This window comes from Scomber japonicus, chromosome 18, assembly GCF_027409825.1.
Source record: "Scomber japonicus isolate fScoJap1 chromosome 18, fScoJap1.pri, whole genome shotgun sequence".
NCBI classification, from domain to species: domain Eukaryota; kingdom Metazoa; phylum Chordata; class Actinopteri; order Scombriformes; family Scombridae; genus Scomber; species Scomber japonicus.
In genome coordinates, this window is record NC_070595.1 from 19,158,566 (window position 1) to 19,266,335 (window position 107,770).

Consider the following 107,770-nt stretch of genomic DNA (forward strand, 5'->3'; position numbering starts at 1 on the left):
CTTCCAGCGAACTGAATTCAGTAGATGTTATCATACTGAACAAGAAACTGAAACTACTCTTGTTTAAAGTCTCATATTAAAAGGACTTTAAACCAGCTAGAATAAGGTATGGACAAGGCTATTTTGTGGCAATTAAACTACAAAATGTCATACTTTTTAGACTATAGTTCTAATAATATTTATATATGGTGAAATGATTAAACAGGCATACAAAAAAAATACCTTCCCCTTGTTTATTGGTAAAATTACAATTTTTTTCTTCTTTCTCTACCCACGACCCCACCCTCCCCCATCATCCCCCACCTCACAGCAACGGCCGCTGTACAGGTTCGGTTGTGCTAGTTGTTGATGCCATAACAGGATGACAACACTGTTTAAAGCGATTCCTCCCTGATATGAAGAGTAAAATAAAAGACAGAACATTTAAGGAAAAGGAAACTGAGTATAACATCTCAATTCACAAAAGATGATGAGACAGAACCAGTGCATTTAATACCATAGATCTTCAGAAAGAAAAAAACAAACAAAAAAAAATCCATCACAAAATAATTAAAGTTGACAAGACATCATGTAGAGATTGGGAAGATATTGTTTTGACAATAACTACTGATTGATTATAAACTTGCAAAGTTCTGATACAAATACAGCAATATGCTTTCAATACACAGTTGTGATTTTGGTCAAGAAAACAAATCTTGCCTTTTGTATTTGTCATTGTACACTGATGATTCAAAAACGTTACATTAATGCTAAAATTACTCATGGGTGACGATGTTAATAAAGTACTATTTACTGTATATGGTTTGGTAATATAGATGAATGATTGTAAAACCTCAAGTAGTCTAGGCTTTAGAATCATACTGAACAGCCTGTGTCAAAAGAAATGAAGTAATAATAATAATAGTGATAACAATAACAAGGTAATAATTCAATCTACAACAGTTCTATCAAGAAGGAAGTATCTGTCCATTCCTGTCCTCCTGTTACGAACCCTCTCTCTCTTTTCTTCTCTTCCAGGCAGCTGACCAGGAACAAGACAGAACAGTGAAGGATTGCTGCATGCACCTGCCACCCACTTAAAAAGGGAGTCGAGTTTGAACAGCGTCATAAGACCATGATGGAAATACTTTAGAAATTTATGGTGCATGGGAAAGCAGGGGTAAGGTGGGGGTGGGAGGGGGTAGAAGAGAAAGGACAGGGCCAATGAGCCTGTATATTATTCCTTCCTGTTGCATTTATTTTATTTTTTTTCCTCTACACAAATACAGATACAAAGGTGAGCAAGATGGCCTTACCAAGTGCCATTGGTTATGACTGATCTTTTCTTTTTCTTTTTTTAATCTTCTTCCACGATTGGGACGTTGTTGTTTTTTTTTCTTCCCCCCTCTAAGGTGACATCAAGTGTCCATCATCAATAGAGAGGTCATGGATTGGCGAGGTCCTTGGGTTAAAACACGATTCTGTAAATAAGCCTGTTGGGTTTGATTTCTTGGTCTGTTGGTCGGTTCAACAGGTGGAACCATCGGTGGGATCTGGCAGTTTACTGGCCAGTGGTCTCGTTTGCCAAACAGTTAATTGGTGCTGTGTTGCTTCATAGGGTAGTGGGTCTGACCGTGGTTTGGTCTGACCGATGGGACATTGTTTGACAGCTGGATAATATCTGGTCTGGTTGATCGAAGCTGCAAATTGGTTGGATCAGCTGACTCGTTATGTGGATTAGTTCCCGCTCCCGCAGCACTGGCCGCTTCTGCCCTGTGGTGCGGCTTCCTGCAGGTCCACGCCGCCTCTGGCTCGTCCACCAGCTCCAGCTCCACCCTGAGGCTCGTTCTTAGGAAGCTTCTTGGCTGTTTTGGATTTAAGACAACAATGAATTACTTCCTGCACAATTGTGAGGCTGAGACTAACAAGTATGTTCATAAACAATTCATCTGCAAATTACACAACTAATCCATTAATCAAAAACATTCAGCATATTAAAAGGTAATGACATTAATAAGTTATGTATCCGTGTTTGTGCCAAGGAGCACTTACCTATAGCCATAAAAATCTCATTAACATTCATAGCAGTCTTGGCTGAAGTCTCCATGAAGAGCAAACTGTTGTCATCTGCATATGCTTGTGCTTCCTAAAACAGACAAAATACAACACATACATATATTTAGGGGGCAATTTGACGAGATATATTCATTTATTCAAGAATATCGTTGAGACAACTTTTATATGTCAAGACAGACCTGGAAATCTACAGCTCTCTTGTTGGCCAGGTCTGCTTTGTTCCCTGCCAGTGCAATAACAATGTTTGGGCTGGCTTGTCGCTGGAGCTCCTTCACCCAGTTCTTTGCACGTGTGAATGTATCCTTTAAAAAAAAAAAAAAAAAAGACAAGTGCAAACAACACGTAATCATGAGACAATGTGCTTTTAAAACTTTAAATCGCTGATGCAGTTTTTTACATGTTACATGTGACTGTAGGATTGAAAAGAGCAAAGGTTTGTAGCCATCTCCTGAATTAAGTAATCATCAACTTGAGCTGGAGGACAAGGGTCAGTTAACTAAACGGTGCGAGTCTTTGGCTGAAGTGCTGCAGATGTCCGTGTGACTTACTGTGTTGGTGATATCGTAGACCACAATGGCTGCCTGGGCTCCCCTGTAGTACATGGGTGCCAAGCTGTGATACCGTTCCTGTCCTGCAGTGTCCCAGATCTCAAATTTGACTGTTGTATCATCCAAACATACCGTCTGTGTGAGGAAGGCAGCTGGAAATAAAACAGGAGATGTTAAGTTCATTTGACAGACAGGAAGTATGTAGGATGCAGAAAATGACTCATTGTCTAAAAAACTAGAAATTTACACAATTAAGGATATTATTATTATGAAACCACAAAATTCACAGTGAATTAAGAGATAAGATTTAGATTACATTCAGGAAAATATGGTGGAGCAAAATCATCTGGATGTAGTGTGATGTCTTCTTTTTTCAAGAGCTAAAGGGAATAAAACTATCCCATATGAAATGACTGGAATTACTAAAATATGACAATCAAGAAGAGTCATTTAAAAAAAAACTGTGGTGTAAAGTTAAAGCAAAGGTTATGAATGGGAATAGGAGTCACAACTGCATTGGACTCGCTTACTCAGCCCACAGTCACATGACAAAGGAAACTGAGCACACTTACATAGCACATACTTTAAAGCTTTGTAATCTTTGACCAGGCATCCAGCTGACCAAGAGTTCAGTAGAATATAAAAAAAATGCTGACTGGTTTTGAGTCTTTGGTGAGTGTAAGCACCGAGCATCCTGTCCCTACATCCCTAAGCCGTAATGCTCATACACAGCCTGATAAAGCAGAGCTCAGACAGAGACGTCGACTCAACGTATAACAAAAAAGAAATGAACAGACATAAAGAAGTTATTGTAGTTAATTTAAGGCCTTTAAATGCATCAGATATTTAACTTAACGATTTACCAGATGAGACACAAATAACGCAAATCTCTAATCCTTCTGCTTTCTTTTTTTTGGCAGAGTGAATTTTGGCAACGTCTTAAGACAAATCCATAAGATTCATTTCCCCGTTGACACTGAAATCTCTGCTTGATAACTAAAGCATCTTTAAGCTTAGTAATGGCAAAGCTTACAGAAATGTCAGATTGCCAAAAAAAAAGTAAGATGGAAACTAGAAGATCGTTAGCCAGCTGGAATGTGGACTGAAGAAATGAATAATTTCAAATAGCTAGATGAGAAAAAAGGGTACATCATTTAATAATACATAACAGGCTGTACTTTCTTTTAATCCTAAATGCTTTAAAATGTGCCTCTCATTCACCCATTCACAGAAAAGTTTCCTATCTGCCTCTAAATACTGTCAGTTAGAAGAACAACGTTTGGGCTTTGATCATAGTTGTCCAGGGTACGCTTGCATTGCTTCCTCATTTTAATGCAAATCCAGTTGCTTAAAACACTCCTGCACAGATGAAACCTACAGAAATACGTTGGGCCACCTCTGAGCATGTTTGCTGAATATATGTTTGATCAATTCAATTCTCGACAGTGCTGAATCCAGTAATCATTCATCATTAATATCTCAGTTAGTCATTTATTTACTTGCAAATCTCTGTTAAACCCGACAGGTAGACAGAGCGGACAAAATACATCAATGAGCAGGGGGGTTAAGAGCTGCTGAGGGGGGCCGATGGAGGCCAGCAGGAAGGAGGCGAGTGACGTTAATGAAATAATGAATAACAAGCCGAATCTCAAAAGTCAGCAGCTCCGGTGGAAAGCTGCCACTGCACCGAAACATTCAAGTTAACTTCAGTAGTCCTCAGGCAATAATACCACAATGTCAAAAAAAAAAAAAAAAATACCCAACACATTTAACCTCCCTCCCGCCCCCTCTCCTACTATGCAAAATGTCAAAGTCATGGGTAGATGATCACACTCTTACTTTAAAATTGAACATGATTCTTTTATCAGGTTCACTGATCTACAGCAGGTCCCATTGTTGTCTCAATTCCTTCCTGTTTCAAAGTAACCTAACTCCTCTGCCTGCATGAGAACAGTATTAACAGAGTGGCCATCTAAAAAGTCAATCAGCTCATTACAGGCAGAAAAAATATTAAGCAGCATCATTTATTTCCATGTGAGAGGTGGTGGTGTGGTGGCTCATGAGAGAATCAGGTGATCGGCTACAAAGAACCGGTTCTGCCACTCCTCCTCCTCCTCCTCCTGCACAGGCTTTGACAGCACAAAAGATTGTACTGGCAAGGACATGTTTTTTCCCCCAGCCTCAGCACTCATGTTTTGGTCACAGACATGTTGAGAGAGATTGAGAGCGAGTGCAAGCTAATGAGGAAATGTATAGATTCTGTATTTATGGCAGTCTAGCTCCTAAATGAAAAAATGTGGGGATTGTGTTGTGTGTTATATCTTTTCTAAAATTGAGAACTTGATTTGTTGTCAGGAGCTATACACACACTGACAGTCTGGAAACACACACATAACCCTCACCTCCGATGGTGCTCTCCTGGTACTCGTGAAACTGGCCTTTTACAAAGCGCAGCACCAAGCTGGATTTCCCCACCGCCGACTCCCCCAACAGCACTAACTTAAACTGGCAGATCTTGTTGCTCGCTGCAGTGCCGTTGGTCCGTGCTGGTCCGCCTCGCCCTGCCATGGTGCAGTGTTGAAAATTGGGAGAAAGAAGAAGAAGAGGAGGGTGGAAGTCTGGTCCACGTTAGGCTCGGTGCGGGGGATGGTGAGGGGCTGGGTGAGGCTGAGTTTAGATGGGAAAGGGGGGGGGGGCAAATTCAGGTAAGGCAGGTAGATGAGCCGGAGGAAGAGGAGACCTCACCAGTGGGAGCTGCAAAACACAAAAACATACAGCATGTTAACAGAAAGCAGCCTCTCCATTAACACAATCATCTTGTCTGTGAATATTATAGTCAGTCAAAACTTTAAAAGGTGTTAAATAATAAAAAAAACTGTAAGTAAAATTCAGTTCAACAATGCCAAAATATCATCAGTTAAGCTTTTGTTTTAGCCAAAACTATTGTCAGTCAATCTGAAGTTGTTGACACAGAAACCTGCAGTGCACTAGGGCTGGGCCTCCAGATAAAGACTTGATTATTTAACCATGTTTAGTATAAACAAGTGCTGGAGGAGAACAATTAGTGTCTTATGAAACATCTTGCTCCCACAGGTTGTCCGGACAGTGTGTGTTCACAAGATTTTTTGACATGTACTTGGTGTACTAAAGGCCAAGAAAAGACACTTATATTCGCTTTACTTTAGCTACAATTCTTTAAAATAGAAAAAAACACATAAATATACATAAATAGATGTATGTGAATCTGAAGAATTGATGGTGAAGTGAAAGCTAAACAGCTTCAAAATTGAAACGGTAGCAATGAAAAACAAATTAGCATATCTATAAACCGGTAATACGTAGCTGATAGCCCTCCTCAAACACCCTCCCAACCTCAACACATTTGTTCCTGTGACTCATCTCTTAACAGATGTCTGGCCGCAGTGTGTTATAACTATAGTCTCCTTCTCACGGTGAGCTGTGTGGCCGTCTCTCTGTGTAGCAACACTTCATATTTTCATGTTAATCCGTAGGTCTAAATATATATCTTTAACACCTATATACACCTAATAATATATCATGAGAGCTATGTTTTTTACTCCATCCTGTTGTGGAAGTGACATTTAGTATTAAGAGGAACTTAGTGACACAGTTGGTTGAAAAAGCGAAACTTTTAACTTACGGTAACTTTTTTTAAAATCAGCCTGATTTGGCTCAAATGAGCTACGTAGTTTCATGTGATAACAGTATATCAAGGCAAGCCAAAAGAGGCCGACGGCTGTTTCTCTTCGGGCCTGCTTTGAGTATCTGAAACCTTGCCTAATCTTTTTTTTTTTAGTTGGGTGATACACATGAGGTCAGCCAGCTTCTGCTTGGTCAAAAGACAGGAAACACAACTCAGCTCAAAGCAGGATGTGAAGATTGCAGAAGCCCTTTTTTTTTTGTTTTTAAACCGCTGAGCACATTGAAAGTTGGGATAGTTTAAACTTCATGCACAAAAAAACACATGCATACTTGTGACGAAGGGGAGAGAGAAGGGGAACGTCAAGAAGGAGGTAACGCGAAGAAAAGAAGTCACAGCAGAGAGTCAATAGTTTGGTTGTACTTGGCTTTCTTTCTCTCTCTCTCTCTCTCTCTCTCTCTCTCTCTGCCCAGTGCTGCTGAGCTGAGCTTAATCTTCAGCATGTGACACACAGACACAGCTCTATCCATAAAATAGTCAGAACAAGCATCATTTTAACAGTGTCAGTGTAAGTTTATGATATTAACTCACTTCTGCCATGCTGTGCATTATGTTCTGCAGCACAGGCTTAACTCTATAATCACCTATAAGAGAGCATTGTGTGCTATAAAAACTGTTTGTCCCCTTTTACTTCACATAAGACACTTACAGCTACAATGGTTAGTCGAATAATCGCTATATCACAAGACAGTCTGAAAAATTGCAAAAAAGGGAACAAATTGTAGTTTCTCAATAGAGGATTTGATGCCTTTTCTTTTTCATGCATGATCACAAACTGTGGGATTTTTCTTCTTACCGTTATCTGACGTTTTATAGATAAAACACGACTATCTATAAAAAGAGAGAATAATGTACAGATTAATTGATAAGGGAAGTAATCGTTAGTTGCAGCTCTATTCTCACTGGACTCTTGAACTGGAGGACACACACACACAGACACACACACACACACACACACACAGTCTTTCACAGCAGTAGCAGTAGAGTTGGAGAAGGAATAAAGGCACTCTGTTCACTGGGTCAAACAGTCGGCCTGTACTCATTTGACTGCACACAGCAGAGCTTCACCTGTTCATGTTCCTCACAAGAGGAAGCAAAGAGAAATGACGGGCTCCTGATGAGTTTTTAGCGAGCAGGCCCACAAAAAACACCCAAACTAAAACCCACAAATCCAGCCCGACTGGTTTTCAAAAGCCTTCTTGAGCAAAATTCAATTTTGGGGGGAATAAAAAACAAAACAAAAACAAAAAAATACAAGTCATGCATGCATGTTTCCTCTGCAAACTTAATTTGGTAAAAAAAAAAAAGGTCACCAATTGTCAAATTTGCAAGCTCAGCAACACACACCTGGTATTGGAAGGCGGGTAACACACTCACACATACACACCAAGAGCAGACCAAGAAAGGAGTTTTTTTTTCTTTTTCTTTATAACAGCAGCACAGCAACAGCTACGTTTTGAATTGGTGAAGGCTATTTTCAGTTTCTGATGGTATAAAAATACGACATTGTAACCGCTGACATCAAAACGCACAGGAGGGATTACAGCTTGCAGATATACGTATAGCATAGCCTTTAGGTGGCAACACAGATTAGGTGTCCACGGGTTTGAACATTTGTTATGAGTTTTTATAACACCTTTCTTTTGCAAATGGGCAGCACAGATGCAAAAGAAAGAGACAGATGATATAACAGTTCACTCCCAAAACGGTAGCACCAACACCTAAACACAGCAGTATTGTGTGAATGGTAGACGCAGCTGACGAGCTTTTGCAATCAAAGGGCTTTTTTTTTTCCTCTTCCTTTTCTTCTTACACCGAGATGGACCTGAACACATCGTAAGCAGCCAGTGACGGATGCTTTGATGGCATCCCTAATGGGCTCTAAAGACCTCCACAGGGAAGTGGGTCAGAGAGAGGGAGAAACAGTGGGACATGGGTCAGAGGAAGGAGGGGGGCGGGGGGCGGGTGGGAGCTAGGAGGAGCAGACTACACAGAAAAAAGAAGAGAGAGAGACTGTGAAATATTCATAGTGGCCTCCTGTATGCTCTGCTGCCAGATGAATATCCAGGCACTTGTTAAGGATTTGCAGCGTATTGAGCTCCTACATATATGAATGTGAGCGCTAGCTAATTGCGTGTATAGATATGCGGGACAGATTCATGGCCGTGTTATTTGATCACCCTACAAAAGGTCTGTGTTGTGTTGTACTGTCGCATGTACGGCTCCATATTAAAAAAAAAAAAAAAAAACAGAAGTGATACTGTCTAGTATTACTCATTATCAACAGTGTTAATGTTAATGTCACGCTTCTCAGTAACAGATAAAAGCTCAGACATGAATTGTCCTCCAAGTTTGAGTAATTCCTGTAGAAGGGTCTAGTTTCCAGGAAAAAGGCACATTTCTCATCAAACTGTAGTTTGAACAGTGTGATATTTAGTGAGATTAATCCTTTTTAAAAATTATAATCCACCTTTATTTCTTTTGTCATGACAACAGGACACTCTCTTTACAAGGAACTCGACTACTGATTACAGAAAATAATCAGATGAACTGGCCGAATATTTTTACAGCACGCCAACATGTAATGACTGTGCAACAAGTTGAAATCAGTCACACATTCCTCTTAAGTGGTGAAACAACCTCCGCGGCCGGTGTCACTATACCAGTACCAAGAAAACAAGCTGCAACTGGAAGAGCTCCATTTGAAGGGTGGGGTCCTGGATGAACTGGTGGTGTCTGATATGAGAGGACTGTATTGCAAAGCAACCCACCCTCCCTTTTTTAAAACGTTTGAATCTATTGTTCAAACGTTCAAATGTTCAAACTCTCACCTGGAAATAGCAAATCCCCCCAGTGTGGGTAGTGATACTGTGACTGGAAAAAGAGAGCATTTATTGCTGCTGTTTATTTCCCCGCAATGACAACAAAGACTCAAAAGCAGAACAATCCTTGAGATCTCTAATGAAACAGGAAATGCTCTTGATCCAAGGTAAGCCCCTGTGCGGTTCGGGTTTCTAATAAAGAATGGAGACGGTGGTGACAGTTTGGATGGGAAACTGGTGACATAACTCAGGAAAAGCAAACAGGATAGTCATCACTAGCTGTTAGTAAAGGTCGATAGGAAATCACAGGCACTTCCTTTTCTCTTGACTTCTACTTTTAAAAGCTCAGTGCTCGAACCAAGAATCATCATTAGCTTCTTTTCACACTGCAACCCTAAATCTTCTGGAAATTACTCAGAGTAGCTGTACGTGATAACGCAGATGTCCAAACCAGTCGGATCGGGCATTCAAGGCACATTACCCTGCTAGTTCCCTCATATAGAGTTCATGTAATGTTCAACTGAGTGGGGGAGAAAGTGGACGTGTTGATGACATTTCTAGCATAAAACGAAGCACGCCAGCTAAACAGCTTTTGACAGGTCCTGAACGCTCCGATGGGAAATAGGACTTACTGTTGTTTCTCATAAAATAAAAGCCACCGAATTACAACTGGCAGCATACTTTTTGCGTCATGTCCTGCCTCCTGCATGCTCTACCTCTGCACCAAACCCTCATCTAAACCAAATGGAGTATTCCCAGTAGGTAAGAACGCATAATGTGGTACAGGAGTGAAAGAACAACTCATATGTTAAAACAGGTACAGTTATCCTGAAGCCTAACCAATATCTACTCCTCCCAGTGCTCTCCATTTAAGAGGAATCTCACAGTATGGGCAGAGTGTTACACAGATTACCACCCATGTCTAAATATGACATTTGAAAAGACAAAACAGGAAGCCAACTTTTAGTAATTCTTCCTTTTCGCACTACATCCAGAGTGCAAACGTGTACAGCTCTTGATGCATTGCAATATTAGCTCCTTACTAGGCGTCTGGATGTCTGGAAAATGGCCGGATTGATAAACCGAAACACACACATTATGTACACTGTGTGAGGGTTTAATTCTCCATCACTCTTTCAAGGGGTGTTTGTATTATTTTTTAAAGATGTGTCACCATTTTAGAAAGGGCAATGTCCGTACACCATAAACATAACGAGAGCTCAAACGACTGTAAATCCTCTCTCTGTCTCAAAGGTCCTCGCTCTGTTCCCCTTATTAAGTCATAAACAGGAGCAACGATGATTATGTGAATACATCTGCTGTTATAAGTAAGGACATGCACGTGCAGGAACATTATAACCCCAAGGTCCTGAAACTGGCAGATTTATAACACAAAACGCTGCCAACAGTAATGACACCTGTATGATACCTGATGTAATGGGATTGCTGAGAGTATGAAGCTTTGCTGGCCTGTGAAACCTACTAATTATCCCAAATGAGTTTAAAGCTTCAAGACAAACTTATTTCTTGTTGTATGCAAACATCTGATCTGGACATAACAAGCACTGACAAAAGCTGTCAAAAAAACCCCATCACCTAAGTTTTAAAAGTGCATTATTTAAAGGTAGCTCTAACTTGATCATGATCTCCAGAGTCTCACATATAAAAGTGATTATTCTTTGACCACAAGCATAAACTGAGGATACTAAAGGATACTGAGCATAATAAATGATAGCAATGACAGTCACAACTTTAAATTACAGCTCAAATTTCCAAAGTTAGTTGCATTTCCTTTACAAAAAAGTTGAACTTGTGTCTATTTGCTAGCAGCTTTTTTAGCTTTTTTTTGTTTTTAATCTAACTTGTGAATCCTGCATAATATAAGTAGAGGCCCTGTATAAGCTCTTTTGGGTTTCTTGAAACTACCTTGCACCTTTCTTTTGTTGTAATCTCTTTTTGTTTTTTTGTCTTATTATTGTGCAACATTAAAAAAAAATAAAAATAGAGTCACACGCTATCTTTACCTGTACACATAACACAACAAATACGTAATAAAAATAACTTGTTAAGAGATGTATTGGCTTGCAATTAGCAGTGTTTGGCTAGCTAGAAAGCCTAATTATTAACTTTAAAACACATTTTCAAGTGACATTACTTGTGCTAACCAGTTTGCTACCTAACTAAAATTCACCTCCATTAACCTCACTACTCACCTATTAAACTTATCATTTAATGCTATATAGCCTTAGCATATTAGCTCCCCTAATATATAAATACACGGTTATGAAAACATCAAAACAAAAGCTAATGCTATGTTAAAACTTGAATTGTGCTTGCGTTAGCTCGGTTAGCAGCTAGTTGCAGCCAACTTTCCTTTTCTCGGCCCCCTCGTCGTCAGCTGTTTGAACCATTTGAGAGACTCCGACTGCTCAATTCTTGTTATTGTGTCTGCTTACTGGCAGTAAAAACGATGTCATATGCTGATCAACAAATAGCATGTTTCATTTCTTCTTCCTTTTTTCTGGAGAGAAAGAGGGTGGTGGTATTTTCTGTGGTATTTTTACAGGGTTATTAGAGAAGCCTCTCGATCCAGTCTAGATGGACATTTCGACTGAGCCTCGGACTGGAGTAAAATTTGACAAGAGAGGGGGGGGATCTTGACTACGATTAGCATTAAAAGTCCAACGTTGCTCTTTAACGACATAATATAGCATTTCAAGTTGTTTTTCACTTACAATACTTTCTCTTCTTTCGCTTGTCTCATCGGCGGCGGCTGTGTTCTTCTTCTTCTTCTTCTTCTTCTTGGCTCTGGCCTTCCCTTCCGGTTAGCAAATTTTCCGGGAACCTCCCACTTTTTTGTCAGCGCGTGTCTGACCAATGACAGCAGCCACAGTCTGCACTCTGCAGTACACATGATGCATGCAGGGCCTTGACTAGTGTTTTTTATTATACACATATTAAATTAAGTCATCAGTATACTTTTTATGTTAAATTCAAAGCCAAAGATGTTTATCAGTGTAATTTGTGGAACATGCTTGAAAATGAATTGAAATTGTGCGATACACTTTATAGATTAAAAAAAATAATTAAATAGCATTAATGTTATTGTATATAAACTTAGAGGGTGGATTTGCTATGCAAATGTGGTAGGGTGTGTGTGTGTGTGTGTGTGTGTGTGTGTGTGTGTGTGTGTGTGTGTGTGTGTGTGTGTGTGTGTTGTGTGATTGTGTATTTTCACTGTATTGTTGTGTGTGCATTATGTATACAGCCAATTGTTGTGGATGTATGGGTTTATTATACACATTGGAAACTGTTGAATAATTAATGAAAGAAGGGTAGGTGCTATAAGCATATGCTTCAGCCTACACCTTTTCGGTCAAACTGCTTTATTTATTTATTTGTACTTTTGTTTTGTCTTGTTTCTATTGTTTCTATTGTTTCTTTTGTTTCCCTTTTTGCTTGTTAGTAGATGTGGTGGAGATGAGGCACATTGAGCAGGGAAATATGATAATTTGCTTTGTTAGACTTCATGTACATGAGTCCATGTGACCGAAATAAAGAAAAAAAGAAAAAAGAAAAAAAAAACACACAGCCAGTGATTCTTGAAGCACTATCTTTGAACCCATTAACACTTGTATCCAGGGTTGGGAAGGTTACTTTGGAAATTTAATAGGTTACAGATTACTAGTTACTCTATTTAAAATGTAATAAGTTATGTAACTATTTTCAATTACTTAATCAAAGTAATGTAACTTGTTACATTTGATTACTTTTTGATTAATTAGCTTATTTTCAAACACATGTTTTCAACTGTTGGGGTAAATGTACCCATTAAGCACCAACACCTAACTCTAGGTGTTTTTCATGGATACTGACATGATGTATAAGGGAGATCATTTCTTTTCAAGCAGATTTATCTCTCATTTGAAAATGTATTGTTTAGTTCATGTAGATTTTGGGGAAAAAAAAGAAAAAAGATATTTTATGAAAAAAAGTCAAAAGTCTGGCATCGGCGTAATGTGTGCTCCAAATAAGCTCACATCATGATTTATTTACAATATGTAAAAATCAAAATAAAATGTTTTCAAAGAATTACAAACAACAATATATGTATTCAGTAACATATTAAATATTAAAAAATGAGGAAAAAAACATCCTGAGCAAAATCCTAAAGGTCTGACGGACAGATAAGATGTAACTCCCTTTGTAATCATCAACATTTTCATAAGTAACTGTAACAGATTTCAGTTACATTTATTTTGTTATTATATTACATAACGTCATTATATGTATAGTTACCCCCCAACACTGCATATTAAATTAAGTCATCAGTATACCTTTAATGCAAAACCATTAACTCAGCTACAACATTAGCATTTCATTTTTATCATCTAATCTGTAGTAAAAACTGCACACATAAATCTCAAAATGTTTTTTTTAAAGCATGAGTACAAATACTTGTTTACTTGAAACCACACTGTCACCTCCCACCTTTTATCAATACATTTTTATTTGACGCTCTTCACTTCTGAACAACCAAATAAAGAAGATCCGAAAATAAAATGAATGACTCAATTACAGAAAACAAAACTTCCTTGAAAAGTCCAAGTGACAAAATTAAGTATGCTTGATATGGCCAGTATATGTAGCTTAAAATATTGTGGATTGATAACATTTAGTCAGACGTCATGTTTAGTATCATGACTCTGATGGATATCATAATCCAAGTGACGTTTTCATTGAATCTCTGCATTTAATAGCTTTGTGTGAGAGCTACATAGGAAGCTCTAATAGCTTAAGATGTAGGTGCTGTATGATAATCAATAGTTAGTAAAGGGCTCAATTACTGTTTAAAAACCTACAAGCCTAATTTCTCTCTTGTCGAAAAGACATTTTCTTCATTAGGGCTAAACCATGTTTTTAGTGTCCTGTTGAACTCAAATAAAACATCACAGTTTTTTTTGGGGGGGGGGGGTTGTCTGTTATATTGTTTGTTATCAGAATTACTGCTAATACGTCCCAAAAACACCTTTCAGAGTTAGGATATCATGTTAAGATGTGTTTGAGCTACTTGCCATTGTTAGTAGATTGTCCAAAATGGAAGTTCAAAGGACCATAATAATATGGGGAACTTGAGTGTCTTACGTCCACAGTAAACATTTAAACTGGGTCAGGAATTATCAGTCACCATTAACTTGGTCAAACAAACGGACAGCAAAGGGAAAAAAAGTACAAGTGACATGAATGATGAGTTCAATAACCCTTTTTTTACACCAATATTCAATCATATATTAAATATTTTATCTGGAATATATTTCCCTTTCTAGATGTTACATATATACTCTTTAAACACAGATTCGAGCGAGGTATTGGCATGTTCTGTATTTTTTAATTCTTTCAACAGATTACAGCTACAGCAAACCAGCTAATTTGATATAATAAATAGCACACCAGAGAAAATATTGTTTTTGAAGAACAAGGTTATAATCTTAAAAAAATCAAAACCACCTTTAAACTCAAATGAGGCTGGTTTTCATGAATGTTGAAAATGAAGAAAATATAACATATACTGTATTAGGAAAATAATCCAAATCTCACCCTCCTGTTAAATGCAGTGCAAAATATTCCAGTTTATTCCTGTGTGTGAAATGCCTTAACTGTTATAACCACACATCACCACTGGATGGTGCTGCAAACTCATAAGTCATAGCATCTCAAGCCTGGACACAATGACAGCAGAGAATATGTAAACAGTAAATCTCCCTTGTGCTGATGTTGTGCAGAATCAGTGTTTCAGTTTTGTTTTTTAAATCAAGAACACTGACAATTAAATTTCATTTAATGTCAACTTCCAAATAAAAATAATTAAATGCTAGAATGAGTGTGTGGTGCATGTTATGTTGCATTGTCTTTGCAATGATCTCAGTCGTAAAGCAGTAATTTGGCTAATCTCTTCCTTTTTAACAAACAATATTATTAGTATTAAAAAAGTTATGAATACAGTTTAAACTATATATTATTTAGTTAGTACAGTTACAGCAATTTGTGCATTTGGACAAAGAGCATTTTATTTAATGTAACCTTAGATGTTTTTAAAGATTTCATCATTATCCAACAGTAAAACATCAAGAAACAGAGGTCATCAGTGTGGGGTTTATTTTCCCTGCATATCCAAGAGACGTGGCTGAACTTCTAAGGTTGGAGTACTGCTGCTCATACCTTGAGATTCAATACTCTCAGTCGCCGCTTGATACAATGATGCTCTACAGTCTGTTACCTGCCCCAGCAATGTGTGGTGAATGGGACTGGACCCAGTTGGGTCATTTGGCCTGGGGCCACTGACAGAGCCCTGTTGGCTATGGTTGTGCCCTGTGCACATTGAGGTCTGGACTCCTAAAGGGGTGAGAGAGCTGAACACAGTGTGAAGCTGTGGTTGGCCAGTGGGAGTGACAGAGGAATGGATGGGTGTGTGGGAGTTGGTCTGATTGTGTGTGGGATCAGAGTTGGTTTGAACACTCAAAGAAGGGTGGGAGTAATTTACTGGGGAACACAAGGGGTGAGAGTTGCTCATCGTTGGAATAGAGGCATTGTAGGGAACTGGAACTGGAAAGCTACTGAAGGCAGTACTGAGGCCCAGGAGTGATGGACCTCCTTGGGCACGGGATTGGGTCATGTAAGGGGAGCTTGGAGTTGCTCTAGAGGCTTGGAAGGGGCCGCACTGACTCTGTAACCTGTGAGCTGTGGCCCCTTCTCTATCAGCACAGCACAGGTGTAAACAGGATGACAAAGGGGTAGAGGAATGTAGTATGGTGGGACTTCTGGCCTGGGAGGGCATCCCACTGCAGCCCCACGCATTTCTGGCAGGGTGACTAATTGCTTCATGATGGAGGTGTTGTCCAGTGGCTATATTTAATGGGACATGGGACTGCCAGTCACTGGAAGCAGTTACACTGGGACTGGGGACTATCGGTATGCCATAGGAAAATGTGGAGGCTGGAGGAGTATAATGGAGCATGGCCATATGGGACTGTAGGACATGCATTATGCCATGGAGCTCCTTGGCCAGGTTGGATACTTCTTGATTTAGGTTGTTCACCTGAGAAGAAAAAGTAAAGATGGTCATTTAATAATTTAATATAATAATTTAAAACTTCTGAGTTACCAGAATCAGAGATACACCTTGAAGGAAAGGATCAAATTCAGTTGCCACAGTTAAAGTTAGAGCGTGATCACAATCTGTCATCCCCATATCACCTGAGTTTCACACTTAACATTACATTTGTGTCACCAAGTGGGGGCTGTTAATTCTGCATGTGCCCAAGAAGCAGTGAAAATACTTACAAGTTCAAACATTAATGAAAGGTATAGACTAACTTATTAAAAAGCAATTTGCCATCAAAAATAAAAGCACCAATATACTGTACAGTCACTTAATTTTTATATTTTCCATATTGAACATACCTCTTTGTTCAGTTTGCTGATGTTCTGTCTCACTTCTTCAGTCTCCAGAAGCAGGTTTGCACTCACCTGGAGCCGGTCTGATAAAGGGATTTAAAAAAAACATACAGACAGGAAAGAACTGAGATTACCCTCTTCACTGGTTAATGAGAAGATATATGGCAATTGAGTGAGAAATAATGTATCCAACGCAGAGAGTTCATGTTTATTTAACCTTGTATGACTTCTCCTGAAAAGTGTTTTTAATCAAGATTTTTGCTGTCCCAATTCAGTAATTCATTTTTTTTATCCATTATGCAGCTCACAGAGACTTTACCTGTTACATTAGTCTTTGCCTCACTCTGCTCTACATTAAATTGAAATGCGTGACCATTGTCCTCAATTCCATCCACGACCCTGGCAGAGACACAAATCAGTGTTACATAATTCTCAATAGATGTTAACTGATTACAGTTGATATTTGGAAAAAGCAGGTTGAATGGGTTACCTGGGGCTAAGGCTCAGTGGACTAACACAAGGCAAGGATGGCATCAGTAGCTTGGCTGGTCGATGGGTCGAGCCAGGGTCATTGTTAAAGCTGGGCAATGGAGATCGAGTGAGTTCCTCATTGGCAAATGGCTGAGAAGAGGGGATTTGGCCTCTCCCCCCCTGAACAGGTGACCGACAGAGATGCAGCGCGTTAATGTGGCGGAGTTCCTCTCCTAAGAGGGTGCTGAGGCAGCTCTGACGCACAGGGCTGCCCACTCCATGTAACAATGGCACTCTCTTCCCCTGAGAGTGCCTCATGTCTTCTCCATGTTCTGTGTCATCTGCCTCAATTATATAGGGTAGTTTATGGTCCAAAGAAACTTGGCCCTTAGGAAAAGATGGTTGGAAGGTTAGATGTTTATTTTTAAAATATTGACATTGACACACATCCATTAAAATATCAGACATCATGATGTGATTCTTCTGATGTTTAGTTTTCAGTTTCAAATATGGTAAAATAACATATATTAGCATGTGTAGAGTGTGCTGAATATGACAGAGCAAAATCCAGAGCTTTCTCTTCCACAACAGGCCAAAAACCAAAAACAGAAAACAAAGAGCTGTAGTCTTGTTACATCAAAAAGTAAACTTTCATAAAAAACTGTGTCATTTCCACTTGAACTTAGCTATAATGTTCAAAATGTCTGCATATTATTTTTGTAATACTGAGTGCATAACAAAGTGTGTACATAAACTTGAATTATCAAATATTGCACAGGATTTTGATTACACAAGTGTCATAAAGCACTTTATGACAAAATAATCCTGCTGAAAGTTGATCTCGCCTGTATTGCCCACACATTTCCTTTATTTGTTGTTTCTTTTTTTGACAAAGTTAGGCAGTTAGCATTTACCATAACGATTCTACATTTTGAGTAAAGTTGTCTATGATTGTATTGTAACTGACTGTCAGTTGTATCAAGCAGATCAAGGCTCATGGAATTATATTAGTGAGGCACACATACCTGTGACTGCCTGGGGGACCATGGAAACCTTGTTAATCCCTACAGGGATTGAAGTCATAATTAACAAGGGATTACATACACATTCTATATTTAGTATGTTTCTATTAATTACCTGAAGCAAGGAAACAGAAAAAAAATGGTACATGAAAGTTTTGTCACTCTCTGTTTTAGTAACAAATGTCTTACATCAACTTCACTGCCTTCTCTCAAGTTGTAGGTAAGGTTGTGGTGGATGTCAGAGCTGAACCGGCTGCCATACTCTGGGTACAGCCGCAGGACCTCCCTCAAAGCTTTAACGCTGATGTATTGCAAGTCACAGTAGGTTAGCGCCTTCACATCTGCATTAGTCTTGATCACCTGGTCATGTTCTGGGAGGTCAGCCCCTATAAGGTCCCCTTTGCCTGTATGGATTGTTGGTTAAACAGAGGGGTTACACAAAGTGCAAGGCAACTAAAGATGCAAAAAATTCTGAGAGGACATGTTTCACCCATAAGACATCACTGACCTAGGATTGCCAGAACCATGCCATCTTTCAGAACCTCCAGTGAACCTGAGCAGACAAAATAATTGGCTTGTAGAGCATCTCCGTGCCGAATCAGATATTCCCCTGGTGCACAGAAGGAGGTCTTGATGTGCAGGGACAGGGAGCGCAGACACCCTCTGCTTGCTCGCTCAAATACAGGCAACTGCAGGATGTCTTTGTTCAGATGCATGGCAATGTCAGCTCGCAGTTCATCTGGGAAGTCGTGCAGCAGCTGAAGGAGAGGATGGAAACAAATAATACTTAAATGATTGTTGCAACAAATCTGATAGTCCAGTCTGCTAGCTATAGTGCTTCAGCAGATTAAAAAATACCCCCACCTCCCTGAGTGATAGCTGTTCATTTTCATTGCTGAACATGAATACATATCATGTGTTTCACCATCGTGTCGACTACATGTCCCAAAATCTATTATCTGCAAGCTGGCCAAAAATATTAAAGACATCACTTCAGACATTTAAAGCAACAGACTGCATACTGTCTTATTTCAAAATGATGTCTCTGTTGATGGTTTTGCTGACATGCCGTAGGTGGAGCTTATGTGGTGAATAAAAGCTTGTTCAAATAACCAAGGTTTCTTATCATGATAGTTGAGATTTCATACTCTATAGGTTATGGATCTATTTTGGGGAATATTTTCATATTACCACTAAATCAAATGACTCCATGTAATCTAAAAAAGGTCACTAGTGAAATCGAACACACTACCCTCTTTCTACACGGACTGCGTAGCTAAAGCAGCACATCAGCAGGACAACAGCAGCTGCAATCCACCATCAGTTTCACACCGGATCTGTTCAGTATACTGTTATACACTAAGAAACACTTTTGTCTTATTCTTAATCTTCGTTTTATTTGTAGAGAGACATGAAACATGGGTTGATTGCGGGTCACGATATGCAACAAAGTCAGCCAAACACACTTGAGACAGTGGTCTGAAAAATCCCCAACTAACGCTGCAGATTTATGTAGGCCAGCAGAGGGACCTTGCATCTAGCGAGAGACCTGGATATTGTTGTCAAGAGGCAGTAGAAGCCAAATGAGAGCTAAAAGGGGAGTAGATAATAAGATGCCTGGAAACACAGAGAAAGGGAAACTCAGTCAAAATACTCAAGTAAACAATATTTCTCAGACTTTGAGGTACTGCTATTATAAGTTGACCAGATGATTTGAATACATCTATCACTGCTGGCACATACAGTAAAATAACAAAAAAAGTAACTTGTGGTTTTAAAGGTTGATGCACTCACATGGTATGCAAAGCTGTTCAGTAAAAACAGACACAAGGTGTTAAAGCCAGCATGTTCTCAGAAACCAGCGGCTGTGTCTGTCAACAGTGAATTAATTATCTACAGATGGTAGTTGCGAGGGTGTTAATGAGCATTCTCTCTATTTCTTCTCCTGCCCTTGTAATTACAGGGAACTTCTCCTAGATCAGATTTGGCATTGTTAACGAAAGTTCTATTTGCAATGAAGTGCCATCCACTTAAGGAAATGGAATAAGACTCAAGAGAAATAGATGCGACCCACATTTTAAGGATGGCATTTCTGAATCTAGAAACCAGCACCCACACAGAATGTATTCTTTCTTCATGTAAAGTACAGTAGCCCACACAGAAAAACTTTAACAACAAAGTCTCTTATTAGGGTTAAAATGTTTTAACAGGCACAAGGTTACTTTACCCCAATAAACCACAAGCTCTAATTTGTGTTTCTGTACAAACCTCATTGGCATTGATGCCATTGTTGACAGACCATGTGGCCTGGAAGTACTCCAGCATCCTCTGCTTCAGCTGTTGAGGTAGCCGGTGCACACGGATAAAGTCTTTTAGGTCCTTCATCCGGGTGTGGTAGAGTGAGCGTCGTGAGTACATGCGCTGGATGATGGCTGTCACGTTGCCAAAGACCACTGCGTGCATCAGGGCTGGAGGTGGGAGAGGGTGTAATATTATGATGATCTGAGAACATTTGTCATCTTTCTATGAATTTTCTGTGTTCATAAGAAAACTCACCGCCCATCAGCATAATGCAGATGGAGAAGATTTTCTCTGCATCTGTATTGGCACACACATTGCCAAAACCAACACTGGTGAGGCTGCTGAGCGTGAAGTAGAGCGAGGCGATATAGGCGCTAGGCATGGAGGGACCACCCATGGTACTGTTGATGTAAGGTGTTTCCAGACGCTTTCCCAACTCCTGAAGCCAGCCTGGTGGATGAGGTCAGAGGATGGTTGGATAAGACTAACAGAAAAAAATGTTTTTATATTTTGCTACGCATCAGTGGATGAGTCTTTCTCCTTTGATGTAATGGGTGATATAATAGACAATGATATAACGTATCACTGGTGATATAATGAAATTACTCGGTGACCTCCACTTCCTCTGCACTGAGGAGACAAATAGACCATGTGCTGCTCTGGTCCACTGGGGTTGGCAGGAGAGACACTGGCAAGCCAAGTGAGCCAGAGCACCAAGCTAAGCTAATGAGTGATTGAGAGAATCATAGTCTTGATTCAGTGTTTTTTTGAGCCTTCAGACACACAAATGCAATGCGCTCACCTATGTCCCAGGTAACAGGGTCACTGCTTTCTATCTCCTTGCGTCCAATGACGTACCAGACGCAAGCCATCCAGTGAGCCAGCAGAGCAAAAACAGACATCAGCAGGGTCAGAACCACAGCACTGTACTGGGAGTAGCGATCCAGTTTTTGTAACAGGCGCAGTAGGCGCAGCAGGCGAACTGTCTTCAACAAGTGCACCAGTGAGGTCTGGACAAGGAGATGGGGAGCAGAACATACAAGCTAAATAATATTTTCTTTTAAACCTGTTTTTCCACATGCAGTTTTATTCCACCCACCCTCTTACCTCATTTAACCTTGGTTAAGTGCTATTTAACAGACTCCATGGTGAGACACTTGCTCTGACTTTAATGTCACTAATAGCAGGAAAGTTTACAACTACAAACACAACTAAGGATGCTGTAAGAAAGATGTATGTATGTGTCAGCTGAAGCAATCCATGTGAGATGCTAGAATTGATCTTTAGGATGAAACTTAGTCAAGCTAACAAACAAGAATGCTCAGTGAAGTGGTTGCATGTAAGGATATCCTCCAGTCCATTACCATGGGGCAAAAACACTACTAAAATTTTGGCTGCTATAGGCTTAAAGTTAGTGCAAAGAAACAGGCAGACATGGAGAGTACAACAGCGGCATACTTCCAGATATATACAACAATAATCTTACCACTGTGATGTTGAAAGCATAGAGAAGGTCGAAGGGCAAAGCTGCAATCAGATCAACAAAGAACCAGGTGGTGCAGTAATGGAGGTAGATGGAGCGGGCATCGTACACCACCTGACCTGACTGACTCACATAGGTGGTTCGGAAATTCAGGATAATATCTGAAAAGGAGCGGTGAAAATGGATTAGCAGTTTGGTCATTTTAAAGGGACTAGAAAGGAAGTTACTTTATAGTTTACAAAATAAAAGAGGGAAAAAAACCTTAAATTGTAATAGTGATTAGTTATTTGAAAACTACTATATTTTTTGAAAAGTTAATACAGACACACTGTCCTAATTATTGTGATACATTCCTGGCACTAACATTTAACTTTTCCGTACACTGTCAAGACACTGACTCCTCTCTTTATTCATTCATCCATTCATTCATTCATTGACTATTAAAAACACTTGTTTTGCAACAAGCATCCGAAATATCCCACTCAACATCTTGGCATAAAACATACATGCACTTTCACAAAAAGAAAAGTTACATCAGCAGCATGTGACACAAGGTGAGCTTATTTTGAGCATGAATATCACCAAGCACGTCTGTCGCCAGACAAACTTGTTGAGAGAGAAGAAGTCAGAGCCACATGACAGATGTGCTATCACACTTCCTTTGGAAGAAAAGTGGGACGAAGTGAGAGAAATCTAATTATGATTCGTAACCTGGGGCAACAGAGACACCCTGAGTGGGCGAGGAAAAGGTTTATATATGTGTTAGCCATTGCCAGGGAAACCGCTGCAGCTGCACCAGGAAATATAGTTATTGTTATTAATTTAAACATTGTTGTCTTTTTATAATGCTGCTCAAGGTAAACTTAAGAGGTGAACTTTTGTGCAGCATGACATCAGTGGTACAAGCTATCAGTTAATTTTCAATGAGAGAAGACTAAAATTACCTATTTAAAATGTTCTTAAAAACATAATATATCTTCATGAAAGGTCATAAAATCACATGGTTGTACACAAACTCTTAATTACAATGATAAAAAAAGTTCTAATCAAATATAAAATTATCATACCAAGTATGAAGAGCATCTCCACTGCTATGTCACTGTCTATAGTGCTGTGGCTGACAAGTGAATGATGGTCGCTGTCCTCATCGTGACTGACAAAGCAGACGTCGTAAGGAACAGTGACAGCAACATAGAAGGTCGCCAGTAAAATAAGCCAGTCCCACAAGGCCTTAGAGATGCTGTAGTGAAGCAGGATGAATCGTGACTTCTTTACAGCTGCAACCTTGTACTCAGGCATAGACGGTTTCTGAAACACAGTCTGACAAAGGAGAGAAAGTCAGAACGAATTACTTTTTTTTAAACCCTGAAAGCATCACTGGAAATTGAATTCTGCAAAGGGGAGAAGGTATTAGACTTGAATCAACAGTGATGAACGTTAATTCGAATGAGGATATTTTTTCGGGATGAATAAAACCACTTTAAAAATTTGAAAATGAAAAAGGACCAATTGCATTTATACATTTCCAACTGAGGCAGGGCTTACATCTCGCATGAAACACTGCCAGTGATCATCTGTCATCATCATTACCTTTACAATTGCTGTTAAATAGACTTGAATGAACAATTTATGTACAAAATGGGCTTGCTGATTTTTTTTTGAAGATGGTCACAGATGGAAAAAATCAGTAAATGTGAGGTATTCATCCAATACGAATTAAAAACCTTTGAACATTTAAAAAGACTACAGATTGGTGCCAAACAACTCAAAGCTCACCTGGTTGGGATTTTATATCGACTGATGAATCTCATAATTGGAGCGAGCTCTGATTCAAATGTCATCAGTATTTACATTCAAATGAGACATATAACTTCAAAAATAGTCAGTTCAGCTATCAAAAGATCAAATGCCTTTGTTTCATGGAGTGTAGTCAGTTATAATGAATGATAAAATGTTGATATGGTATAATAATCAGGGTTTTACACTCACATTGGTTAGCTTCCTATTGCTCCTCTTGGAGAACAGATTGGTCAGGTGGTGTAGGATAGTCCTCCCCCTGTCTCGAGCTTGGGAAAAGTGGGATCGTTTGGTTTTCCTGTCCTGGTGAGATGCTTCTGACATAGCTGCTTGCAAAAAAAAAAAAAAGCACAATACCCACAGAATAATGCAAATGACATCATTCCCTTAAGTGCCATATTCCATTTAGCTTTCAATTATTTAAATAAACATGACAGCATGATATTTTAAAGCTAAAATAGTTTGCTAAAAGCTCAAATTTAAATTGTTAACAGCTAGGAAATGCATGTGTAATCAGGCCTCACCGTCTCCAGGAATGTAGTGATGGCTTTTCCCATGTGATTCACTGATGTCTTTGAAGGATAACAGGAACAGCACCACCTCACCTTTCTCGTTTTTAATTGGCACAATATCCAAAAAGCACCAAAACTGATTCCCTGAGGAAATGAGAAAAGTTACAAAACAGTACCAACAGACAGCTCTTACCCCACAGTGATAGTTAGATTTCTAGTAACACTGCAGTGATAGTTTTTTTTTTTAAATAGCTAGCCTCAACTCACTGCCCTCTGTGTGTGGTTTTAAGTAGTGTTTCTTAAAAAATAACAAGGTGAGGAAAATGCTTTAATTAGAGGAAAGTGCCACCTGTTTTATTTGGGTTTAACACATAGGTTTAAACGTAATATTATAATAAAGAAAATGTATGTTCCTGAGTCCATGGTCAACTCAACTTCTGGGTGATTAAGTAACTTGGTGTTTACCATTTTTCCTATAAAAGCAGACTTCTCCTTGGTACTCCTGTTGGCCTTCCAGAGCTTTGTCTACTTGCTGAATCAAACTTTCACTGGTCTCTGCCCCGTGAAGGAAACTGCAGGTGCATGTTTTCTGCATCACCTCAGTCCGAGTGAAGCCGGTCAGCTCACAAAATCCATCAGAACAGTACACAATGGGGTAGCCGTAGCGACCCTGAGCATTTCCCAGTAAGAAATTACTGTCTGCAAGGGGAATAAAAGAAGAGGAAGGTTGAATGTAATGCTACTGTGTGACCTCGAAGGATAAAAGAGTGTGATTGAGGAACAATAGTTTGTGCTTTTCGAGCTGTAAAGCTATGATTAACACCGAGATGGATGCAGCACTGAATGTAAGGTGGCAAAAAGGTCCTCTTTTCTTTTTCCACCTCCTCACCAAACATCATTCAAGATTTGATTCCTTTGTCAGTGCACAAAAAGAAAACTTTTAAAAATGTATTTATTTAACCATAGTCACTTTTTGTTTACTGGCTGAGTTCCAATAGTTTAGTGTACATCAGAGAGGGCTTTGAAGTATGTTGGTGGTGTGTATGAAGTCTTAAGATATATGCAGGGGTCCAGCTGGCTCCATGAGAGACCAGTGCCTCTTGGTGAGCCTCAGCCCTTAATTAGTATCTGGGGCATGGTTTCATCCTGCCCCTGGTTGTGCAATGGATTTCAGAATTAGCACACCTAGACACACACACACACACACACACACACACACACAAAATGTATGATGTATTTTGCAAATGTGCTTGTTTTGCCATTTTAAAACTGTTCTTCTGTTAAAAATCATTAAATGTTATGAAAGCCTAAACTGTTTGTTTTGAAAATGTATGTTTATTTAATTATCATGATACTTCAGCAGGTATGACGGGTGCAATACTGCCTAATTAAGACGCTTGTTTGTTTCGAACAGTCATTTGGGAATTCCCTTTGTATTTAAAAAGCTGTTATTTACACAAAAGATTAGAAAAGTTAGTCTTATTATACTCACAATACAAGTTTCTCACATGCTCACATAAGGTAAGAGAAACAACACAAATCTTTATGCCTGAGAAATAATGGTGGATAAGATCTGTGATTAAACTTCAGGTAGATATTAAAAAATGAATGCAATGTTTGAAAAGAAGATGTTTTGCAGCTGCTGGAACATTGGAGAGTCTTTTTAGGGCAGAGAGTGTAGGTGGTGAAGCAGAAGAAAAAACAATAATGAACCTAACACTGAATTAGACAAAGGAGTGAATTCAATGTGTAATGGTCTTCTCTGCAATAAAACACAGAAAAGAAGCCGAACAGCAAAGAGTTTCTTCACACTAACCGATGAGGAGGGTTATGGCAGGCTACCATTATCTGTGATAGCACAGATAATGTTGCATGCCAACTATAAATGGACACAAACACCAGACTCAATACCATGTTTTCTGTCCACAGCAAGATACGTTTCCAGTGTGAATTGTGTGAGTAACCCTTTTGTAAATTAAACCTGGAAATAAAGGAGCCTGTTTCCATTCTCATTTTAACCCACTACTGATAAGCTGGAGATTGATGAATAAAAATAACGTACATGGGGTCATGTTCTCCAGGTTCTTTTGTATGGATAAATAACAGCTAAATCTCAGCCATTGTTCACTGACTAATACATGTCTGCTTTGATTTGTGTCCACATAACCATAAATAACCCTTCAATATGGAGAACAATAGAGTGAGTTCGCTGAGTGGTGTCTTCTTCCATTTATTCAATAAGTTTCTCTCTGAATGTAAGCATATTAAATTTGAAACAAATTATTTGCTGGATTACGCAACAGGCAATATTGGACACCTGTGCCGCAACCAGTTTTAATGAGTGTGGTGCTTTGTAATCTCCCTAAATCTAGGAGAGTAAACACAGACTATAATGCACAGTTTATTGAACAGCATGTCGTTATAGATTTATCTGATGTAGACGGTGCAATTTTTAAAACACAATCACCAAGCAGGCATCATCAGTGTTAACAAATCTATGTTCCAGAGGAAAAGCACAAGACATGCAATTAATGAAATGTGGATATTTTCTACCTGATATGTGTGAAGTTAATCTCATAAGAAACTAAAGTAAGAAGTGAGCTCTGCAAGCTTGTGTTGCCATAGCAATTTGTGCAAAAAAACCCAACAAAAAAACAAAACACGCCAATGCTTCAATTTGCATCTATGAGGTTACAGAGAAAATGTGCCCTCTGAAAAACAGATGTAGCCAATAAAGGATCTGCATATCAGCCTCATTGTGATTCACACAACTCATTGCAGCTCATTTAACAGATTTCACTAACTCAGGGAGCTCATATCATGAATGAGTGAGGATTTTATAACCCTTATGAATTATAAGTGCAGCCCTTTTAGCCACATGTGCCCACTCCCTTTCAATTACATTACCAACACATATATTCTACCAATATTTATTTAAATCCCTAAGATTCATGTCTTGACTGTAATCTTTATTAACAGAGGTATATCTTGGTTGGATCCCTTGCCAGCACCTGCTTTCCTCAATGTCTTCAACCTCTTAATTCTCCTAATTACCTATATTGGGAGGTGGCTATTGAATAGATGAATAATTAAATTGTTTTGACTAAGCCATCCAATAATATTTGATTGATTTTTGGCCACTGCATAATTCATTTTAATTCATTTCCCTGCTCACATTTCAGGGTCATGCGAATACCACTCCCATTCAAGCGAGCCCAGCTTTAGTTCTCACTGTCTCAATGTGGATATTTGTTTTTTATCCACTGAACAGAGATATGAGATGAATATATTTTTTTTAGCCCTGCAGTTATCTTAAGAGAGATGTCTTTACACAAAAAGGCTTTTCAATTTAAACACGACATATTCAAAGCCATCCTTAGATTCAATATTGCTTTGCTCTGAAGCCATCTCTTGAAGGCTGCCCCCTTCACCTCCCACTCAGCTACTCGGTCAATCCACCCACTTGCACATCTGATACAGTGGTATTGTGGCAGCTAAGATTGAGAAAATGTCTGCCACATTGTGTGTGTGTGTGTGTGTGTGTGTGTGTACAGAAAGCAAGAGCAAACAACATGAAGACGTTAGGGAGGATTTATGTGTTTGCGACTGTGTCATCACACTGAATTTGAGAATTTGTGAAGTTGTAAAGGACATGGACAGTCTGACCCACACACACTCTTTTCATCATGTTCTGGAAAGAACTTCGCTGTGTGCTTGCAGATAACTTTTCACTATACTGATTCTGAGGCATGATGCTTATGAATAGACTTCGGCATAATTACCAACAACACAAATCCAAAATGGATGAATGGGTGACCATCATAACTGTCAAGACATGAAGATATGACCTACGAAAGCAAAGACCAGCTTAGTTTGTGTCTGTGAAGGTCGAATGAACATGAATTGCTCATACTCTGGTGATGTGCACTAAGCAAACTCAAGCCTTAGCCTTGATACATTGCTTTCCACACAATAACTGTTGAGTAAGGCTAAGAAGTAATTAAGAATAAGAGTAAAATGTTGTTACATTTTATGGTAGATCTACAAGAATAATAATTAGAATAAGCTATATTTCTTCAGATCTAAAATGTATTGTGTTTACAATTACAGGTTATTTCAAATCATTTAGATTTATTCTCTGGTGACTGCAATTTTCACTTCAACCTGATCTTATGACATCAATTCTCTAAAGCATCAAATAGCCAATTATCACCAAAATATGAATCCCTCATCAATCTAGTCTAAAACAAGATGTTTGCAGAAACCCTTCAAATTAAAATAAAAAAATATTGATTTCTCAGCTGCCTCATGTGAACCTCTCCTCCTTATACCATGTGCCCCACGCTGGGCATTACGAACAGTATGTGCAAAACAAACATCACAGTAATGAAAAAAATAAGATATCAGCATATCATTCTCCTTCCATGAAAAAATATATAAGAGGTTGATATTAATGGAAATATGAGAGAAACATGTTCAGATTAAATTAATTAAATTCAAAGATTTAATTTAATTTTTTTTTTTTTTTGAAGGAAATACCTTGACTGAAAAATACTTGATCTTGCAGGGGAACAACCTGTATCTATAAGCAACACCATGGTTCAACAAGTGGCTCTTTAGTTCTAATACATCACCCGAGACTGTTGTGTCCGCCTCCATGGTCATAACTTATAATTGGAGCACACTAATGTTGGACACAGTTGTCTACTGCAGTGTTTCTCAGTGTCAGTCACAATCTAGAACTGGGTTACAGAAATGCCAAAGGCAAAAACAAAAAAAAAAAATCCTAAAAGCTGAGGTAAGCTTGTGAAGTTGCAGCCTTAAAACTGAGACAGACCTATTTGCTGGCAACACAATGGTAATTTATTAATTTGTGTCCCAGACACAGACCCAGTACGGGCAAGCAGTCCAACCAAAGGTGTACGTCACCATATGCACAGAATGTACAGTATCAGTCAAAAGTGTGGTAACAAAACCACTGGCATATATGTGCTATTCATGTACAATGGCATAAAGGCAGTCTTAGAAAGCGTATTCAAACCAGGTCTTGTAGAAATTTCTAGTGTTAAAAAGACAGATATTAGTATCATGGATTATAATAGAAATCTCTTCTCCAAAATATACTTACGTGTGCCATCAAAGTGGTTTGCAATGGTGTCCAAGAAGGTGTTTTGTGGGGCAAGGAGGCCCTTCATCACGGGCATCTTGCTCTATAGGAGATAGTTGCAGTATCTCAGACAGTAGTTTCCAGTGGATCGTCACTATTCCCCAAAGAGGACCCGAAAGAGAACCACGGTGCCTCTCCTAACTCCTCTACAAGGTTGAAACAGTGCGCAAGTTGTGTCTATTCTATGTTGTTTAGAGGACACCAGTGGCTTGCATCACGCACAAAACTAATTTCTTCTTCAGAAGAGAGCTCGGAGATGTTGCAGTTCATTAAAGCTCCTCTCTCAGTATTGAGTCTGGAGCTTTCAGGTTCAGATGCGCATCCCTCTGTTCTCAGCAGTACTCCAGTATCACAGTGAAGTCTCAGCCTCTCTTCACTCAGTCTAACTCCACTCACCGTGGTTCCTGCCATCTCTAAGTCCCCTGCCTCTCTCTCTCTCCCTCGCTCTCCCTCTCATACAAAAGCCTGAACCATCCCCTTTCTGCAGACTGTGTTTTTATTAGTTTTCTCTCTTGCCCTATCTTTGTTTCCGATATAAAATGTGTCCTTCAACTTCTCATTCCCCAAATAAGTTATTAGAAATCACTTTCTTTCTCTATGTGCTCTCTGTGCTTTCCTGCCTCATGCTCTATCTTCCTTTGCACCTTTTCTCAAACTCCTTATTGGGATGTAAAAGATGCTGGTCTGTTGCTCAAGCTGCTTTCGTCATATTATATTGTATTGTGTAAAATTGTTGTATTAGTTCTATAAAGACAGCGAATAAACAAATGAGCATCATATATATACATAGAGAGAGAGAGAGGGGGAGGGGGGTGAGGGGGAGGGGAGAGAGAAAAGAGACAGCATGTGTTGGTTGCTGTGAATATTCTGACACAGAGAATAATGTGTTCAATAAGACTGGACATATGGAGGTCAGAGGTCAGGCTGAATACTGGGTTGTGAGTCACTGTTTGGCAGAAAGACGCTACAACTGTTGAGCTACTTGAAGAATCTATGGGTCTGCGTCTGATTCTCTGATGTCTGTATCACCGTATCTATATCACATTTTCTTTGTTACCTAAACAAACACCCCCGCACACAGATGCTGAAACACAGACAGTGTACAGTAAGCCTATACGTACACGCACCACACATTGATGGCATTTCTAAATTACAACACACGGATCTTTGTGTAGCATTCTTGCAAATGACCACTTTCCTCTAGGATCCATATGAAGAACTGCACATCCACTGAGACCTGACATTTCATTAATACATAAGTTATTAGATTTGTTTTTTCTCTTCCATGGCAGACAACATTAGTTTTATATTAAAGGTATTTTAGTTTGTTCAAAAGATATTTTTGGTTATTCATTGGTTCACACATGAATGAGTCACTATTTTGTCAGAATGACCGTATAAGCCTACATGAGTGGCACAGTTTTGGAAAAATTAAAAATTCAGCTTGATTTAAAATGCATGTTGTACTATGTTGCCAAGCAGCAGTCTTTTTTGAATGTGTCCCTCATTAGTGTGTGTGGTTTTACTCTGCAGTCTATCAAATTTGTGGACTAGCTTTAGATGCCTACTGAGTGCTTAATCAGAGGACTTTCACTTGGTTGCTTTCACTGCAATTGCAATTGGCAATGTGTAAAATAAAATGGTTTCTTGGGGATTATGTGACCCCAGAGGTGCTTTATCTCACAAGTGCTTTATTCTATCATTACATTTTTTCATGACTTTGTCAATTAATATGCACCACATGACTTCATATCATTGTTTCTATATTAATTAGTTCTTTATGAAAAACACCAGTGTATTTTAAGTTATGTTTTGAACCCAAAAGCAAAAGCACCCAATTCTGCTGTTTTATTAGATGAAAAACAGATTCAACTATTTATTGAGTTCATGTTTGGGTCCAAATTGAAAGTATTACACACTATCAGGTGTGCTCTGTCAGTCGTTTTGAAGGCTTTGTGGAAAGATTGTACTCGGGATAAAACCTGCTATTTGTATTAAAGAAAAGTATCTATTTTCATTTTCCACAATATGCACATAAACTGTAACTTTAGATTACATTAATTACATAACTAATGACGTTTAAATACATTTAAGAAGACATTTTGTTTCTTACAGTTGATAGTCCTTGTATGTAAATGTTGGTAGGATTAAGGTTTAAATGATCAGAATATGTTGTCCATTAACATTAGAATGGGAACAGCAACTCCAAGTATCTTTTAGTACCCTCTAAAAAACCCATTGTAAACCAATGAGATATAAGGAAGTGTCAAAGAGGGGCAAGACTTTGCCTCTATTCATTTACAAATGATGAGTGAGAAAAATACATTTGATTACATCAGATAGGAAGTAAATAGAAATGTTGTGTGTGAGAGAGGTGCTGTTAAAACAAGTTCATACCTGCAGATATGAGCTTGTTTTTTTAGGTTCTTGCATAAACCCTCTACATTAAAGATGTGTACATGTGTAGTTGTGATATCGTGGTTGCTGATAGTTTTATTCTGAAGAGTACCACACAGAGATGTCACTATTTCCATATTATCTTCTCATTCAAATGTAAACACATTAATCAAAGCAAACAGAGGTGATGTACAATTTTATTAAAGATGCATGAAGTATTTTATTTAATAAGTACATGATTCAGGCTGTGGAGGCTATCGCCTGTATCACCTGCATCATTTCACTTTTTACTATCAGCACTGTCTTGTGGTGCAATTTATTCCCACATTGTGATGACCCTCTTTGTGTAGGTCATATTAAATCAAACTGGACTTGAACTCTTGACATGAGGTGAGAAAGGCCAGGCTTTGACTGAGTGTAATTCTGTGTGAATAAAGAAGATAATATTATAAGATAAAATGATGTGCATTCTCCTCATTAATGAAATTATTCCTTTTTATATACCCAAGTTTTCTCTTCTGTTTTGTTAGCGGCAGTAAGAATATTCATTTCTATACCCAAAATGCTTAAAACATGAGCTCACTGAAACCACTCCTCCTGTCATGTTTCTGCTGGCTTTATCTACTGCTGCTTTAAGCTGTTTGAATCAAAGCTTTTTTGTTCGATAGATAGATTGTATGGAATTAAGCAACATGATTTTAGTTTTTACGGTAAACCAAGTGAAACATTATCTTTACTTATGATGGAATCACTACTACATTGTATCAAGTGTTACGTGTAAGTTTAAATTTTGTACCCAACCGTAGGAAACCCACACATGAGGGACCCAAAGGCATGTTGTCACCTTTATGCTTTTTTTATTACACTACTAGATCTTTTAGACATTATGTACAATATTACACATTTTACACAAGTTTCTGTCTTACAGACAAATGCACATTTAAACAGGCACACGTTAAAGAAAAAATCACTAACTTGTTTCCACATGAGCAAAAATATACATTTTGGGAAATAACAGTCACAATAACAGTCACGTGTGATTTCTATAGTCCCAGTATACACATACCATGAGGTACTTCAAACAGGTAAGGGTGTTATAATGGTGGATCCCGATTGAGACATCCAGTCCATGTACTGCTCTGCAGCCCTCTCGTCAGTCCTCTTCCCCATAGTGAGGATTCCTGCTGCTTGGCTCTTGGAGCCTTGGAGGAGCTGGTGGAGTCGACTCTGCAAGCGATGCTCGTCTTCTGTGCGTTTACCCAGAGTGAGAATGCCAGCTGAGGCGTCTCCTGTGAGAGGTCCTCCCAACTGTTTGCTGCCAGAGCGACAGAGCAAAACATAGAGGCGACAGGAGCGTGATGGTTCTCTGCAGCACTGAGATACGCTGTGAGCATCACAGGCCAGTTGAGACAGCAGCAAAATCAGGACCAGCACCAGGACTTTCTAATGTTCAAGAAAAGAGTAGTTAACATCCAAAAGAACTGATATAATTACCAGAATACAATCTGCAGATATGGCAGACTAACAGAAAACATTTGAAATTTGTATATTATTAAATATTCATATAATTATTTCCCCCTTGTCTTGGAAATATGGCTATTACCGAGTGAGATGTTTATATGGTGTTGTTTACAACATACACAACATGTTGCTGGTTAAGTCTTTAAAAATGCATGTTTAATATTGAATCAGCTGAATCAAGGATTAAAAGACAAACTCTTATCAGCGTATAATAAATATATAATTGAATCTCGAACAAGATGATGCTGACATTTAATCTATATGTAAATAATAGATCCATAACCTTTAATCAAGGATATACACAGTACCACCATAACCAACTACTTATCCATACATAATGGATATTAATCATTAAATCTACAGCAAAATGGCATTGACATGTATTATGTGCATAATAAAACTTTAATCTTTAGTCAGTTATTTCACAAAAACAAAAACACTCCAATCTAGCACCTTGCATTTTTTTGTTTTTTGTAAAGCCTCATATCACTGAAAATGCATAACCCTCTGTGATTATATGGGCAAAGTCTTTCTGAATAAATTTGCCTGAATCTGAAACAAAATCTTATCTAATCTAATCTTAATTTATCTATTTTAAAAAAGGGACAGTATATTTACTGAATTGGCACATACAGTCTTTATAGCTGAAGTGGATTTGCAACTCTTGTCCTTACATGGGCTTGTATAATTAACATGCATGCACAAAATACATGAACACAAACACTACATAGAAAATGAAAATTTCAGAAAAAGAAAAACGGAAAGCGGTAATATGTATATTGTTTAATGGACTACTTTCCCAGTTCATGCAATCAATATATGAACCCCCCCCCCCCCCCCCCAAAAAAAAAACAAACTTAAAAAAGCTGAAACCCTTAATGAAATGATGGGTAATCAGTTTATCACACCAAAATAAGGAAAAAAAACAACTAAACAAACCAAGTTAGGGTTAGGGTACAATAACTTGGTGTTCTGTTTGTTTAGTTGTTTTTTATTTTTTTATTTTATTTTACTTTAATCTTTCATTGGATGTATCATGAGTGTGTATGTAGCCTACATGTATGTCTTTAGCTGTTATATGTATTTTATGTGTATTTATTGTCTGTAAGGGCAGCTACTACTATGCACTTTGATTCCGTGACAAATTTCCCCTAGGGGACAATAAAGTATATTCTATTCTATGATAAAAATAAATCAACAATAAAAGAAACATTTAGAAATGAAAAGTAAAAGTGGGAAGACAAACACTTTTAAAATGTGATGGTCCTTTCAAAACCCCAAAAATGTAATGTTAAAGAAATTCCTCACTTTAATTCCCAATTGAAAACTATACATACAAATTTAAACTGCCATACCCTGTTAGGCGTGTCCATCCCAGCTGCTTTCTGGAAGTTGGTGGGGAACCAAGTCATCTTTTGGCTTGTGTGAAAGGGAGTCATCTGATCTTCTTATCTCCCCAGGCGAAGAGCAAGTGTCTTTTATATTGCTTTGTGTTGTCTATAGTACTGTGTGGACGTCATTCTGGCCAACCACAAACACGCCACAAAATCACCCAATTCTCTTGTTTCTGCCCCTTGCTCATTTGAAGGGTTGATGTCATATTAGCTGCCATTAATTAGGCTTTGGTGGCAGACCATCTCCAAGGCACTTCTCTGGACCTTTGATGAACTACAGGTATGTCTTTGTGGCCGCATGCTAATGGTTTATTAAGACATACCATTATGGTGAGTGGTGAGGGACAGAAGTCAATTAAATAATGGGTCCAATGAGATCTAAAATATCATACAAATATAGAAAAAGCCCAGATGCCCTTTCTAAGTTCTAATGACAAGCTCATTCAAAAGTTATTCTAATGAGGTTTTATGGTCTTTATTCTCCAATACAAAAGGTGCTATACTGACACACCAAAACATAACAGCATTTTCTTGCTCCTACACAAAGTATTCACTAGTGGGGTGTCCACAGCTAAAAAAAGAGTCCAAAAACTTTGAGTCATTATTATTATTTTGATTGAAAAAGGAGAGGCCCTTCGAAATTGTCCATAATTCCTCGCTATAACCGGGTCCCACATGATAAACTTCATAAACTGTAGGATACTGGCTAAAGTAAAGTAAAGTAAAGATAAAAAAAGACAGGCTCAGCAACCGCTCAAGGCAATTATTGACTTTCAGACTGTTGTTTTCATTGTTTTATCCTTAACGCCATTTACTTAATATTTGTTGCCACCTCATGGACAACAAGCAGCATTGCTTTATTTAGACATTCATGATCAAATTAAACTGCCTACTTCTAGTGGATCAGGAAATTAACATAACATCACAGCACAATCAATAAAGCTATCTAAAAGCTTTATTGATTGCTTTTGATTCAATGTGAAAGCTGCTTTCAAAATGCTTTGAGTTTTGGATGCATTATCATGTTATCATTAGCATGTTTTCAAGGACAATGTGGAATGAAATCAGCTACAAAAATACAGTTTTGTTTGCTTGCTGCTTGAAGAGCTAGTGATTTGCAAACAAAAAAATCATTCATAAAATCCTGCATTACTGAGACATTTTCAACAAAATGTCAGTCCAGGTATTGACTCATTGTTGGAATTCATCTGTAATTGCCAAGAAAATGCATATTCAACATTTTTGTAAAACACTGTGCATGGACAGGAGAAAACAATAAAGCCAGTTTTAATGGGCCACTTACAGAATCCACACTCACTTTGCAGTGAAACACATTTCAGGTAACTGTTTGACTCTCATGTTGTAGCGCTAACCCATGACCACTCTTCCCAGTCCCACATGCACTGGTTGTCCTGATCTGCACCACAGAACAACAGGTGTCAAATCACTGTATATGTGGAAGTAATGTTAAAAAAAGAATCAGAATATCAATAGAACTAACAACAATTATAATATCAATTATTAATGTCTGTGTCTGTGTCTGCAAGAATTATTATAGCAATATATGTTCCCTTCGTACATTTTACATACACTTTACATCTATATTAACTTTACTTTTATTAACAGCAGTACCATGTTCTTGTTGAACTTTTACTCGTGGCCTCTAACAGGCAAAGTCACATATTCCAGTTGTGATTGGCTGGTGAGCTCCGCCACTCAAGGACGTGGGCTAGCTCCCCCCTGGGGACCAAAACACCAACTCACATAACATCACACACACAGCCCCTTGGGAGGAGACAAGGAGACCCTGTGGGGAGAGTCCAGAAATGCTGAAAAACTTAAATCCTAAGGAATGACACTGGAGATGTGTGGGGTCTGACGGAGGGTGACACCAGCAAGGGATGCAAGCTTCAGTGTGTCTGAAAACATCAACAGCTGCAGTTTGTTTTATCTACTTAACTCTACAGCTCCCTGGTTTGTTCTGAAATGGTCCTCAATGAGTACTACAGAGCTCAGCCTAGCTGAGCAGCTCTACATTGTGCACTTAAAATGAAAATGACATCCTCTTTATTGAAAAGAGTGATGGTTTGCACTTAGCTTTAAGAGATGTCTAAAATGGAAGGGGAAAAGCGCATGAAGAAATAAAAGCACAAGACATGCCTAGGAGTCTCTAGAAATGAAAAGGCAAATTTGTGGCAGGAAATGCCAATGTAAGGTAAAGCCTGTACCCACAGAGCTAGAGTACATAGTATAGGGGCATGTAACTAGCACTGCCCAGAGAGAGACAGGGATATGTAACTCACTGATCCAACTACTGAAAGCTGGTCCAGACAAGAAGTGTAATACCAGTTGTTACTTTTACTTCTCATAACAGAGAACCAGAAATTGTAGAAGACAGAAGAGACCTAAACGTTCTGGCTCAAATGGAAATTTATTCCAAATGTGCAATGGGGAAAAATAAACATCATCCAGTTTTCCATCCTGTTTAAAAATGTGTGAAGTGTGAGGTCTCTCTGTCTTTTCTTCTTTAGTTCTCTGGCCAGCTCAAACCTTAAAATCTCCCTTCATACTTGTGTCTCACTTCTAATGCGACGAGTCTTCCTCACCATCATCATCTCTTTTAATCTCTCCATTACTTCCTCCATCTCCCTTTCATTAATGGCACTGCTCACCGTCTCCTTCTTATCTTCTACATTCTTCTGCTTATCATTCTCCATCACTTTCTCACTCTCTCTGTCTCTCTTTGGGTAGGATTCTCTGTGGGCACAGGCTGCGGGTCAGCAGGATCCTGCAGGATCATCACTGACCGTCTCTTTCTCTGGGATGGAGTTTAGAGGTCCTGCTGCCCTCTGTTGCTGTGTCTGGAACTGAAACTGGATGTGGGGTACGGGTGGGGGTTGAGGATAGGCTGGTGGCTGTGGCTTTGAGACAGTTTGAACCAGAGGGAGAGCTGGTGGCTGGGGATGTGGCTGGGATTGGGGATGGATATAAGCCTGAGGCACGGTCTGAGGTTGGGACTGAGTTTGTGACTGGTGCAGTGGTGGAGGCTGTGGGTGGGCCTTGGCCTGAGGCTGTTGCTGGATGTGGAACTGCTGTGGCTGGTGGTGGGGATGATGCTGGAGCTGAGGAGAAGCCGCTCCGTTCTTACTGAGGCCACAGGACTGCGCTGCACAGTGGATCTGACGAAGAGTGTCCAGTGCCTCACTCTTAGCATGCTTCAGCAGGTCTGCCTGGCCCTGAGATTGAGACAGAGAAACAGAAAGAGAGACAAAAATAAGGAGACAGAAAGAGAGACAACTTTGTGGACATCACACAAGAACATCCAATTTTAAAGGCAATAAAAATAGCAAGAAATGTACAGTATTTGATATCCATTTTAACTTAAAGTCTATGTGCTGTGGATAACATCATCTAGTTATAAGATGACTTGTTGGCCTGGTGGCTTTTGAGAAGTATATTTCAATTCCAAAAGGACTTTTACCTGTTTGAATATAGATTTAATAAGAGAAACAATCAGGTGATGTAGTATAGAAAAGAAAGGTGCATTATCTAATAAGATACAGAAGGGGGCAGTATAAAGCCATGGACTGAAGGCCTTTGGTTATTTGCCAAACCTTCAAACTGCTCTCAGCTGGTGAATAGTGCTGTCATATGGTGATAATGTTATACTACATTTTTGCTCGTTATGTGGGAGCACCCCAGAGAAGAATCCCTGCCATATGTGGAGGAAGTGGTCAGACCAGGCATCCTGCTATACAGCACTGTCAAGTCAATCTGGTCCACTGCCATGGCTGCCTGCCTCCTTAAAGCTAATTCTCTGCCATGTGGAAATGTGGTAGAATCTTCTCCACAGGCGATATTTTCTGTGTGTGAGGTGCTTGCATTATTAGTACTGGCCAAAAGAAAAAGCAAATTTGACCACATGTGTTTTACAACCTGTCTTTACATCTACAGTCTTTAAATCCTTGACCCCTGCCTTCAGGCCACACAGTCTCACCACGAGCCCCTGTCTTTCAGCATGTCTGCTCCAACACTTTCTTTACACCACCATTCTGCCAACATCTGTTCACAAGCAATTTGAAAGCAGTTGCCCTCTCAACTGTGAATCTGCATATTTTTCCTCCCTCCCACTGAACAGTCTGGACTCAGTCTGACCTGCTTTGACAGCATGTTGGGCTAACATCCCAATGAATAGTTACCGGCTGACCCATTCTGCACCAGACTGAAGTGTAAATGGTAAAACGGATAAAGTTCTCAATGCCACAAGGCAGACAAAAGCAGTCTGACATATCACAGGATGAGTAAAGGTGCTTCCCTGCAGACGCAAAATGTTCAACTCCAGTGATGTTAATATGCTGCAAGTGGCCTTTTACCTGAGCCACTTGAGCACACAAACCATAGGCATGAATAAGTCATATGTTAGAAAAACACAAATTACGTAAGTCATGACTCACCAGGCATAAAATAAGACAGCGACAAGCTTGTCTTTTGCTGCCAGAACCAAATCACGATGTACTGTTATTCGGGTGCATTCACCCCTGCAGCTGGCCTAAAGCTATCCACAGGGGGTTAAGCCCAAACAAGGGCAACCACCAAATCCCACCACTATATCCTAATTAAATTCAAACTTAATCTACTCCTTGCTTATCAAAATCAGTCCATCTCCTTAATAAAAATCTGGTAGTCAATAACCTGCCTTGAGTGTATTATTTTAAGGTTATAAAGGCAGATAGAGTGTGGTATGTGACAGCAGAACGTGTGCTGGATTGAAAGCGATGTATCTCCATCTGAACTTGAATCATTTATGAATTCAGTGTAGTTCTATTTGCACTCACCAAATGTACAGAACATTACAATTATTTGAGATCTGGAGAAAAGCAGCACAAAATGAGGGTTGGTAAGACAAAGAGGTGTTCAATTGATTCAGCAGGAAATGAATGCAGAAACTACAATGGTGATTTAGGAGGAAACAAAATGCAAAGTGTTTTTGGAGCTGTTTACTCTTCTTAAAAAGGATTTCATTATGCTTGACATTTGCCTCTCTTTCTGTCTCTCTGATTTGTTTTTTTATTTTTGACAGGGATGTACGATGAATGACAGGGCGGTATCACCAATATAAATGGGCAAATACCTTATTCACCATGACAGCTCTGATCTGACAATAACTGTCAAAGTGAGGGTGGAGCGGGTGACAAACAGAGAATGAGAGACAGAGCAAAGACTTTCTTTCTCACTTCCTTGCAGCTGCCTACTATCTACCAGCGAGTGTTTCCCGCCTTGCTGAGGATCTGGAGAGGTTGACAGGTGAAATAACTGGGCATCGTTGCCAACCTCAGCAAATCAGCACCATGTTCTCACCAAATATTCAGTATGCGACACAGATTATAACTGAAGAATGGGAGGAAGAAGGGGAGGAGGAGGAGTTATGTGCATGCCAAAATCCCTTCATGTTGAGAGAGTGGCTCATCAAAGAAATTAAAGTACTGTGAAAGATGAAGTGGATGAAAGTGCGTGTTTGGAGAGACAAGGCAGGGATGAGAGGAATTGTGTGGGTTTTGGGGTGCCGACTGTAGAGGGAGGCAGGCTGAGACAGGAATTATGTCCACCTGTTATGCTACTTATGCACATGCCTTTCCCCATCCAGATAGTGCAATGAAGCTTAACAAAGATAAATCTGGCTGTTAAACACGCTGCTGGTGTAGCAATGCAAAGACAACAAGAACACAAATACTATTAACACGGATCGACTAATACTAGAGCCAGTACATTCATTTCAGGTTAGTTAATTAATGAGTCACAATTTTACTGGAAACTCTTCTAATCATCAATTAATCATTTGAGTCATTTATCAATGAAAAATGACAAACATTTGCTGTTTCCAGCTACTTAAATATAATGATTTGCTGCTGTTTTAATTAGTTGCTGTCTTCTTTTTAAAATTGTAGACAGTTAGTTGCACAAAAAATCCATCTGAATGGAAATTGTAATGGTCACAATTTTCTGACATTATAGACTACAAGGCAGAAATGGGAAGGCAAAGAAGAATCAAGCAGTCATCTACCTATCCTGACACTCTAGCAAAAAGCTCAGCCAAGGGAGCTTCTTCACTCAATACTAAATGATTTCAGGGTGATGAGATGAGATAAAAATATCCTGGCTGCTCCATCCTTCCTTAGCCAAACAGGCCCACTGTGCAGTGTGCAGTCTGAGCAGCATGTGGTGTTTTATAAGTGCTGGTATTACTGCCAGTATTCATAGAGGCAATGAGATGAGGGCATTGGGTAAACTTATCTCGTGTGCCATGGGGCAGGCAGAAACAAGAATGCATTTTGCTGAGCATCATCTTCAAGGCATGTCCAAGGGCCTCAACATCCCCTTATCTACCCTCTTGTCTAAAAACAAGTATAAGCAATCTTATCATGTCTTGTTAAGATAGTTAGACAAGCAAATGAATAAAACAGTACTTAAAACCAACAGCACTTCATGAAGAGATTTAGGGATTACAGAAGAGGCAGATACAATTAGCCCAGAGGGCTTTCTTAAAGGGAAACTTTGGTATTTTACAACTTGGACCCTATTTTCCAATCTTTTTGTGTCTAAGTGACTAATGGGGACAACCGTTTTTTAAATTGGTAGAGTATTGAGCGAGAGTGCAACAGGCAGCAGCTGCAAAACAGGCTGTGAATGTATTCCAACGGGGCAATTGTGCATTGTCAGTATGTCCACTAAAAGTGCTCATTTTGTCACTGACAGGCACAATCTCGCCAGAGGTGACTTGCTGCTAAAACGGTGGAAACGTAAGTAAGAGCTGGAGGGAGGAGTGCCGTGAAGAGGTTGTTGTGGTGGAGTACAGCGAGCATTGCTTACTGTTATCTAAAAGATTTTTATTGTCATGGCTAAATATAAATATAATATATTTGATTTATTATTTAGCTCTTCCTGCAACAACTAAACTCTCACAAGATTTCAGAACAAGACTTCTTCTTGAGTGAGACACAACAGAAAAATGTTTTATTTCTCTGTCTGGTTTCCTTAATATTCAGACACTTATAATAGCAATCAGAGCCTGTCGGTGGCAAAAACAAGTTATTTTAGTGGACGTACATTGGCGATGTGGCATTTCCCTGAAGATTACATAGCATAACGGTTCACAGCTACCAAAAGTGGGGTCCAATTTGAAAAATACTGAAGTTTCCCTTTAAGACATCATGTAGTTTCATCTTGGTAACAGAGTCTGGATTGTGTATCTAGCTGGTTATTGTCTTACATCTGAACATCAACCAATGAGATTAGCCAGTGTTTAATACACACTGGAGGTAATAGTACAACTGTGGGGGTGTTTGTTGTGTTGAAGGCCACATGCCAAGTGTTTCTCAGAGCATCTCACCTTGAGCACAGTGATGTTCCAAGCGTAGCTCTCCATTGCCTTCTGCAGTTTGCGGCCTTTCAGACCTTCCTTTGCGCCAATGCGATGCAGGTCCTCATGGAAGTCCAGACCTAGACACAGACACACATTGTAAATTAAATAGCTTCTCAATCATCTATATATGCCCATACATCTATGTCCAAACTGTTATAGTCAGGGCTACATTAAGATTAAAAACCAAAACATTTCCAAATATTAAACATTTCCTCAAAAGTTCCATAGTTCTGCATGTAAGTACAAATCCATTAATGCATTAATAACTTTTCAGCTGGTTTAGCTGAAATTTACACATTTAACCTTTCATTCTAATTACAAATATTCACCATCATGAAAGTAATAACACAATATACTGCTTTATAACTTTTTCCACTTTTGCAACAAAAATTCTGCAGAAGAAAATACATCTAGCCAACTCTTCAGGGGCACCTTAATGACCTCTTTAATAGAACACAATATATTATACTGCATTGCTAATGGGGGTAAAATTGGAGTAGTGCAAAGCAGGCTAACTTCTAATTAGTCAGTAGGTCTGGCTTCATTTAGCCCAGGCAGACCATTACTAATCCTTTGGGTTTTAAGAACAAACTCCTCCTAAAGCTGTAAGTCTCAGTCTCTCAATCTGTCTCTGACAACTGGCCTTATGCCACCCCAGCTTTGATTCACTGCAAAGACATTGACAAAACATAATATGCTATAATTCACAAAACTCCCATCATCACAAGACATTCACTCTTTAGTTCTCAGTTCTTTTCAGTAACTATTTGGCAGATACAGCCCCTCGAGAGCCCCTTTAATCAGGCTGATTTTCATCTGAAACGAGGAGAATTACCTCAAACCAAAGGCAGACTCTTTAAAGAAATGACTGTAAGACTCCATCCTAAATCTAATTTTCCAAGGGTAGAGGTAACATGTATGTATGTACAGAGCTATATGATATTAAAGAACTAAACATTTCTTGATTTAATGATTGTGCTTCAAATGCCCTGCTCTTTCTGTTGTGCCAAGCAGTTACATCACCTGCCACAACAAAAAAAACTTTCACACTGTTGGTTTTCAAGCTTATCCCTACACAAGCATCAACATGCATCAAATGCCAACAATCATGTGCAAGTATACACCTCCTCATCTGGCTTAAAGCACCAAGACACGGTCAGTATGGAGAAGAAAATTCAAAAATCTGAACACACAGCAAAACAACTGAGAAACAAAAGGGTTCAGTGCATATTCTTTTTAAAGTTTTATTCTACATCTTTGAACCACACCAAATGTATGGCAATGTCATTCAGGACAACAGGACACTCACTGCAACGACATTTCAAGAGTAACAGATCAAGAGATCAATAAGTAAGAACCGAAAGTATGATCTTTGGTCTTCATTGCACATCAGACTCAATCTTACAAAAAAAGAGCCAGGACCCCTGTTGTTCCAATTTTCATATAATTGGTGATGTACAGCCATTGCAGAATATCAGTTTCAGGGCTTTAAAGTTGTGTTAACAGGGTTTAGGGCTGATTTGATCTTGTAATCTGGTGTAGTTAATGGGCTGCTGCTAGTGCAGAGCTGAGCCAAAGCGGTTTGTGATTGCAGGACTTGGGGAGTGAGGCAGACAGGGAGCTGAATAAGAGATGAAATTAGCTGGGGGCGGCTTGTCGCAATACAGCCTCTTCAAGCATTTAATTTCCTAATTATTAAGCATTTCCTTCCCCCAACACAGTTGCTGTTCCTTACTGTCACTTAAACTCTGTGAAATTTGAGTTAATAAACAAAATGTGGCCCCCATGGCACACTTTGATGAGACAGGATCTTATGCTTCGCTTCTCTGGTGGAAACAGAAAAAGAGGAGTGAGCACGACAGAGAGAGAGAGAAAGGGGGACTGAGGGGACAGCATTTCTGTTCTGTGTAGACACACACACCTCAGTAAAGGCTTACAGTCTCTGCATAGAGCAGAGACTGTTTTTGCCTTTGTAATCAATCCTGTAGTGGCACCTCTGAATACAGACACACAGAAAAAGAGACAGCTACAGGCAGATGGAGGGAGCAAGGTGAGTGAATGATAAAATCAAAACACACATCTCCAAACAGGAACTGATGAAAAGAAACAATGAAAAACAAAGATGGGAAAAGGGCTGAGTGGGAGATACATACAGCCAGATCAGCATTTCATTACTTTATCTCAAGTCGTGAATGCTGCAGAGGGGAATCAGAACATCAGCATTGGGATTTTCCAGCTGTTGACGAGTTAAGACAACAGTGGCTCCACAAAGGCAAGGGGAGACAAAGAGCAGGAGATGTCTGTATCCCTTGGATTTATATAGTAATGGAATCCATATGGAGTGGTCTTGACCTATACCAAAAGAGAGATGGAGTCTTTGCATTGAAGGGGATATCAATAAATAAGCATGTCAGGCAGGGAGGCAGAGGCAGTGGCTGCTAAACACAGTGAGCTTGCACCTGTTCCTGGGCCTGCTTTAACATGGCTGCATGCAGGGCTATATTCAAACCACACACCTGACCGCCTCACAGGCTGCATCTGTATCACACACAGAAATGCATTTTGTGTAAATGTCTTAATTAAATCCCACCTGCTCTCTTAGGTAGCCACTTTTCTAGTATTGGCACATTTTTGAGCCTCGTTGAAGCTGCAATTGTTGAATACTGACACAATAATCACATCTACACATCTATATATACTACACAGAAGTAATTAAATACTTGCATTTAACTGTTTATAACCTTTTTATGTGAATAACATTACATCACAGATTTACACACATTTACACTACTTGTATCTTCACCTGTAAATAGACATTGTATGTTGGCCATTTGTTCATTCTATATATATTGTTTTTCTACCTACTATTTTTATGTGTTCAGCTTTGTTGTGTTTCTTTCACATGTCCATATACATCTCCTGAACATTGTTGTGTAGAAAGTACATTGAGAGCCACTAGAAACCGGAGTTAAATTCTCTTTATGCGTAGACATACTTTGCCAATAAAGCAGATTCAATAATCATCATTTTATCTTTGTTAAAATGACAAATGATTGCAGTCTTATCAGCCACTGCACCAGCAAATACACTTTAGCTCACTGTGGATACAAAAGCCCAGGCACAACATCAGAAATACTGATGAACAAAATCGTTACTTGAGAAAACCTATTGAGTTTGAGAAGCTAGTGGAACGGAGGCGAGAAGGGGTGGAAGTGGGCTCTCCATACACAAACAGATTAGATATGCGTGCAAACATATAAGCCAGTGTACACAGTATACACACAGACACAAACACACAGTGGTAGCATCTGGAAGTGCCTGAGTGTGCATCCCAGCTGTCTATCTGGCCCCCCATTAATGGTGTGTGTGATGGCGAGCCATCAATAGTGCCCAGGGGGGATCATCCAGCACCTCTCCATCCTCATCAACACGTCAGCCTCAATGCACAAATTAAACTGATTAGCTGCAATAATGACTGGGCATAAACTGAACACAGGAAGGAAAGAAGAAAGGGAGGAAGTAAGAGCCATAGCAACCCTAAACTACCCCACACTGCCGTTTCTAGCCTCCTACTGTATGACTGATGATGAATCTGTCAACGTGCAGTCATTTCACATTGCTCAGATCTAAAATGAAAGTCAAGTTAGGAAGTAGGAGGTTAGTTCAGGTCCCTCTTTTCAGAACGCAGCCTCACGCGTCATTGTGATTATGGCTTTGTCACAACAGCATTTAGCTGATGAGCAGAGCACATTTTTGATGGCTAGGGCAAACGTGTCAGGTCCAATCAGCAGCCTTAAATTAAGCTTAGATGCAGCGCGCACTCACGCATGCACACACACACGCACACGCACATCCTACCCCATCCCATATTCTCTCTCCATTGCTGACAGCCCGTCCTCTAATAGCACCTTTTTCCGCTCCTCGCACAGCTATTACACCAAAATTATACCTTTGGCTTCCGGATCGATTATAGGGGCAAAACCTTCAATTCCATGCAAATCCGCCATATCACTCTTCGTTTGCCTCCACTCTCTGATTCTCTGTATTTTTTTTGAGCTTTTGCTATTGTCATTATCTGTCTGTACATAATCATATGGTGGCTTATGAGATGGCTTATGAAGGGTGCATTCAGTGCTTGTCAGTCTCTTCCCCAGCCACTAGAAAGATGCAGCATTTTGTTGGAGATGGAATGCCTTCCACAGCTTTTCTGCTTTAGAGGGGATAAGAAATGCCTCTAATGAACCAAGACAAAGGCTAAACAAGGGAAAGAAAGAGGGAGAGAGCCGATTTGGGGTTTTAGGAGAGAATGGGCTGCGTTAAACTTAACACTTAAAAACTTGATGGACTATAATTCTGCATTGATGAGAGAAAATGCAGTCACTCTGTCCCATTAGCTGGCAAATACAGACAACAGGGGCCCGATGAGACAGGAAGCAGATGGAGAGGACAAAGAGCACACTGGGCACAGGAGTGGGACAGAAGTGTCTGCATTAATATCAGCAAGTAATTAGTTTATTAATGCTGGGGGGGGGGGGGTTGCTGTTATTGCAAGTACTGACACAAATTTTCATACTTTATTTGCTTGTGTTGACATAGATGGAGCTGTTATACGGTCGATATTGTAAGATGGAATTTTTATGCAAAAATCTCCTTCACATGTAGTTATATAATTCACTTTCTTCTGTATTCTTAGTTAATGTTACTACAGCATTATTTACTTAGGCCAACAAAGCTAAATTTCATTTGAAGTTTGAAATAAACAGTGTATTCAAGTAAAAGCATGTGTGCAGTCCACCCTGCACTTGTATTTATGTCAGTTGTTGTATGTTTCTGCGTTGTGTTGTGTGTTTTATGTGTTTTTATGTTTGCTGCAGCACAAATTGCCCATCTTGTCTTGCCATTTGTATTTTTCCAAAGAAAGTATATGTTTCCGGTCTTTTTGTCTGCCTGACTTATCGCTATCATAACTAAAACAAATGACTGGAAGCAGGAATGAACAGGCATGGGAGTTATGTACATTTGAGAATGGACTGAGGCATGTGTGTTAGTGCTGGGGGCAGGGGAGGAGTGGGTGATAGTGAAAGTGCTATGTTTGGCATGCAGCTGAGGCCCCTTTGGGCTGTCGCTCCAGCCCTCTGCCTCATTGTAGTGTTACATAATGCTGTACTTAGGTGAAAACCATGTAACCTCAAATTTAGGAATTTCCACATTTTCACTTCAGTTGAATTGGAAGGATTACATGCCTCAACCGCTGGTTCTTTTGAGGCCCTAACATATTAATTAATTCAGTTATTTCAAGCATGCATGTGAGGCACAAACCAATGTTGACTTCCTTTAGGTCCTGAAAATGTGACATTTTAGAAATATAAGGTTTTCACCTGACAGCAATAGTAAGCTGAGCATCAGCCTCCGGTATCCAGCCAGACACTGCTGTAAGTGCGGCTGTGGCAGCATGGGGTTTAACTGCTTAACTCGGCAGTCATCTCCTTTGAAGATGCTCCTTGCTGTGGGCTGGGGAACCTCGGAGCTAGGGGACAGCTCTGTGATTGAAGCCCCAGCGCTCAACCCATATCCCTGGGTAATTGCACAGCACCAGTATCTTGGCTTGTTGTGGTGGTGAGGCATATGCCTGCCTCTGTGTGACACCAGGGAGTAAAGCTGGGCATAGCAGGCTTAAATTGGCTTATCAGACTCGGGATATTGGGTTGGCATGAGCAATTGAGCCAGTCTTCCTAGTCTTCCTTTGGGTTTGTCATACTCAAAACACACAGAAACTGCAAATGTCTTTACATCAGCTACTTTAAGGTCTATGATAGGTCTAAATCTGTAAGTTTTATGTTTGTTTGAATAATGTGTTCATGTGCTCGCCTACTGAATTAGAATGTGCAGCATAAACGTGCCAAATGTAGTCAGTATTCAGTCTTTGTACTTCTATGTAAGGAGCTCCTCAGCAGCGGCACTGCTGCGTAGTAGAGGCGAGGCAAATGAGGAACAATTAATGCTGAATGTAAAAGAGACTGGAGAAGACAAGCCACAGGATTTCTTGATTTGAAGCCATTTCTCTTCTAATGATCTTATTATGGTCAATTGTGTCCTTGCTCCTAAAAGGTTGGAGCTCTTACATCGAGAATCCCTTTTAAAAAAACAACCCAAAAAACACCTGAAAAAAAAATAAAAAAAGCTGTCCCTCCCCCTCTCACTCCACACTCTGTCAAATCTATTCATTTCTCTCATCCTCTCAAAGGATATTTATGCTCTCTGACCTCTTTCTCCTGCAGCCCTTTGTCTATGTGGCTGGCTGATTGTTTTCACCTGCCCACTGACATGACTCGGTGTTGACTCACTGATGATGGCCCACTTCTATCGACAACAGCCAGTGTTGTTGATGTTGATGGAGATGCTGTAGGAGTAGCTACACTATGCTCATTCTATTAGGCAGAAAGGACACGACGCATAATGTGTTTGAAGGGCTGCAGATAAGCATTCTTACAACACATGATTCATTTGGATCTAAAAACAGAAATAGAATAGTTGATCATATTCATTTAAGAAATTAATGTAGTGTTATGTTTTCGTTTGTTATTATTTCATCTTTCTTAATTAAACATATGCCAGGAAGTGAGGTTATTTCATTTGTGTCTAATACAGATCTTGCCCTTGAATCGTGAGTCATTTTTATCACAGGAGCAGAGAAATCTGCTTTATCCTGCCCTGTTTCATCATGCTGCTGCTTTTATTTTTTTGAAGTGTCATGAAATGAAAGAATCTACATTTGAAAAACTTTATATTATGAATATAAAGTACCAGTCAAAAGTACAGACATACTTTCTCATTTGAGTGAAAGGCAAGGTGCGTCCAAACTTTTGATACTGCATACAGTATATATGAAATTATCACTTGTTATTTCACTTTCTATACATACGTTTCCGTGTGTGTGCGGGAAGTGTGGGTGGGGGGTTTTCTGTATTAACTGCAATTGAAACTAAAATATAAATCATTAGACTTTATACAAGGATATTGTAGGTTTAGTGTAAGACTATGAGCAGAGAAGGTGGAAATTTAAATTTTACGTTTGATTTAATTATTTTCAAAATGCGGATTAGCCAATCAGATTTGTTTCTGCTGATTGTGACTAATGTACCCATAGACGGAAGCATTTTCTAGTACACACATAACACACATGCATGTAGCTAGTAATATTTCAAAAACCTTTTTCAAAAACTCTCAACTCTCAAAACTTTCAAGGACGCGTGTTGATGATTCAGCTTCAGCTACTTTGGTGTCCATCCCTAATAACACCAGCAGCAGCTCCAGCCCTGACAATGAATTTAGTCCTATCCAGCCAGCTAATGCTAAACCTGTGGCTGCAATCATGGAGCCTGCAGCAGATGGAGCTGCTAACACCGCTGTCAACGCCTTTCCAGCCAAAGGATTTTAACTTTCCATCCAGGTTGGTTTGAATGGTGCAAATGGTTTCATTATGTGAAAGAGACGGATAAAGCTTCATGCTTCACATGTTGCTCTGCTGTAGCAAAGAAACTAATTAGGGAGAACTGGACAAGAGCTGATGCCTCATTTGTGGAAGGAGGCTTTTGAAATTGTGTTCATAAGGTAAGATGCTGTTTTTTGTGAGTCTGTGTTGTTTACTCCTGTCATAATGGAGTGTGTTTGTATAATGTTCAGTCTCTCTGGTTGTGATTTGTGACAGAATCTTGAAAACCAACAGAGGGGGTTGCAGAGTAGAGTTCATTGCTTTATACTCATTGCTTTAAATATTTAATGACTGTAACCTGGTTTAGTGATTTAACTTGGTTTAGCCTGTGTCAGCGGTTGCTCTATCTGTCACTTGAATCGAACCTGGTTGTTGCAGTCTGGCACTCCACCTGCTCTCTTTTCCTATTTCTCTTTAATCTTACTCCTCTCCCTACATCATTTCTGTGGTTGCTCTGATGTTAACTTCAAGTTGGCTGTTTTTCTATATCTGGTCTTGTTATTCAGCAGTAGTAAGACTTATTGAACTGATGCATACATTGTTAATGCAGTTTTTAATAACTTAGATGATTTCTTTTGATTTACACACTGTACAAGCCTATATCACAGGTATGCCTTTCATGTTGTTCAGTGTGCATTGTGCAATTATGTAGTTGCTTGGGCTTTCTGACTTGTGTAAGTTCTTTGGTTAAAATGATTACCTAACCTTCAGCACCCCCAACTCAACATGTTTCCCAGTGTTCCTGTCCAGTTGGGATCAACATGTTTCTAAATGTAGAGAATGTAGAAGATGAAGGAGGAAGTTGCAGACGAGGACACTGCTCATCCTATAATATAACATACCTGCTCGCTGTGCTTGAGTAAGCTTGGAGTAAACCACATCAGCCGACTCTATCAGCGTTCTGCTGGTTTGGATCATCTAGAAGACAAAGAAGACATGGCGTTAGTCTCCATTGCATCTCAGTGTCATACTGGGGTCTCCTGAAAAGATTTTAGCAGAGTCATACATAGGGGACCTTCATGGTATATTACACAAATATGACTCAAATAGAAATACCAGGAAAGAAACACTAAATAGTTGAGAGATGTCTCTCTTGGCACTTTGTGTCTAACCCGAGGCAAGGAGAGGCTACAACCTCATAGACTTTATCACATCAACAACCAGGGGTCCTTTTGTGGTACTTAGACATGTAACTGAGCTCTTAGCTGCTATGTTTTCACACACACACACACACACACACACTAATAAGTCACCCTTAATCCAATTAAGACAATATAACTGTCATGTAAATGCCTTTATCTGATTACCTTAATTGGGGTAAGATCCTAATCATGGCAAGCATATTATTCACAATTAATTGGACATGCACACAACATAGTTGAGATTTCCCTTCCCTTGCATTGCCTTCTATTCTAAGAACAAGGGAAAGCTAGATAAACTTGAAATTGGAAGCAATTTGGACCGGGCCTGTCTTTCCACCTCTACTGTGGCCTGTCACCCAATATCTGGATTAAAATCATGTGTTTTGTTACCACAGGGAAACCATACTTGCCAAATATGCAACTTCCTATTTTCACCTCTTCTTTTGCATCTTGGCACTGCTTTGTCGTCTGAGACCTAAACATCATCTAAAGGCTGGGGAGGACCAGCTGGAGCATCCCTGCAGAACTGAGGAGGAAGCTAATACAGTTTCACAGTCCTGTTAGTAGGGAGGCAGGAAGTGCACTCTCATACTGTGTGTGTGCAGAGTGCATATGTGCATGACTTTTCTTACTTTGCATTTTGGACAGTCCCTTCATCGAGTGGAAAATGCAGAATTTTAAATATCTAATTAATCAAGTGTTTGATTATTTGCATTATGTGCTGAACCTGCATATGCTAAAGCTTTAACTTTCATTTCATGGGGCCTTTGAATACAGAAATGCTAAAAACTATGAAATACTGAACAAACAAACACTGACTTCTGTGAAATACTAAAGACTGAAATACTGAGTCACACTGAATACTGATTTGAATATGTAACATGGAGGACTGAGTTAAAGTGAATACTGTTAAACACGTAATACTGTGAAACACTAAGAATGAATATTAAATTAAACTGTGTTATACTGAGAAAGGATAAGAAATATGTAATATGGAGTTAAACTGAATATCTTAAAATAGTAATGCTTTCCAGTTTGTGTGGTATCCAAAGAATAGGTTGTAGTTTTAAAAAACTGTTGCAAACTTTAGGCTCAATGAGTCAGTTCTGCAATGAGGTAGCTCTTTAAATAAAGGACAGCTGTGGTCTTTAATAGTGTTCTGCAGGTTTAAACATTGGCACGGTCATGCTCAGGGGTTTTGTTCTCTGGCTGGGATTTTCCAAGGTATGATCTTGTAAATGTGTAATATTGCTCATTAATGGGCTGTTTTTGTTGCAATTTTCAGCACTTTATCTGCTTGTTTTACGGGAATAAATGTTAAGTACTGCACTTAGAAGAAACATGGCTTTGTTTAAAACTTGATATGTGGAATTATCCGTTTTTGAAAAAAAAAAAACTGTTAGCTGGAGTTTTCTGGTTTTGCCTTCCAAGAAAAACTTCAAATTTGAAAACAAAAAAAGTTTAATTTTGTAAATGATCTGTATTGTGTTGAGTTATTTTTACTTAATCAAAACAACCCAATTGCACTTAGATTTATATTCTTTCGAAATTCTTTAGATATACACTTCATATACAGTATGTATGTGCATATCTGCTTGGCTGGCCTCTGGAAAGAGAGGTCCAGTGTGCTGACGCTTTGTTCAGCTCATGGTTTATAATGCTGGGATAGGGGTGACTCAGGCTATGGGATGACTATTCTACAGTAAATGGCCTGGTGTTGGCAGTCATGCTCTGAGGAAGTCATACACATTTATACACATGCGCACACAACACACTGGGTCCTTTGTTCTTTTGCACTGTGCGTGCCAAAAGGCCAATCTTTGGGAAGCAATCACTTAATCACTCAAATGACCAGGCCTGAGCCTCAGGACATGACCTACAGGTTTTTATTAACTCCTCAGACCTTAACATCACCCTTGAAAACTGCAAGCCACTGACATAACACAACGTACAGACGCATCTGAGGACAGTGTCTAGACTTGCCATTACAGGGTGCCGTAGGATAACTTACAGTAGCGAGATGAAAGGAAATTTGTAGTAGACTTTAATTTGCGTGTTTTGGATTTTTGTCAAGCACTTCTTGAATAGATTCTCAAAAGAAAACCACTCTACTTACCCTAAATAATAAAGTATCAAACATCGAATGAGGTAACATGGATGACAAACATTTTTCTGGCTTGTAAAGGGGTTGAACTGTGGGTACATGAAATAACCTCTAAAAACTCTAATACACCATGTTTTTTTGCTTGTCCCCACAAAACTATTTTGTGGACTGGAGCGTGAGAGTAGTTCTGACAGTGCCAAGCCTCCTGCTTGGTGCGAAGCCTCATAAAAACCAAAGCAGAATCTATTTGGTGCTGGCGCTGCACCGCTCCTGATGTCAGTGCACTATAGGTGTCAACAGCAGCAGCAGCGCCACTGACCTGATCAACATAGACCTTGTTCCTCACTCATGACCCACTTTGCCAGCTATCACCAAGCCTCAAAGGGAGGCAGAAGGGTTGTAGAAACAGCAAGTTATAACTAATTACAGACAGAGTCCTCCAGCCCCCTTCTGGTCATTCCAATGTCAAGTGGTGAAAAATGTAAGAGAGAAAACAGGATGCAGAAGCACATGTTTAAATTATACAATGAATAGCTGCAATTTGTCAATCTGACATAAAATAGGTGGTTGAGGCAAGTTCAGACGACTTCAAGTTGTGTGAATGCTGAAATTAAATGCTATCAAACTACCATTAATGGAGGGAAAAAGTTAATCATCCTCTTTGGGGTTTTTTCTTGTTCTTGTAAATGCAGCACCTTTGAATATGTGCACAGAGCAGGAAGTGCTTATCACAGCACCCCACGGCAGCCTCTTTTATACTTAAATGCTTGAGTGCTTTGACATTTTATCTTCACCTGAAGTCAACATTGGATGTAACACGCTATAATAAGAGTGTTATTGTCTCACATGAACACAGTATAGGATGCATTTAAGTGTATATGAATGCATGTGTACTGGATTTTTACTCAAATATTGATTTTTAAAAGGAATTGCTGCTGAAACCATTTGTTGAAAATGCTGTTACTGTTAATCATCATAATGTTCAATCTTTCACAAGAGCACAGTGGTGCTGGTGTATTATTAATAATTCTTTTTGCCTGACAGCATCACATGCTGGTAAACATTTCTTCATGTGTGTGCTGGTTAATTACCATGTCGTAGGCGTTGAGCACTTTGCGTAGCAGCTCAGGCACAGGACCCTGAGCTTCCATGGTGGGGTACGTCTCGCTCAGGTCCACTGTCACCCTCAGTGACCGCTCACTGTTCATCAGCCAGGAAGACACCGTCAGGATACACTGCTTCATGTTGGCTGCAGGAGTCAGGCCGCAGAGCTCCTTGAAGGACACCATGGCATTCTGGGAAGAAAGCAGATATCCCATTATGGGGTTTCTACATATCAAGCAAACATAAAAAGGCCCAATTCTATGTGGCACATTTATGTCAGTTCTTGGTTTTATTAAACAGATGCTGCTCGGTGAAGAATGGAAACTATTTGTCATTTATCTCCATGTCAGAATGTTTTATACTGAACAGCTCCCTGTTGACTCATTTTAAATTGCTCTGGGAAACTTTTTAATCAGTTGAAAGTGTTCATTTGTGTGGTTTCATTTTTATCCTAGTGTCTCGTTGTGCTCTTGAGCTAACTCTAACCTCTGCAGTATGTCTCAGTTTCAGTGAAATCAACTAAAGCAACTTCAACATCCGGAATAACCAACTAAGGCAAATTCCTGTAGACTTATTGTACTTGGCAAATAAAGTGCTTTTGGTCTGAGTGGAATGGCAAATATTGCAATTGCAATTTTTTGCACATGACCTTCAGTAAGGAGATATAATGAGTGGGATCATGATACTCCCCTCTGACCAGAAACAAGATAAGAGAGCAGTGAGTGTTTGTCTTGGTGACAGTAAAATTATCGGTTTCCCATAACGTCAGTCTGCTCATTCAACAACCCAGAGGCTCTGGAGCCAAACCTCTGACCGCAGCCTCGAGGTGCTAAGCATATACAATCACTCATACCTCTTTTTTTTAATAACTTCTCCTTCTATTTTATCACTTTTTCTCTATTGCCTTTTTCACACACGTTCATCTATAGCTCTCGCTGCAAATATCCAGCTTAAAAGCAATCAAGTAAATTCCAAAGCATTCTTATACTCGTGTTCTGTGAGCCTACATCAACCACAGAAGATGAATGATAAGAATGTCTATATTCTAGTTCAATGCCGCTACATGTTTCAACATGTCCTTTCAATTTAATTTAGTACTGATAGGAAATCTGATTTTTCATCAGGGGCAGCTGTAGCTCAGTTAGCAGTGCTGTTCAGCCATCAATCACAAGGTTGGTGATTCAAACCTTGAGCTCCTACTCATATTAAAATGTCCTTAATCAAGACACAGAATTCAAATTACCTTCAATTCATATAATAATTTGGACAAAAGCATCTGCAAAACGAATTTAACATAAAACAGCAGAAAGAAATCTGCCAGCACAATGAGCTAATTTGGCGTGCTTCCGCTCAACCTTCATATATTGTAGAAGTTTTGTTTCTTGAGCCTGTGTGTGTGTGTGTGTGTGTGTGTGTGTGTGTGCATGTGTGTGTGTGTGTGTGTGTGTGCCCATTCACTTTTTTCCAAACAAAAGTTTAATTTGACATATCTGAAGTGGTAAGCAAAATCCATCCATCTTGCATGAATATTTAACAAACACACCTCAAGCCAGAAGAATACTGTCATGTTTTGGCAGCACCATATTCAACAGTAGTTTGTCAGCCTTTGGAAAGACACTTAATTCAGACTTCATCAGGAGTACACCGCCAGCCTTACTTTCTCTCTTCTAGCCAGAGTTTCTTCATGTCTGGGTTTAAAGGCTCTGCAGCTCCAGAAACTAGGTAACTGTCTGTCAATGTTTCATTCTTCTGCCAGCATGGAAATTTGAGCATTCAAATGGACTCACTGTTTTTCACAGAGTGTCCCATTAATAAGCTTTGTGAAATAACAGTGTGCAGTGGGGGAACAGGAAGGGACAGTGAAAGAGTGCAATAGAGCAATCTGGACTGAGGCAAGAAGAGGCAAGTCTGAACTGCAAAGAGACAAGAAGAGCAGTGGTGCGATGATGAGGAGCACTGAGAAGATGCAAGTGAGGCAAGAGAGCATGAAGAAATGCAGGAAAAATAAGGGGCATAAAAGAAGCAGGCAAAATACTATTTAAAGGTATACTGTGATTTGTGGGGTTGGTGCTTGTAAACACACAGCATTCAAAGTTGGCCCCTCATCCCGAATGAAAGACAGAGCAGTGATGGTCCAGTGAGGTAAAGAGTGAATGCAGAGAGCAAGTGATGCTGGCTTGAATCAGATAAATAAAACATTATTTTCTGACTATTTCACAGCAGTTGTGTTTCAAAGTACAAATAAATACACCAACACCTCTGCACAACCCTGCGGGAAGGTGCTACTATGCCAGATTTTGTGTGAATGCAGAGCATCATCCTGTCTACTGTGGCCTCTCTGCTCTGCATGTGTATAGCTCAGCCCCGCCCTCAGTCAACAGACACACAGACCTGCAGCTCTTTATACATCCACGACAGAGAACGGAGTGGAGAGGAGCAGAGCAGAGAGACAGAAACAGCCATGTAACCTGGTTGCTACGCTTCAAGTCCCAACATCACACCCTGCAAGTTGTTATTGGCTGGGGGCTACACACCCACTGCCTAAAGCTTGGCACCCAGAAACATCCCAAACACAGCAAAATAATAAGAAAATACAGGCAGAGTGCAGAGTCTCTGCCACCGCCACATACTTGCTCTTGAGCACAAGTGACGATGGAGAAAAATTTCTTTTGTATGAGACTACACATTGTTTTTGTAGGAATATCCTGCATAGTACACATTTAAAGGTAGAATATGTAGAATGAGCAGAACAACGCCATCTAATGTCTCGAGATCGTAGTCGCAACAACCAAAAAGTAATTCCAGCAGTCGGGTTGCCAGGTCCGGTGCCGGATTTTATTTTAGCTCTAACTCTGTAAATATACCACTTTATCCACATGTCTAACCTTTTTAGGCGAGAAAGTAGCCCTTTAGATCCACAATGTGACGCTAATTTGTCCAAATAACATCTGCTTAAAGTTTTGTTCCTGCGAATTCGGAGCCACTCAAGTTAGCCGTAGCGAGTAACGCACTTCCGGTCATTTTCACAAAATAAAACACCCGTTGCCTTTTATTATTAAGAAAACCATAACGATAGAGTTGGTGCTTTTATTTTGAAAACAGGAAGCGAACATACCCTCGCTGTAACTGACTTGAAACAAAGTCCTGAAACAAAGTTCTTCTTCTTATTATAATGTCTCTGCTTGAAACCACCGAGGTACATTACATTGTAACGCCAGTGGGAGTAGCAGCAATGTCTCTGCATGTACTGCCTAATCCTAAACACCGATTGGCTTGTGTGTGGTGTCATCAGAAGCAGAAGAGGCTCACGGTTGTAAACATCTAGTCACGTGTAGTCTGAGATGGACGCGCAGGTCAGGAAATGACGTAAACGGACCGTATATGGTTTGTTATTTGTGTTATTACATTACGTGTTGGACTAAATACATGGACATATTGTGGAAAATATTCCGGTTTTATGAAAACGGATTTCATATTTCACAGGAATGGATACTTGGCGAGCTGTACAGAAAGTCCTGAGTCATAAGATGATCGTTGTGGATAAAGAGAAGACTTTGAAGGTATGTAGCATTATAGCTTTTCTCACTTAGCTGAGTGGCTAGCCGAGCTAATCGGTAATACTATTACGGCTGTGAACAACCATATAAGTCGTGAGTGGTCTTGAATGAATCAGAACAATCTAAGCTTTCCAACAATGTACGGCATGAGTATATATGTTTAAGGGTTGGTGTTTAAAACATTCAGAAGACCGTGTGGCTACCTCCTAACATCCGTCCCGTCCCGTGAACGGAACAGCGTGCGTTAAGAGGTTAATGATCAAATATCAAAATCCGAATAGCGTCAGAAAGTCAACCCACTCTCCACATTTCCATTGCTACCGTTTTGATACTTCATGGTACACAAACAAATAGCATCTCATATGAAAGCTAAGACCCTGGCGAGTTCAACAGTACCACTATTATTGCGCTAAAAACTCAGTGAACCAGCAGCATACAAAGGTAAACAACCACTTATTTACAGTGACTAACAGATATTCTGTCTTACCTTCGAAGTTTTGTGATGAAAAGTTGTACTTGAGAGCAAAAAACGCAGGTTTTAGTGAGTCCAACACGGCCGTGTTTGTTTACAACTCCATTTCACCCAGTGCCTGCCTACAGTAGCCAGTGTTGCCAACTCCTCAGTAAGGAAAGTAGCTATTGGCTGTCCTAAAAGTCGCTAGAAGTCGCTAAATGACGTCATCGTCTAATTTGCATAATGATCATGTGCATGTTATTGTAATGGACGATGTAGGAGAGAGGAATAACGTATTGGGAGAGACAAAAAGTGAGTTAAAAAACCCTAAATATGTTAAAAACTACAAATGAGCTTTCTTATTTTGATTCTTGGTTTGTTTGTTTTTTAAAATGTAAATACATTTTGATATTTATTGTTAAATGTTAGAATATCAAATCGAATCAAAAGACTGTTATGCAGGGTGGATGTGGAGTGGTGTGGGTCTCCTCTCTGCTCTGACTGCAGCTGTGTGAGGCTACAGTGAACCTGACCGCCTGTGAGTGCTTTGTGACAGGGGAGGGGCTCAGGGCAGCACCCACTACTCGTTGAGGACAGTAACGATACGTGCTTTCACTTCAAAGTCTCCAATAGGCTAACACCAGAAAAAGTCGCTAGATTTGTCGCTAGTCGCTTTTGAGGAAAAAAGTCCCTATGAGGGTTTGGAAAGTCGCCAGATTTAGCGAGAAAGTCGCCAAGTTGGCAACACTGACAGTAGCACCGGAACAACAGACAACCCTGGCAACCCGCAATTCCGGTCGTTAATTGGCTGGTACAATGTACACAGAACGTGTCAGAACGTCATTGTCGAACCCGTCAAAAAATTTTAAAAATATTAATTCAGACTAAAATTTTTTTTTATGGAAAAGCAATACTTTCATTCTGTACCCCTCAAAACGCCCCGTGGCTGTATTATTTTAAAAAAAAATATAGCTTTTAATAAATATTCTACATATTCAACCTTTAAAGAGAACAAGTCAATGTTGGTATTTAGCAATCAGTCCACACACTCAACACTCCACAGTGTGGGAACCAGCTGTCTCCCTGGGCTAGACCTCCAGGCCAGCAGAAAAATCCACCCCACCACCCCCTACCCCAGAGGATGTGCTGTCACTGCGAGGCCCGACCTTCCTGTAGACGGAGAGGGTGGCCAGGGGACACAGTCAGCATCTGTATGCTGAGCCTCAGCCATAGTTAACACCTCTTGGGCCATTGAGCACAGCCACTGAACACAATGGAAGTGGAAGCGGGACAGCTTTAGGGCTCTGGATTAAAATCCGTTGTGTGATTATGTGTGTACGTTACTGCATGTGTTTCTGTCCCAGTGTAGCCTCCGCTAAAGCTATTAGCATTCATTATGCTTTGTATAATTCCTCACATGTCTGCATGGGACCACATGCATAAATGTTTTTTGATAATTGTTGTGCAATAAAAGCCATACTGTTCCCAGGCCATGGTGTTACAAAACCCAATGAGAGGCTTGTGTTTTTAATTAGTCCCCTCCCCCACTTTACTCCCTTTCCAACATTCCCCAAATGAGAGCTTCGTGTCCGGTTACAACACTGCTTTTGTTTCTGTTTGCCCCTCTCTCTGTGTCTTTCTGCCTCTATCTGTGTATTGCCTTCTTTCTCTCTCTGGGCAACAGTATTGAGTAGTGATGAATCTTAGAAAGTTATGAGGATACAGACACTTTTTGACAAATTAAATAATAAAAACTAAAGCAGGTCCATCAGTTCCATCAGCATGTTATACAGTTCATGGGCCTTCATTCAAGTCTCCTGCAGAATAATTGATTTGGTGCCTAGATCCACATATGAAACATGGCTATCCATCTGCCCACTGGTCAATGTTCTCCTCAGTCTTTTTAATAGTCAGATGCACTTGTCTTTCTGTTATTATTCAAAGCAGACCACCTGGAAGCTTTGCTGTTTAAAGATAAAAGGAGTCTTAAAAGACCTCGGTGGGGTTAAATAATTCTTTTGATGGCGACATCTGATGTGTGTGTGCACTGCTTTCAGGCTATCGTTGTATGCTATGATATTGGAAAACTCTCATGAGTATGGCTATAAAAGATTACTCTTTCTCATGTTAAAGTCTAATTTTGGCGTGGAGTCAATGGTGAAGCTTCCAGAGCAGGCCTGGTTGTTGCCTTGTTGGTTGTTGGCCACAGGCCCTGTTGCTGCCCTGCAGCTCCCTCCAGATCCAAGGCACCGGGCTCCACACAGATGGTCTCAACAAAGCTTTCACAACTGTCATTTTTTACATTTAAAAGGCAAGGCCTCATTTCCAAAACACCTTTATTTATCGTATTTAAAGCCCTCTTCTCAACTCTGCCTCTTTCATTTATTTCATCTTTTATCTTTTCATTTCAAAAAGATACATTTCAATTTCAAACCTTTGGAAAATTAATCACAAAAGTTGTTTGAGCAGGTTAAAAAACATTCACATACTATTATCTATCCACTTACCGCCATTTTTCATGTGAGCCTATAAATTTGATTCTTACGACATTTGTGATGAGAGATGATTCAAAGCTACAAAACAGATTACAGTGTCAGCTGTGACACATGGCATGCTTGTGATTATTTCCATACTTGGAGTTGCTTGATTGGAGTTTCACCATCGTTAGGATGTGTTTGATTAGTCTGTCAGATTTACACGGCTGACTTCCCAGTGAGCCATATCTCAAGTATTTTCATGAAATGTTCATGCTGACTCACACCTGAGCAGACATTAGAATCTAATAATGACAAACTGTTAAGGTGGCCATCATTCAAACAAGCAACACGTTGACTATGCCAGAAACAATCCTTTGTCTAGTGGGGAAACACTGTTTTTGTCAGGATTATTCATTCATTAGCTTGTTGCATTCACACTATTATTTCCAATGATTTTGCTGAAATTACCATACTCTTATCCCATTCAGACTATAACTTGCTGATTTTACTACCTCTAAAATTATAGGTTCAATTTCACCTCCCAAACGTAAACATATTTTGCTCTGTATTGGGGTCTTGTAGAGGGAAATGATGTCCTCTTTTAGAACGTGCCTATTTCCACAACCAAAGAATGCATGACAGCATGCCACAGGATCTCTAATCACATCTCTCCTTATTTAGTTTGGTCTGGTCTTTTGTTTGCTGTGCCATTAGACTGAGATTACTGCTTACTGGAGTCAGATGGACAGACCTTGGTATTTATGACCTGGATATGTAAAGATGAGTTTGTGACATTAGCTTCTTGAATAACACACATGAGTCTGTCTAATTTTATGTCTTCCTATACAGAGCATCAACATTTTAAATTAATTTTGTTAAGTCTGCATTCTTCCATCATCCGCTACTCATGCACAAAAGGAACCAGGTTGCTGGAGAAATCAGGTTAAGGCAGGAAATCAAAGACAGTTATTAGATTCCCAACTACCTTCCACATTTTTCAAGTACAACAGGTATATTTTGCAGTCAGTTTTCCTCTTTTTTCTTTCTTTTTGAGTATTAGACAAGAAAATCTGAGGACAAACTCTGGTTTTCCTTATGTGCATACACTATGTGATCTCCTGTGTTAAGTAACATATTTACACATTCAGTATAAGTTTTAATTAGACTTATTTCTCCTTTTCACCCACAATCTGCTGTAACTCTCATTTTACCGTCTCTACCACTGTTTTAGTCCTTGATTTCTTCTCTTTTTGTTTTTTTAAATGCATAACCAATTATTTTGCTTTCATGGGAAGCTTGTGTGTGTGTTTTCAAATAAGTAAGTGACCAAGCTAAGTTTTTTTAGCTTATTTGATTTACTGCTGAACAATTCCATTAACACAAATTGTCACTTCTTAAGACAGAGCATTGCTGATGGTGCTGTCAATAGTTCAAAGCATACAGCAAGCTAATTTTTTTTACTTTGAAAGCTGTCAGAGAAGACAAGAGCCTGTCAGCCTAAAATGACAACATTACGCAGGGCATGTAAAAGGCTCACAGGCGCTCTCGATGTTGTAATGTGTGAGGAAAATGAAACAAGCTTTTTATCACATGCTTCTTCAGTCATCGAAACAAAATGACAAAGTGCACTGAAAGGGTTCTGCTTAGCCAAATATATATACACCGTGGTTACTGATTTACATTTTTTAAGGAGTTTTAAAGTAGTGCTTGAAGTGCCTAGCAACACAGACCTTTCCCCTGGGCAGTAATTGTCCCTCATTAATGATTACACTATTCATAAAACTCATAATTGTACAGCAGTGTCACTTTATTATCATTCTCCTCTATAACATTAATAGAGTACAATTAGCGACATGCCTCTATCCACAACAGCAACTGAAATGAGTCCAGTCACAAACACTTACATCAGTTTAGACTCACTGAAGCAATTAACATTTATGCAGATGTCTCTGCCTTGTCATATCTTTAGCCATTTTAAGACATGAGCTATATAACATGGCTGGCTACAATCTGTCTAGACAAAGTGCTTAATCTAAACAAGAAATTCTGTCTCCCAGTTTCATGCCTCTCCCAACCAGTCAAGTTGCAGTTTATGTCTGTCCTATGATATGTGTAGTCCAGACAAGTCAAGGAATTTAAGAGAAGGTATTAAGTTTGACCTTTGACAACCAAATTTCAGTCAGTTCATCCTTGAATCCAAATGGATGTTTGTGCCAGATGTAACATAATTCTTTCCAGGTGTTCCTGAGATATCATGTTCCTGAGAATGGGACAGAGGTGAGGTCACAGTGACCTTGACTTTTGACCACCAAAATCTAATCAGTTCATCCTTCAGTCCAAGTGGAAGTATGTATTTGAAGAAATTTCCTCAAGGCATTCCTGAGATATTGTGTTCACAATGATTGGGGCAGACATACCTACATACATATGTACGGATGGACAGACAATCTGAAAAAATAGTGCCTTAGTGCCTAATAGCCCCCGGCGCAGAAGCATAAAAACAATTAAGTTGTACAGTAAGGAACAAGAGATGATAGAGCGAGGTAACTGGTGTGGAACCAGTTTACCACAGCTCATGGCAATAAGTGCAACTGGGTGCAACCAGTTGCACAGCTGCATTATGCTGCCCTACAAAACCAAACCACAGTAAGTACAATTTTGGTCAAAATTTAGTTATGACAGAAACAGAACTTTTAAATGCCTGTTTTATCTTGGGAAAATTTGTTTGAGTCCAGTGTTGTTCTATCTTAGAAAAAACATGATGTAAAAATGACAGTGACTACAAAATCTAACCAAAAACCAAAGCAAATTGCAATAAGTGTACTTGTGCTCTGCTTTGGCTGCAGTTACGGCAGTCCGCGACAAACATCCCGAATTGTTAATGAATTAGGCTTCAGTGTCTGTAAATCCTGTATTCTATCTGATTTCAGGACAGTCCAAAAAAGGGAATCTTTGTTTTCTCCACTGAGAACTCTTATTTACTTCATCAGTTAAACTGATCATAGTAAACAGTATTAATAGTTTGGTTACTACTGTGCTAGGCAGGACAAGATGGTACACTAACATTGATAGTGATCAATGATGTTGTTTACTTGCTCTGCTTGATCAACATCATAAACAGTGCACTATCCTGTAAAATTACAAAAACTTAAAGGAAGCTTAATAGAGTTGGCCAGTCAACCACACACAAAGCTCATCCTCACAAAGCAATTTAAAGCAAAATGCAAAAGGTTCACACAAAACACCAGCTTTACATAACTTCCACCACCACTCATAATAATGTTGTGATTATATTTAATAAGTACATAATTCCTTACCTGCACATTTTCTCTCAGATCTGTGGCCTCCCTGAGGGGCTGGGTAGAAGCTCTGAAGAGCTCATCCACTACTTTGATCCCTGTAGTCTTGGTGTTGGTGTACTCCCGGGCCTTCCTGCCCTTCCTGACAGATAGACCCCTCTTATGTGCCTTTCCTCCACCCCGCCTGTTTGTGATGGCTACATGGACAAACAGGGTGGTGTTGGGTAGGAACTCTCCTGTCAGAGATTGTAGGGGGACATGTCTATAGCCTGGCTGTAGGCACTCAAATGGGATGGTGTACTGGCCAATAAACTCATCTCCAATGTAGTCATCATCCAGCACCACAAAGCGCAGTACTGCAAGTTCAGGTAAGTTGATCTGGAATTCGAAACTCTCATCAAAAATAGGGTTGTCACCATTCTGGGACACAGTCTTGGTTCTTTGCTCAGCACAGTCAGCTGGGATACCATGAATCTCCACATATATGTAGGGCTCCACCACATCACCTTTAGCAGCGGAGCCGCGAGGCTTGGGCAGATTCTGCCCGCTAATGACCTTGATGTGAAGGAGCTGGGCAGACACTCCTGGCAGGGAGTCCCGAGCATTGGCACTGAAGTAGGACACCTCTTCCCTCATGATTGCTGGCCGCAACACATACCCGCAGTTGCCATTCTGCCTGAACCAGCCTAAGTTGAGGTCCATCATTAGGCCCGGAGTCTGGTAGTTCATGGCCACAATCTGGCAGCCACACTTCCAGAAATCCTGGGGGTTCATGTTACTGGCATCAATCCTCATTGGTGTGGGATATACCCTGGAGAGAAAGCGCTTATTATAACAGACAAATTCTTCTGGGAACTCATTGGCAAACCTGTTTGCATCTACTTCATTGAAGGAGCAAATCTCCCAGAATTTTTGGTCCCTTTTAGAGATCTCAAAGTCCCTGAACTGGACTGACTTGCAGAGAGATACAAGATCAGATAGCTCCCTGCACAGTCTGAGTCTTTTGCAGCCCAAGCCATTGAGCTGGTCCTTCTCATCGGCTCCTACTCTTCGGGACATTTCCAGACCCTCTTCCTCCTCTGTCACATCCCCCTCAGAATCAGTGCAGCTGGGAGGTAGCCTCTTGCCTTTGAGAAGGATTTTACCTTTGAGATTCTCAGGAGAAGGAAGATAGTTTTCCTCTTTGTTGGGTGGTTCAATGTACAGCTTGTCCCCAAGGATCTTTTTCATGTGCTGGGCCATGACCTTCTGTTGGGGGATACAGCAGTGGGTCACCAAGCAGAGAATGAGGGGATACTCAGAGTTCTCAAAAGCATATTGGTTTATAATGTCCAGGACCTTAGATAATGCTAGCTGTGAGGCCACAGAACTCCCTACATACACCACTGGTTCATTATCAGGGCCATCCCATACAATGACCTCAATGCTTCGACAGCCCATTCTCAGTGCTCGGATGTAGCTGCTGATGTCTGATGAACCCCAGAAGTGGTCTTCCAGAAGGGAGGCATTATGTGAGGAGTTGATGTAGTAGTGGGACAGGGGCTGGGTCATATCCTGGCACACACGTTTGTGCTGGGGGTCAAAGATGTGGCATTCTGAGGAGAGGAGGTAGTGTGTGAAGCCATCAATGGAGAGGTAGCTCCTCTCCCTGCCTTCGGCAGATGGCTCAAATTTCTGAACAATATCCCTGCACATATCCTCTGTCACACCTTCCACACCCTGCTCCACCTCTACGAACATCATCAGGTCTTTACTGTCCAGATACTCCTTGTTACTGGAGAACTGCACCAGTAAGAAGAAAATCTCTGGCCGTGTGCAGAGCTCACAGTAGGCCTCCACAAAGGTGTCCATGTTAATTGCTTCTCCATATTGATCTTTAGCTTTCTGGAGTTCCTTGAACTTCAGTTCTATCCTGGACTCTTTCATTCCAGGGTTGAGCCCCTTGATTATCTGTGTGGCCCTGAACAGGTCTATGTGTCCTTCTTTTTCCATATCTGCTAGATCAAACACTGAGCCAATCCAAGATGTTCGTAAACTCGGTTGACTGGGCTCCACCATGTCCACGGTATGCCGGCCATAAGACACCAGATACCTCAGGCCCATCACCCACGTGCTGACAACATCTGCTGTACTGGCCACCAAATCTAATGACTCATAGTTATCCCCATAGATGATTGAGAAGGCGCATTCATCAGGAAACTGATCTGAGAGACCATTGCTGCGAAGAACTGGAGTTTTCTTTCCCAAACGGACTTCCTTAATGCTCTTGATCTCTAGTTTGGCCTTTTCTGAATCCTTTTTGGATGGCTCCCAACGGAGCCAGTGCATGTCTGGATCCAGAAGGAAGTAGCGGTTGTACATGCGTGAGTTGGAGCGCACCTTCTTCATCTCACAACCCTCCATCATGAAGGCCATGCAAGCAGCTGTGCTGTTGATCTTGCGGTCACTCGGCATTGAGCTGAAGGAAACTGTCTTCTTCCTCACCTGCCTCTGTTTGGAACCGTCCTGTAAACACAACGGGGTAGGAGGGTTGGGGTACAGAAAATAATTCTTGGTTACAATTTGTATCTGAATTCAGTTAACAGCTGTGAATACTACATATGCTAATGTATGAAAGCAAACAAAAGTCTTTTACAGGACAAATTTACACCTACATACCATGGAGGGTTTTAAGGATTACAACAAAATATATAAATACATAAATAATTATATAATTAAACTCTTAAATACATATTAAATAAATGATTATCTAATGCTTGATAGCATTCCAATTCATTCAGCGAAGCCCTCAGTCCGATCTAAAAAAAGCATAGAAATTGGCATTGGCCTCCATCTGTTCAGCTACAGCCAATACAGCCACTATAGCACCTACGATTTCAATAGCAATATTCACACCACATGCTTACCACTTATATATAGATAAATCAAGGTGTGAATAAAATAATATGTAAATTAATTTATTAATATTCAAATTAATAAATAAATCATTATACAAATGTGGGCTAAAAAAGGGGCTAAAATGGATATAATACAACACTCCATCAATTTACTGCTGAGCTGCCAAATGCACAAAAATGACTACATCAGTGTATCAAAGTACTATAATGAAACATCCATTTATCAACTGCTGGGAATTTTTATTTTCTTTCTTTTTCCCAAACAGAGAGCCAACATGCTGGGGCCCATCATTTTGGAGATGGGACACAGTGGTCGATGGACACCATGCAGGGACTTCTCTGAGATGCTTTTTTGTTTTGTTTTTTGTTTTAATAGGCCAATAGCCTGAGGGATAATTACATGCTTATTTAAAATGCACATCTCCTTGTCTAAGTCTTTTTCTATTATTATAAATTGCATAACTTCAAGTGAGGGCTTAGTAACTTCTGGGGTTTTCACTTGAAACAAAAAGTAATATACAGTAATACATGCCACATGAGGTCTGTTTCTTTTTAAAACTGGGCTGCTTGCTGTAATTACAGGGTACAAAACTGGAGATACAATTTCGGCTTGGCTCAAGTCACAATGGTTTTTCATCTCTCAAATAAGTTAAAGGTTTTAAAATCAGTTTCGGAATACCTAAGAACTGCAAATTAGATTTGCTGGTTGAATATTCATTCTGTGGACAACCTCTCATAAATACACTTCTGCCAGCCAATTCAAAATGTACTGAAATGTTTGTGAATGCTCTAAGTGGACTGTTTCTCTACGACAACCAAGGCAAAAGCCAAACTTGAGAAAGTAGTAAAACAGATGCTCCATACACCACCTGCCATGACATGGCTGAACTTTTGCAGCTAGCTGTAGACAGCAGACACACAGTGCTGCCCTATCTCCACACAGCACTGTGGTAAGCTAGATAGCCTGAATGCAGATGGCCTGGTTTAGGACTCAGAAAATGGGCTTGTTGAATAATGCATACCACAGAGAACAGTACATAAAATCAAACCGAAACCAATCCACAAATTACTATTACATATCAAAGATTCTAGACACAAAGCCTTTGAGACTGACATTGTTGAAACTCAGACAGAAGACCAAATCTCTTGTAAAAGAATTTTCTGAAAACATCTATTACCTCAGTGACGTGTCATTGGAGATGTTGGTTCACTTGCAACACTTCTAATGTTAAATTAATGTAACCAAAGCCAACTAATCTCAGTCTCCTTCCTTCCTCCGTGTATCCTGATCTTTTTTAATTTAAAGAAAGTATGCTAGAAAGAGCAGAGGGCCACAAGGCTAAAGAGGACTAAGTATGTCTTCCCCAAAAGACAATGACTGCCTGTACAGGTCTGATGGATCTCCCCAAAGCATGGTTCAACGGTATTCACAATGAAACACCTCAGGGCCATCCATCTTCTACCTGACGGTCAGAGGCAGATGACGCCTGGCACATCATCCCGATAAATGAGCACCACTTGACGCAAAGCCGAAGAAATGACATGATCATCACTCTCTGGTTTTGCCCTTGTTTGACGACCTCTATCTCTTTTCACTACAGCACTCAATATTAATATTTCTAAATGTGTAAATCTTGATATTGATTATAAATACAGCTCATTCTTTAATGTAGATGAAAACACCTTTTATAGTCTACAGTGCCTTCACTGGCCTTAAACCAGATGGTGTGCTTTGGCGTAGTGATGTTAGGACCACCCAGGTCATAAGAGTTGCTCACTATGGCTTAAAACAGATTTATTCAAGCATTTATATTCTCCCCTTCAAAATTACTTGCATGCAATCGATGAGAGAGCTTGTGCCAAAACCCACAGGAATATGGTAAGTAATGTACCCTTGCCAAGACTGTGAGGGTGAGGAGAGTGCTGTTGGTTCAGCTGGAGGGTAATACAATTCCAGCACTTTCACAGAAGTAGCCTAGGAGTGAAATGAACTTGTCAACCACTTCACATAAGAGGGAGGACATTAATGCTAACCCTATCGTCATCTCTTTTTGCCGTCTTTGTTTCATCCAAAAGATCATCTGCTCCCTCATCCATCGAGATTAACATCAATGCTATAATCAACAGATCATATTTCAACCCAAATGTTGTGCCCTTTAATCTCACTAACCCATTCTTTTTCCTGTGAAAAACTGCAGTTAAAAAACTCTGGCCTATTTTTAAAACAGACCAAAAAGACAGCTGGTCTTGTGCACTTTCTGGAGCAAAATCAACCAGATGGACATCTACATTGACTGGGGTATTGGGGATATTTGAAGAAAGCTTTGTGAGACAAAAAGCAGACTGAGCGAGTGACAAGCAGGGGAAATCTATTCAGGTGTGTTTGTTTACATCCCTTCTTTAGCAAAGTGCTGTAGCCACAAAGGGTCAAAGGGCATGAGTGGTAATCATGTGTGGTATTAACATGTTGTTACAATTAGCCGGACAGCTAGGCAAAACAACATGCTCTTACCCTCAGCTGCAGCCTCTCAATCAAAACCAAATGGGTAAAATATGTGTGTGCTGGGAATCATTCCACCTATTATCTACAATTGAGACCAAATGTAATTTATTAAATGCTAAATCATAAGCACGGTGACCTATAGAGCTAAAGGATTAATTTGCCAGGTCAATAATATTTGTGTTGCTGACACATGCATAAATAACAATGGTCAAACAAGTCCAAAAGTATTATCGTAAATTTTAATTTAATGAATATTTTGATTTCTTTGACACAATTCTTTATTAATTGTTTTTAAAATGTCTGCCTTTGTATTTTCATACACATAGCTGTCACCAAGCTTCTGTTGCACTCTTCCACCTTTTTTCTCACAGCTCCAGAAGTCTTTCCTGTTAAAGATGTCAGTATCTCTGTTTATGTGTGTGTGCTTGAGTGCTTCTGATTTGACCGCCTGTTGCTGCTGTTGCTGCTGTTGCTGCGGTGATGTGAGGGTATTTTGGTAATACTCTACACCTCCCCCATCCCCTTTCCTGTGGTGATGCTGGCTGCTTCTGGCTGGGTCAAACACTCCCTGATGGAAGGTTGAAGCTGCTGGGGATGGACAGGCTGTGAGACGGGTCCCCAACATCCTCTGAAGGGCAGCGATATGTCACACTTGCTCTCCCTGCCGTCACTGCTGTCACACCCTCATGCTGGGTGCCGTAAGCAGTGTGGCATGAGGGACGTAACTCCAGAGAGGCAATTTATGCAACATGAGCTTTTAGGTTGCCTGTTACAGTGCATTGCCCTACTGAGTGGGTATGCTGAAACAATATCCTCTTAAAATGGTACTGTAGAGTGCAATGGAAAAACTGAGTATTTTTATGGACTTCCTATCTTTATATAATTTCATACTCAATATATTTCTGATTATACTGTATACTATCTTTAAATGCATTTGCATCTGGTTGGCTTTCCTGTAGCCGCCTAGTCTGTTGTATGCCCTGGAATGCAGCACTGTCAGAAAAACGAATGTCTGCGTCATCACTGTGGAGTGTGTTTGTGTGTGCGTGTGCGTGTGTGTGTGCTTGTGTGTGTGCTTGTGTGTGTGGGTGCAACACAAGCACCCCAACAAACAACCCCAAGGGCTTCTTCCACTATCTGATCTTTGAAATGTCAGAAAGCACAAGCAAAACTAAAAAAAGTCATCTTGCTCTGAATGCTTCCAACTTGACTGCTCTGATACACACTAGAAAAAAATATGACAGTGTACTGTAGCTCACCAAGTGACGGCTAAAAAGGGTAAATGTTAAATGACCAGAGCACCGAGCAACTCAACCTGCTTTTGAACACATGGAAGATGAATCTTTTCCCCTAAAGGTCTTCCTGTGGGACTCTGAACATACTGCTTCTTTCACTAGCATGGCCCACTTTCGCCCCATCCCTCAAAACCTAAAACCATCCCACCTCCTCATCATGGCTGTGCTGGCTGTCTGCCATTCGCTACTCTTTTCTCCTCTCATATCTCAACGGGTCTGCAGAAAGAAGTCAGGCACGGCTCAATTCCTCTCGCCCACAGAGCTACTGTGTCATTTGTGTATGTGCAATGTGAATCAGTGAATAAGGCAACAGGGGAGCGTGGGTAATGGGGAGTGAAGACAGAACCGAGCAGAGCAGGGCCCTCTTGATGATGTGCTCTCCACAATGTGAGTCACAGTATGTTCGTTGTGTTCGCCTGCATGTGTGCTGGAGGATCATAGGATCAGTGTCTACACACATACAGAACGCCCTGACAGACGACTAGTCACAGCTAAGCCACATTAGACATCAAATAAACACGTCAAAAGGTTGAGAAATCAAGCACACATAGACACCAAAAACAGATGCTTCCTGTGTTCTGATGGTAAAATAATAATGTTGATGTGTTAGGTGTTAATATGTGTAACTAATCACTATTTCATTCCCACTGATATTAAAGTCAAGGCAGAAAGATGTCCTCTAATGATCAGATTAATGATTTCATCAAAGCAACTGTTGTCCTTGCAATTTTTGAGCAAGCTGAAATATTTCCACAATTTTTATTTTTATCCACCTCAACAATGATCGTAAAATTATACATCAGCGTGACATGTTTTTCCTGGCTCTCCCCAAAAAAACATAGGCCAACATTTTCCCTAATTTTTAATGGAAAACGAAAAGACTAAGAAAAATGCAATAAATCATGAAATGAATCACTTCACAAACTAAATTAACAAGTAAAGGTCAAGGTCATCTGATATTTATGTCTATTATATATATTTTTTTTTGGAGCAAGCCAAACACATTTCCCTGCAAAAGAAAAAAAGATGTGAAGAATCAAAGAGTTCCGGCTTTTGCCTTGAAGAATTTCACAGCTCAGTGAGCACCAGTCTACTTGGATGAGGTAGGTGGGAGGTCATCATCAAAACAACCCCCCTCCTCCCCCTCCTCGTTCCCTCCACAAGTCTGGGTTGCCCATCACTACCTCAAGGCACCACAGTGCCCCCTCCTTCCCACATCCAAGATAGTTACACAAACTGACATCTGAATCCTGCCACACTGAGCTTAAGGCGGCCATCATTCAGCCTCTAACAGACTCTACTTCTTACAACTGTGTAGAAAGAGGCATCCATTGGGAGAGATGGAGAGAGAAAGAGAGATAGAGAGGTAAAGAGAATCTGTGCTAAGATTGTGTATTTGCAAAGGAGATAAAGAATAAAAGATTGACAGAGATTGAGAAAGAGAGGAAGTTTAATGAGCTTAATGTTAACTTAATCTGTTTAGATGTTTTGGCAATGCTGTGCAGCTTCAATGCCAATAAAGCAAATTAAATCAAATTGAAAAACTTAATTCTCATGGGGGGAAAGAGAGAGAAATAGATAGATGGAGAGATAAATACAATGTCAGTAACATTTTTTGACTTGGCAACATGGCATTGTTATCTGTCATGCCAATAAAGCATCTCTGTATTGAATACTGATTTTGGAAATAGGAGACATGAGGGAGGGACGCAGAGAGAAAAGAGAGAGGGAGAGGGAAAGAGAGTCAGAGGGAGAAAGAGAAGTCGGGCCTGTCACCGTTTGTCACAGTAATCTCTCGTGTGGGCGGCTGCTTGAATTTTCGCAGCGGTAGTCCTAGCTGCACATTGTGCAACTCATCGCACCATCTTAGAGTTTGCAGAACACGAACATAATGTGTGAATAGGCGAGAAAATCGAAGGCCGGGGAGGGAATTGGAGATGCGTGAATTGCGTGTGTGCAGACATGCTCGCTTTTGTCCCAGTGCACAAATGGATTTGCATTTTCATCCAGGTGGTCCTCTGCCTCAAATGTAAAGTCCCGGGTCTGCTGTTAACACTCTTTCCATGCTCAGATAATAAGTAGAAACCCCCCAGAGAACTCTGAACAAGCCAAAGACATGCCAAACAATCTCACTAATTACTAGCCTACAGAGAGTGGAGGTCAATGCTATCGAGCTGTGCAAGCACAGAAATAAAGCACCAAGTGCTGCCATCCAGCTTAGATACTTCAGTCACAGTGCATTCAGTGTTTCCACTATAAGTTGACTGCTTTGGTTGGTTGATCATAAATTACGCAGTTTCTCTCTGTAGATGACAGATTTTGTGACTATTATGGGTTGTGGGGGGTCCTGTTGGAGGGGTGGGACACCCCATCCACAGCAATGGTAGGGCAAACACTGACATTTGTATTTAGGAGTCCATTTATTTTCACTATCAGTCATGAGGCTGTTTACAGGTTCGGTCATAAATCATATCACACCTTTCTGAGTTCAAGGCACATTTGAATGCACAAATGCACTTACACATGCTCGCCAATGTCAGGCTCTCCTGTGGCTTCCCTATCACACCGCCCTTGTTGTCCCCAGCTGCTTTCCTCATGCTTTCCATTGCATCGTGCCACCAATGGGGCCAATTATTTCCTGCAGAACATATTTCACAAGCTGAGTTCAGGTTAGTTTGTGCAGGTACTTGTGTGCATGCTTGTTGCTAAGCACGAGATGAGAGAACGAGAGAAAGAGAGAGAGGGAGTTTCTTGCAGGTTCAATTCACATCCAGTTCCTGAGTTCCTCACGGTCAACGTCTTATCAGTCTGTCAACGTCCTCTTCCGTGGGCAAGGTTTCCGCTGTCAATCCCAGCGTTGTTCAGCTCCCACTTGCTCTGAGTGACTGTCTATCTGTCAGGTCATACTGGTAATACTCAAGAAGCTGTGTTAAATAATGACAGAACTCTCCTTTTATATGTAAGGGTGAGACACAGGAAAGGGTTGTTTGTCCCCAAATTCCCCTACAGTCTCCTGCCAACTTTCCTCTCTCTAGTTTACTGGAGGATGTTTGAGGCGTGTTTTATCAGCTCACATTCATGATTTCTAACTCACACCACAAGCTCTGTGCCCCCATTCAGTTAATGTGTCCCAGAACAGAATGTGTCACGATTACAGGATTCAATTCTCACTGGGACCACCCATAAATCTAAAAATGCATGCACCCATGGTGCTGTCAGGCACTTTGGACAAAACAGTCCATAAAATGACATGCTGTTGCTTTCAAATGAAATTCTTTATATCGTAAAGCATCCAGACGTTTTCATTACTGAAGGTGAACATGAGATTTTTGCACATTGGTGTTTTGATAATCAAGTACCATGAAATAATTTGAAACATTTGAAGGGCTTTCATTCACAGAAATCCACATACTCTAAACTGGCTGTTTTGGGTTCACTTTTATACAAAAAGGCATCAAAGGGAAAAGAGAGGTCTAGTGAGTATTTGCTTTGCCTCTCTTTAGTACTAAGTTTATTATTTTGCTTTTAGGCTAGGATTAGTTACTTCCTGTGCATGAAAAAAACAACTTAATTTTATCTGGGAAAACAGGCTGAAAGTATGTCGTCCCAGTTAGGAATAGGAGTGAATGGGCACAGCATCTTAAGGTTCATAAGGTTTCTGTAATTCCTCCGTGAGAAAAGACTAGTCAAATTTCACAACACAAGGAGGACTTTATTACCTTATTATTCAAATAAAACCATTTGATTTAATAAAATAGTTTTTTTGTCTGACAACACGCACACACAGCACAGTGTAAGCCAGCCTTTTGCTAGCACACTGGATGCTGAGCACCAAGCCCCTTACAGTTATCTCTATCTTCTAACTTCTATCAGACATAACCATGTTTAATACTCCCCCATAGTCTGCATTGCCTTAATTAAACTGTGTTTTCTCATCTTTAAGTATTCCTCTCATTACATTCATTACCACAGTGTTTTCTCATTTTCCCAAATGGCTTTCAGCGACAGGCACCGGCTGTTGGCTGTGTTTGCCAAAGATGTGGAGGATGTGGCGGATTGAGACATGAAAGTGTGTTTGCCCAACTACTGATGATGACCTATGAAAGGATAATAGTTGACTGTGTTAGGTTGACAACTGGGTCTTGTCATCAGTCCTTTCTCCCTGCTCATTGCTTGTCCTTTCACTCTGTCACTATTGTTTGCTCTCTCACTTCGTTTCTCTGTCACTCAATCTTTGTGTCTCGGTTTCTGAATTAATTTCTTTTTTTCTGTCTTTTTCTTTCCTTCTCTGTCTCTTTCTCTACATGGATCCCTTCATACAGGACCAATAAAGAGATGAGATTGATACTGTGGAACAATTAAGGTCATACTATAGGTGTGCTGAATGTTTTCTACCCTGTGGGAAATGATCTATCACTTCCTCAACAATATCTGACAGAAGCAGCTGTTTTAAACCAGCTCACAATGAATCGTCTGCTTAAGCCTCAGGCGCAACAAAAGTAGAAGCCAGAGGAATTCTTTTGGCTACACGTATGCATACACACACAGACACAAACACAGGATGTGGAAATTTGGCCATCCGATCCTGTTTCTTCTCAGTGTATCTATGTGAGACTACAGCTCACTTTGAACAGGAAGTGAGAATGTTGCAGTGACTTGTTTTGTTCCAGATGTGGCCATTCTCTGATACACTTCTAATAAAAGTTCACACAGGACCTCTCTGAAACACTGACCACACACAGCCTGCAGTCCTCCATGTTGCAGTGTGTCTGAGAGTGACATGTTTATCACAACCAGAGAGTGGAAGATGGGGAAGAGCAGGAGGCTGATGAACAATAAATGTCACCCTGACAGTCCTGTGCCACACATCTCCACGGCATTTACCCTCCACCTCAGACACAATGCTTGTTTGAAATGACAACCTGCCAAAAGATTACAGGCAACTCTGCAACAAAGAGGTAAATAATAAAGATATTATCTGTGCAAGTGTAAGAAAGCAAAATGTGCTTTTCCAAGGCTGAGAAACATCAGGTACTATTGAAAGATTTGGTATGTGATGTGCAAGCATGACTGCTCTTTGACTATGAATAAAGCAATTACAGGACTATGAGGCTGGAAGTTTCCCAAAGCTTAATTGTTGTCTCTCTGACTGTCCACCAGGCATTCTCAATACTTGAGTCTGTCAATGCAGCCACACAGGCATAACCTTGACTATCGTCTGCATTGCAGCGAATGGTGGGGAGAGAGAAGTGCCCCCGCCTGCCACCAGAGAGCTACGCTGCTGCTGCAGTACAGGACACCTCTGCTATATTCCTCCCCCTCCTCCACCTCACCTCGCTTTTTTACCCTCTTCAGTACTCCCCGAACGGGACTGGAGAGAGGGGGAGATGAAGGAGGAGCAACATCACATCCTGCGTTGTCCACTGACAGATGTGCCTAGTGGTGTCCACACAAACGTACATTACACACTCACAACCACACACAACCACAGCCTGTCCTTGATAGTGATTCCCTGTTTGTCTTCATCTCTTTTGAGGTGCACTTTGGTGAGAAATCTGCAACTGTGAAATCCATAATAAATGAAAAAAAGGTTCTGTTGTCCCAGCTAAGCAGTCTCATGTACACACACGTACCTTGACCTAGGTCACTTTTGGGGACATTACATAGACTTACATTCATTTTCTGGAGACTCACACAAACCCCAACTATAACCCTAACTTTTATCACTGACTCAAAAATCAGATGTTTCCCAGTTGGGGACACAGCTTTCGTCCCCAATGGATATGCAGTCTCCGATTAGCCTGACAGACCAAGATACACACACATACACACACACTCATATTATTGTGGAGGTGCACAACTGCCTCCATGTGCACTACATTTACTTTCCAAACACCCACCATGTGTGTATTTTAAACATCCATGGCAGAGAAGCTATTTAGATGGTGGAGTAGAGAAAGAAGAGAAGGAGGCTAAAATTGGCATGTGTTCAGTGAAGTCCAGTCACCTGTGTAGGTGCTGTGGACTCTGTGTGGGTAGGAGAGCAGGCAAGCTTACTATAGCACAGCACACATGGAGCCTTTGGTACAGGCTATTGTTTTCTTCCAAATGCTCATTTCTGCTCAGCGTTTGGCAAAAATAAGACTACGTCTCTGAGCAGGCTTTGATCAATGATGCATTTTCTCTCTGACACATTCCACCACGCCTGCATCCGTGAAGCCCACTCAACTCTATAAATAATCCCCGTGAGCCTGATCTTTGGCTAGGCTCCTTCTGTCTCGTCAAGAGGCTGGCAAACCGACTCATGGACTGTTCCAGTGCCCGTGGTAAAAAAAGAAGCATGGCGTGGTATCTGCACTCTTTGATCAACAAGATGATGAGCCTTCTCACACAGCTTCTTACCTTTTGTTTTCTATAAGATAATCATTATGTGGTTGTACAATCTTGGACCATGTTGTAAATGTTTTACATTACCTCTAAAACTGATCATATCACCAGTTACCAGGAAACTGTATTCAATATTCCACTACTGCCATGGACCATTCTATGCAATGAAACTGTGCTACTGATAATCCTCACATGGTTTTACTTCAGCAAGATTTTAGTCCATGATTTTAATAATGTATTTTTGCATTGTGGTATTGCAACTTTTGATTACCTCATCCACCATCAGTTAAGGCTGATTAGCGATAACTAGTAAGAGCTGGTGGTGGAACTGGGCTGAATTGCTGCTGTGATGAATAACAGTTACAGTTGCAGTTAGCTTTTACTCCCAGAAGTGGACACAAATGTAGGACATGGGAGGAAGGGGGTTGTGTTTGTGTAAATGCACAGTGAAGGGAGGGTGGAGGACACGGGAGCAGAGTGGTTCAATGTTCCCACTTTGCAGAAGAGCTCTGGGTGAAGGTGACCTTTGCGTTTGCCCGCAAAGCTTGACTGGCAGGACTGCAGCCGGGGAAATCAGGTACGTCCTGATCCGAGTGGGCATGGTGGATTAATGGATTGACAGGAGACAGGAAATGGGCGCAAAACTGAGGGTCTCTTGCGTCAGGAATAAAGGAGGCAGTTGGCATGCAAGGAAAGAACAAGAAGAACAACGCTTCCTATTTTTAGGTCTGGCCTCTCTCCTTTACTGTGAAGAGGGGGAGTCAGGATTCCCTTGGAGAGAACTGAACAGCAGGAGGGGAGATGAATCTGACGAGGATGTGTAAGAAAGCCATGCTGATATCCATGCCATGATACAACCTGACCCAGTTTCATCAAAGAGCCAAGACCCCCACTTCAAACTGAACTATTTTTTTCCATACAAGGGCACACTCTTGTTTAAAGGTCATGCAAAGGAGTCATAAAGAAGGAGGACAAGGACCAGTGGGAAGATGAAGCCCTGAATCTGCTATGGTGTTCTTTACAAAAATAAGCTATCCAGCCATCCTGAGCTAAAGCAAGCACTGCATTGTGTCACCTACACTAAGACCAGAGTCATTTCTCATGCTGTCCCTGTTTCTTAGGCATGATTGTTATTCTCAGCATAGTGGGGATGTGGTAGGCAAAAAACAATCTACAGATTATAAACACTCTTATGCAATGCTATTCTCTGGGGTTCTTTGGTATGAAAAATGCTATATGAAGACCTGCTGCATTATTGTAAAGAAAAACTAGTGGATAGACAAGTGTCTCGGCCACAATCCTCACAGGACTGGGCTCCACGAAACCTACAATTTCAGTATGCTTTTCAAAGAGTAAGAAAACGTGTTCTGTAGATTTATTTTACTTAATCACGTAGTCTGTCTTTCGTTGGTATGTGTTCTTCCTTGTAATGCAGCTTCAAAAGTGATCATCTCAATACTATAACACTACCCTGGTACCCAGATCCCAACACACAACACATACAATCCCACACAGCTTCAGAGGGATTCTGAAATCCATATCAAAAGGGAGGAAGCACCTATAATGAGTTTCATAAGTGAGTGAGGCATCATTAAGTTATTTTTGTCCTGTGTTACGATGTCTCTTCATGTGGTTGATTTTACAGCCTGTTGTGGAGTACAAAAAAAAGACTTGTAAGCATTCAGCTAGAAGCTCCAGAAGCAGTAGTTCTGGTCGCAGTACCGCATCAGTATTTAATGGTAGACCTGCCCCGACTGGGCCCTCAGCCCCCATCATCCCCACTCGCTGTGGGAAGCTCCAAGGTCTGTTGCCTGAAGAGTGCCTGGGAAACAACTTTGCCCCAAATAGCATAATTCCAGTGAAGACTGAAAACTACAACTTCCTCATATCCTCCACCGACGTTCCACAGTCGCACACAAACATAGATGTAGGTCTTATTTCAAAAGGTGGAAACTATGCCCAAAGTCACAGCATTACTCACATCTCTCCAAGGACAACAACGGTTATTGTTGGGCATTTGCTTAATTATGGAGCACAAAAAAAGTGCTGAATGTGGAACACGATGTCCTTCGAAAAAAAAAAAGGAAATAAAAATCCCACTGCGGAGTGGCTGTTTTGACATACCAGGCTGGAGTGTGTGGGTGTTACAAGGGCAAAGTGGGGGGAACCAGGGTCAGAACAGCTGTTGAGGGCTTCAGGGTGAGGAAAGGCAGCGGGAAAGAGCAGCACAACACAAAGGCCAGTGACAAATCCCACTCCACTATGACTTAAATAAAGTTTCTGCTTTTAACAATGGAAGACCTAATAATTCTTCTACCCTGATAAAACCCCCTACATATTTCTTGTACTCTAACACATGTATTGAATACAATTCTTATGTGAGCTTGCAAAATCAATTCACTTTCTCTCTGAACAGAAAAACCTTCTCCAGCTTAGTGAACTGAGCAGCATGACGCCACTCCACCGGATGGTCGCATGCAGTAGGGATCCTACAGCACTCCTCTCTTCATCCATCTGCTGTTGTCCCTCGACCCCTCCTTTCCTTTCCTGTCCATCCTTCCCTCCTCCCTCCCTATTGGCATCTCTTTTCCAGGTCTCATCTGCAGAATGTACCATTCTCAGCACAGTTAAGTATGACCCTAAATTTTCTTGTGTTTTTGTGGTTACTCTTTGCCTGTGCTGTTTAGTAGAAGTTGTGCATTCATTGGTCCATGCAAGTTCATTGTCACTTCCTGTACAAAGGGCTTACTGCAATTTAACATGCTGCATCCGTGAGCATCCTCGCTGATTTACCACACTCATTAAGGACAACAGCAATGCCAGCTCTGCACTGCTCCACTATACAGGCTTAATGTGCAGGAGGGAATTTAACGTTAACACTGCAACGAGGTGATAATAATACAACAAAAACATTTTACAACATGTTTGCATTGGATATTAAGAGAAAGCATAAAGGCCTTCTTCAATTGTTTCTATCTCTGTGCATCCCTATTTTTTCTTTAGTTTGCATTGGGAGGGCACCTGAAGGACAAGAAGTGACACACACACACACACACACACAAACACACACATACACACAATAATGCAAATGCTCAGCAGCTAATCTGATCAAACATACTGGAGATACAAAAACAACCAGCTGCATAATCCGAAGATTGTCATCAGTGTGCAAACATTATGTTAAAGCAGGACTCTGGGAAGAGGAGACAAGGGATTTGTTCACTTCAAGAAAAAGCAGGAGGCTAACCACTACATATATACATACATATTATATAGCTCTGCAGTAGCGAGTAGGAGGGGGGTACCTTCTAGCAAAACACTTTTCATTACATCATTCATTCTATTGATTTAAGAAATCCCTCCCTAACTGTGCCCCTAACTGGCACCATCTGCATCCTGTCCTTCATACACATCTTATTTTTTCATGAGCGCAACGTTGTCAATCAAAATGCTTTTGACTATGTTTGAACCCAGATTACAATCAACTGCCAATTTCTGGTGAACAGGTAATTGAAATTCATCAGCAGTGACCTTTCTTCAGGGGAGTTAGGCATAGCTGCATCCAGCATTTTATTTTATTCACAAACCTGTCTGCGACAGATAACAGAGACATTATGAGCAGGAAAAGAAAATGAGACCTACCACATACAGAAAGTTCTTTCCTTTTTTTGCATATTGTCAACACATTAATTAAATGATAATGTCAGAAACAGGGGGAGATTCTGACATTATTTGACAGTCTAATGGAGTTCAGAGGTAAAGCAGATATCCGGACTCATCAGGTGATGAATGAAAACACTTTGCTACATGTGATAAAGGGGGCATATTAGCAGGTGTATTGATATGCTGAATATCCATTTCCATCTAATTGAGTGAAAGTTCAGACAAAGGAACATTGTAAACCGCATTTTACAAAACAGAAGAATCAGGACTTTATCAGTTATATTGTACTGGGTGCCTTTTCTCTGGCTGGCTCTATAGCTGCTGCTGTTTCACTTCTCCTCAGACTACAAGGTCATACAAACAGCAGGTATCTCAGTTTTGGGATTCCCTGCATCTTGCTAAACCCATAAGGCCACATTCAGACACCACAAAGGCCTATCCAAAAAGACAGGGTAACTGGTAATGGACCAGGAGACAGACTAAATAGAACGGTGAGTAGAGCCCTAAAGTGGCCTGATCTGCTTCCCTCCGTCATGAGAGGAGAGAAGCCTTCTCAGATAAGGCATTTTGTTATTTCTCTCAAGAAGAAGCTTAGCCCACTGACATTCACACAACTATTCAGTGTAAGAGCTTACATGTTCTGTGCAGACTAAGAAGTCAGCATTCCCACCCACCTGCTCCCCAAATATTGTAAAACTATATAATACCTTGTTTTCACCGACACTAAACATGTTTTTATGTTTCAATGTACAAATGGGCAGATGCTGTATATTGTATTATATATACACATGTTTATGTTTTCATCCAGAATTCCTGCTGCAATTCATTAATTTGCGATTTAGAGAGAAATTTGCAAAGGTTAATAGAGTGGCATGGTTGCCTAGCAACTTAGAGATGCCTTTCATTTGTTAATTTACACTCAAAGAAGGTCAGCGACTCAAGAGCCACCTGGAGAAGTAGTGCCTGTGATCTGACACAAAAGAACAAGAATGGTCTGGAAATATGGACATGTACAGAAAGGAAGATCATTTCTGAAAGCACTTACTACTTACTACCTTTTGTGAACTCTTTATATAATCTCCATCATCTATTTGATATTTTTATTATTCATATTTAACCTTTAACTCACCAGGTTAAAGTCTCATTAAATTAAAATCATTACAGTACACAGCACACACCATCAGCAGTTACATAACTTATTTACAAGACACAAGAGGATAGAAGTCCTTTTTATAATGTTGGTGATAAAAGGAGACAAACTAACAGCTGTAACCCTTTATCATTTGACACATTCAGCATTTAAAGTTTGCTGCTCACGCTTACACCTGAAACTTAAGTGAAATTAAACGGATTCTACAAGGAAATGTAGCTTTGGATGAAGAGCATCAACCAAAGAAAAAAGAAAAGCATATCTCGAATGCAGGTGAAACAAAAGCCTGGCTCAGTAACAGAGCACAAGAGAGCTAAAAGCTACTGTGCACCACTCACTGAGCTTAGTACATCCAGTTCCTGTGCTGTGCAGAGGTGGTCTGAAGGACACCAAACTCAGTGTATACCATTGGTGCATGAGGAAAGCAATGAACACAGCAAAATGACTCATCCTGTTTTAACTGTTTACCTGAACACTGTGAAAATGCAGAGAGGAATCAATACACAGGTTGACAGGAGTGTGAGAGTAGGTAGGTGAAGCTGTGGGTGTTTGCTTGTACGTTTTCCAGCACATTGGATATTTTTTAACAAAGGGCTGAAAAGCGCTAAGGGTGCATAGATGAAGCTCTGTTGGGAAGCAAGAAAAGCAAAAGCAAAATCAAAAATAAAAATGAAATCACACATTTTTCCTCACTCTATATGCTTGATGTTCTCATCTGTCTGTCAGGATTCATTTCAGTTACACGCACACACACACACACACACATCTATCAGATAATGTTACAACAGTACGGATGCAGGGAGGAAGGAGTGACGGAAAGCTGTCTTTAGATGAGCTCAACACCATCAAGAAACTATTAGTGAGCATACAGACTCCCTCTCTCTCTGTTGTTGTGTTTCTATATAAGTGATGAGTCAGCATGATGCAAGCATGCAAAGTAAGGCAGCATTCACAAAAGCCTGCTGCAATATCACATGCGTTGGTCAAAGGACATTGAACAGCTTCAGAGCATGTGCATTTTTCACCCTCTTAGCCTTTAGGTCACTGTTTGTCCTTTAAGGCACTGTCCAGCTGTCAGTGTGTCTTTTCCCCAGAGAGCCACATCCCTCATCTACCCATAACAGAGCCAGACGCATACAGAAAACCTTATGAGGCATTACCTCACAGATGTCTTTTTCCTCCTCTGTGTGTGTGTGTGTGTCTCTCTCTCTCTCTCTCTCATGCGCACACACAAACAGCCAGGGATCTGCTAAACAGTTGACTCGCCACTTTTTCCGGCTGATTGTTCAGCTTTCAGCTTCTGCTTTTTTAAGTGAAGACAAAACAATTTCCAGCTGCACATCCTCTTTCACTTTCTGTCATGCTCTTCAACCAGACAAAGCCGTGATTCTGTAACTAGACACAAATAAAACTGGTAAAAATGTGACAGCTCAGAAAAAACTAAGAGCTTACACGAGGGCTCCAGTATCATCTAGGTCTGGTGAGTATTTTGGCATTTTTAAAAGTCATAAGCTCAACAGAGGTTCTATCTGGTACCACCCCATTCAACTAAAATGACCTTAGTCGGGTAAAGCACTAGTCTTCATAATGCTTTACATCACACTGCTATTCTTAATCAAATGGCCTCTTTCGTCCTGTAAAGGCGTATGTAGGAGTGCTTAAATGACAGCGGGCTGACAAAGCTTATGGACATCATCACAGGCTTATTTTCCCCCCACAGATATCATTGATGATCGCAGTCCCACACTGCAGTCTACTTGAGCTTTAATTAACAACAGTATGAATTTGGATGGATAACTTGAGTGGAAAATCTCTGTTGGAACCAGTCAGGTGACGATGCATGTTGAGTCTATTATGGGGAATTGATAAAAACATAGAGACACAATGAAGGTTTGACCAGAGATATGAAGCAAAGTGTCTCCTCCATCAAGCATCTTGCAAACGTGAAGACATTTACGAGCGATATTTCTCATTGATATGCAAAGCAGAAATGTTCTTGATCAGTTTGGGCTACTATAAATAAACTGTGTTGAAATGACTTGCATTCCTACTCTCCAGCCAAAAAAGATTTAATTAGAGGATTATTTGTCTTGTTTACTGCCCCTGTGTTCAGCAGTTTTCTGACAGTCGATTGGGGGGGGGGGGGTTAGTGGTGAAGAAGTTTAGGATTGATATTTCTGATTGATATGCAAGCAACAATGGCACTTACAGAGAGCAAGCTAGACTATCACTTCAATAGTTCCTGGAAACTATAATCATTATTCATACCTGCAAACGCTCTGTACAAGCTGCTTTTATACCACTGCTATATGACAAAAAAGACACTCCACATTTTTATTATTTCTAAAGCACAAAAAAATTGAAATATGTTGAATAGGATATTATGGAAATAATGTTTCAAGCTGATGGGGACCCAACCCTTTCAGCAGGGTCTCAGGTAATTGACTGATATATAAAATAACGTTCAGCTGTCAGTAAACTATTAAACCAAAAGTAACCTGCTATCTCTGTTCGACTGCCATTTCCCACTGCTGACAGGATGTGCAGTTCCAAAAGTTGATGTTATTACAAGATTCAGATTGTTTCCTGTTTAACTGTGTCAAATCTGGGCACCACTCTAGTATTTCCTTTTCATTTTAGTTGTCTCTTTGCTGATATTATAACAGCACATTGCAAATTTGCCCCCTGATGTTTCAATTTCGCCAAAACACATAGGGAGTAACAAAAGGAAAACATGGCTTTAAATATTTCATCTAGTTTTAATAGTATTTAGAGTTTGTGGCCCTCTTATTTTGCATTGCTTAATGACAGGGCCCCAGGCCTCCGTGGCCCCTCCACCTCGTGGGCACTGCAGGGATATACTTCAAAACCCCAGCTGAGTCAATGACACATTTCCAATGTACAGGCCACTACTTCAATTTATTTCTCAGTCAAGAGCTCAATCAATAAGGGATGTAGCAATTGACCTGATACTGCAAGCACGCTAATGGCCCTACATACATGACAGCCATAACATATAGGGGTATTGCACAAGGCAGGGCAGGCAAACACCTTGTCACATCCACGCTGGCGATCACAACTCCTGTCCGTCTGAAATCAATACTTGAAATGGAGGAGATTGAGGAAATGCTTGGCTCAAGCCTCGCTGGAAGATGCTTATGACTGATAGCTGGCTGCAAGTTTCCTATATCACTTATGCAGCGTTGACTCTGGGAAATGTGATCTTCCTTCCTCTCCTCCCCATCTCTCTCTTGTCTGGCAGTGAGTCGGAGAACAAGAGGGAGGGGCCGAGCAGGAGAAGAGGGAGGAGTAGCACATCCTCTTACAAGGACAAACCCCTGCGCGGACAGGAAAGCATTTAACAACATTAGCAAACAGCCCACGTGTCTGTGTGTGTCTGAATGTATGCTTGTAGCCTGGAGTTGTCCTGGGATGTGTAGTTTGGCCTTCACCTGTGTTCCACTCCAGTACTTCAGTAGCATCACTGTTTGATAAACTAGCCTCTAATCGGATTGCTTTGCTGTTATCTGCTAATCTAATGGCGCCTGCCTAGCCTCAAGATTTAGCTGATCATCACGTTAACCCTCCCACTCCACCCTCGAGTTCTTCCATCCCTCCTTCCCATTTGTTTTCCTGCGCCATCCCTCTGTGTCGCTCTCTGTCTTGTAAACACCCGTCACCCCCTCCAGCTTTCACCTTGACCTCTCCAGACTTGTGCTAGCTTGTGCACTCTCTCCAGCAATGCCTGATTTTTTCTTTCTCCTTCTCCCAACTTGTTTGTTTTCCTTTCCCTCATTTCTGGAACATCACAATATCCCCCACCAGCAAAACAATGTTGATTTTATTCTTTTGCTTGCTTTCCTTGCATCTTTATCCAGACCTAGATTACTTCTCATTCTGTCATCTCTGTTCTTTCCCTTCCCCTCCCTCGGCTCTGTCTGTGATAGTAAGCAGCTCCACTGAGGTGCCACTGTCTGAGTTGGCACTGGTGTTTTCAAACGACACACACACACACACACACACACACACACACAGACACACACACACACACACACACATTTTGGGTGTATGGGTCTCTGGAGTCTGGAGTGTAAATGGCAGGTATGAGAGAGGCTGCACCATAGGGGCTGGCGTTGTCATCAGCGTCATGAATGCTTCTTCACATAAGCAATAACACACACACACACACACACAGCCACAAGCAATGTAAACAAAGACAGGCAAATGGGGAATCGCACACCTGTTTCCAACAGTTAAACACACACAGGCACATATGCAAGGCCTGAGGGAGTTTTATCAATCTCTGCGTGAGGTGTCTGTGATTAAAGTGTGAATACTAATTACCTGAGGTGATGAGGATGACTGACATGCATTAGATATGACTGTGTGGCTGTGTTTTTCTTCTCATTTAGCACATTCAGTTTCCTGGAATACTTCCTGTGTTTCTCGGAAACCAAACTTCAATTGCAAAAACAAAAGCAATAATCTTTGCTCATCAGTAGAAACACTTTGAACAAACATTCACCTAAATTGAGTAAATAAATGTAAGCAAATAAAGATAAAGGGGAGCATTAATTCTGGCAATAAGGGGTTCTTAGAAAAAGGCTGCCTTAGAGAGATGAGCGTTATTCCTGCCCTCAATTAGTCTCTCAAGCTTCAAAGATTCAAAGTTTATAGAGAACAAACTGCACTGCACAATTAAATATCCAATTCAATGTCTCAAAAAAACTACCTTATAATACCTATGTGCTTTGCTTATTGTTATTTCACTCAGATGCTTGACATTCATTGTGCAAAATGATGTTTGTGCATCAGTAACGCTCATGTCAAGGTCAGACCCAGCTGACCTGTTATGAGAGGAAAGCCGCATTGCCCAACCCGCAATAATATGCATTAATCAAACCCGCAAACTGAAAGCTTTAGCCTAGACCACAGCAAAGTCAGTGAGCACTAAGCTATAAATACCACTCACAACTCATAGGTGAAGCCTCAACACCTTAAACAACAAGCATTGACCAAAACCACAATTGCAAATGCATGATAAAGGTGCCTGTGTGTGTGTTTGTGTGTGTGTGTGTGTGTGTGTGTGTGTTTCTGTAAGTTATTTACAACACTACTTTGTCACTTTCTGACCTGCCCACTCGAACCTGTGAGGTTTTCTAAGCTTACCCAAATCCGCCAGTTGTGGGTCGACATGTACCCATTAAAATTATTTGAGACATTTCAACTAGTTTGGAAACCAATCACACTCCAATACGTGACCAACACAAGTATAATGTGGAAGCTTGAGGACTTGAGTGATCATACACTGGTAATGGACTCCAGTGAAGTGAAATACATCTTTCATATCCAGCAGTAACATTTTGAAAATGAAAAATGTTATGGAGTTTTCAGAAAGGGAGAAAAGAGTTGGATGTAATTTTAAGAACCTCTAACTAGGTTATTGAACCTTTTACTGAAGAAACCATATCAGAGACAAATAATTATTCAAGTTTCTTCAAAGAGTATTTTTGTATCTCTGTCTGGAGGGGATCTTCACTTTATTTCATTTTTTTATAAAAGGAAAAATTAAAATACAAAACTGTGCAATACGATTGTGACATAAAGGAGAAAAGGTAACACAACAGACAAACACATATTTTAGTGATTATGTGAGTATGTGTGTGTATGTTACATGTGTATTCATACCTGTGAGTGTCTGTTTTAATTTCAAATCATAATTTATTATATTTGAAAATGGACAGGGTACATTAATCAACATTCAAACTAATGTGTTAGCCAATAGGGTAGTTTAGCCAAAAGGGTAGTTTAGCCAAAAGGGTAATTTTCATGGGCAGTACTATGTGTACAATAGATAAGCATGCTTACAATGTGATAAAAAGCATACAACAGTTAATGCAGTCATTATACGATTGCGTATGTTGAGAGAAAGTTTAGCTTTCTGTTTCTGATTTGGTTTCTATTTGGTTGTGGATATTCCCTCTGTATGTTGGATAAACAACGAGGAAAACTGTTCAAGAAAATTGTGAAAACTCCCAAAAAAGAGAAGTTCAATTTGACACAATTCCTGAAAGCAAAAGCAGAGAGTCAATCAGTTCCTTCTTCAGCAAGTCCCTAAAACACGAAACTAAGAAAGAGAAGAAGAAAGAACAGAGACGACTACTGTGCTGCAGCTTTGATTTCAAACCCATTGTGTAGCTAATATATTGTGGTTGTAACTTAATAAAAGAATAAAGGAGACAATTATGAGTCATCTTGTTTTTATTCTTGTTGGTTTTATTATTTAATCTGGGAATAAATCATTTCATAATTGTTTTTGCACTAGAGTATACTGAGCACCCACATAAATGCAAACAAGCATGCTTCTACAGTATGTATATATACAGTGAATACATGTATGGTGTCTATGTATCTTACACACACTATGACACAAACACACACACACTTACACCACTGTGCTTTGTCTAAAAACAAGCTCTTCATTTCAAGACAGCAACACACATTTGTAAGAGGCCGTCTTTGTAATTTCAATCCTCTCATAGACCGAGAGAGACGAGAAGTAGACAGGTTAAATGAGGACAGGAAGATGGAGGAGGAGCACTCTCATGGCTTCACTGAATGCATGGCTTCGTATCTTCACTCTCTCTCTCTCTCTCCCTTCATCTCCTTCTCACTTTGCTGTTTCTCTTCTCTGTGCATCCTCCTGCTTCGTGACTGGGCTGTTGGAAGAAGACTGCAATCCTCCCTGTTCAGGATTTCTGCCAACTGAAGGTGTTAATGGCCCATAGCTGTAGAACAGACCGTGCCCTCTCAATTGATCTATTTCTCTGTATCAATCCCTCTACCTTTTCTTTCCTCTCATTTTCACCATCTCTGACTGATTCTCTTCTCCTTTTCCTCTCCTCTCCTCTCCCTAGTGTTTCTTCCTCCTTGGTGAGGAGCATTAATCAGAGCAGAGTCTGAACATATCGGTATGTTTTTCCCCCTCACTGCTGGTCCATCATTGGGCAGTTAACATGCAGGCCAAGTCACATAAGCAGTATGCAGTAAAGTATCCATGTGCTGAAATGACCTCGCACAGCATTCACTACGGGAGTGAGGCAATCAACAAAGCCTCAATCTCAATGTTTCTCCTACAGATGTAAAAAACATGATCAGGGCTAAATAATTGATAGAAATCAGATAACAATTTACTATTTCAGATTTCATATTCCAGCACTCATTAATCGGTTCCAATGGGAATGTTCTGTGTTCTGTGGTTATATAATTTATTTTTATGCTTACTGGCATACAAGAGTGAAAAAACTCTCAAATATGTTGCAGCAAATCCTTCAATATTGAAACCAGCAAACAAACCAATGCCAAGTGTGAAGTTGATTACTGTCATTTCCACTCATTTAACACTTTTATTTGAACACTATCCAACTGTAATGGCTATAAATCTTTCAGATGTGATGTTGTATCCATTACTAGGATCGGTGGTGAGCTCAGAAATTGTTTTAATTGCGATTCTTAATGTTATTTTTGGTCCGTGCTGTGTGCCACCCACACCTCTCAACACCAGCCAGCCCACCACCAACAATCAGAGCTCCACACTGACCTTAATTCTCCCTGATTACCAACCGACTTCCCTGTTGCATGAGTGTCTGACCTTTTCACACAATCATGCAATCAAGGCTACGTTCACTCTTGCATACATTCAAGCCTCACGTACACAGACACACACTCATGCACACAATATCTCTCTCTCTCTCTCTCTCTCTCTCTCTCTCTCTCTCTCTCTCTCTCTCTCTCTCTCTCTCTCTCTCTCTCTCTCTCTCTCTCTCTCTCTCTCTCTCTCTCTCTCTCTCTCTCTCTCTCTCTCTCTCTCTCTCTCTCTCTCTCTCTCTCTCTCTCTCTCTCTCTCTCAAAAAGGCCCATGCCAACAAGTACTCCTCTCACATACCTTGTCAAGGCTTTTGACAACTGGGTCACTCTGTGCTGAGAATTTGTGCCCACTTACTCTGACTGACCTGCTCTGTTCAGGCTAATTGGTATCTGACATTATGCTATGGCATTAATAACGTGCCCACATAAAAAGACTGCTCTGACATTCAGCATGTTTTCTGCCCATTACAGGAACTACAAATTGCATGTACACTTTAGGCAGCCATTGGTTTCCATTCAGTTCACTCCTATGGATATCTAGTATGAATACCTTGTCACTTTTTAGTAACATTATTTTTGCATGGGTACTGCATTTTATTGAAATCCCTTGCTTCAAGACAAACTGCAACATTTTAATCCAGTCGTCTTATTCACAACATCAGTTTGTTTAATGTTGATCTTCTGATGATTGTCAGACAAGAACTTCATGAATAATACATTTTCAGGATTGTCAGACATCAGGGTGTCCTTGAATGGACCACCCAGGAGAGCTTTTCAAACAAATGTGTTGTCTCGCAATCACAACCAAACTTCAACAAAACCATGGAGCCAAACATGTTCTCTGTGATATATTACTTGTCATAAGGCCGTGATTGTTGACTTTTATTCTGTCCTGGCACAAATTGCAATTAATGGCTGTCTGGAGGGTAGATAATCAATCTTACAGTAGGCGGTCATGATTGTTGTCAGTAGGGGATAAAATATGGAAAATGTAAGGTTGAAAGAGACGAGTAAAAGGGTAAACCTCAGAGATTCAGTCGTTCTGAAACAACATGGGCTTCTTCTCACCACTTGTTTTGTCACTGTTCTGTGACTTCGATATCGACCCTTTCCTGACTCATTTTTCCTCTTGCTGCGAGGGAAAAAGGTGTGCGCTCCTTGCCGAGAGGCTCAACTGGAGCTGCAGCAGCCAGAGAAGCTGAAATAAACATGAGGTGGTGGAAATAATATTCTCTCTAGCGTTTAGCCCGTGCCAACTGTCACACTGTGTTGCACTTATGCAAAGATAATGTGGTTGCAGTAACACTGGCAGGTTGTGGTTGAGAACTTTCCATTAAGTTTTTTTTTGTTTTTGTTTTACTAATACTTTGATGCACTGTATCTACCTGCAGAAACTAGATTTGGAAATATTTGAGGTACTGTTCATCAGTTCAAGATAAAGGGCATTGTTTGTGGTTTGGCTTTGTATCTTTGTAACATATATTGAGTTAAATGACATGAATTCATTTCACATTAAAAGGTGGGATGAAAAAAATTTGGATTAATGATTCACTTACAGAATGGGTATTTCATCAACCTGGAACAGATTCTAAATGCAAATTTTAACCTTCTCTTAACCACAATTGTTTTTTTCACTTCAGGAAAAAAACCAACATCACTGAACTTCCTCTCAGTCATCTTGGCTTCTACCCCCCCCCCCCCCCCTTCTCCCCCTCTGATTTTCCCAGCTCCAGGGGAAGAGCTCACTGTGCAGTATCACATTTCCCATAGTAAAGTCCCGATCTATCTCAAGACCCTTACACATGCAACGCAAAGAACACATATGTCACAGCAAAGCCCAGACTGCTCCCCCTTTGTGCACAAACTGTATACATTGAGAGAAAACATAAATATACAAACTGATTTGCAGAACATTCAGCAGCTGAGGGCAGACAGAAAGACCCCTGCACCTAATCCTCCAATCCCAGAACTCATATCCTAAATATTCTCCAGACTGAATAAAGCCTTTCTCTGTCGGTTGGAACCACTACACTACACACTTGCTATAGTATTACAAACACACATTGTAAACCATGTACAGAAGCATAAACACAGACACAGCTTCCCTCACTAAGCCTAAAATACACTTGTTGAATGCAAAACAGTGATTCAGTGAAGCCCCCTGAAGAAACATCCAATGTATTCTGTTTAAGCTGCAGAGAAACACACTGAGAAATGCCAGCAGCCCCTGTGTGTGTTTGTGTGTATGTGTATGTGTGTGTGTGTTTACGTGTGTGTGTGAGTGTTTAGAGCATCACTGGAATGTTTGAGTGACAGGTCTGTGCTTGCAAGGTTACCTGCAGAAAGACACCCTGGGGCAACACACACCACGTCACATGAGGCATGAATGAGGACACAGAGGCCAAACAAACAAGCAGATCTTTAAAACAAACCAGGCACATGGCCTCGGTAACATCTGTACAGGATGAACTTTGGGTTGAACAGTAATTATTATAATTATGAAAAACAGCGTCAATGTCTGGAAGAGGAAGTCTAATGTGAGGTGTTGTGGTAAAAATGTGTTCCTTGCACTATTTTCTCATCAAAATCGGTGCGGTTGATTTCTAACAGTACGAAATATCAAAAAAAAAGCCAATAATTAAAACAAACAGAAGACATCATTTTAAAATAAGTTGTTCTTAAAGCCCCAGATTTCCTCATCTTATGCCATCTGTGCCATGCAGGGCAAAAGGAAAAATGGCACCATCTGTGAATTCCTGGCAAGGTTTGTGTTCCAGTGCCGTGCCAGTTGAACACTTGTTAGGAAGGAGCCTGATCACATTAGTACTGTATTTGGCAACTGAAACATTTCTATGAGCTATGTTCTGTTTTGTGTGATGCATTGTGCTCTTTGCATGCCTTTTTTTGCGACGCACTGAGTTCCAGTGTTGAAATAAAACCAAGATCATTTAAAGAGGAAGGAAATTAGGCCTATCTAAGTGGCGTATTCAGTATGAGATTTGGTTCTAGAGTTACACTGACTTGAAAGAAAATAATTCTCATGAGGCAAAGAGATTTATTTTCACAGCTGGTTTTTATCGTTTGAAATATTTGATATGGCTGCTGATAGAATACAATACTTCAGGAATAAAAGTAGCAAAAATGTTGATGGACCTGTCTGATCAAATAACGTTCTGTCATGTTCATACCATAAAATATTCTCATCACGTTGTCTATCAGCTGCAACTTGAAAATACAGCAGGCTGCTCAGCTTGGTAAACCTCAAGAGCAAAACAAAAAAAAAGCACTCTACGTTTCTCAGCCTTCACCATGGATGAATATAAGATCAGGCCCGCAATTACAAAATCTATAAATAAGCTGAGGTCTGCAGTAGACTGGGTCTTGACATGGTGCAAGCTTAGACATAACGCATGACTGGAAGAGCCCAGTATAAAAAAAAAGAAAACAAATACTGCAAAGCGGAGCAGACAGAGCCCAGGAACAACACTGGCATCCACACTGACAAGGGAGAAAAAATATAGAAACCAGACAGTATACAGTAGGAAAGCCAGAGGGGTGTTTTTTCAGTATCTCCAGAAGAGAAGTCTCCACTCAAATATAGAAGGAAGTTCTCTTAACACAACCATACACTGTTGCAAAACCACTACTCACCAAAAAAGTGCACCAGTGTGTGCTTTTAGTTCAATTAGTGCTGACTGTTGCTAATGATATAACTTATAATGATATCAAAAGCAATAATACACCTCTTATATGCCTTGGTGTAAATCCAATTGAAGGTTGGGTGCATCACTTCCTTTCTCCTGTAGTTCTCTCAACGTAATTAGTTTAACATCATTTTATTTTATTCTCTCAGGAAGCAATTATGAAGGGTTTAGTTTTCTGTCCCGACTAACTCTCTGTGAGAAATTTCCTTCTGCTTCCTTCAGTGAGAAAATCTGTTGCGCACTTTGCAAGAAGGCTGCAAAAAAAATTCACATCAACATTCACCACTGTCACTTTGAAAATTGGAGTGACTGCGACTGAAAGTGACCACGCAGTTGCACAGATTCTCACACACAAACACACAAACACACACACACACACACACACACACACACACAGACCTCATTCTAATTCATCCATCACACGCTTCCCTCTGCTAATGGTTCTCTCTCTGTTCTGATCTCAGGCACAGAGATATCGCCACCACCCTGGGCAGCAGGAGGAGGAGGAGGAGGAGGAAGACAACGACGAGGAACAGAGGAATGAAATGGTGCGGACATGAAGACAGCCCGCTCCCTCCAGCAGGCCAAACCTCACAGATTGACTGTCTGAGTAAATAAAGCAAGGCTGATGAGGACTTGGCACAGGTCTTACCTTTTACCATCCGTTTCTCCTCTTTTTAATTAAGTTGTATGATTAAAGAAGCCAGAAGAAACAGGGCCCGGCTCTATATCCTATTTTTCCTTCCCATCAGTGGGATTACCTGAGGAAGACCTGGGATTCACACTTACTTCTGTAATATAACCGGATACGAAGCATGACGCACAACTGCTATAGTTATCGTGATAGAGAAAATGAAACTCCTGAAAAGCCTAAAACTCAGAGTCAAAATTGTTCTCAAACTGTTTCATCATCTGTCCTGACTACTGTTACATTCCTTTCTTGTCTTACTGAACATCAAGAAGACGACAAACTGTGACTGAAAGGAAGTACCGTATGTCCTACAGTACAGCCAGTAAAAAACATGTCGGAGCAAAGCCCGGTGGAGCAGCTTTCACAGACAGATTGTCTTATTCATCCATCAGACACCTTGTTCCCCTCACCCAGATGAAGCTGGTAAATATCCAGCATGACAAATCTGAATATTACTCATCCTTACTTATGTCCTTGAAATGACAACAGCTATCCTCAGGGAGCCACGGCCATTCTGCGAGACAGTGCATTATCATCTCCTCATCAAACGTATGTCCTGACCAGACCTTTTTTTTTTTACCAGAGATTTTTCTCTCTTGTCATGAAAACCACATGTACACTAAAACACCGCCACCCTGCCTCCGCTGTGATGTCACCCCTGTTGCTATGTTGTCCAACAAGGATCATCAAGATAAGACATCGCCCCAAACACACCCTGGTGGTGTCCAATCAAATCAATTGTTCTTGGTTGAAAGCTTCTCTGTGTCTGGGACCCAATTTGACACATGAGTAATTGAGGTGCCAGGTCAAGTCATTATCCTTTAAGGGAATAAAGGAAGAGGAAGGATTAGGAGGCAACTTTGGGCAACTCCACCCCCATGAAACAGGCGATACATAGCCTGATGGATAAGAAAAACTCTACTGTTCTGCGTCTTCTGTTAAGCAATTTGCGACAGATGACAGAAAGTCAAATACACATAAACCTTGTAAGTTGTAAGAGTAGTTAGTCTAGTCTAATGTTTGCTAATTAGCATTAGCGCTTTGAAATTGTAGCTACAGGTAAATAAGGAACTGGAGAACCATGGTCACCAAAGAGAGAGTTACTGTTCAGTTATCATACCAGTCATTATTATCACATATTATTACAATGCTATGCTAAAATACATATAACAGACTCTAATAAATACTCTGACTATGACTCTAACCTGTTCAGTTTCTCGTCCTTAGATTCTTCTGAGTTAAATGACAAAGAATGGATAACAGATTTCTGATAGATAAGAGAATTTTCTGTTGAATACCCTTAAACCTAAAAGCTAAAGAAAACACACATTAATCACAGATTTTCTTTGTTTAAATTCACTCCACTGAGATGTTAATCACTCTCGTTCCAGGAATGTATTTGGGGCTCTTGAGGTTCTCTGTGAGTGACTGACCTTTATAAAACTGTTTATGCTTTAGCTCCCAATTTTGCACTATGCAGAGGATTCAAATACAAAGAGGACAATTTGAAATGTTTGTATTTTGTAGATTGCTGCTTTAAGAGAATCAGCCAAGAGAGCAAGCGATGATTCAGCAGCCCTAGACATCTGTAATCACCACTTCACATCTTCTGCCGCGGCCTTTTCAGCGCAGTGCAAATCTCTGTTCTCCAAAAATATCTAAAGCTTTCAGGGTACATGGTGCTGCTGCAGGAGACATGGGAATTACTCATGCTTTTTAAAATCTTTAAAAAAAACATGCCTTTTACCCAAACCTTCGAGATCTCCATTACTTTAAATTAAATTTCTGGAGGGACCTCTTTTTCTAAGCAAAGCCTGTGATATGAGCAGTGAGGCGTAGATAGGCTCTTATTCCAATTCTCATCACCATCATCATCTGAGATGATCCCACTATATGTAATCGGTGTTATTAGTTCAGGCTTGTACCGAGATGTCCTCAGTCCTCGACAGGATCAGCCGCACCTCACATTAGAGAAACAATAGCCATGAGCAGAGGAAGCCTGACAGCGGGATCCATCAAGGGGTAAAAATTTAAGACTCTGTGCTCTTGTCTGACAGATCCTCTGCAGCAATATTTCTATCCAGATGTCAAGACATGTTTTAAGGAGACCTCTTAAATGTGAAAAAGTGAATTTGTTGTGTTTCTTGTGTGGAGCTAAATCAAACCAACACGTACGAGAATCAATTACTCCTTCAATAACCAGCTGCTGACATTACAAGACTGCATATATACTACTAATCATCATACTAATCAATGTATTTCTGCAGTATTTATTCATGTTTAAAGATGACAACATAAACATGACTATGCCATTTAATAAATTATTGGCCATGCAATCATCATCATCATCGTCATCATCATTAGACTAATCTTGCCAAATCGTTTAATCATTGACAAATATGGTCTTTGTTTTCCACCCAAAGTGAGTTTAAACACATGGAGTGTATATGGAGGATATAATGTCATCATTTAGTCACAAACACCCAATTTAGAAGTCTTGGCAAACTCACACAGCTCGTGAACATTCAGACACCACCACTGAAAGAACAAGAACAAAAACATCGACAACTGCCATGACAGTTAACCTGACAATACAGACTTCGACAACAGTGACCAATTGTTTTCACAGGGTCTATTAATAACTGTAGAATCAATGCCTTCACAAGCCGTAGCGAGACAGGTTTGCAACACTTATGGCTTTTATGAACCCTCAAGGGGACAGACAATCCCACCAATGTAAGCTCTCCTAGAGCAAGAATCCTTCAGGAATGACTCCAAGAAAAATTCAGGTAAAATAACTTTAATGACATGGCGAACATCACTGATACCAATCTCGCTGAACCCCTGTGGGATTAATGTGAATGTACCATAAAAAAAGACTACCCACCAATCAACCCAAGGCAGTTATGAAAGGCACTTTGGTCTGCATTGCCAGCTTTAACACTGGGACACTACAGGTCCTCTGTTTGGTCACTGGTGCGATATGTGGCAGCCATTAGTGGTCAAACACGGTTCTATTTCTATTTTAGTGAACAGGGGAGGACAGCTTTGAGATTGGAAGGAGTATTTTAGAGCCTGTGCTTATTTGACATCCCTTTTATGTATTCACTCACTGCTGAGGTGGAACTATGTAGCTGATTGCATCACTTTACCAGAGGCAGGCTCAGAGATGCAGGTATGCCAAAATTACAACTCAAGTTACTGTTTTTACAAAGAGCATCTTCTGTCCTTTAAAACCACGAACATCCTTTAGCATTATTCCCCATAATCTACATATACCAGACTTCATTGGCCTAAATATAAAACAGTGAAAACTCTGGAGAGCAAAACTTGAATCTCTTGTCTCTCATACCTCCGGAAAATCAAAGTCTAACCTTCCCATCTTCCTCCTCTTTTTTTCACTCGCGCTGAGAAGCTTTCGCTCTCAGTCGACAGGATTTACTCCTACGTAAGCCAATCACATATGTCAGCACCCTAATTAAGCATCCCGGTATACTCTTGATCTTATGAGGGGCACACTGGGTCAGATCGGTTAAAATGTATTATATGAGGTCATGAATGGGAGGATGAATTGATATCCTGCCACTCATGGAGGCAGAGAGCGGAGGTGGATGGGAGAGAGGACCTTATGCAAGACAGATTGACAACTGTGTGATCTCTATTGATTTTTATTCCCAATGGACATTAACAGTGTTACATCACTGATGTGTTTTCCTTCTTTTTGGATTATTTCTAACCCGACAATGAACTGTGTTTTTTCTTTTTTCTTGCAGATCTCTGAAAAATAAATGTTTGACCTTTTATCTGCTCGGTTTAAGGACTCCACAGGGTGCAGTGAAGAGGGGGAAAGTGAGAGAAGAAATATGAAATATAAAACATGCCAAATGCTTTAGAGATTGTGTTATGGTTCAGTGGTGTCACCATTAAATTCTTGATTCGCTCCTCCACTAGTTGTACTGGTTGTCAGTTCCCTTCATCCAGCAGCCAGGCTGGAGCCAGCCTTGCAGCTGTCCACGGTCCAGCATTACATAACGAGGCTGCATCACAAACCCCCCTCTAACTACTTTGCAGCCTCTCCACCATGACACTGTCACCCCGCTGAGGAGATGACAAGAGGACAAAGTTGGATGCCCGCTCAAGGGACAGACACACAAACTCCTCTCTTCCAAGATTTGCTTGTTGAAAGCCAAGTTAATGAGGTAATGCAGTGCTGTAATTGCTCATTTGCTTCCCTATTCCCATGGACCCATAGCCTCTTCACCTTTTAAACCTCCACTCAAACACACAGGCAAAGTGCTGCTCAAATGTGGGTGGATGCGCTGTAGCTATACATGAACCAAGTCTACTGAATGGCTGACCCAGTTTCCTACCATGCTCGGCTTGAACAGCGTATATCATGTCGTGACTATAATGTGCAATGCATCCTTCTCGAGGTGCTCAGATAAATTAAGCCCTTCTTGGAGACCTCTGCTGAATATCAATCAAGTTTAAAAAAGTACAAGACATACTTCAGGCTCCTTGATAAAAAAGTTTCACCTCTGTGCCTTGAATATATTGATGTTAAATGCTCAGGCCTGTTCTACAGAGTCATCGTGTGATTAACACAAAACAGACTGCAATAACATTTGTTTCCCGGATACAGCCGCAGGACTTTTTTTTACAATTTCAAAATAGCCCCAGAGAAGAAAAAAACATGAGACAAGTGTTTGGAAAACTGCAATCTATTAAAAATGCAGAAATATTTTCGCTAACACTCAAAACATGAGAGATGGGAATTCCACAAGCCATGCAAAATTAAAAAGTCTACAGTTTCCCTGCACTTCATCAGTTTAGTTCAGTTAATCAGTCTAAAAATTGTGTCTTCCACATAACGGAGATCTCTGTTTATATCATCAAGTACATGCATGGCTGCGGCCAAGTGCACGTGGTCATCCAACATAGGAAGAGCTTTGAAAATGTGAGTGTGCCTCTCTGAGAGTATACTGGTTACGACTGGGGTCATTACATGTCACTGTAGAGAGTCACACTCGAGTGACACGCATTGTTCACCATCATCTCGTGCTATTCAAGAGGTTGACACTCATATATCCGCAGCATGCTGATTTTTCATCTGTATTCCAAATATACCACACAGATCATTTCCTTCCACTATAGTGAGTTCACGGAAACTAGGATCTCTACTAATGAACTCATTTTTAAAGCTATCCCTGCTTATTTTGGGAGACAGTATATGAGACTTTACAGTATTTCATCACACTACACCAGCAAAGCTCAGCAGGATCACTTTCTAACATCACATGAACACGGGCATTGAGAATGAGCCTTTGAAGATTTGATATCAATCATATTTAGACAGCACAATCCCCTTCAGCTTTCCTGTCATGTTTTCCTCATGAGCTTCACAGAGGTAGACTGATTGTTGTGGAGGGAGAGGAGGGATTTGGAGCTTTTCAGCCATATGATTTTTTTTTAACAAATGTGTCCATGGTAAAAAAAAAAAAAAAACAAGGAGAAGGCTCCGGATGAAAGGATCGAACAGAGAGAGAAGTTTACCTTTATTTGTTTTTTTCTCAGTTGATACCATTCAACCAGCACCAGATTTATGTGGCAGTATGTCCACAGATGTGTACATGTTGTGTAAGGGAGTAAGCACTGGTTGTGTTTGCCCGCCACCACAGGGAATCCAGTAATGGGGGTAACAAAGAATTAGCCAGTGTTTTGAGTCAGTTGCTAAGCAAACTAGGTCTGATATGACAGAATGCAACTCTCTAGTGTGTCCCGCCTACACAATATTTCAATCTGCACCAAGGACCCCATGATGCAGTCTGTCAGAAACAAAGCATTCATGTGTACTAAAAGTAGAACATGAGGTAACATTAGAAACTGACAATAATGGGTGTGAGAGGAAGACCAGTTAATTAACCTCCAGTAATGGGAGCACTAACTATGGCTGGGCAACCTTTAAAAATATTAAAATCACACTATCTATTCATGAAAGAGATATGGAGAAAGTTGGCCTGCTTCCGGCCCCACAAATCAAGTTTATATTGGGCAAAAGTTTTAAAACACACTTTTCTTTTGTCAAGTGTTAGAAAAAGTAATGAACGCCACTCAACCACAAAAGAAACCCAAGATCAATTCTTCCTGTAATGCACTGATACTGCAGCAGAATACTTTTGATATCTTGTACTGATCATTAAACTTAAACCTTAAAAACAGGAAACCCACCAAATAAATCATTACGTGGTGTGATTACAAGACTGCTGTATTGTGTGCATCTGTATTACCAGAGCTTAACTACTCAGTGTCCTTTACTCTAGGAGCAATAAGGTAACTACAGCAATAGCAACTGACTTCAAAGAAAGCCAATGCCAGTCTCTTTTTTTAAGCATGCTACTGTTTGCATTGACATTAATGATACAGCCTGCTTCTATGAAAGTTTTAAGCCTTGGTGTATATATATATATACATATATATATATATATATACACACATATATATATATATATATATATATATATATAGTTATTTCAAGTTGACTGGTGCAGCACTTAAAGAGCTAACTTTTTGTCTGTGGATTTCATTTTTGAGTTTGGCACAAAATATGCAGGGAGATGTGAAACACCCAAAATACAGAATATGAGCCAGCCAGGTTGTCTTGTCAGGAAATCTATAGTAGGCTAGTTGAAGAGTTTGGCATACATTTTCCTGATTAGTAAATTGTAGATCTGTTGTATGGGGACATTGAGTCTTAATTCTTTAATGCATTCTCTTGTGCCAAACTTGTAAGGAGATTTAGTAAAGTAGCTTAATTCTAATTTATTCTGGGGTGACCACTAAAACTCTAATGACCCCTTAGAAGTCTCTCGGCCACAGTTTAGATGGCACTGGGCTTAACACACATTTGTATTGGCTGTTGCTCAGTTAGACTATAATGTGGCACAGCGAAATGTGTCACCTTGAGAATCGTTGACAAGGGGAAATAAGTGTTTCAATCAACGAACCTTCATGATGCCGCAAGGTGTGTTTCCACCTCCCTGGCTCCTCTCGGTGGAATTATCACGGCTGCCACTCCCGATCCTTGGACTGCCGTGCTCCCTGTACCGTCCATTGGTGTAAACTCCCTCAGCCCCGTAGCCCTGGGCAGAGGCCGCCGACACCTCCAAGTAAGCCCTGGTACCGGTGGCAGGCAGCGCGGCCGCATCGCCGGTGATTCCTGCAGCGTTGATCTCACCCTGTGTTGGCGGGGCGCCGATGGCAAGATCCAAAAAATGTCCCGACAGAGCATCTGAAGCGTGTACCCCTGCCATGATCTGCCGGTGTTAGGCTACAGCAAAGCCCCCCCTTCCACAACGTAAAAACAACCCATTTTCTCAAAGCACGTCGGACTTGTTGACGTCCAGGATGGTTTGTCTTCTTCACCGGATCACCACTGCTGGTCCATCTTCGGAGCGCACGGTGTCATCTGGAGCCGGGCAGCGGATGGTCAGACTGAACCGTCCGGCTGAAATAATGAGCAGACAATGCCCCCCCCCCCAACACACACACACACACAACAGACCTCCCCCGATTAGCTTTCCGGAGACGTGTAGAGTACTAAAAATACTATAAATACAGACTTTCGGGTTTTGCAGCGGACGTTTGCGTTTACAGCTTGCACTTTCGTCTCCTTGTCTTGAAAAATTAGTTTCGTTCTCCACGTCCGCTTCTCTAGACTCTCCGCTGTGCGCATCGCCTTGTGTCCTGCACACTTTTGCAGTGCTTGCAAACGGGAGAGCTTCCCCTCTCTCACGCGTCCGCGGGACAAATTCAAGACTGTGAGAGCGCAATCGCAATAAGCCCACAGGAGCGTGCACACGCGCGCGAGTATGTACAATTAAACCCAATCACTCGCGGGCGAGCGTTTTGATTTGCGTGTGCGCGCATTGTCTCCCAACAACTTTAAAGCAAACAAGACTAGCTCAGTCACTTACAGGCCGAACTATTGACATCTACTTACACAGAGACACTAAATTACAGCCTTAACTCTTTGTAGATCACACCAGGAAAGTGCTATTTAAATGACAACATAAAACATGGATTTTTTTCCTCATTGACCCTAACTTTTATGATTACAGACTTTTACAGACCTCATTCAGACCTCACTTGTTCAAAACCTTTTTTTAAAAAAACATGTAAGAAACTCATTCTGTTCGTGTACAAGATGAAAAAATCAACTCAACTTCAAATATGTTTCCAGCAGGATCTATGTCAGCACCTCATACAAATGGTAAAGATTGCCAGAAAAGTTTGGATTAAATAAATATTGTTTTTGACCAGATAGCATGACACAAAGTGACCTCTACCAAACAGTTGAGCAGACAGAAATATTACAGGAATATCAACGTTTATTTATCATGTGAAGTTCTGCATGGAGCTTATTATGCCTCAAAGTAAATCTCTGCCATTTAGCAGGCTGCAGATTCGCCATAAGAGGGAGCTCAAGGGAACATCGTTATTCATTTTATTTTTAATCCTTAAAAAAAAATCAAAAAGTGAATAAAATAGGATACAAAAATCTGTGTTAAATCGGAATTTAAAAATATATTTATATAGTTGTTTTGTTTTTTTCGGTTTTCTCCTCACTCAATTTCAGTGGAAGCAGTTTCCCAAGAGAGTCCAAAAGAGCTGATTTATTTTAAAATGCCACAGTGTCCTCCGGGAAAAGGAAAAACAACCACTTTTGGAAGTGTAATAAAAATCATAAACTGTGAACACTCACTTGCAGAAAAGAAATGTGATAGCAGTTTAGATATGCAGTCACCCAAAGGCGAGTAAAATGCTGCTGCAATTTTAATGAACTATCCACAGGCAATGGGTGTTACAACTGCAGCTTTTGAAGAACATGTAAATTAATTTAGCATTTCGTTCACTTTATAAACATTTGCAACCCCATGTTTGGCTTTTTTAAGCACTTGACAGCAATAGAAGGAAGTAGAGTGTGGAAGAGAGCTGTGTAAATAAACAACAGATAAATAAAGTATTTCAATAACATGAAAGACATGCAAGATATCATGCAACATAAGCCTCATTTTTCCTTTGCATAAATAAAACCTTGTTGTGACTACCCCTACCCCGAAGTCCTTTTCTGACAGACTCATGCCTTGCCCTGTTTCACTTCTGTTTTTGTGTTAGTCACTTGCACTATTAATAAAAAAAAATTAAAAGAAAATGATAGACAGCAGATAAGATGTGCAGGGAGAACTTGGTACTCATCTTAAAATTCAGCAGGAAATATATTCTGGTCATGAAACTGTAAAACCAACAACTATAAACAGTTTTCTATGCAAGTGACACAACTGGTGGTGCAGGTTGGATTGGAAGTGCAGGTCCAAAATGCAGGTCTGGACCTGGATCATACTGGCTGAGTCTGGCTGCAGATGCATAAGTAATACAGTGTGTCCTTGTTCTATCAGGGTATTTTGTTGCTATTCAGGACAGTACAGAGAAAAGACTAATCCGTTACTTATTCAACATTTCTACTGGTAGCAAAACCAAACTGCTATTGCTTTTACTGTGGGAATCTTGCTCACACTAATAAATAATATATACACCCTTATCCTTGTGACAAAGCGTGGCTTTTTTGAAATTGTGACTTTAGTTACAATAACATTTACATCAACAGTACATCTGAAATAAATAAGGATAAAAGAGGAACATAATAATGATTATAATTAGGCCGACTGTCTGTCTCTGAAGCACCTTTGCACACATGAATTGGCTTTCCTCGGTTATCTCACAGCATCACTTGTTTCATTTCATTTTAATGTTTATGTGGTAGGGACAGATACAACATACTTGCACAACAATTATCCAATGCAGTGCATCACAGCATGTATAGCTTCAGCTAATTTACAATGCCCATCATTAGAAGGGCCTTTAAAATAAAACATGTTCAGTGACAAACAGAGTTAAGCTATGTAATACATTGACCTTATAGGAACAGCAATATGACTTGTTGGCATACACATATACATACACACACAAACCTACCCCCACCCACCCCTGCCACTACACATGACTGAATAATTGGGTTTTGTTTTTTTTAATCCCTTAGCTTAATTTCAAAATGTTGACAATGTTGGTCTGTTTTGAGTTCAATAGGCTGTGCATTTCATGTGTTGGCTCCCTTTATAAAAAAGGATGTCTGGCCAAAGGATGTTTTCCAGTATGCTACTTTACAGTTCCCTGCAGTGGTATTCCTAGTGGACAATCCAAAGGCCTGTAACAGTCGAGCCATGTCTTCGACTCTTCATCAAAGATGCAGGGATGCTCTTGCTCCACCCCACCACCTCTTTTCTCCTAGGTATTGAGGTATTGATTTGAAGACAGTCAACAGGGGAGAAAACAGAAGAGACTGTGAATATTAGTCATTTACAATTGCACTCTGTGGTTGTGCAACATCCTTGCATGCAAGCTAACCTTGTTTCACATACCATAAAGCTGAGCATTTGCTGATGCCTCTGAGGCCAGAACAAACTAAAAACAATGGAGGGTGCATATTCAACATCAGGCCGGCTCCCATCATCAGACGAGACATGGCCAATAAACTGGGATAATGCAGACCCATTTATAACCCACTAAGGACGCAAATCAAATCAAAGCAAATTTGTATGAAGGGAGTCATGTGCAGCAGAGAGTGTGAGCTCAGTGTCTGTTCATAATTGTCAAATATAGCCAGACTAATCAGAGCCAAAGCAGTGCCTTTACATCATGGTCAGGCTTGATATTCAGATAGTTAGTCTGTAATGTAATGCAGCAAACAATGGGGGAAATTCCCTCTGGTAAATAGCAACACTGACATGACACACAGCAGATTACTGTGTAGTCTATGTAATTATCTGATGTATTTTGTCAGAGGGCGGGACAGTCTGTTGAAGTTAAGGGTCTTATTCAAGGGTGTTAGTGTTTCTAAGTAGATATTTTCACAAGAGGCAGACCTTGGTAATGATAAGTGGCGTAATCTGCAGCCAAAACACAGCCTCTCTAATCGCTTTCAGTCTTTTGAATGAAAATGACTTACAGACGTGTGAGTACTGTTGGAGCTAAAGCCCAGCTACTTCTCAAGGACAGGTAGTGAGCGGAAGAAGTGAATGAAATCTATGAATGTATGACGCAACACGGGAGGAGAGTGAGAAGAGGATGAAGGAATGCTTGCTGGTAGAATGAGACAGTCAATGTCTAGGAAGAGGAAGCTGAAGAGATTTTATGCACCTTCCTTTTCCTCACGTACTCTCACTACCCCCACTGCCCCCAATACACACACACACACACACACACACACACACACATTCTTCACTCGTGATCTCTCAGGGTCATGTATTATGCATTCTCAGAAATTATTTAGCAAAAGTTCTGCTTTTAAAAGCCTCCCCGCCTGGCTCAGCTGTCTCATTCTAATGTGAAAAGGCCTCTGAACTCAAACATCAGCTCCACGTGGACTTAAACCGGCGGTGGGGGTGGTGTCAGTTCACATGAGTCCACAAAATGTGACCAGTCAGCCTGGTTAAAGGGGCCTCTCAGTGATCCATCTGCAAATACTGTTTGATACACTGGGCTGTAGAGCATTGCATTACTCACTGACAACATCAGGGCCTGACGAGAGACTAGATCAGGAAAGATGAGAAGATTAAAACTTACAGTTTGTTAGTCGGAGGGTAAAAGAAACTAAAATAAAACATTGAGAGAGAAAGTGAAGCGCAGAATAGTCTGTATCAGCACTCTTGAACATTAAAATGGCATCATCAATCTAAAATAACACCCTGGTTGTTTTCTACTGAGGTTTCCTACAGTTTCCTGTGGCAGGATGTCAGCCATGGCTCTGTACAGTAAGGCATCTCTCTCCTGCTGCAGTAGCTGTCAGGTTCAGACCAATGGATCTCCATTGCCATACCTCCAGGGCTCTAACGGCGCCCCCTCCCACTTGGGCCCATCAACAGAAGCTAGAAACAGAAAGGCTATCGTATTGATGACAGCTGGCTATTGATCAAGTCTTCTAATCTCAGCTGGCTACAGGGGAAAAGAAGAGGAGGTCATCCGGTCAAACACTCAGGATTTATTACCACAAAAGATTTTTGTAGAAAGCCATTGTTCAATTGTTCCTTCACACCTTTGTTTCTCATTTTTTACAGCATCAGTTGAGTCATACTTATCATTTTATGACTTCAAAGGCAGATTCTGAGATAAAATTGAAACCACAATAACAAGAAATAACTTGTTATAGCCACATATGGTGTGTGAATTGTTCGATCAAATCATGATTTAGAGGAAGTTCCTGCTGCTCACAGCCGGGTAGCTGTGGGTGTGTCTTCCTGAGCATTACCACCGCACTTCCTGTGCGGGCCCATATGAACATCACACCAACAGGAACAGAAACCAGATATGATATATTTTGTAGCGTAGGTTTTACAGATTAATTTTGCTCTTATAGTTCTCACGTTTAAAGTCACAATCCAGGACTGAAGCAAAAAGACACACTACGCCCTAACATTGTCACTCCAGACTGGCCTGGTCATCTGTAGTGAAGGAAAGCATTATTTAAAAAATAACACAAAGTACTGATTTTTATATAACTCTAACTCATTGTATTTAAATGTAAAAGAATATGATTAAACAGATATTGTTTGTGCCTTTAACCCCACTTGGCATTAAAGGCGCCCTGTGGTGTGGAGTTTTCCTGTAAACATAGCTTCAATTTACATGTAATATTACTCATCATAATAATTTTAAATTTGTTTTAAATTTGAACTAAATTGCATTTTTTAAATATTTATTCATCTTGATGGAGGGTGGTGTCACACCTCTTTAGTCCCCTATACTGTACAGATTAACAAGGCCAATTAAAGGTAGAATATGTAGAATGAGCAGAACAACGCTATCTAATGTCTCGAGATCGTAGTCGCAACAACCAAAAAGTAATTCCAGCAGTCGGGTTGCCAGGTCCGGTGCCGGATTTTATTTTAGCTCTAACTCTGTAAATATACCACTTTATCCACATGTCTAACCTTTTTAGGCGAGAAAGTAGCCCTTTAGATCCACAATGTGACGCTAATTTGTCCAAATAACATCTGCTTAAAGTTTTGTTCCTGCGAATTCGGAGCCACTCAAGTTAGCCGTAGCGAGTAACGCACTTCCGGTCATTTTCACAAAATAAAACACCCGTTGCCTTTTATTATTAAGAAAACCATAACGATAGAGTTGGTGCTTTTATTTTGAAAACAGGAAGCGAACATACCCTCGCTGTAACTGACTTGAAACCACCGAGGTACATTACATTGTAACGCCAGTGGGAGTAGCAGCCATAGACATATATATGTCTATGGTAGCAGCAATGTCTCTGCATGTACTGCCTAATCCTAAACACCGATTGGCTTGTGTGTGGTGTCGTCAGAAGCAGAAGAGGCTCACGGTCGTAAACATCTAGTCACGTGTAGTCTGAGATGGACGCGCAGGTCAGGAAATGACGTAAACGGAACGTATATGGTTTGTTATTTGTGTTATTACATTACGTGTTGGACTAAATACATGGACATATTGTGGAAAATATTCCGGTTTTATGAAAACGGATTTCATATTTCACAAGAATGGATACTTGGCGAGCTGTACAGAAAGTCCTGAGTCATAAGATGATCGTTGTGGATAAAGGGAAGACTTTGAAGGTATGTAGGCATTATAGCTTTTCTCACTTAGCTGAGTGGCTAGCCGAGCTAATCGGTAATACTATTACGGCTGTGAGCAACCATATAAGTCGTGAGTGGTCTTGAATGAATCAGAACAATCTAAGCTTTCCAACAATGTACGGCATGAGTATATATGTTTAAGGGTTGGTGTTTAAAACATTCAGAAGACCGTGTGGCTACCTCCTAACATCCGTCCCGTCCCGTGAACGGAACAGCGTGCGTTAAGAGGTTAATGATCAAATATCAAAATCCGAATAGCGTCAGAAAGTCAACCCACTCTCCACATTTCCATTGCTACCGTTTTGATACTTCATGGTACACAAACAAATAGCATCTCATATGAAAGCTAAGACCCTGGCGAGTTCAACAGTACCACTATTATTGCGCTAAAAACTCAGTG

General features: G+C 40.3%; 4 protein-coding genes across 4 annotated transcripts; all 4 read right to left on the reverse strand.

Annotated features, from left to right (window-relative positions):
- Positions 1–293: 293 nt before the first annotated feature.
- On the reverse strand, positions 294–11,986 carry rab5c (RAB5C, member RAS oncogene family). The gene is made up of 6 exons (XM_053338128.1): positions 11,882–11,986; positions 5,006–5,357; positions 2,604–2,755; positions 2,235–2,357; positions 2,032–2,125; positions 294–1,844 (listed from the first exon to the last, which is right to left on the reverse strand). The coding sequence occupies exons 2-6, from the start codon at positions 5,169–5,171 to the stop codon at positions 1,717–1,719; spliced, it is 663 nt and encodes a 220-aa protein (XP_053194103.1). The 5' UTR covers positions 5,172–5,357; positions 11,882–11,986; the 3' UTR covers positions 294–1,716.
- Positions 11,987–14,860: 2,874 nt separating this feature from the next.
- kcnh4a (potassium voltage-gated channel, subfamily H (eag-related), member 4a) lies at positions 14,861–29,391 on the reverse strand. Its single transcript, XM_053338895.1, has 17 exons — positions 29,316–29,391; positions 24,653–24,886; positions 24,200–24,331; positions 23,868–24,004; positions 22,946–23,198; positions 21,882–22,039; positions 21,198–21,405; positions 20,651–20,845; positions 20,363–20,562; positions 18,603–18,852; positions 18,284–18,498; positions 18,098–18,136; positions 17,092–17,459; positions 16,921–17,000; positions 16,608–16,684; positions 15,424–16,242; positions 14,861–14,866 (listed from the first exon to the last, which is right to left on the reverse strand). The coding sequence occupies exons 1-17, from the start codon at positions 29,389–29,391 to the stop codon at positions 14,861–14,863; spliced, it is 3,447 nt and encodes a 1,148-aa protein (XP_053194870.1).
- Positions 29,392–32,828: 3,437 nt separating this feature from the next.
- Positions 32,829–34,711, reverse strand: hcrt (hypocretin (orexin) neuropeptide precursor). Its single transcript, XM_053338616.1, has 2 exons — positions 34,628–34,711; positions 32,829–33,194 (listed from the first exon to the last, which is right to left on the reverse strand). The coding sequence occupies exons 1-2, from the start codon at positions 34,709–34,711 to the stop codon at positions 32,829–32,831; spliced, it is 450 nt and encodes a 149-aa protein (XP_053194591.1).
- A 2,225-nt stretch (positions 34,712–36,936) lies between these two features.
- plcl5 (phospholipase C like 5) lies at positions 36,937–101,073 on the reverse strand. The gene is made up of 6 exons (XM_053338189.1): positions 100,657–101,073; positions 63,734–66,220; positions 53,916–54,119; positions 50,421–50,496; positions 42,054–42,163; positions 36,937–37,902 (listed from the first exon to the last, which is right to left on the reverse strand). The coding sequence occupies exons 1-6, from the start codon at positions 100,960–100,962 to the stop codon at positions 37,444–37,446; spliced, it is 3,642 nt and encodes a 1,213-aa protein (XP_053194164.1). The 5' UTR covers positions 100,963–101,073; the 3' UTR covers positions 36,937–37,443.
- Between the last annotated feature and the right edge of the window lie 6,697 nt (positions 101,074–107,770).

What these genes read in the sequence shown, in the direction of transcription:
- plcl5 (XM_053338189.1), bottom strand. Translation starts at nt 100,962, where the DNA reads ATGGCAGGGGTACACGCTTCAGATGCTCTGTCGGGACATTTTTTGGAT. An exon ending in TACTCAAGCACAGCGAGCAG is followed by an intron (nt 42,164 to 50,420) that starts GTATGTTATATT and finishes GTCTGTGTCTAG; the next exon opens with GTCTGGACTTCCATGAGGAC. An exon ending in GGAACATCACTGTGCTCAAG is followed by an intron (nt 37,903 to 42,053) that starts GTGAGATGCTCT and finishes TCTCAATCTCAG; the next exon opens with GGCCAGGCAGACCTGCTGAA.
- rab5c (XM_053338128.1), bottom strand. Translation starts at nt 5,171, where the DNA reads ATGGCAGGGCGAGGCGGACCAGCACGGACCAACGGCACTGCAGCGAGC. An exon ending in TCTACGATATCACCAACACA is followed by an intron (nt 2,358 to 2,603) that starts GTAAGTCACACG and finishes TTTTTTTTAAAG; the next exon opens with GATACATTCACACGTGCAAA. An exon ending in AGAGAGCTGTAGATTTCCAG is followed by an intron (nt 2,126 to 2,234) that starts GTCTGTCTTGAC and finishes TGTCTGTTTTAG; the next exon opens with GAAGCACAAGCATATGCAGA.
- hcrt (XM_053338616.1), bottom strand. Translation starts at nt 34,711, where the DNA reads ATGACTCCCTTTCACACAAGCCAAAAGATGACTTGGTTCCCCACCAAC. An exon ending in GGATGGACACGCCTAACAGG is followed by an intron (nt 33,195 to 34,627) that starts GTATGGCAGTTT and finishes CTTGAACATTAG; the next exon opens with AAAGTCCTGGTGCTGGTCCT.
- kcnh4a (XM_053338895.1), bottom strand. Translation starts at nt 29,391, where the DNA reads ATGCCCGTGATGAAGGGCCTCCTTGCCCCACAAAACACCTTCTTGGAC. An exon ending in ATGGCATCAATGCCAATGAG is followed by an intron (nt 18,853 to 20,362) that starts GTTTGTACAGAA and finishes CCTCTCCTTCAG; the next exon opens with CTGCTGCACGACTTCCCAGA. An exon ending in GGTCCCCCAGGCAGTCACAG is followed by an intron (nt 17,460 to 18,097) that starts GTATGTGTGCCT and finishes TCTTTTCCTAAG; the next exon opens with GGCCAAGTTTCTTTGGACCA.